This window comes from Anabas testudineus, chromosome 15 (assembly GCF_900324465.2).
Source record: "Anabas testudineus chromosome 15, fAnaTes1.2, whole genome shotgun sequence".
Classification (NCBI taxonomy): domain Eukaryota; kingdom Metazoa; phylum Chordata; class Actinopteri; order Anabantiformes; family Anabantidae; genus Anabas; species Anabas testudineus.
The window spans coordinates 137,978-274,100 of NC_046624.1; the positions used below are offsets into that span (position 1 = coordinate 137,978).

The following is a 136,123-nucleotide window of genomic DNA, read 5'->3' on the forward strand; positions in this document are numbered from 1 at the left end:
GGTGTCACAATTTGCTCCCCTGCAAATCCCTAAATATATTATTTAGGTCCTTTGATCTCTGATGATGTCACATTTGACAACCTTAACAATGTTAATGTTGAGCATGTGTTAACATGAAAGTGACAGGGTGTAGAGGATTGACATAACAGCTAGTGTTACAGCTCCGAGGCCAGAGTACTGTCAGCTGTTAGTGAGTGCTATTGTACTATCAGCTCTCAGCTAGTACTAATGTACTGTCTGCTCTCATCGAGTGGTAATTTACTGTCAGCACTGAGCTAGTACTATTGTTCTTTCAGCTCTCAGCTTGTACAAAAGTACCCTCAGCTTTCAGCAAGCACTATTGTACTGTCTGCTCTCAGTGAGTGAACTGTCACCACTAAGCTAGTACTATTGTACTGTCAGTTCTCAAAATCTACTGATGTACCTTCAGCTCTGAGCGAGTACTCATTTCTTTCATTAGTTCTCTTTAACTTTTGGTTTCTGGTGTGTAGCATCACAGACGCTGTCACAATCTACTCCCCTGAAAATCCCTAAATTTATTATTTAGGTCCTTTGATCTCTGATGATGTCACAGTTGACAACCTTAACAATGTTAATGTTGAGCGTGTGTTAACATTAAAGTGACGGGGTGTAGAGGATTGACATAACAGCTAGTGTTACAGCTTCGAGGCCAGAGTTCTGTCAGCTTTTAGTTAGTGTTTTGTACTATCAGCTCTCAGCTGGTACCAATGTACTGTCTGCTCTCACCAAGTGCTAATTTACTGTCAGCTCTGAGGTAGTACAAATGTACCTTCAGCTCTGAGTGAGTACTCATTTCTGTCATTAGTTTTCTTTGACTTTTAGTTTCTGCTGTGTAACATCACAGAAGGTTTCACAATCTGCTTCCCATTCAAATCTCTAAATTTATTATTTAGATCCTTTGATCTCTGATGATGTCACAGTTGACAACCTTAAAAATGTAAATGTTGAGCATGTGTTAACATTAAAGTGACGGGGTGTAGAGGATTGACATAACAGCTAGTGTTACAGGTCCGAGGCAAGAGTACTGTCAGCTGTTATTGAGTAGTATTGTACTATCAGCTCTCAGCTAGTACTATTGTACTGTCTACTCTCAGCTAGTACAAAATGTACCTTCAGCTCTGAGTGAGTACTCATTTCTGTCATTAGTTCTCTGATTTTTTCTTTCTGGTGTGTAGCATCCCAGACGCTGTCACAATCTGCTCCCCTGCAAATCCCAAAATAAGTTATTTAGGTCCTTTGATCTCTGATGATGTCACAGTTGACAACCTTAACAATGTAAATGTTGAGCATGTGTTAACATGAAAGTGACAGTGTGTAGAGGATTGAGATAACAGCTTGTGTTAAAGCTCCGATGCCAGAGTACTGTCAGCTGTTAGTGAGTGCGATTGTACAATCAGCTCTCAGCTAGTACTAATGTACTGTCTGCTCTCACCGAGTGGTAATTTACTGTCAGCACTGAGCTAGTACTATTGTTCTTTCAGCTCTCTGCTTGTACAAATGTACCCTCAGCTTTCAGCAAGCACTATTGTACTGTCTGCTCTCAGTGAGTGTACTGTCACCACTAAGCTAGTACTATTGTACTGTCAGTTCTCAAAATCTACTGATGTACCTTCAGCTCTGAGTGAGTACTCATTTCTTTCATTAGTTCTCTTTAACTTTTGGTTTCTGGTGTGTAGCATCACAGACGCTGTCACAATCTACTCCCCTGAAAATCCCTAAATATTTTATTTAGGTCCTTCAATGTTAACACACGCTCAACATTAACATTGTTAAGGTTCTCAACTGTGACATCATCAGACATCAAAGTGACGGGGTGTAGAGGATTTACATAACAGCTAGTGTTACTGCTCCGAGGCCAGAGTACCGTCAGCTGTTAGTGAGTGCTATTGTACTATCAACTATCAGCTAGCACGAATGTACTGTCTGCTCTCACCAAGTGCTAATTTACTGTCTGCTCTGAGGTAGTACAAATGTACCTTCAGCTCTGAGTGAGTACTCATTTCTGTCATTAGTTTTCTTTGACTTTTTGTTTCTGCTGTGTAACATCACAGAAGGTTTCACAATCTGCTTCCCATTCAAATCCCTAAATTTATTATTTAGGTCCTTTGATCTCTGATGATGTCACAGTTGACAACCTTAACAATGTTAATGTTGAGCGTGTGTTAACATTAAAGTGACAGGGTGTAGAGGATTGACATAACAGCTAGTGTTACAGCTCCGAGGCCAGAGTACCGTCAGCTGTTAGTGAGTGCTATTGTACTATCAGCTATCACCTAGTACTAATATACTGTCTGCTCTCAGCGAGTACTATTGTACTGTCGGCTCTCAGCAAGTACTAATGTACTGTCAGCTCTGAGCTAGTACTATTGTACTGTCTGCTCTCAGCTAGTACAAATGTACTTTCAGCTCTGAGTGAGTACTCATTTCTGTCATTAGTTCTCTGATTTTTTCTTTCTGATGTGTAGCATCCCAGACGGTGTCACAATCTGCTCCCCTGCAAATCCCTAAATAAATTATTTAGGTCCTTTGATCTCTGATGATGTCACAGTTGACAACCTTAACAATGTAAATGTTGAGCATGTGTTAACATGAAAGTGACAGTGTGTAGAGGATTGACATAACAGCTAGTGTTACAGCTCCGATGCCAGAGTACTGTCAGCTGTTAGTCAGCTGTTAGTGAGTGCGATTGTACTATCAGCTCTCAGCTAGTACTAATGTACTGTCTGCTCTCACCGAATGGTAATTTACTGTCAGCACTGAGCTAGTACTATTGTTCTTTCAGCTCTCATCTTGTACAAATGTACCCTCAGCTTTCAGCAAGTACTATTGTACTGTCTGCTCTCAGTGAGTGTACTGTCACCACTGAGCTAGTACTATTGTACTGTCAGTTCTCAAAATCTACTGATGTACCTTCAGCTCTGAGCGAGTACTCATTTTTGTCATTAGTTCGCTTTGACTCCTTGTTTCTGGTGTGTAGCTTCACAGACGGTGTCAAAATCTGCTCCCCTGCAAATCCCTAAATATATTATTTAGGTCCTTCAATGTTAAAACACGCTCAACATTAACATTGTTAAGGTTCTCAACTGTGACATCATCAGACATCAAAGTGACGGGGTGTAGAGGATTGACATAACAGCTAGTGTTACAGCTCCGAGGCCAGAGTACCGTCAGCTGTTAGTGAGTGCTATTGTACTATCAACTATCAGCTAGTACGAATGTACTGTCTGCTCTCACCAAGTGCTAATTTACTGTCTGCTCTGAGGTAGTACAAATGTACCTTCAGCTCTGAGTGAGTACTCATTTCTGTCATTAGTTCTCTTTGACTTTTTGTGTCTGGTGTGTAGCATCCCAGACGTCACAATTTGCTCCCCTGCAAATCCCTAAATATACTCTTTAGGTCCTTTGATGTCTGATGATGTCACAGTTGACAACCTTAACAATGTAAATGTTGAGCGTGTGTTAACATTAAAGTGACGGGGTGTAGAGGATTGACATAACAGCTAGTGTTACAGGTCCGAGGCAAGAGTACTGTCAGCTGTTATTGAGTAGTATTGTACTATCAGCTCTCAGCTAGTACTAATGTACTGTCTGCTCTCAGCGAGTGTATTGTCAGCACTGAGCTAGTACTCTTGTATTGTCAGTTCTCAAAATCTACCAATGTACCTTCAGCTCTGAGTGAGTAGTCATTTCTGTCATTAGTTCTCTGTGACTTTTTGTTTCTGGTGTGTTACATCACAGAAGGTTTCACATTCTGCTTCCCATTCAAATCCCTAAATATATTCTTTAGGTCCTTTGATCTCTGATGATGTCACAGTTGACAACCTTAACAATGTTAATGTTGAGCATGTGTTAACATGAAAGTGACGGAGTGTAGAGGATTCACATAACATGTAGTGTTATAGCTCTGAGGCTAGAGTACTGTCAGCTTTTAGTGAGTACTCCTGTATGTTCTACTCTCAGTTAGTACTAATGTACCTTCAGCTTTCAGCAAGTACTATCGTACTGTCTGCTCTCAGCTAGTGCTATTGTACTGTCAGTTCTCAAAATCTACTAATGTATGTTCAGCTCTGAGTCAGTACTCATTTCTGTCATTAGTTCTCTTTGACTTCTTGTTTCAGGTGTGTAGCTTCACAGACGGTGTCAAAATCTGCTCCCCTGCAAATCCCTAAATATATTATTTAGGTCCTTTGATCTCTGATGATGTCACAGTTGACAACCTTAACAATGTTAATGTCGAGAGTGTGTTAACATTAAAGTGACGGGGTGTAGAGGATTGACATAACAGCTAGTGTTACAGGTCCGAGGCAAGAGTACTGTCAGCTGTTATTGAGTAGTATTGTACTATCAGCTCTCAGCTAGTACTATTGTACTGTCTACTCTCAGCTAGTACAAAATGTACTTTCAGCTCTGAATGAGTACTCATTTCTGTCATTAGTTCTCTTTAACTTTTGGTTTCTGGTGTGTAGCAGCACAGACGCTGTCACAATCTGCTCCCCTGCAAATCCCTAAATATATTCTTTAAGTTCTTCAATGTTAACACACGCTCAACATTAATATTGTTAAGGTTCTCAACTGTGACATCATCAGACATCAAAGTGACGGGGTGTAGAGGATTGACATAACAGCTAGTGTTACAGCTCCGAGGCCAGAGTACTGTCAGCTGTTAGTGAGTACTATTGTACTATCAGCTCTCAGCTAGTACTAATGTACTGTCTGCTCTCAGCGAGTGTATTGTCAGCACTGAGCTAGTACTATTGTACTGTCAGTTCTCAAAATCTACTAATGTACCTTCAGCTCTGAGTGAGTACTCATTTCTGTCATTAGTTCTCTTTAACTTTTGGTTTCTGGTGTGTAGCATCACAGACGCTGTCACAATCTGCTCCCCTGCAAATCCCTAAATATATTCTTTATGTCCTTTGATCTCTGATGATGTCACAGTTGACAACCTTAACAATGTTAATGTTGAGCATGTGTTAACATGAAAGTGACGGGGTGTAGAGGATTGACATAACAAGTAGTGTTATAGCTCTGAGGCTAGAGTACTGTCAGCTGTTAGTAAGTGCTATTGTACTATCAGCTCTCAGCGAGAACTATTGTACTGTCTGCTTTCAGCTCGTACAAATGTACATTAAGCTCTGAGTGAGTACTCATTTCTGTCATTTATTCTCTTTGACTTTTTGTTTCTAGTGTGTAGCATCACAGACGTTGTCAAAATCTGCTCCACTGCAAATCCCTAAATATACTATTTATGTCCTTTGATCTCTGATGATGTCACAGTTGACAACCTTAACAATGTTAATGTTGAGCATGTGTTAACATCACAGTGACGGGGTGTATACGATTGACATAACAGCTAGTGTTACAGCTCTGAGGCCAAACTTTCCGTTTTTAGTATGTGAAAGCAATATTAAATGTTATTCTAGATTTTACAATAAGCCATTGGATAGAATCTAATCTAGACTTTTCTCGCATCATTTCTTTTTTGGATGAGTATTAGCACAAATTTCTAAATTTCCTCCAAAGTTAGGCAGCAGGCAGTCCAGTATAATAGTTAATGTCTTTAAGTTAATTTGGAGTCCAGTTAGTTATTGGAGGCTTTGGTAGACTTGTAGGAAATTCCAGTCCTCGACTATCGAGCATTCAGTTGAGACCTCAGAGAAACAGCTGCCAACGTCCGCTGAGGCTAGGACCGTCTTCATGGTAGTGTGGAATCAACCCCAGTCACCACACGCATCCCATAGGGACCACACGGGGCATCCAAGGAACGAGATCTCCGATCAGAAGTGGGGCACCAGGTCGAGTTAGACAGGTCCAGAGGGCAAAGGGTGGAATGACGTGTAGCTCAACAGAGAGACAGGAAGAGGGAAAGAAAGAGAGAGAGGGAGAGGGAAAGAGAGCAGAAGAGAAGAGATAACAGTTAGGTATGATCACAGTCAGATAATATATGAGGTGAATGTATGTTTAGTGTAGAGTGCAGCAGGGACTCCGGAAGGACTAACTATGACAGCCTAACTAAAAGGGTGAGCCAGAAGGAAACACAGACATAAGGGCTCCCTGGGATGTAGAGCTACCAATCACTTCACCATCAGCAAACCTGAGTGATCAATGAGAGTGGAACACCAAACTCCACTGGAGAGCATGTGGAGTAATCGCCATTTAGATCTACATACTGATAAGGATCAGTAAGATAACTCTTCCCTTAATTCCTACAGTATTTTTTAATCTGTGAAGGAGAATGCTATGATCAATAATGATAACCTCTGTTGTAGTCTCCCAGTCATCTGGAAGCTCGTCCTGACCACCCAGAACCTGCCTCAACTTCTGCCTGAATACCTCACAAGTTTCTTCATTCTTTAGCTTCCACTACTTGGTCTTCTTTTATGTCTTTCCTCTCTTCTTCTTCCTGACCTCCAGAGTCATCTTACACACCACCATGTGGTGCTGTCTGGCTACACTCCCTCCTACCACCACTTCGCAGTCACTAACCTCTCTCAAATGACCCCGTCTACATAGGATGTAGTCCACCTGCGTACTCCTACCTCCACTCTTGTATGTCACTCTGTGTTCCTCTCTCTTCTGGAAGTAAGTGTTGACTACAGCCATTTCCATCCTCTTAGCAAAGTCCACCACCATTTGTCCTTCCAGATTCCTTTCCTTTACAACGAACCTGCCCATCACCTCCTCATCACCTCTGTTGCCCTCACCAACATGCCCGTTGAAGTCTGCTCCAACAACTAGTCCCTCTCCTCTGGGGATACTCTCTATGACCTCATCAAACTCACTCCAGAATCTCTCCTTCTCTTCTAACTGACTACATTCACCATCACCCCTTTGATTTGTAGCTTTAGGCTCATCACCCTGTCTGAGACTGTTTTCACCTCTAGAGTTTGTTCACAAACTCCCCCTTCAGGATCACTCATTCTGTATCCTCCTCCAATACTACGTGCCTTGCTGCCCTTCCACTCTTTCTCCTGCACACATAGTGCATCTACCTTCCTTCTCTCCATCATGTCTGCCAGCTCTCTGCCTTTAAGAGTCCCTATTCTCAGATCTATGCTCCTGCCTTTCCTCTTCTCTCTCTGTCCATGAACCCTTCTGCCTCCTCTCCTTCTTCGACCAACAATTTCCACTGGCACCCTGTAGATTAACAGCATCAGTGGTGGTCATTGTTAACCCAGGCCTCGACCGATCCGGTATGAAATTCTTCTGGACGATTCACATGGTTGTTTTTGGAAAGTTTTACGTCGGATGCCCTTCCTGACGCAACCCTCTCTATTTATCCGGACTTAGGACCGACACAGAAGTCACTGGCTTGCAACCCCTGTGGTTAGATTTTTAACAATGTTTCTCAGGTGAAAAAAGGCAGTTTTAGATATTTCTTTGATGTATGAAGTAAAGGAGATATCCTGGTCAAAGATAACTCCGAGATTTCTTACAGTACCTGAGGCCAGTACTAAGTCATCAAGGGTGAGAATGTGATTAGACATAGTGTCTCTGATTTTTAGGCCCAAACAAAATAACCTCTGTCTTGTCTGGATTTAGGAGAAGGAAATTGGAGAACATCCAGGCCTTTATGTCTTTTAAGCAGCTTGAAGTTTGACTAATTGATTAGTTTCTTCTGGTTTCATAGATAAGTATAGCTGGGTATCATCTGCATAACAATGGAAATTTATAGAGTGTTTCCTAATAATATTGCCTGAAGGGGGACATATATAAAGTGAAAAGAATTGTCCAAGCACAGATCCCTGTGGAATTCCATAGCTAACTTTGCTGTGCATGGAAGATTCATCATTAACATGTACAAACCTAAATCTATCTGATAGATACGATTTAAACCACTCTAGTGCTGTTCCTTTGATCCCAATGACATGTTCCAGTCTGTGTAATAAAATGTTGTGATCTATAGTGTTGAATGCAGCACTAAGATCTTACAAGACAAATATAGAAAGTAGTTCATTGTCTGATGCTAATTGAAGATCATTAGTGACCTTTACCAGTGCTGTTTCTGTACTATGATGTACTCTAAATCCTGACTGGAAATCTTTACATATTGCTGCGCAGGTGGTCACATATTTGCATAGAAACTACCTTTTCCAGAATTTTAGCGATAAAGGGCAGATTGGATATTGGTCTATAATTCACTGAAACCCCTGGGGTTGTTCTTATTTGCCTCTATTAATGAGGAGTAATATGAGGTTCTAGCTTTACGGAGGGCTTTTTTAAAAAATATATTATTAAACTACCTTTCCAGGCTAGGCAATATTCATCTAAATTGGTGGAATGCCACCTCCTTTCCAGCTTATGTGATTCTGCTTTAAGCTACGGATTTGTGAATTGTACCATGGAGCTAACTTCCTCTGATTCACTAGCTTCTTTTTCAGAGGAGTAAAAGTATTAAGTATTGCTCCGAGTGAAGCACCAGTACTATTAACAAGATAGTCCACTTGTGCTGGAGTGACGTTAAAATAACTCCCTTACTCTGTGTTGGTACATGGCTCCGAAATAAAAGATGGAATCAGTTCCTTAAATTTGTCGACAGCATTTTCACATAAAAAGTTTGGTACTGTAAATTCAAATGTTATTAAAAAATGGTCAGATAAAAGAGGGTTTTGGGGAAAAACTATTAAATGATCAATTTCAACACCGTATGTCGGAATAAGATCAAGGGTGTGATTAAAACAGTGAGTGGGTTTATTTACATTTTGGGTAAAACAAATTTAGTCTAATAGTGACTTAAATGTAGTGTTGAGGCAGTTATCATCAATATCTACATGTTGGATATTATATTAAATAAGACACTATTAAAGTCACCAACTATAATGACTTTATCTGTACTAAGAACTTAATCAGATAGAAAGTCTGAGAATTCAGTTAAAAACTCACGAGGACGGTACACAATAACAAACAGGACTGACTTTCGATTTTTTCAGTTGGGATCAGAGAGGCTAAGAGTGAGGCTCTCAAATGAATTAAAACTGTGTTTAGGTCTGGGGTTGATTTATAAACTTGAGTGGTAGACTGCTGCTACTCTCTGTTCTCAGACTGCAGGTTTACTTGTGGTTCCTAGAGTAGAATGGGTGGCAGAGCCTTTAGCTATCAAGCCCCTCTCCTGTGGAACCAGCTCCCACTTCAGGTTCAGGAGGCAGACACCCTCTCTACATTTAAGACTAGACTTAAAACTTTCCTTTTTTATAAAGCTTATAGTTAGAGATGGATCAGGTGACTCTGAACCATCTCTTAGTTCTGCTGATATAGGTTAGTCTGCTGGGGGACCTTTACTGATAAACTGAGCTCCTCTCCTCTCTCCTTTCTCCTATATCAATGCAAATGTCACCAGTTCATGTCATTAACTTTGTGTCTTCTCTCTTTGTTGTGTTTCCTCCTCTCTGTCTCCCTCTCTCTGTACTTTTCTGAAGTCCAGAATCCAGTTGACCTGCCCAAAGTTCTTGCTGCTTGTTGTTGTGCCTTCTGTTCTTTTCTCTCTCCTCTTTCCACTTACCCTAACTGGTCGAGGCAGATGGCCGCCCACCCTGAGCCTGATTCTGCTGGAGGTTTCTTCCTCTAAAGGGAGTTCTTCCTCTCCACTGTTGCCTAAGCTTGCTCAAATTGTATTGTTGGGTTTTCTATATAATTTTTTTGTATAAATATTTTCTGTAAGGTCTTAAACCTTAAACACTGTAAGGTTGAGATGATTTATGTTGTGATACAAAGCAAATAAAATAGAATTGAATTGAAATTGAATTTGAATGAGATAACTTGTGTTGCCTTCTGGTAATTGTTTTAAATAAACTGAACTGAAACTGAATTAAGTGTTTCTACTGATTAATGGACACTGTGGTATGTGAGGTTGTAATTGTTTAATCCATGTTTAGGTATGTCTTTAGTATCGGGGGAGGAGATGTATACAGGATTGACATAATACTTCATGTTTGTTTGAATGTATTGAACTGTTAAGAAGTAAAGAAGTTAGATGTGAGTTTGGGTCACTTGTGAATGAACAGGGTTATTGTTCAGCTGTTGTCAGACAGGAGATATATGATATCATATCGTCAGGCTTTGGCTGTTTCTTTCCAATCAATTTGAATCACATATCATTTCGGCCCTGTGAGCTCATAGAAGATTCATAAGTGACATAGTGTGCTTGACTTTTATGCTTGGTGAGTGACTTCACACGTAATGCCACAGTCTGTATTTTAGTGTATTCATTCATCTGTTACCTGACCTTACAATGATTATTTGACATTATCATGAGATGAACATGTGTGACCTAGACAGTAGAACGGGAACTAACAGCTGTGAGTAGTCTGTGGTTTTATGTTAATGTCCTGTATCATCCTGGATATAATCTGCACGTAGCACACCAGGTTTACCTTTGAAGGGCCACATATTCAAAGTTGGAGTTAGCTCATCCTGCCATGTTATTGTAATCTAACTTTCTGTTGTTTTTTTTGTGGGTAAAATATTATTTATGGTGTCATTTGCTTCGAGGAGACAACTTTCTCCATGTTTTTGCACTTAATAAATGCTGGAAGTGAAATTATACGTCTGACTTTGTGTTTGTATTCTACCATAGCTCTGTTTTACCATTACTTCACCACTAGATGGTGGTCACATCTCACTGTGACTTCCAGCATACTTCTATTTTCAGTGGGCATCTGAATACTTTCTCAAGTCAATATACTTGAGAAGGTATGTGACATAATACAGAGCATTCAGCAGTTTTCATACAATTAGCTGCATGATGATTAGGTGTCTCATCACAAAACAAAAATACAATGTCAATCTGTCATATAGACTAAACTGTCCACATTGGGAGTGTCTATTCTACAAGATAGAAGAAAATAAATGTGAAGGGATAGGAGGCATGCATCATGTAAGGGACAAAGTTTTGAGGAAAAACTGTACAGCAGCACCTCATGTCTTCGCCAATTATTTCACCTTAAATGTTTACATAGGTCGTTAGTCTCTACTTGCCTATAGTTTGGCTACATCGAATTAGAAAAACTAGTTGGTTAGGTCTAGCAAAAAAGTGTTTTGTTGTGTCAGTGTAGGATATTTCATCATTAATTATTATTATTATTATTAATATTATCATTATAGCAATAATAAATGTGTTTAAGACTGAATGGATAAAAACACACCCGTTACATAATTTCTGTGGCTAGTAGAGGCTACATACTGTAACTATGACATGTTACTGTCACATAAAGCGCAATTTCTAGATGTTCCATGTCAGCTCTTAAAGTGTAGTGGAGTGTAGAAGGACGAGTAACCTCATATTTAAGTTTTTGAAAGCATGTGTGATTTTGTACATATAGAAAAACCTGCAACAGTACAACAGTCATGTTATCTTAAGCAAGGATAACTTTATTAATGCTCAGTTAGCAAAATTATCTCTAAAATTACATTAGAAACATCTAAACACAAAGTAAACTATTCTGTTGAAAAGTTTCTCGTGTAAGAAGAGGTAAACGTCAGATACATAGAGAAACATATTGTCTGCACACACTCTCCCTCCCCATCTCTTGTCCAACACTAGCAATAGCATGCAGTCATCTAGGATATCAGGTTCAAACTAAATCCAGTGCCAGCTAAAATCTCTTTAGACTCTTATCCCAGAGCACGTTTACCATAAATAATTTATTATATTGAAATATTTTCATGCGAGTAAACAAAGGACAAAAACTTCAGATGCCTCAAATACATCAAAGCAATTGGGAGTACAAGGGAGACCTAGGATCTATGAAAATATATTCAACAGATATACAGATTGAGACAAAAAATATATAAATACATTTACACCTATTTATGTACATATGTACATCAGCAATATATCACCCATGTGAATATCACAAATTATTTAGAAATCTCCTCTTTAAGATGCCTTGTGTCAAAATGCGAACACCTTTGTGGTAGTTTGGTTAGTTTCAAAGACATGGTACCCTGTGCTTAGGTTTTAGGTACATGCAGTGATAGCAGCACAAAATGTATTGAACCAAATAATCTGACACATCAGTTGTTTTGTTGATAAAGTGCATGATGCAGATATTTGCCGACATATATGGTAGACCAAAAAACAGAAATGCCCTGGTTTATAAAGATAGAGATAATACTTCGAAGCATAAAACGATGGCTGATATCTTATAGTCAGTGGTTTGTCATCAACAGCTCGAATATTGTACAGTGTGATACAGCGTAAATATCTGTATCTTAGTCACTTTACAGAATTAACAGTAAAAAGATTGTGGCTACTTGTTGATTGTGGCTTGAGCCAAGAATGCTACAATACATAGACCTAAAGATCCACTCCTTAATTCTAATAAAATCACCAAGTCTTGAATTTAATATAATTATTTTCACATAACAAGTCACAATTCTGACTCCATATTTTATACTTTGACTCAAAAAGTGACTGTCATTTAGAATCTTGTAATTTCTATTTAAAATCTCATAAATTGGACGAGTTTATGAAATGTTTTTTTGTTTGGTTTTTCCAAATGGAAACAGGTGTCCACTGGAATTTACATCAAATTATAAACTCATCACAACTATGTCACCACCATGTTATTTCCAGATTTGTTCTTGAACATTTCAAATAAATGAATAGCATGAAAATAAGATAATAATAATAATCTCAAATGTTTCTAGAATTTGTATCACATTTGATCATTCTTTTAGGAAGATGGGGTAACAAGTTGTTGGGAAATTACAGTGTCAAGAAAAAACTGAAACTGTATCTTAAAATGAGAAAAATCTCCAGCCTGATATGTTGTTGAACACAACTCGACGTCTGACTCATTATGTTCATGGTAAAGAACATAATTTGCAGACATAATCACTGGCCATGATATTTATAATTGTCTGTTAATAACAGTCCTGTTTTGACTGTTTGTATAGATGATAGCTGATAAAAAATTTCTTAAATAATGATTAGCTGTTAGTGTCACATATTGACAGACATAATTTATAATTTGAATACATCTTTTAAAACTCTATAATAAATTTGTCTTTAAAGTGGCATATTTACATATTTGTAAGCTCATAGTTATTGCATTACATAAGATTGAACACGTTTATACCCTGTTTTCCGGTCACAGCACAGCGTAATAAGCCTGTGTCTGTGAGAGAAATAAATATGTATGATATATAAACAAAAACAACATTAATTATGTGCACATTCGAACGACAATTTTTCTTTGAATTTCTATTTTATCAATAAATTAAATATGTACCTGAATACATCAAGAGTTTTGTTTAGTTTCCTTCTCGTTGAGAAAAAAAGAAAAATGAGTAGGGCACTTGACCTTTCAAAGGAACCTAGCTAGTGGAAGAGCTGACATTTAGATGGATATTGTGTAGGAATCAACAGGCTCTGACAGATGAGTGTCCACTTGTGCAGTGGTGGAAGTCTTTGAGGAACAGTATGACTTCGCTGGCATGCCTTTCACTCCTGCAGTGGAATCAAAATGTCCCGTAGGGTTTCACAAACCACATTGTACATGCTCTAAAAACTAGTAGAAATATTTATGTACCACAAACCTACCATAGCTGGACAAATCTACATTAGGCAAAATACAAAATACAAAGAACTCCTGGATAAAAATAAAGTTGAAACCCCAACATCAAAGTATCAAGGCTGGGGTAAAAGCTCTGATGCTTCATAATGCATCTTTACTCTACTCCTATGACACTACATCTTAACACCTCACCATCTCTTTGCCACAGAGGAGTGAAGCAGGATGTCACCACTCTCTGAGTCTATTTGGTTAGTGTCTTTTAGAGGAGAAAAAACAGTCCCTATGTGCCAGTCCTGACTATGGCATTGGTTCACAACAATCCCCCCGAAATTAGAGCATTTGGTGACGTGTTTGTTTCATTCAAACCTGCTTCATTTTATAAGGTCGCTTATAATCAGCATGCATTAGGAGGAGTAACAGTCTCTCTGTGTAGTTTCAGCTCGTCAGTGCAGGTTTGAATTCTGTTTTTAACATCGATACACTTAACACAACTCGACGTCTGACTCATTATTAAAATCTAACCTTCAGAGGAGTTTGTGCTCTTTTTTCCACGAGTTGTCATCTGAACAGAGCTTAGGTGTCCTATAAAACCTGCCGAGGTGTGTATGTAACCCCCCAGAGGAGAAATGTGCGTATGACATGAATAAATAATAAATAAAATCTTAAAGCTGATTAACTCCAAAACAAAACAGAAGCTACAGCCGTGATGCTCTTGAATTGGATCTATAAAACGCTGATAATGCCCTGGTTCTGTATTGGGGAGGTTGTGTTTCGGGTATTTTTCCCCATAGATTTGTAGCTGTACCTGGAAAATGTTATGAACAACCAACATAACTGGAAAACACACTCATGAGACGTCATTATAAACACACAGTGGCAGTATAAATAGTCCTAAGATGTTGGTGCTCACTTGCATAACTGAGCTCTCTGTCTGAAGACGTTGTGGACCTTTGTTTGTTTAAACAACTCAACAAATTTTCATTATCTGTACCATAACACTACACTACACCTTCCCACACATGTACGTCATTGCTTTTATCATTATTACTCTCAACTAGTAGATCTCAAAGACCCACCTTTCCTCTCAGGAAAGGTTAGCAGCTACAGAATATTACAACCTTCACATCTAAATCTACTGTTAATACAGGAATTCTTTCTTCACACAACAGAAGCAAACAGTACTTTTTTTGTGTTGATGTTGTCCTCTGTGCTTCTCTGTGTGAAGGCGTGTAATGAGTCCATCGCTGCTCTTGAAATCAATTCAATACTCTGGTCATGAGCAAATATCAGAGCAGCTCAATATTGCACTCAGCAGAAAGACAAGATCAGAAAAGAACAGAGTGGGATCTTTTCTTGCAGGAAATATCAGACCTGTGCAATTCATTCTTGCTGTTGATTATCTACTAACAACACCATCACTATAATACAACTAGGTTTAATATCTGTGTGTGTGTGTGTGTGTGTGTGTGTGTGTGTGTGTGTGTGTGTGTGTGTGTGTGTGTGTGTGTTTGTATGTGCGTGTGTGCTTGAGTGTTTGTGCATCAGTCGTCCCGGCAGGTTGGCAGGTTGACGAAGGTGAAGATGTTGTACTCGATGAGGCAGGAGAAACACAGGAAGACTGAATAGAGGAGGAGACACATGAGACCCAGACGTCTGTCCAACGTCCACTTATTTATGTGAACTCCTAGGACCTGGACAGAGAGAACACACAGAGAACTCAGAAAGCTGTCAGAGGCAGAAAGTGTCCTTCTCACTGAGCTGGTGATAAGATACACTGTTGTATACTCACTGTCAGAAACACTGATGCCAGCAGGAGTCCCACAGAGAAGATCAGGCCTTTGCTATTCAGCTTGATCTGTAAGAACGTAATGTGTGAGACATTGCTTCACTTTTCATTATGATGAAAAAGAAACTGAACAAGGACCAAAAAGTGTTTTGAAAGAATCCTTTCATCACACCTGGGACTGTGTGGGCTGCCATCTAGCAGTATCAGTGTAGTACCACTAATGTGCTAATACTGTATTTCAGAATCTTCTCAGGTTGTAATTAAAAAAAGGAGGAATTTGCACAGTTTGAGGTGTAACAATTTTTAAGTTAATGAGCTAAACCCTAATGGCATACATACATATATATATAAATATATATATATATATATATATATATATATATATATAATATATATATATATATATATATATATATATATATATATATATATATATATATATATATACTTGTGTAGTAGTATTCCAATCGTTCCCTGTTCTCATCTCTTGTCCATGAATGTCTTATTCTTGTTCTATTTGCAAGAAACACCTGATGTCAAAACTAGAGATTGATGAGGTACAACACAAATCCTACGGCAAGGGGGAGCCAGGACATATATAGACATCAAAAGGTAAACATGAAACAAAAGACCAACATTTCAGCTTTTATTTCATATTTAATGGGGGATGGGGTGATGTTCAGTGCCTAGGATATTTTTTTATGACATGCTTTTTAATGGCCTGTTCTCTGAGTTGCTGGGAGTGTTCTTTTGTCTTCATGGTGTAATGGTAACCAAGAATACTGATTAACCAGTGACTGGACCTTCCAGACACAAGTGTCTTTATACTGCAATCACTTGAGACACATTCACTGCACTCAGGTGATCCTCATTTCACTAACTGTGGGACTACTAGCACCAAATATCTGGATCTCTGTTGGATTAGTTCTTAGTTCTAGTTAGTTTTTAAAGGGGGTGAATATTAATGCAAACACTGATTTCAGACCTTTTGAGGCTCTTTTTTCCAGCCTTGTCTTCTTATTCTTCTTGCTAATGAGTGATTTGCATCAGATTGTGATACCTTCACGTCTGCCCTCTGGAGTTTGTTGCTGATGTCACCAACAGTTGTTTTAGGGTCTTTCTTTACAGCTCTTACAATGTTTCTAATATCAAGTGCTGTTGTCTTCTGTAGTCTACCCGTTACAGCAGTGGTTTCTTTATTCTTCATGGGATGGATGCATGCCTGTACTGAGGCATGATGTATTTACCATGACATCACTGCCACAGTGACATCCACACATTATGGACAACACTAGTAGCAAGGCTTATAAAGAAAAGAAGAAATATGCAGTTGTACAGTTTACTCGCATCAAATCATTTTTGTTATGTTGTATCTTTTATCCTGGTGCATTGTGCTTCTGTGCTTGTTCCAGACCTCCAACCTCACCTACAGTTCTATGGCACTAAAACCACCAGTGATCACTGATGAATTTGTCAGCGACACCAATGTTTCTCCACTACTTGGGGAATTTTGTTGAACGTGTACAAAAATGACCTCTCCTCCTGCTCAGCCTTGTTTGTGAACAATTTATCAATCCAGAGCAAAGGAGACACATATGTAGAAAACAGCAGAATGATTTTAAAAGCTTAATCTTAATATGTCATAGTCAAACACTGTCTTATCTATCACCATTATCAACATATCTGAAACATTGTTCTTTCATTTGGCTGCAGCCTTCCTTCATTAGTAATGTAAACAAGCCACCAAACCGAATTGAAAACTGATTCTATTTAATCAAACTGGATTGAATGAAGTGATGAGTTGATCTCCAGTTAGTTGTTGAGACTGAGGCTCTGATCTGAAACCAAATCTACTCATAACATTTAGGATAAAAGTGAACAGAATGACACATAAAAACAGCTCATTAGCCATGGCACATAAAAAGTCCTCCAGGTTCCAGGTGATGTTAACAGAAGATCATTCAGAGCCACAGTCACTCTGTCACTCATTACAAGTTGTGGCTGATGTAGAAAAGGTATGATCCACTTTAGGGCTGTGTAATGTCATATTAGATGACCATGGAGGTGAAAATGCATTTTAATATACATTTGTGAAACTGCAAAGACTGTGTAAATGTTTCCACCCATGCCTCCAACACCCTCGTAATTTGCACCCTGCTCATCTATCTTTTAGCCTCTGTTCACACTCACTTGTCTGCCACTTGCTTAATTTTTATTTTGCACAGATAAGTGCTCCACTCTTTCTGTTGTCACAACAATGCATTGCACTACTTACATCAGAGCCATAGTTAATAGCCAGGGTCTTCAGGGCCCACGGGAGACCAAGTCCCACCAAGATGTCAAACACATTACTGCCGATAGAGTTGGATACTGCCATGTCTCCCATTCCTGAACACAGACATAGAATGAGTGTTAAAAGAAGCAAGAAACAACGGGAATCGGAAAAAATGTAGAGAGACAGACACCATAAAAGGTGACCACTGGAAGGTGAGACAGGAAGGTGGGGGTGACGAGGCAACAGGATCAGATGGAGGTATGTCGACACAACCTGTCTAAGTGACTTACCAAAAGAAACAATGAAGCGACAGCAGCTACAAAGCCCAAAATGGATGTCTAAACTGCAGTGGTGAGTGTGTCTCCCAGTGAGCCCAACGCACAGGCAGACAGACCTTTAAATATTTGATGATAGGAGCAAGACAGATGAAAGGAGGGAGAAGGGACCTCGTCGGGCTGTGTTCCCTCAGTACCCCACCTCAGTTTATAGCCTCACCATGCGGCCGGAAGGGAAAAGGTGGAAAAAGATGACAGGTCCAGGCTCCACTGCTCTGTCTCTGTCATCACATCCCCTCTCAGCCTCTTTGATAGTGGCCTTACTTTTACTGTCTTTGGCTTCTGTCCACTGAGGGAGTAGGTGTATATGTTTGTGCTAAGCGACAGCTTGGCAACTTGTCATTTTGTGTGTGTGTGTGTGTGTGTGTGTGTGTGTGTGTGTGTGTGTGTGTGTGTGTGTGTGTCTGACATTACCTTGTCGTGCCACTATCAGACTGGCCATGCAGTCAGGTACGCTGGTGCCAGCTGCCAGGAAAGTGATGCCCATGATGACATCTGGGATGCCGAGTGTAAATCCTATCACTGTTACCTGACAGGTGAAGACAGAAACACACTATTATATGTATATACTATTATACTATGTGTGACACACACAATTGGAAAATCTTAAAATACAGCAGGACTTGGTAAAAAAATTCTGGACTCTGGACCCCTGGTATTGGACCAGTGGATCTCCACCAGACAGGGCGCTGTATCCACTGCGCTGAGCCCGTGTCTCAGAAGAAGTGGCTCACATGTGTTTTCCTGTTCTGGCCCACAGGGCACGCTGATGAGCAAGAGAAAAAAAAACACTATAATAATAGAATAAAATAACTAACTAATGACACGTGAGCTGGTAAAATCGGACTGGGAGTCCATTTTATGGGTCAGTTAACCCATTGTTTCTATAAATGCACTGATCACTTTAAGAAATAAAGTTGCCTGTTCTTAAATGTCCTTTAATTGTAAAGGTGTAACACCTCTAAATATGCTTATTTTTGGTTGTGTGTATAGGTAGCAGTGGAAAACAAGAACCACATATCATTGAAAATCCTTTGAGAGACTGCTGTCATGTACTAGTGATGATAATAATGATGATCTTGATACCACCATTCATCTCTTTTGACTGGTCTGAATTGTACTTATTTGACTGATGTTTCCATTGATTTGATTGTTGATTTCATAACTTAACCTTCTTTCCTGCTCCATTCTGATTATCTTTCTAATTCTGTTGAAGTGGATTTCTCATTTTCCCTCATTTTGTATTTTATACTTTGACATGTTAAAGGCCGCTTTTCAATTAATAACAAGTAATCAATATTACATGCAGAATATTCTCATCAGCACTGTATCTAAATCTTTGTCAGTTTGCTTTCTCCCAGTTACTATCTTCCCATCTCTTACCATCCACACCATGATGTAGGAGAAAGCAGCAATCCACAGGGTGGAGGAGACAAAGGACAGCATGAACCAGTTCTCCCAGCGAGGCGTGGAGCAGTTGGGGACTGTGAAGTACAGCAGCAGGCACAGAGGCCAAGCGAGCAGCCACTTGAGCTTGTTAAATGCACCCGCTGCAAACACACAGGGCAGAATAGAGTGTTACACAGTGTCAGTACTGAGATTGAGGACGAGGGACGAGGGAGGAAGGTTAAAGACACTCTCATTCTATATATGTCCTATAAGTTACTAAGTTAATAAGTTCCTGTCTAACCAGCATCTTTTTAAACCAGATTCCCTACTAGTATAGGGGTGTAATAAAGCCTGTCCCCCAAAGGCAAGTGAAGGGTTCTCTTAAAGAAACATCATGCTGGAGTTGTTAGGGTCTGTGTGTGTAGCAGCTTTAGTCTTGGTTTTAGAACCATTACAACTCTATTCAAATGTTTTACCTGGATATGATTTAAATGTGGATTTCTATTCATCTTGATATACAGTTGTTTTGTTTATTTGATCATTTGAATATTATGCACTTGTATTTTATATGTATATATACTGGATGTACTGTATATTAATATGTGACTTAGAGGAATGGTTACATACAGACCTGTCATCAGTGGGGAATATTCAAATTGATAAAATGACATTACTAAACTGTTCCCAGATCTCTACTTGTTTTGACAACACGTGATTGAATCTAAACTTATTTGATCTGATAACAATGACTTTCATCATTTCTAAATTCAGACTGTCTCTTTAAAAGACTGCCGGTGTTTTGAAATACATTTTGTGTGCTGATGTGCTGATGATCCACTGATGTATGGAGACAGATAGGAAGGAGAACTCCCATTGCCTTCTTTTGATTTGCTGTTATATTGTAAAATTAATTTAATGACAACTTCCAGGTACCTGGGCACTGGAAGGGTACAAGGGGTCCCTCTCCATCCTCTTCTTCCTCCTCTTCATCATTCTCATTGTTCTCATTGTCCTCATTCTCTGTCTCGTTGCCAGCCTCTTGGTCATCGTTGCGAACATTGACACCCCTCTCTGCCCCTGACAGGCCGTTTTCTATGCCCCGCCTACTTCCTCCTTTCACTGGAACATCGGAGTCACCATTGGTTAGTGTCCTTGTGTGGATCAAACGCTGCCTCTGTTTCATAAACACAGATACACACGTGTTAGAAACACATCCCTGTACATAAACACAAAGGTCCCTGATGACAACCATTTCAACATTACATCTTTCATCAGTGTCCTTTTTCTTTTCAACACATCACATAAAATATATTGAAAAGCGCAGCTGTGTTTATAACAGCACATTTCAAGTGGACTTTAGGGAAGTGATTGGCTGAAAGTATGTTTGCTGCAATAGCTTCATTTGATAATACATCATTTACATTTGTAAAACAACAAATGAAAAGTAATTATGCTTTTGGATTAAGGAAATCAAATCTTGACTAGTCTTTGAGTTAAGTAACAGGAAATACCCAAAATGTGCAGTGTGTGAGCTGATTTGTAGGCCGGGGCCTCCGTGCAGCACCAGATTACCTTGTTAATGAGGCTGTCTGAAATGCTTTTCCTCTTGAGAAAAACACTCTACAGTCAAATTCAAAATAGCAACATCATTTTTCAATCAAACGTGTAGCTGCAGTGGTGTGTGAGTGTGTCCTTACCTCAGTGATGAGCATTCTGGATGCCATGGTAAGGCGGGTTCTGGGAGAGAAATGGCTGGTGATCATGATCCTCATGCCGGCTTCAGAGAAGGACAGCTGATGGGGGTATGCTGATAAGAGCTCATCCACCATCAGCACTGAGGGCTTCCTGTGGTGGTTTGCTGTAAGACATGCAAACACACACACACACACACACACACAACCACTACAGAACCTGTCCGTGGACATATTGTAATATCTGTACTAGAACCTACAGTCAATAGCACTGTTAGTGGGGAGGTTCAGCTGTCATACCGAATAATGTAATAAGAACACAGCTATGTCCATGGCAACTCAGCATTATTTATTTGCTAAGAGAGGTAAGATGTGTTTGAGTTCACTGTTACTCAGACAGCTAAGATATATTTCAACTCTTGATGTATCATTGTCATATAAAGTACAACAAATCCCAGATGGACAAAAGTGTACCTTTCTTCAGGAGAACAACTGTAGCATCACAGCCGTCATCTAGGTCAGTGTTACTAGCCGCACCATTCCTTAAACTGGATGAGCACTTCTTCCGCCTCTCCAGAAAACGTACAACATGAGAATTCAACCTGGAATAGGTGTTGTACAACCCAGTTCACAACCAACAGTTCTAAACAGTACATGTCCAAATGTGCCATCACATTTGGACACTTCCATGTAATACAGCAATTTTGCATCACTGAGTCATGGGACCTTTCATGGGTGGGACAAAAACTGATCATTTGCCTCACCAGCTGTAAGATTCATAACTTATTTATAATATAACTTTGTTATATCACAGTTTTGTTAAATATAATATATATAATGGCCATTGAGAATACCCATTTGCTGTACTTACTCTGGAAGCTGTGACTCACTCAAATTAGTAGTATTGCACAGGCTGACAGGTTAACAAATTAAAACACACCCTAATTAAAGTCTAGTTAACTGTGTGTTGTCCAAAAAATTAGGCTTATTCATACTTACTTCATGATCAAAATGTAGACGAAGTACATTAGAATCAACGTGAGTGCTTCCCACCTGCAAATCAATTTAACAAGAGGAAACGCTCATTGGTAGCTGTTAGTTGTCATATCATTTTTAAGGAAGGTTGTAGAAATTTCACTTACCAAACCACTTTTTCGTCATATATGAACTGTGAAAAGCATATTAGTAGCATTAAATAATTAATTAAATTAAATACATATAATCAGAGTTTTCTATGTTTTCTTTTTTTTTATTCTTCTATGATATGATAACATTTATTAATATTAAGACTGTTCCTTACCACTATAAGAGCAGAGATAGATAGGGTGTAGTACACTGAGTCTCTGAGCAGAGGCCAACAGGAGAGACGAATTGCCTGGGAGGCAGACAGGACAAACACACACACACACACACACACACACACACACAAAATAGGAGTAAGGCAATGCTTAGACGTGCAGACACTAAAGTAGATGTTTTTTCCTGTTGACTAACACATCCTACAAGGTACTTCTGCTGCACACTACTAACAAGATAGACCAATCTCTCTAAGTGTGTGTGTGTTTGGGGCTTATGTAACTTGTTGTCTAAACAGGATAGAAAAACATGTATGTTTCTCTTTTGCTCATGGGATTACAGCAGGGAATGGAACCGTTATCATTTTCTCACTAACACTCTTGTACTGCAGAATATACACCATTAGAAAATGCCACCAAGTGGATTTAAGTTGTGGATGACCTGTGTATGCACTCATGATGAGATAATGTCAAGTGGTTATATGTGTATTCATGTTAGGTGTAAGCACAAAAATCAAGACACTATCATTTAAAAAAAGAAATGGTCAGTATATGTCCATCTACATATTTGTCCATATTTATGTGTTCTCATTATTGCATTCTTCATCTATAAAACATTCTAAATAATCGTATATAGTATTTAATGTTAAAGATAACATTGAAATGGTTTGCATGTGTGTTATGCACTGTACTTTACCTGTACGGCAAATATTCCACACACACCAATAATGCAGAGGATGTTGAAGACAGCTGAGCCCACGATGGTGCCAACCCCAACATCACCTTTAGTGATGAACACTCCTGTAGAGTGGGGACACAATCACTGATGACCACATGTAACCGGCTATCTGTTTACACTGTACAAAGCTGCTGTCCTCAACAATCCCAATCAGCCCAACCTCCACTTCTCAGCTGCTAAAAATGTAACTGGGCTATAAAGTGATAGATTTGTAGATAAATAGTGCCAATGACAGAAACGAAATATAACGAGAAATAAGTCTTTAAAACTTAAATCTTATGTTCTTAGATTAGTTCTTAGACAGATTAGTTCTTAGACAGTGTCTTTACTCACTGTTGACTGGCTTTAGTACTTGGTGTGCTAAGTATAAGTCTAGTTAAAGTTGCAGATCCACTGTGTTTACTCTATTAGCCCCACTAATGATAAGAGAGTGATGATAAGTTAACATTAACAATAATATTAAACCAAAGCAACAATTATCCCGAGTTTAAGCTTATCTGCTTTAAAGCTGTCATACGTATTTATAGCGACTTCTAAATATGCATAGTAAAGGTCTTGTATTTACCCAAAATTGTTACAAAATATGGGATTTTTTTTTCACTTTTTTGCTACTTTTTGTCTTTTTCTTGTAACACACAGATTAAACTATTTATGTTTTTTTACATGTATTTTTTAATAAAATCTTCTTGAAAATTAATGCATGTCACTTTTAAATCTACACTGCCCCAGTAAAGTCTTCTCCAGCACACCCTAAAGATTCTCAATAAAGGTAAACACTGGACTCTGTGGTGGCCAATTTGTGTGTGAAAATGATGTGTCCTGCTCCTTGAACGACACTTTCAACAATTTAAGGCTGGTGAATCCTGTCATTGTCATCTTAGAATATGTATGTACCATCAAAGAAGAAAAAATCCATTGATGGAATAACCTGGTCATTTGGTATATTCCACTACTAGACAGCAAGTATGTTTGTGGAGTCTTCTGTTAGTTATTTAGCAAATTCTGAATGTGTGGTGAAACTACTTTTTACATCTTTCATGAACAAACTTGACATCCACACTATTGATCTTCTAATATTGTAGTGACTTGTGGTGTCTGATTTAGCTTAGGATTAAACTGCTGCAACCCCAGATCATAGCACTGCCCCCACAGGCTTTTACAGTAGGCACTAGGCATGATGGATGCATCATGTTATTTGCTTCTCTTCTTACCATGATGTTCCAATCACTCTGGAACAGGATAAATCTGGATTCATGTCCTCCACATGTCATTCTTTCATTGCTCCAGAGTCCAATCTTTACGCTCCCTAGAAATTGCCAAAAAGCCTTTTTTTCCGATTAGCCTGAAAGTGGTTTTCTTAAGGCTACACAGCTGTCTAGTCCCAATCCCTTGGGGAAATGCTCTTACTTTCACTAATAAACATAGCTGTGAGTTCTACTGTTTTTTCTATGATTTGATTTCATCAAATGTTTAAGTGATTGCCGATCGTGATCATTCAAGATTTTTTTCCGACCACATTTCCTCCTGGAATGGTTCCCCACCATCCTTCCAGTTTTATAAATGCGTTAGACATTTCTTAACCCAATTTTAGTAGTGTCAGCAATCTACTTAGATGTTTTATTAGTTTGATTCAATAATTTGCCCCTTTTTGAAACATATTAACATCTTTTTCATGACCACAGGATGTGTTTTCCATCACAGTTGTTTAAGTAATGAGAAACTACTCACTGCATCAGTTAGGGTTAAATAACTAGTTGCCTGCTGAGAAATAATCATCCATGTAGGAGGCTCTTACCTATTTGCTAATTAAATCCAGGTGGTGACTTTTGTGTGAATGGGCAGTGCATTTTTAACTCAGAACTGTAAAATGGAATTTACCATGTAATTGTAAAAACATGGTAAAAATCTAAGAAAAATAAGATAAGTAAGTCCTCCAACTTAGTCCTCCCTATCCTCTCTTACAAACCATTTGTTGAAAGCGCCCCCATATGCAATAAAAATTTGTTGAAATTTTGGCACCAGATATGGTGCCAGCAACAGCTGTCGTCTTTTACTGTGACACTACAATGGCAGCTGACAGTCGGTTGGTCAGATTTAGTTAGGTTTAAGAAAAATATTGAGGTTTGACATTGTGATTTGCAGTGAGAGTAGAGAGCAGGTAGAGGAACAGCTAGAGAGGTGGAGGTTTGCTCTGGAAATAAGAGGCATGAAGGTCAGTCGTAGTAAGACAGAATACATGTGTCTGAACAAGAGGGATCAAGGTAGAAGCGTTAGGTTACAGGGGGCTGAGGTGAAGAAGGTGCAGGAGTTTAAGTACTTGGGTTCAACAGTTCAGTGTGATGGGGAGTGTGGAAAAGAGGTGAAGAGGCGAGTGCAGGCAGGTTGGAGCGGGTGGAGGAAAGTGTCAGGAGTGTTGTGTGACAGAAGAGTGTCAGCAAGACTCAAAGGAAAGGTGTACAAGACAGTGGTGAGACCAGCTCTGCTCTATGGGTTAGAGACGGTAGCAGTGAGAAAGAGACAAGAGGCTGAGATGGAGGTAGCAGAGATGAAGATGTTGAGGTTCTCCTTAGGAGTGACCAGGTTAGACAGAATAAGGAACGAGTACATCAGAGGGACGGCTCACGTTGCATATGTTAGCAACAAAGTCAGAGAGGCCAGACTGAGGTGGTTTGGACATGTTCGGAGGAGGGATAGTGAGTATATTGGTAGAAGGATGTTGGAGAGGGAGCTGCCAGGCAGGAGGTCAAGAGGACGGCCAAAGAGGAGATATATGGATGTTATAACAGAGGACATGAGGTTGGCTAGTGTTAGGGTAGAAGATGTTCATGATAGAGTGAGGTGGAAAAGGATGATTCGCTGTGGCGACCCCTGATGGGAAAAGCCGAAAGAGAAGAAGAAGAAAAATATTGAGGTTTGGCCTAAAATAATGACTTTTTAAATGTTACGATGCAATGCATGTGATGCAATGTCATATACACTGTGTCATCTTGGTTACAACAACAACAACACTGGAGTCAAACTCTGCCTCTGTGGCTTTGTGTGTTTATTTAATGAGAAAACAGAGACAGTGAATGTGCAAATACACAACATTTATTTTGTGTTTCTCACTACCAAAGACAAAATTAACCCCCTTTGTCTGTGTATATTTCTCACCAATAACAGAGGTGAACAGTTCAGGAGCTGAACTGCCGGCTGCCATGAAGGTTGCCCCAGCAACATCCTCGCTCAGATGAAGGCGCTGACGGAGAGCATAGAAAGAAAGAAAGACAGGAAAAAGAATATACACGCATAATCTTTTAAGACCTAGAGATACTCATAAACGTCATCCATCACCTTGTGATGTCAGCTCAGCAGAAGCACAGAAATAAGTTACAGTCTTTTCTTACCTCACATATCTTCTCTAAAGAAGGGACAAAGTAGTCGTCACATACCAAAGCCAGTGCACAGAACATGTAGACTGCCTGCAGGGGCCAGAACACACTAGTGAGAAACAACACCCACAACAGACCATGACAGCTGCTGAGAAAATAATTCCTACTTGGTCTCCATTTTGTTTTTCAGTTAAATCTTTGATTACTCAACTTCTGGATAACTTCACTGAAATGACTTCTTCACCAGCAGAGCGATCTGCGAGCTGACGTTAGCTTAAACCAACCCTGAGCCCCAAAACTCAACACACATCATTCACACACAAACGGTAACAGTGCAAGATGGGATACATGTACAGTATTTGCTTATTGGAATGAGATGTGTGAAAGCTCAAATCTGGTGCCATGAGGTGAACCACTCAGCTCAGCATAAAGACTCAAAGAAGTGAAGTGAAGTGAAGCCTATCCACCATACTCCTAACTGAGGAACAAGTTGTAGATAACAGTACGATTTATTTAGCTCCTCTACTTGCTACCAGCAGTGAATATATGTAATGAACACTACAGATAAAAAGAGAAAAGCATAAGTTCAGTAAAAAAACTGAGCGTGTTTGATTGAAGGAGGTGGAGTGTGTGAGTATATAAAGTATATAGAGCCAGATTTGAGACTGCTGCTCTTCCTCTGAGGCCACTACTAGACAGAAAGTATGTTTGTGGCGTCCTCTGTTAGTTATTTAGGAAATTCTGAATGTGTGGTGAAACTACTTTTTACATCTTTCATGAACAAACTTGACATCTACACAATTGATCTTCTAATAGTGTAGTGACTTGTGGTGTCTGATTTAGCTTAGGATTAAACTTCCATAAACCTTGATGGAGTACCATGCACTGCCTCCTTAGAGACCTTCACTGTAGCAATGACGCTACATTTCACACTATCTCAATGCTTCTTCGTCAGTAATGTTCTTCTGGAAACTTGAGATGCAGCCACTTTTAGAACAGCTCACTATTTGAACAGTATATCATATCCACCATAGTATCATCTGAGTGTCAGCTTCAGTGGAGAAAACTCTGTCTGAGTTTTGTACAGAAATGTTTACCTGAAGCGTGAAGAAGCAGTGGAGAAGACATCTCTGTGACAGCATTAGGCCTTATGAGAGCCTGTTTGTACAGTAGGTCACAACCAAACAATCACACCTAACACAGGCTCTGTCAAACACTTCAGCATTGCACCACTCTGGCAGCCAGCTCACTGAGAGGTTACTAATGTGGTGGATGTATGGATGTGTGTGTGTTAGTTTAGGTTAATGTTGGAAGTCAGATTTCTTCCAGTGTTGATGTTAAATAGAGATAGGCTGCCGTATATGAGAGTGTAGATGTACAAGAATGTGTTATTCACCTTTTAGTGAGAGATGTCATTTGCTGTTTGTGCAGTTTGATGTTACTCTAAAATAAGACCTGCCTCCATGTTTGGATGAATGTGTTGTTGTTGTTGTTCCATTAGTACAGCATCATAGTTATGTCATACTTTCCACCACCACTGCTGCTCCGAATCTTTAAAATCTCACTCACTAATGTATCCCAGTCGCATCAACAATGTTACTGCTACCCTCCTAACTTGGTGCACAGGTGTTTCAAATTAAAAGCTTTCCAGCACATCCCACTGCCTGGAAGTTGTTTCATCTTGGCTGCTGGGCTCAAAAACAGCATGAATAAAAATTTTGTAGAAAATTTATATCAGAGCACCAGAGTGATGAGAATGACATGACTGTACTAACCAAAATATCGATTTGTAAATTCTGCTGCTAAAGAGCTTAGACTTTACACTGTCTGCAGGTTGCATATTATGGTTGTAGCCCTGTGTGGGGTTAATGTCAGTGTTTACTGAATTCATGCAGCCAGTGTAAGGATCCTGTGACTAATTTGGTGTTATGTATTGGCTCTCAAGAGTCGTCTCCTTTACTGCGATGGCAAAGTGGTGCTGAACGCATTGATATTTATGATAAATTGTGCTAATACATCATTGATTTCATTTTTGTAGCAGTGGTGGAATTTCAGGGAGGAAATTTGATAACAGTCTCTTAAAGCTTGTCTAGTTTTATCTGTGCTCTATCTGGGTACACAATATTTGGCATTGATGATATTAGATATAATATCAACCTGCACTTGTTTGCCGTTGTTAGAGCTGCAGTTGGAAATATCAACAGTAATTATCATTAGCTGTTTACCATTTTTAAATAATGAAATAAGACAGGTTCTTATTAAAAAGCTGTGGTCTCAGCTTCTCTGTTTTCCTTACAGCATGTCTTGCAATGCTGTAGAACTGATTTGAACCTACAAAAATGATTAAGAAAGCTGGAAATGCAGCAACAACATGAAACAAGTATGTAGAGAGGGGCAGGTGACACTCACACAGAGGACGTGCAGGCCCACAGCTCCTTCAGTGCGCTCCTGGTTGGTGAAGTAATCCCTGGGGAACTCATGGATTGCTGCAGAGAACAAAACACACAAATGCTGAAATACTGAATGGAGAAAAATAATTCCCAGATGAGGAAAGAGACTCATAAACCAAACAAAGCAAGACAAACTGAAATAACTAGACATAGCCAATAGGACAAGTGGATTTAATAGTCAACACAAAGTAGCTAATTTCTGAAATTCAAAGATAAACACGTGGAAAAAGAACACTAGTCTTGATCCATATCAATAACTGCTTTATTCTGTGAATTTTAATTAAACTGATAATGATCGTCACATAAATGCCAGTTATGAATAAACATCCCACAGGGAACACGAGAAATACAATACAAAAAAATAAGACCATACCACAGTAGACACAGCTGTAGGCTTGTTTCAATTTTTGATTTGAAAATTCAAATGGAACAATTATGGCGCTTACAGCTATATGTCAAGTAATGGGCCAAACATTTCAAGACCTTAAAACGACCTGTCATTTCCAGGTTAAGTCAGTGCTGTGTGACGATACATTATGCAACCATTTCTCAGGTCTAAAATACCAATAATGTTCCTGACAACCATCAGCCATCATCAATCCATAGATTGATCTTCGTATCTGCACAAACTATTTAGTCCACTTTCATGTTCCAATGTCGAACAGGTATGACATTTTATAAGTAAATATTTGAATTCTGACATTATAAAGCTATGTCTGCACCCACAGGAGAACGAGTCTCAGTCATTGTAATGTTTTGGCCATCATGTTTTTGAAATTTTAAGCCTGCAGATCTGTCCCAACTTTCCCATGAATAATATGAATTAACTGGTTTAACTGGTATGATAAGCAGGTGAATCACTTGAACATGCTACATGCTGTTGCATACAGATATTATGTCTGTGATGCCGCACAAGCACATAGTTGGCAGTCTGGCAGCTGTCCAATCACAATTTCTTTATTATTATTATTAGTTCATGAAAAAAAAACAAACAAACAAACAAAAAAAAAAACTGAACGAAAGGAGATCCAGTGTTCCACACATAGTCAGAGTGAAAATACCCTATGTAAGATATCACTATGATGCCATTCCTTCTTCGACTGGACAGAGGTAACACCATAAATCTATCACTGTGCAACAGCAGCATCCAATGAGAACATGCTAAAATACTGTATGCCACATATTCATTGACAGACATCAAGTGTTTCCTGTTGCATATGAATCTGCTGGGCCAAAAATAGCGTGAGCACAGTGTGACTGTGCTTGGCTTGTTTTGTGTTTGTACTATCTGTTTGCTGTGTGTGAGCCTGCGAAGGCAACCCAATGTGCAGTGACATTCTCTCTCTCAAAAGCTGAGAGCTCGTGAGTCAGGCAGATTCAGCTTGGCCTGCCCTGTGTGGCCTGAACACAACTGCTTGAAGGATTGGACAGCTGCACAGACACACAAAGAAATGAAGAATCACATGACATGAAGTGGAGCTGTCACTAAAGACATGTCATGAAGAAAAAGCAAAATTCATGGTATCGTTGGCAATGAAGAGACCGTAAGACCTTTTGTTAGATAACACTAACTATCTTGACAGTTAAGCTTGATTTATGCTTCTGTGTTGAATCTATTCAGAACTTATGGCATGGGCTAAGGAAGTGGCATTAATAGTGGTTCTGCAATTACACCAATAAACTGCTGGTTGGTAGTAGGATTTCTAGGACTTTTGAGTTTTTTTCACTAAAACTCTAAAACTGAGCTGATTGGAGCTAATAGATGTCGAATAGTGATTACTTTTACAGAAATTACTGCAACGCAATGTCAGGTGTATTTCTCTCAAACACCATCTCACTGACCCAACAAATGAAGCATGCAGCTCAGTCTACTTAAATTTATTGAATTCGCTGTGGCCACCACACAGCAACGGGATCCATATGTGTCACTAACTTCTCCATCTACAGTAGACTTATTAACGCCTTTCTGCACAGCAGACGTGCTCAGGATCCAGCACTATCAGAGCTGTTGCTGAATCCTAATTTTGAGCAAGAGTGCAAATCTTGTGTCCTCTAAAGTCCTCTCAATATTTTTCTAGCATGTCAAGTCGATTATTACAGGGTTATTTTAGTTTTGCTTCATAAATGCATTTTTTGGCTGTTTGTTTCGTAAGGATTCAGAGTTGCTTTGTGGAAGTGAACATTTACATTTAAGTCATTTGATACTTTTATTCAAAACAACTTATAAGGTACAAGGCAAAGTCAGGGTAAGCATAAGGAGGTCTTGCCTAAGGACTGCTAGGTAGGTCACAGCTGGGATTCGAACCCCAGTCTCCTGCATGGAGGGTAGCGATTTTACACTATACTATATAGCAGTATATAAGAGTTGTTTCACTTAAATTACTACCTAATACAATTAAATACATACTAAACACTAATAGATAAAAAACATAAATAAAACTAAACAAACTAGAATTGCTATTAAGCATACTGACTGGCAGATTTGCATAACAGTTATCAGTAAAAGCAATATGGAAGAATGTTTGTCTTGTGGCTGGAGAGGTGCATATTGCTCACATACACTATATTGCCAAAAGTATTCGCTCACCTGCCCTGACACGCATATGAACTTAAGTGACATCCCATTCCTAATCCATAGGGTTCAATATGATGTTGGTCCACACTTTGCAACCACAACAGCTTCAACTATTCTGGGAAAGCTGTCCACAAGGTTTAGCCGTGTGTTTATGGGAATTTTTGACCATTCTTCCAGAAGCGCATTTGTGAGGTCACACAAAAAAGGCCTGGCTCTCAGTCTTTGCTCTAATTCATCCCAAAGGTGTGAAGTGGTCAGGACTCTTTGCAGGCCAGTCAAGTTCATCCACACCAGACTGTCATCCATATTTTTATCGACCTTGCTTTGTTGGAAGAGGAAGGGGTCAGCTCCAAACTGTTCCCACAAAGTTGGGAGCATGGAATTTTCCAAAATGTCTTCCTATCACTGGAACTAAGTAGGCCAAGAACAGTTCCTGACAAACAAGCCCACACAATAATCCCCCCGCCACCAAACTTTACACTTGGCACAATGCAGTCAAGTACCGTTCTCCTGGCAACCACCAAACCCAGACTCGTCTATTAGATTGCCAGATGGAAAAGCGCGATTTGTCACTCTAGAGAACGCGTCTCCACTGCTCTAGAGTCCAGTGGCGGTGTGCTTTACACCACTGCAGAAAGTTGGCGACCTCTTTGCACTATGCGCCTTAGCATCCGCTCACCCCCCTCCGTTTATGTGGCCTACCACTTTGTGGCGTACACCTTTGACCATGGAAGTGATTGGAACACCTGATTCATATTATTTGGATGGGTGAGTAATAACAATATAATGTACATCAATCCTAAGGTAAAGCGAAGGCTTTTCATGCTCGCTTCTTGTTTTAGTGTGTTTCCAATTCCCTTTTTCACATTTTACTGTTACAGGAAATGTAAATGTGTTGTTTTGCAGTATTTTACGCTTTTTCTTTTCTTCAAAATTCAGATTTCCCCTGGCCCATGTATCAGGTGTTGATTACATATATTATTCAGTCTGGAAAAACAAACAAACTGATTAAAACTGTGTGAGAGAAAATGACAAATATTTCATTAGAAACTGGTAATTAAATAAAGCAATATGAAGCAAAATCTTTTTTTATCTATTTTGTTATGTACTAATGTATAATGCCACAAGTGGAAGCTAAACTTAGCAGCCGTGTACCTCGTGGGAGCCACCACAATCACTGGAAATGTTTCTGAACCACTTTAAAGAAACAGCTTAAGATATCAGATGCAGTGAAACTGTCATCAGTTCCTTCTTCTGAGAATGTGTTCCTTGAATGCAATGACGGGACACAAGATCTCTGCTACTGAGCTTGTTTTAACTGTGAACATTTATACACATGTTCCTGAGCTGCCATCACATGATCTTGACCCTTGCAAGATGGAAAAAAGGAGGAAAATCACATAAGAGGAAAGAGAGAGAAAGAAAAAAAATCTATTTGGAGAAGGACCCATTCTATAATGTGTGTGTATGTGTACATGGGAGTAGTTCAGAGTTAGAAATAATGATTTTGATGCAAATGATAAATGTGTTCTTTAAACTTTGCCTTCATAAAAAAACCCCTTTGCAGCAATTACAGCCTGGCATTTACATTTCACATTTACATTTTAGTCATTTTACATTTAGTCAAGTGCAAAGGAAGATGCGGAAGAGTTCTGTTTTCAGCAGTTTTTTAAAGATTGCTAGTGAGGTGCAGAGATAGGCAGCTCATTCCACCATCATGGGATCACTGAGCTGAACAGTTTTCCTTGGTGTCGACTGTGTGGTGCTGGTACCACCAGACGACGTTCCCTGGTTGAGCGCAGTGGACGGGACGGGATGTAGACCTGAATGATTGAATTGAGATAAGATGGAGCTGTGGAGTTAACCACTCTGTAGGCAAGAGTCAGAGCTTTGAACTTGATCCTTGCAGCCACAGGAAGCCAGTGCAAAGATCTGAAGAGCGGTGTGACATGAGACCTTTTTGGTTGATTAAAAATGAGGCGTGCTGCTGCATTTTGGATCATCTGGATGGGTTTGGTCGTGGATGCCGGTAAACCCATCAGTAGTGCATTGCAGTAATCCAGGCGAGATAAGTTCAACGCCTGTACAATGAGTTGGGTCGTGTACTCCGTCAGATAGGGTCTGATCTTTCTGATATTGTGGAGGGCATATCTACACGACCTAGAGACTGTGGCGATGTGTTCCGTGAAGGTCAGCTGGTCATCAATGATGACCCCCAGGTTTCTGGCTGACTTAGTAGGGACAATCACCGCAGATCTGCAGTCAGTCTGGCAGGGAAGACTAGAAGTTCAGTTTTGGGTATGTTCACATTTGGAACAAGAAGAAAATTGATATACTGTATGATGTGCAGTAGCTGCTGCATTAAAGTTGTTTTGAAAATGCTTAATCTGAGTTAGCTAATTTTGTAAGATTATGACCAGTGTATAATATAGGATAAAAGGTTCAGAAATCAAAGGAGGATGGACAGACTGTTATTAATCTCTACTACAGCACTGTAGCCCTTAGTGGTCTCAGCTGTCCATTTATCAGACATGAACAGTCTTGCATGCCTGGTCCATTCTCTCTTTCCTTTCCTTAACTAAGCCCACAGGCAGTGGAAAGCCCCAATGGTGCAGGGACGTGTGAAAGCCTAAAAGCATCTAACATTATATGTGCAGAGAAGAGTGAGGTAAATCACACTATCTAAGCAAATCCCTTGTAATTCTTCTAATGTGGAGTAGAATTGTGGTTGTGTTCCTATCACAGAGTAATCTTCTCTTTTAACATTAATGACAAATCCTAAAACATTCATACCTCCCTTGTTCTTGAAGCCACAGTTTTAAGACTATTCACAGCAAACTCACCAGTAGCAAAAATCCTTGTAAAACGATGCCTGTAAGGTAAATGTACAAAGGGCATCCGAAATAAGTATTTAACTTGTGAAATGTTCTGCACCATCACTCTCAGTTGTCTGACAATGAGAATTGCCAGCTTGATGTGGTGGAAGGTTTTATTGGCCAGGTGATTCTGTGACCAACAGAGTAAGGCCTGTGAGGCAACTGCATTAAACAGCAAATGTTGGCTAGGCACAGTTGGCCATAGCCAAAGAAATGATGTGGAGTTGCTAATATGTGAGCCGATCACCTGCAGTGATGGGCTCACATATTACAGATGGGTACAGATGGGTTCTGTAAAATGCAACCCTCCACCCCCTCCTGCTAAACTTTGAGGGTATTAATAGTTGGTCACCATGAAATAATCACTGCAGCTGCTAGACATCATCACAAGGTAGAAGTACTTGTTAAGCATATTAAGCATATAATGACCTACAATTTTGCTTTTCACAGAAGGACAGTCTTGAATAAGTGGTTAAGATTAATAATATTCATATTGTACAAAGACTTTTATGGCATTAGATCAATGCCAAAACTAGAGCACGCACATTTTAACATGTTGCACACAAAAATATCCCACTGGAGAGAGTTTAAATGTGACACTTGTGAGCACAGAATATAGAGTAGTGTGTACATTTCTCTTAATATTGTGCTCAAACTGTCTTTTTCCCTCTCAAATATCCTTTTCCCTCTCGAGTTGATCATTTTTCTTGAGCTTCTGTGTTTTACACTAAGTTGTTCTCTGCGGTCCAGTAACAGTTAAATGCTCGTGGTAAAACAGAGAGGTGGTTATGGCAGTGTGCGAGCTGAGGGTGTGGGGGCTGGCCAGTTCTATTGGGTGATGGCTTTGGGCTTTGGTCTGCCAGGACAGAAGCTTCTCTCTGAGGATCAACATGATAGCACACGATGTGTGACAATAGCAAATAACATGGGGACTATGGCAGAAGACGTGTTTACTGGCCTAATAATAGTAAGTGTTCAGTTTCCATGATACAAAACACATGTGTCTCACTAGCTGTGGTGCTCAACTAGCTAATGCTATCATTTTGCTGTGTGTCTTACAACCCTCTTGCCACTTGTTTGAGTGAACTGCACAGTTTGTCTCACTTAACAACTTAACGATTTGTTATGTCGATGAAATGATGGTATTAAAAACAGTGCTAACTTAATTAGCTCACATTAGTGGGGTAACGGATCGCAGTTGATCAACCTCCACAATTCGACTCACATGTGAACTACAGAGTAGTTGCCGAGTTCAGCCACCGTAATGTGACTTATAGTTTTACTGCCACTGTTGCTGTTTAAATACACCTAATGACTCTGTACATCTTCACACAGAGCTGCAGCGAAAAGATTAAAAAACATTTGCTATACATTCAAAAACTGAGACTGTGTGTGACAGCAGCCTCTACACACTCCAGTCAGCCCCTTCCTCTGCCAGGTAGAGGCTACCTGCTCAGCAGTGAATCACATCAGCAGTGGAGAGGAGGATCAATGAACAAATATTCACGATTTCCATCGACTCTATTCTTTTTAAACATCACACAAATCTTAATGTCAGGATTATTATGTATTTTACTAAAATGCTGATTTATTAGACTGGATTATTTTAGCTTTGTGTACCTAATAAATAGTAAACAAAGTGAACCTGTACATCATGGTAGTTTTATTAGATAGATTAGAAAAGGTAGTTTCAAAGGGACCACCTGCACAGGAATAACTTGTATAAAGATTTTTAGTTAGCATTTAGAGTAAAGGCACTGGTAAAGTTCACTAACGATGTTCTATTAGCATCAGTCAAGGGAACAGCACTAGGCTGGTTGAAATCACATTTAACAGATAGATTCCAGTTTGTACATGTTAATGATGAATCTATCATACACACAAAAGTTACCTACGGAATTCCACAGCGTTCTGTGCTTGGACCGATTGTTTTTACTCTATACATGCCACCCTTAGGCAACATTATTAGGAAACACTCTTTAAATTTTCATTGTTATGCAGATGATACCCATCTATACTCATCTATAAAACCAGAAGAAACTAGTCAATTAGTCAAACTTCAAGCTGCTTAAAAGACATAAAGGCCTGCGTGTCCTCTAATTTCCTTCTCCTAAATCAAGACAAGACAGTGGTTATTTTGTTTGGGCCTAAAAACCTCAGAGACACTATGTCTAATCACATTCTCACCCTTGATGACTTAGTATTGGCCTCAAGTAATACTGTAAGAAATCTCTGAGTTATCTTTGACCAGGATATCTCCTTCACTTCATACATCAAAGAAATATCTAAAACTGCCTTTTTCCACCTGAGAAACATTGTTAAAATTGAGATCATCCTATCTGAAAGTGATGCTGGAAAACTAGTCCATGCATTTGTTACTTCGAGACTGGTATATTGTAATTCATTATTAATAGTTGGTCCCAATAACTCTCTTTAAAAACGCTTCCTGTGCTGTCCTCACAACACGTGACTTGGTGTAGCTAGACAGCCAGCTAACAAAAAGTAGGAGACTCCAAACAAGGCTTGCTTTTCTCGTCTTTACTGGAGTTGTGTATGGAGCGGTACATTGCTCTTAAATACACGTTATCCTATCTTTACTTTATATTTGTAACTGAAATAAAACAGAAAGGAAATAAATTAACAATAATACACATCATTACTCATTTCGCATGTTACACTCGCACACGCTAGCTTGACGTAAATTTAGCTAATTACAATAACACGCACACGCAACCTACCACATGCAACAGGTATAAGCAACATACTTCTAATGACAATAAACATATGCATACTTACAAAGACAAAGGTTTTCCAAGGCACAAACGTAAAAAGCACATTCAGCATGGACATGAACTACTTTGCCTTACCGTCGAAACTAGCTTAGTGCACCGACGGCGAAATTACGTCAAAGATATGTTATTTAACAGAGAGTGGGAAGAGCGCTCACTCTGCAACTAATTATATTAACAAAGCTCCACTAAAATACACCACTCTCACTCTGACTAATTTCTAGAACAATACCAAAATACTTTTTAGCTGCCTTATTAATTACTTATGAACTGAAAGGCATGACACTCCCCACTTGATATAATCACATTATATCACTACAAATAACTCTTTCAAAGAATTTTACTTAACATCAAAGTATACTTAGGGAGTCTGTGAAAAAAGAACAACAATTTCTGAGATTGGTCTTAAGAACAGTTTGGCAGTCCCTTCTTTTACAATCCGCACTTCCACCTTGCAGACTTTGTTGTCATTTCTAGGGAGGGCTTTCACAACCACTCCCATAGGCCATTCATTCCTGTTGACCTGGGCGTCCTTTAACAGGACTACATCTCCTTCTTGAACATTTTGTCTGTTTTCAGTCCACTTTGTGCGATTCTGTAAGGTAGACAAATATTCTCCTCGCCACCTTTTCCAAAAGGTGTCTGCGAGGTTCTGAACATATTTCCACTGCTTTCCAAACAACTGTCCTGAGGAAAAGTTCCCAGAAGGGGCGGAAACTGTGTCCATCTTCTGAGTGAGTAACATAGCTGGGGTGAGTACTGCAGGACATTCTGGGTCAGTGGATACTGGAACAAGAGGTCTCGCATTAATAATTGCCATTACCTCTGCCATAAAGGTGCTTAAGACTTCATGAGTGAGATGTGTCGATACATGTTGTACCAGCATTGCATCCAGAATGCGCCTGGCCACTCCAATCAGACGCTCCCAGGATCCTCCCATGTAAGAAGCGTGAGGAGGGTTAAACATCCAAGTGCAGCCTCTCTCCTGTAGGTATTTTCCTACAACGCTGTTATCTGTGTGTAACCCTAATTCCTTACAAGCTCCCACGAAATTGGTTCCTCTGTCTGAACGCAGAAGCTTTGCTGGTCCGCGAATAGAAAAGAACCTTCGTAGAGCATTGATGAAACTGTCTGTTGACATGGTTTCAATCAGTTCAATGTGTACAGCCCTAGTAGACATGCATGTAAAAAGTACAGCCCATCGTTTGCTCTGAGCACAACCTCCTCTTGTGCGACGAGTGACAACTGTCCATGGTCCAAAAACATCTAGACCAACAGTAGCGAAAGGAGGTTCAGGAGTGACTCTGTCTGCAGGAAGGTCTGCCATTTTCTGAGCCTCCACCTTGCCTCTGAGTTTGCGGCAAGTAACACACTTATGAATGACTGAAGACACAAGACGCTTACCTCCAAGTATCCAGTATCCAGCACTGCGGACTGCCCCTTCAGTAATGTGACGTCCTTGATGAGCCACTTGCTCATGGACGTGTCTTACAAGCAATGTGGCGACGTGATTGGTAGATGGGATGATTAGAGGATGTTTTTCATTTTCTGTGAGGTCGGCAGAAGAGAGACGACCACCAACACGTAGGAGACCATTCTTATCCATAATCGGATTGAGTTTTGCAAGAGTATCGTGTTTTGTTTTTGTCTGTTTCCCTCCTTCAATGTTTTTGAATGTCTCTTTCATTGTATCCTGCTGCACAGCTTGAATGATAACAAGCTTGGCCTGTTCAAGTTCCTCGATGCTTGGCGTTTCAGTGAACCTTTTCCATCCTCTCTGATCACTTCTCTTTTGTTTAAAGGATGCAGCAACATGAATGAGTCTGGCTATGGCTCGACAAAGTGTAGTCCAACTTGAATACCTCTCAAAGCGCTGAGAGCCCAGCTGAAACTCTGATGTTGCATTTACCAGAACAGTAACGTCTGGATGTACCTCCTTATCTGAGTCAGGTTCAATCAGTCTGAACAGACTGCCTTCCTGTGATTCTGTGATTTTGTCTGAATACAGAAAGGTGGGGCCTGAAAACCAGTCACTGTCTTGAAGCTTGGCTGCTGGAATAAATCTTGTGGCTCTGTCAGCTGGATTTTGCTCTGTTGGGACATGATGCCATTGGTTGGGATGTGTGGAAGCTCTGATGCGTGTGACCCGGTTGGCAACATACATGTAAAATCTTCTCGAGGTGTTATGTATGTACCCTAACACAATCCTACTGTCAGTGAAGAATTTAACGTTGTCCACTTCCATATCCAACTCATCCCTGATCAGCTTGAACATTTCAACCGCAAGCACAGCGGCGCAGAGTTCAAGGCGTGGTACAGTGTGTGCAGGACGAGGTGCAAGTTTTGACTTTCCCATTACAAATCCAACATGATGTCGTTCATCACTGTCTAGAGTACACAGGTAAGCCACCGCTCCTATAGCTACAGTGGAGGCGTCTGCAAAAATGCACAGCTCTTTTTATTTCATTAGTCTTAAGGATCCTGGACTGTAACACCTTGGTACTTGGAGGCCTTCTAACGCTTTTAAAGAGTCTTTCCATGAGACCCACATCTCTTCCTTTTCTGAGGGTAAGGGTGCATCCCAGTCCTTCTCTTCAGATGACAACTCTCTGACTAGTGCTTTGCCCTGCATTATTATCGGAGCCACAAAGCCCAAAGGGTCATATAGGCTGTTGACTGTCGAAAGTACCCCTCTGCGTGTGAATGGTTTGGTTTCATCGGACACAAAAAAGGTGAAGCTGTCAGTTTGTAAGTTCCAGCAGAGTCCTAGGCTCCTCTGAACTGGAAGAGGATCTACTCCGAGGTCTAAATCCTTAAGATCCTTTGCTCGATCCTCACTAGGGAAAGCTTCCATCACCTGACTGCAGTTTGACGCCACCTTGTGAAGTCGCAGGTTGTATTCTGCTAACATGTTTCTTGTTCTCATCAACAGGTCAATAGCTTCTTCTGGTGTGGCAACTGATGTGAGCCCATCATCAACATAAAACTGTCTCTCAACGAAGTGTCTTGCATCTGAGCCATGTTCCTGCTCACCATCTCGAGCTGCTCGTCTCATGCAGTAAACAGCTACAGCGGGCGAAGGGCTGTTTCCAAAAACATGAACCTTCATTCTGTATTCAATCACGTTCTTTATGATGTTATTGTCTTCAAACCAGAGATAGCGGAGATAGTCTCTGTGGTCTTCTCGTACAACAAAACAGTAGAACATTTGCTGTATGTCAGCTGTCAGAGCTATGGGCTCCTTACGAAAGCGCAGGAGTACTCCTAACAGCGTGTTGTTCAGATTAGGTCCACTAAGAAGCACTTGGTTAAGTGATGTTCCATCACACTCTGCACTGGAATCAAATACAACTCGTATCTGGTCTGGCTTCTGCGGGTGATATACGCCAAAGGTAGGTAGATACCAGTGTTCTTTCCCTTGAGGGAGAGGTGGTGCAGGCTCAGCTTGATCATTATCCAGCATTTTCTGCATGAACTGGATATAGTGATTTTTCATTTCTGGTTTTCTTTCCAGAGACTTTTGCAGTGAGCGGAGGCATTTTAAAGCTTGCTCTCTGTTATTAGGAAGCCTTCTTCTTGGAGAACGAAAGGGTAAAGGAGCAACCCAGCTGTTCTCTTTGTTTTGGTAAACCTCATTGTCCATGAGTGTTAAGAACGTTTTGTCATCTTCTGATAGTGCAGGCTTATCATCACACTTGGATCTATCAAAAACACAACTCCCCAGGTTATCTGTGTCATGAGCAATGTGCGTATTTGCTGCCAGTGGGGTGTGCTGTTGTTGTGTGACCCCATAGTTTTCTTTCACATGAATATAGTTTGGACACGTCTCAAAGTAAGATGCCCGGCCAGTATCAATAGTGTGTGTCCTGTATACATTGACCTCTGACGAACTATGAGCCTTCCCTAAACACACCTCTCCTACAATAACCCAGCCTAAGTCCAGTCGTTGGGCGTAGGGAGCATTATTGGGTCCGTTAATTTGCTCACGTACCTTATGCACCCTCAAGATGTCGCTTCTCTTCCCAGGAGTAAGAGGATTGGAGCATGATGATCCACAGGTTGGATCTTGTCTGCTACTTTGAGGAGATGTGGATGATGGTGTGCGATCTCAGGAGATGGTATCTCTGTCCTATCGTCTGGGACAGAGTCACATTCAATCAAAGGAGGTAGTTGGATATTCACTTTTCCATCCATGGACTCTATAAAGAAGTTGCTGGCTCTTCTTCCTAATACCTGTGTTTTTCCGGCACAAGTCTTTAACATGTATGGAGTGGGTCTGGTCTCGATTTCAAAGAGGTTGAAGAACTCTGACTTAGCCAGTGACCTATTGCTCTGTTCGTCGATCACAGCGTACATTTTGATTGCTTTCTCTCTTTTCCCTGCAGGATAGACATTCACTATGCAGATCTTAGAACAAGAGCGTGAACTGCCGCTTGGGCCACATACCTCTGTGCACTTTGAGATAACTGAAGATGAATGATCGGTCTGCTCCTCTCCATCATGGTTTTCTGATTTTTTGCTTTCTGGGACAGGAGCCGGACCTGGATGCAAAGCTGATACATGCCTGCCACTTCCACACTCAATACACTTGACCGCTGCTTTACAGTCCTTTGCAATATGCTGCACAGACCCACAGCACCTATAACAAATACGATACTCTTTGAGATAATCATGGCGTTCTTCGATAGGTTTATCTCTAAAAAGCGTACATTTTTTGAGTGGGTGTGGTTTCTTGTGGATCGGGCACTGGCGACTAGGATCCTCAATTCTCTTAAGCTCAGGGCTGCTCTGAACCGGATCTGCGTCCATTTTGTGTGCCGACACCATAGTTTTGTGATTATATGATGTGAGCTTCCTGGTATGAGGAGAGACATGGCTGGAACTGGATATGGCAAAGCTTGGGTCGTTTCTCATTTTTGCTTGCTGCTGAACAAATTGTGTGAAAACAAAGAAAGGAGAGAATGGCACACAATGAGTCTCTTTGTAATGAGTTCCTACGGTTGTCCATCTTTCCTGCAAGTTAAACGGGAGTTTTTCAACAATTTGTCTAACTCCTCGAGCTGTGTCTAGAAAAGTGAGTCCTGGAAGGGCTCCATCTTGTCTTGCACATTCTAACTCCAACAGAATGTCACTTAGCTCCCTTAGTTTAACATTGTCTTTGTTAGTAAGCCTGGGAAATTCCTCTAACTAAAGTGCATCCTCAATAACCTCAGGTGAGCCATAGCACTCTTCGAGGCGTTGCCAAATCTTCTTGACACCTTCCGTAGGATTGAGGTTATGTACTGCACGGATCCTTTTAGCTGATGACTTGGGACCCAACCATTTTGTCAACAGGTCTACTTCCTCTCTGGCAGATAGATATAAGTCTTTAGTTGCACTTATAAATGAGGCCTTCCATGACCAATAATTTTCAGGTTTGTCATCAAATTGCAAGAGACCTGTGCTCACCAGTTCTTTGCGGATGAGATATCTTGCAAAGTCTTGCGTTCCCTTGGAATCAGGTATTTCATTGCTTGCACAATTGAGTGTGTGCTTGGGAGAATAAATACCAGTGTGACCAACATTTAATTTGTTGTCTTCTCTTTCAGAAGGTTCAACTACCGTGTGTTGAAAGGAAGTGTCTGGGAAGAGTAACTCTCGTTGTTGCTGAACATAATCACTGGTGCGCTGGGCTGACCTTAAAGACTCAGCTTCAATATGGGTTTCTCTCTTGAGCTCCCCGCTTTGAGCTACTGCTTCTTCGAGGGCTGACGCCTCTGCTTCAGCTGCAGCCACTGCCTTTTGACACTGGAGAACATGAAGGCTAGCATCTAGATCTGCTCTCTTTTTCATCATGTCAGCTTCTCTTTCTGCGTATGCAAGTTGAGCTCGAGCTGCTTGTGCTTTAGCGTAGGCTTTTGCGGCTGCAGAACTTGTAGATGACTGTTGAGAGTGTGTCGTTGATCTAGAAGACTGTGATCTGGTGTCAAATGGTTGTGAAGGCTGCTGCATTGTTAATCGTTGATCTGGGACCTCTAGTTGTGATTTGTCACCAGCTTCATTTAGCTGTTGCATAGCGTAGTCTCTATGATAACTTCTTCCTGAACGTAGACTCATGCTTGCTTAGTGTTGCTCTGTATTGCTTGAGCCCGCCGTGTAATTGTCTTTTTACTGTGCTGTCCTCACAACACGTGACTTGGTGTAGCTAGACAGCCAGCTAACAAACAGTAGGAGACTCCAAACAATCTTTACTGGAGTTGTGTATGGAGCGGTACATTGCTCTTAAATACACGTTATCCTATCTTTACTTTATATTTGTAACTGAAATAAAACAGAAAGGATATAAATTAACAATAATACACATCATTACTCATTTCGCATGTTACACTCGCACATGCTAGCTTGACGTAAATTAAGCTAATTACAATAACACGCACACGCAACCTACCACATGCAACAGGTATAAGCAACATACTTCTAATGACAATAAACATATGCATACTTACAAAGACAAAGGTTTTTTCAAGGCACAAACGTAAAAAGCACATTCAGCATGGACATGAACTACTTTGCTTTACCGTCGAAACTAGCTTAGTGCACCGACGGCGAAATTACGTCAAAGATATGTTATTTAACAGAGAGTGGGAAGAGCGCTCACTCTGCAACTAATTATATTAACAAAGCTCCACTAAAATACACCACTCTCACTCTGACTAATTTCTAGAACAATACCAAAATACTTTTTAGCTGCCTTATTAATTACTTATGAACTGAAAGGCATGACACTCCCCACTTGATATAATCACATTATATCACTACAAATAACTCTTTCAAAGAATTTTACTTAACATCAAAGTATACTTAGGGAGTCTGTGAAAAAAGAACAACAATTTCTGAGATTGGTCTTAAGAACAGTTTGGCAGTCCCTTCTTTTACAATCCGCACTTCCACCTTGCAGACTTTGTTGTCATTGCTAGGGAGGGCTTTCACAACCACTCCCATAGGCCATTCATTCCTGTTGACCTGGGCGTCCTTTAACAGGACTACATCTCCTTCTTGAACATTTTGTCTGTTTTCAGTCCACTTTGTGCGATTCTGTAAGGTAGACAAATATTCTCCTCGCCACCTTTTCCAAAAGGTGTCTGCGAGGTTCTGAACATATTTCCACTGCTTTCCAAACAACTGTCCTGAGGAAAAGTTCCCAGAAGGGGCGGAAACTGTGTCCATCTTCTGAGTGAGTAACATAGCTGGGGTGAGTACTGCAGGACATTCTGGGTCAGTGGATACTGGAACAAGAGGTCTCGCATTAATAATTGCCATTACCTCTGCCATAAAGGTGCTTAAGACTTCATGAGTGAGATGTGTCGATACATGTTGTACCAGCATTGCATCCAGAATGCGCCTGGCCACTCCAATCAGACGCTCCCAGGATCCTCCCATGTAAGAAGCGTGAGGAGGGTTAAACATCCAAGTGCAGCCTCTCTCCTGTAGGTATTTTCCTACAACGCTGTTATCTGTGTGTAACCCTAATTCCTTACAAGCTCCCACGAAATTGGTTCCTCTGTCTGAACGCAGAAGCTTTGCTGGTCCGCGAATAGAAAAGAACCTTCGTAGAGCATTGATGAAACTGTCTGTTGACATGGTTTCAATCAGTTCAATGTGTACAGCCCTAGTAGACATGCATGTAAAAAGTACAGCCCATCGTTTGCTCTGAGCACAACCTCCTCTTGTGCGACGAGTGACAACTGTCCATGGTCCAAAAACATCTAGACCAACAGTAGCGAAAGGAGGTTCAGGAGTGACTCTGTCTGCAGGAAGGTCTGCCATTTTCTGAGCCTCCACCTTGCCTCTGAGTTTGCGGCAAGTAACACACTTATGAATGACTGAAGACACAAGACGCTTACCTCCAAGTATCCAGTATCCAGCACTGCGGACTGCCCCTTCAGTAATGTGACGTCCTTGATGAGCCACTTGCTCATGGACGTGTCTTACAAGCAATGTGGCGACGTGATTGGTAGATGGGATGATTAGAGGATGTTTTTCATTTTCTGTGAGGTCGGCAGAAGAGAGACGACCACCAACACGTAGGAGACCATTCTTATCCATAATCGGATTGAGTTTTGCAAGAGTATCGTGTTTTGTTTTTGTCTGTTTCCCTCCTTCAATGTTTTTGAATGTCTCTTTCATTGTATCCTGCTGCACAGCTTGAATGATAACAAGCTTGGCCTGTTCAAGTTCCTCGATGCTTGGCGTTTCAGTGAACCTTTTCCATCCTCTCTGATCACTTCTCTTTTGTTTAAAGGATGCAGCAACATGAATGAGTCTGGCTATGGCTCGACAAAGTGTAGTCCAACTTGAATACCTCTCAAAGCGCTGAGAGCCCAGCTGAAACTCTGATGTTGCATTTACCAGAACAGTAACGTCTGGATGTACCTCCTTATCTGAGTCAGGTTCAATCAGTCTGAACAGACTGCCTTCCTGTGATTCTGTGATTTTGTCTGAATACAGAAAGGTGGGGCCTGAAAACCAGTCACTGTCTTGAAGCTTGGCTGCTGGAATAAATCTTGTGGCTCTGTCAGCTGGATTTTGCTCTGTTGGGACATGATGCCATTGGTTGGGATGTGTGGAAGCTCTGATGCGTGTGACCCGGTTGGCAACATACATGTAAAATCTTCTCGAGGTGTTATGTATGTACCCTAACACAATCCTACTGTCAGTGAAGAATTTAACGTTGTCCACTTCCATATCCAACTCATCCCTGATCAGCTTGAACATTTCAACCGCAAGCACAGCGGCGCAGAGTTCAAGGCGTGGTGCAGTGTGTGCAGGACGAGGTGCAAGTTTTGACTTTCCCATTACAAATCCAACATGATGTCGTTCATCACTGTCTAGAGTACACAGGTAAGCCACCGCTCCTATAGCTACAGTGGAGGCGTCTGCAAAAATGCACAGCTCTTTTTATTTCATTAGTCTTAAGGATCCTGGACTGTAACACCTTGGTACTTGGAGGCCTTCTAACGCTTTTAAAGAGTCTTTCCATGAGACCCACATCTCTTCCTTTTCTGAGGGTAAGGGTGCATCCCAGTCCTTCTCTTCAGATGACAACTCTCTGACTAGTGCTTTGCCCTGCATTATTATCGGAGCCACAAAGCCCAAAGGGTCATATAGGCTGTTGACTGTCGAAAGTACCCCTCTGCGTGTGAATGGTTTGGTTTCATCGGACACAAAAAAGGTGAAGCTGTCAGTTTGTAAGTTCCAGCAGAGTCCTAGGCTCCTCTGAACTGGAAGAGGATCTACTCCGAGGTCTAAATCCTTAAGATCCTTTGCTCGATCCTCACTAGGGAAAGCTTCCATCACCTGACTGCAGTTTGACGCCACCTTGTGAAGTCGCAGGTTGTATTCTGCTAACATGTTTCTTGTTCTCATCAACAGGTCAATAGCTTCTTCTGGTGTGGCAACTGATGTGAGCCCATCATCAACATAAAACTGTCTCTCAACGAAGTGTCTTGCATCTGAGCCATGTTCCTGCTCACCATCTCGAGCTGCTCGTCTCATGCAGTAAACAGCTACAGCGGGCGAAGGGCTGTTTCCAAAAACATGAACCTTCATTCTGTATTCAATCACGTTCTTTATGATGTTATTGTCTTCAAACCAGAGATAGCGGAGATAGTCTCTGTGGTCTTCTCGTACAACAAAACAGTAGAACATTTGCTGTATGTCAGCTGTCAGAGCTATGGGCTCCTTACGAAAGCGCAGGAGTACTCCTAACAGCGTGTTGTTCAGATTAGGTCCACTAAGAAGCACTTGGTTAAGTGATGTTCCATCACACTCTGCACTGGAATCAAATACAACTCGTATCTGGTCTGGCTTCTGCGGGTGATATACGCCAAAGGTAGGTAGATACCAGTGTTCTTTCCCTTGAGGGAGAGGTGGTGCAGGCTCAGCTTGATCATTATCCAGCATTTTCTGCATGAACTGGATATAGTGATTTTTCATTTCTGGTTTTCTTTCCAGAGACTTTTGCAGTGAGCGGAGGCATTTTAAAGCTTGCTCTCTGTTATTAGGAAGCCTTCTTCTTGGAGAACGAAAGGGTAAAGGAGCAACCCAGCTGTTCTCTTTGTTTTGGTAAACCTCATTGTCCATGAGTGTTAAGAACGTTTTGTCATCTTCTGATAGTGCAGGCTTATCATCACACTTGGATCTATCAAAAACACAACTCCCCAGGTTATCTGTGTCATGAGCAATGTGCGTATTTGCTGCCAGTGGGGTGTGCTGTTGTTGTGTGACCCCATAGTTTTCTTTCACATGAATATAGTTTGGACACGTCTCAAAGTAAGATGCCCGGCCAGTATCAATAGTGTGTGTCCTGTATACATTGACCTCTGACGAACTATGAGCCTTCCCTAAACACACCTCTCCTACAATAACCCAGCCTAAGTCCAGTCGTTGGGCGTAGGGAGCATTATTGGGTCCGTTAATTTGCTCACGTACCTTATGCACCCTCAAGATGTCGCTTCTCTTCCCAGGAGTAAGAGGATTGGAGCATGATGATCCACAGGTTGGATCTTGTCTGCTACTTTGAGGAGATGTGGATGATGGTGTGCGATCTCAGGAGATGGTATCTCTGTCCTATCGTCTGGGACAGAGTCACATTCAATCAAAGGAGGTAGTTGGATATTCACTTTTCCATCCATGGACTCTATAAAGAAGTTGCTGGCTCTTCTTCCTAATACCTGTGTTTTTCCGGCACAAGTCTTTAACATGTATGGAGTGGGTCTGGTCTCGATTTCAAAGAGGTTGAAGAACTCTGACTTAGCCAGTGACCTATTGCTCTGTTCGTCGATCACAGCGTACATTTTGATTGCTTTCTCTCTTTTCCCTGCAGGATAGACATTCACTATGCAGATCTTAGAACAAGAGCGTGAACTGCCGCTTGGGCCACATACCTCTGTGCACTTTGAGATAACTGAAGATGAATGATCGGTCTGCTCCTCTCCATCATGGTTTTCTGATTTTTTGCTTTCTGGGACAGGAGCCGGACCTGGATGCAAAGCTGATACATGCCTGCCACTTCCACACTCAATACACTTGACCGCTGCTTTACAGTCCTTTGCAATATGCTGCACAGACCCACAGCACCTATAACAAATACGATACTCTTTGAGATAATCATGGCGTTCTTCGATAGGTTTATCTCTAAAAAGCGTACATTTTTTGAGTGGGTGTGGTTTCTTGTGGATCGGGCACTGGCGACTAGGATCCTCAATTCTCTTAAGCTCAGGGCTGCTCTGAACCGGATCTGCGTCCATTTTGTGTGCCGACACCATAGTTTTGTGATTATATGATGTGAGCTTCCTGGTATGAGGAGAGACATGGCTGGAACTGGATATGGCAAAGCTTGGGTCGTTTCTCATTTTTGCTTGCTGCTGAACAAATTGTGTGAAAACAAAGAAAGGAGAGAATGGCACACAATGAGTCTCTTTGTAATGAGTTCCTACGGTTGTCCATCTTTCCTGCAAGTTAAACGGGAGTTTTTCAACAATTTGTCTAACTCCTCGAGCTGTGTCTAGAAAAGTGAGTCCTGGAAGGGCTCCATCTTGTCTTGCACATTCTAACTCCAACAGAATGTCACTTAGCTCCCTTAGTTTAACATTGTCTTTGTTAGTAAGCCTGGGAAATTCCTCTAACTAAAGTGCATCCTCAATAACCTCAGGTGAGCCATAGCACTCTTCGAGGCGTTGCCAAATCTTCTTGACACCTTCCGTAGGATTGAGGTTATGTACTGCACGGATCCTTTTAGCTGATGACTTGGGACCCAACCATTTTGTCAACAGGTCTACTTCCTCTCTGGCAGATAGATATAAGTCTTTAGTTGCACTTATAAATGAGGCCTTCCATGACCAATAATTTTCAGGTTTGTCATCAAATTGCAAGAGACCTGTGCTCACCAGTTCTTTGCGGATGAGATATCTTGCAAAGTCTTGCGTTCCCTTGGAATCAGGTATTTCATTGCTTGCACAATTGAGTGTGTGCTTGGGAGAATAAATACCAGTGTGACCAACATTTAATTTGTTGTCTTCTCTTTCAGAAGGTTCAACTACCGTGTGTTGAAAGGAAGTGTCTGGGAAGAGTAACTCTCGTTGTTGCTGAACATAATCACTGGTGCGCTGGGCTGACCTTAAAGACTCAGCTTCAATATGGGTTTCTCTCTTGAGCTCCCCGCTTTGAGCTACTGCTTCTTCGAGGGCTGACGCCTCTGCTTCAGCTGCAGCCACTGCCTTTTGACACTGGAGAACATGAAGGCTAGCATCTAGATCTGCTCTCTTTTTCATCATGTCAGCTTCTCTTTCTGCGTATGCAAGTTGAGCTCGAGCTGCTTGTGCTTTAGCGTAGGCTTTTGCGGCTGCAGAACTTGTAGATGACTGTTGAGAGTGTGTCGTTGATCTAGAAGACTGTGATCTGGTGTCAAATGGTTGTGAAGGCTGCTGCATTGTTAATCGTTGATCTGGGACCTCTAGTTGTGATTTGTCACCAGCTTCATTTAGCTGTTGCATAGCGTAGTCTCTATGATAACTTCTTCCTGAACGTAGACTCATGCTTGCTTAGTGTTGCTCTGTATTGCTTGAGCCCGCCGTGTAATTGTCTTTTTACTGTGCTGTCCTCACAACACGTGACTTGGTGTAGCTAGACAGCCAGCTAACAAACAGTAGGAGACTCCAAACAATCTTTACTGGAGTTGTGTATGGAGCGGTACATTGCTCTTAAATACACGTTATCCTATCTTTACTTTATATTTGTAACTGAAATAAAACAGAAAGGATATAAATTAACAATAATACACATCATTACTCATTTCGCATGTTACACTCGCACATGCTAGCTTGACGTAAATTAAGCTAATTACAATAACACGCACACGCAACCTACCACATGCAACAGGTATAAGCAACATACTTCTAATGACAATAAACATATGCATACTTACAAAGACAAAGGTTTTTTCAAGGCACAAACGTAAAAAGCACATTCAGCATGGACATGAACTACTTTGCTTTACCGTCGAAACTAGCTTAGTGCACCGACGGCGAAATTACGTCAAAGATATGTTATTTAACAGAGAGTGGGAAGAGCGCTCACTCTGCAACTAATTATATTAACAAAGCTCCACTAAAATACACCACTCTCACTCTGACTAATTTCTAGAACAATACCAAAATACTTTTTAGCTGCCTTATTAATTGCTGTAGACATAAAACTATTTGCACAGCACTACAACTGAAAGGCATGACACTTCCAGTTCATCCAAAATGCTGCAGCCAGAGTTCTGACTGGAATTAGCAAGAGATCATATTTCTCCTATCTCTCCATTGGCTCCCTGTAAAATCCAGAATTTAATTTAAAAATTCTTCTTCTCACTTATATATCACTTAATAATCAGGCTCCATCTTATCTTAAAGACCTCATAGTTCCATATATTACCAGCAGAACTGAGCTCCTCTCCTCTCTCCTATATCAATGCAAATGTCACCATTGCATGTCATTAACTTTGTGTCTTCTCTCTCCTGTAGTTGTGTTTTCTCCTCTCTGTCTCCCTCTCTCTGTACTTTTCTGAAGTCCAGAATCCTTTTGACCTCCCCAATGTTCTTGCTGCTTGTTGTTGTTTTTGTTGCCTGCTGTTCTTTTCTCTCTCCTCTTTCCACTCACCCCAACTGGTCGAGACAGATGGCCGCCCACCCTGAACCTGGTTCTGCTGGAGGTTTCTTCCTCTAAAGGGAGTTTTTCCTCTCCACTGTTGCCTAATGCTTCCTCCAATGGGATTGTTGGGTTTTCTATATCATTTTTACAATTATAGTCTGTAAGGTCTTCACACAAGTGTCTTTATATGACTTCTGTTGTGATTTGACACTATACAAATAAAACTGATTTTAACTGTATCTTTGTAGTCTACAAATAATATTTTTAAATTTTAATTGACCTGTAATCTGGTGGTAATGCTCTCTGATCAGCATTGGCCATGTCAGTTGACTAATAATGATGACAGCAAGGTTGAAACCGTTAGAGTATGTAGGCACTGCGCCCAGAGAAAGCCATGAGAATGGTAATACATTGAGAGAGTGCAAGAGACAGTGTGTAAATTAGACAGGAGCTCAACTACATCAAAAAAAGAATGAAATGAAAACAAAACTGAGGTGAACTATTGACAATAAACAGGAAAGCGGTGCAGTGTGTTTATAGTGCTGTGCAAATAGTTTTATGTCTACAGTTACTGCTTCATATTTATTGATTGGCCCTAAAAGTAGAACAATGAGTCTTCTCTTGGGCTTATCCTGCTTATCCATAACACTACTGGATAAGAAATAAACAGAGAAAATAAACAAGGAATACAAAACAGAGTGTTCCAGGAGGACTCTGTCTCATGCTATTGTTACAGAGAATATAACTGCAGATCCTCGTCTCTTGTCTGCCTGGTGTTCTTAAGCCTATTAGTGACCATCTTACAGCTGCTACAATGATACAAAGCCAGCAAGGCCTTTGGTCTTCCTGGACAATTTAATGTAAAATCATCCTGTGACCTAATGACTGTGAACACCAGGCTAAAACCAGTCACAGCACAGTATCGGAAGAGGGGCGAAGGACATCAACCAGAAAGAGTTAATACCCAGTGAAAGTTCAAGAAGGACACCTACATCCACCACGAAACCATCTCATCTCATCTCACAGCAAAGTCGTTGTATGCCATCTGGCAAAGACATCGTTTTCATCTGGTCCCATGATTTTATGATTCATCATAATTCACCTCTAGAAACATACACTGTAAGAATGAACCACAAGCTCTACTTTTAACAATATCAGGGCTTTCCAGATAGACATTATGTTTGTATTTAAAACAATAATCTAACAAATAGTGAAACTTAAGATGTTTAGACACATTCTGTGCTCACCAGTGTCACTCTCCAGTAGGATATTTTTTCTTGCAAAAACCTGCAGTGTCATTTTTTCTGCCATAGGTTTTGCGTGCTCTAGTTTCGGCATTGACATAACGCTATATACACTGTAAACACAACATTATGTTATGTCTATATGTTGTAATAAATTTCTGTTGGTTTCATAATTGAAATGGCTGTAAATTTGTATCCAACTACCAGTTCAGGTCAGCTAGAATAAGTTTACTATAGTATTCTACTTTCATGAGTTTGAAAAAATGTAGTATGAAAAGAGCTTGCTTTATCTTGTCTACGCCATTTAACAGGTACTAGTTATTTGGGTAGTTCCAGTGAATGTTTGACAGTTCCTATTCTATTTTAGTCTCTCCTAATCTTTATATTTACACATTCCCAAAGTGATGTTGAGGAAAAACTTTCAGTCTGTAATGAATGCTCCTGAAAATTTCACATTCTCATTGTTAGGACCAGCTAAAATGTCCTCACTTTGTAAAAAAAGTCCTCACTTCAAATTTTAAAAATGAATGCTGGTCCTCATAATGATAGCCATACAAACAAACACACACACACACGTCGGTCAGTTGTCAAATCCCTGAGCTGTGTGAGATCAGTATGGATTGACCCAAGCGGCCACGGATGGCTCTTTACTCCAGGGGCAGAGAAACAACATACAGCCCCCATCCCCAGACCAGGCTACCCCTACACTTATGTAACACAACAAGCATTACATAAGGGTTCTGCAACTCCAGTAGGAACAGAGACACACAGAAAAAGGAGAGAGAATCCTCCAAATCCTTTGCATCATTAAAGGAATCAAAGCGTGCTCAGGATTTGCTGTAATGAAGAGATACACACACATACATGCTGAATGCTTGCTGTCTGTATAAGGAGAGCAATGTTAGAAATAACAGCTACGACAGTCCTGCTGTCAAGTGAAAATCATGTCAAAAATGCAAATTTTGACCTTGTATTGTTAATTTATAAGTCTCATTTTTTCAATAATAAGCCAAAGGTTAACAATTCTTCTCAAGGGAACACAATATTTGTGAGAGTCTGTGAGAAATATGTCAGTAAAGATTCTAAGTCAGCCGAGTGAAGTTATCTGGATATTGAGTCATGGCACCTGGACTTGGTTCTTGTTAGGTCTAAACGTTTCACTACTCATTCCAGCAGTTATCTAAAGATAGTTGGTTATAGAGCATACATTTATCCTCCAGGTTGATTTGACTTTACACCTGGCCTAAAAAGGCTTATTAGGTGAAACAATGGAAGGGGAGGGTGTAACAGTGTAAAGATGTAACAGTCCCACCTCTGCTAACCCCTCCTTCCTCCTGAAGTGGGTCGGGTGGATGTGTGAATTAGGCCGGATTTTTATGGGGATGGATGAAAGAGCAGCATGAAACCAACCAAAACCTTATAGAGACAGTGTCTCCTAACAGACCACCTAAATTATTTATATCAAAAACCAACACAAAAGTAATGATCCGTAAGAACTTAATAAAAATAAAGACAACTTCACTCAGAACAAAATGAAAAGAAAACAACCAAATGTGGACTGTTCAATATCAGATATCACTCCTCTAAATAGTAAATTATTTGATAAGTGGCCATCAAATAGATTTATTTTGTCTTACTGAAACTTGGCTGCAGCACAAAGAATTTCTAAATTAGTCAGAATACATTTACATTCAATTCAATTCAATTCAATTCAATTCAATTCAATTCAATTCAATTCAATTCAATTCAATTCAATTCAGTTTTATTTGTATAGCGCCAATTCACAACAGAAGTTATCTCAAGGCACTTACAGTGCAAGGTTTAAGACCTTACAGAGAATAATTATACAAAACATTATATAGAAAACCCAATAATCCCATTTGAGCAAGCTTTAGGCAACAGTGGAGAGGATGTATGAAGTGAAGAAGATATCTTGGTCAAAGATAACGCTGAGATTTCTTACAGTAATACTTGAGGCCAATACTAAGTCATCAAGGGTGAGAATGTGATTAGACATAGAGATTTTTAGGCCCAAACAATATAACCTAGCTAAATATTTAGCAGATGCTTTTATCCAAAGCGACTTACAAGGGTAGGCAGCGTAAGGAGGTCTTGCCTAAGGACCCCTACTGGAGGTAGGGCACAGCTGGGATTCAAACCCCAATCTCCTACATGGAAGGTGATGATCTAAACACTACACTAACCAGGTAGAATACAGAAATTCACAGTTGTGTGACATTGAGATTTTAGCCATATCTTTCACAATGACTGTAACAAAAGTCCAAATTTGATTCAAATCTGAGAAGTGGAGAGATGATTCTGGCTCAGTGTTACAGAAACCTGCTATGGTAACTGTGATAATTTTAACATCTGATCGACAAGTGGGCAGTTATGTGTTACTTATCACAAGACTTGTCCTTCAAGTTCTGTGATAAGACTTGAAGGACAAGTGTTTTGATAGTCTTATAAATCAACCCCACACCTAAACATAGTTTCAATTCATTTGAGAGCCTGAGTGGAAACTGAAAAAGTCAGAAACCAGTCCTGTTTGTTATTGTGTACCATCCTCCTGTCCCTTACCTTTTAACTGAATTCTCAGACTTTCTATCTGATTTATTTTTTAGTGCAGATAAAGTCATTGTAGTGGGTGATTTTACATTCATGTAGATGTTAATAATAACTGGGTATATCCCTTGGTACACTGAGCTCATCTCCTGTCTCCTCTCCTCCTCTTCTGTCTGCAAGTTGAATCTAAGATGAAGCTGGGTGATAGAACAGGCTAATGAGTGTGAACAGTGAAATCTACTATAGAATGACTTTATAAACACATTATCCACCTTTTGGAGTGACCCAGTCAGAGACTCATGAGGTAGTCACATCTGGTGCAATATATCTGTATAGACATCTAGTAAGGCCATGAGGACAAAACTCAAGATATACAGAAACACAGAAGTTTTCACTTCTTTTTAAACTAAATCTTAGTTTATGTAATTTCTACATGTACATATCCATTAGTGAGCCATAGGCAGGACACCACAAATTAGTGGTGCCAATCTCGTCATTTTGAGAATGTTTAGTCTGAAACATGTTGTTGGTAATTGTGCAGTAAAATAAAACATATATATTAGTATCAAAAATGTGACTGAACTTTACAATCTGTGCAACATATGGCATCGTCTCTCCTCAGACCCCTAAATTGCACGAAGACTTCCCCTCCTAAGATGAAGTCACTAGGCTATGTACATGTGATAATGAAAGTTTAGACCCGGCCCTGTAGCCTAATGCCTGTTAGTGGTTAACAGCTTATTGCACGCACACATAGACATAGACACATACATTTTATGCCAGAAGTGCTTACAAGTAAGTGGGTGGTATTACCTAACACGTCGGACATTCGTCACCCTAAAAGAGAGCGTGGAAATTAGAGAAAACAAGGGGGAAGCACGAAGAGAGGTTGATACTGTTTACAACATTATCCTGTACAGCGGCCACCATCACCAGTGTTGAAGAAATACAAATAAAAAACATGCCTATGTAATAACTCATAATATCTGCAGCGATAATGTGCAGAGCAAATTTATAACAAATAAATAACATTGACAGAAAACAATAAAAAGAAGAAAACAAAAGCAAACAGGAAGTCTGGAGGAGAAAGGCAGATCTAAGTAAAAGATCGACTTGTCCAAGTTGAGTTGCTCTCTGCTCTGTTCTTCTATGAGCAGTTCCTAATGACTGTCTGCAGCTCCAAGCTACAATTAGCAGCAAAGGTGGCATAGGAAGGGGGGCAAAGGGTTCACACCTGCCCATCCTTTAGCTACAGTAGCTGAACAACCTAAAAAAAAACTTACACTGCCCTGCTTCTGAAAACTGATTTCTGGTCTTTGTTGTGGATCTTGTAAGAAAGTTCTCATTTAGGTTTTCTCAAGATTACAAGAAGTATACCCCGTACTTGAGAGGTCTTGGCAAGACTTGGCAAGTTCCAACTCAGAGTACTGATGCTCGTGGACGGGAAGGTACAGAATATTGCTAAAATCACAATCTCAGTTCTGCTTTGCTTACAGTGTGAACGCTACCTACTGTACCTCAAATATCTTCAATTCAGTGATGATCTCAGCTATTAATGTGTAAAATCTAGAATGATCCTCTGATACGTTTCAATTTTCTTTTTTTAAACGTTAAAGAAGACAACAACATGAACAGAGCATCACAATCATAATCACCGTCCTGCCAATAGTGACATGTTCATCACTGTGATAGGCCTACGACTGAGCTCTGGTCAGCAATGCGCCTGCATCAGAAAAGCTCCAGCAGACTCGTCTCCAAGGAAACCCCCACCACTCTCTTGGAAATACGTCATATTCATGGAAGTGCATCTACTTCCTAACCACAGAGCCGTGCGAATTGATAGGGAAAGAGAGAAAAAAAGGGGAAGGTTTGACTCATCCTGAATGGGAAGATGTGAACGACGCTATCTGAACAAGCAAGTGTGTGTAAGAGTAAGAGAGAATAAAAACCACAAAAGAACTGATGGAGGGAGTCCGTGTATCTGCACATAGAGGCTTGTATCTAGCTATAGGAGATGAATGACAGCAAGAGCTGAAGACACATATTGAAAACTTGTGGGCTGTGCATGTGTGCTAGTTCCCTGCTAAAGGTTACATGGTAATACTGGCATTTAATCAGTGAAGCAGCAAACGTGGATAGCAAGAAATCAGATTATAACCTGTGCTGACCTGGGACTGAAATTATTCAACACAGAAAAATCTATATAATTTTTCTTCCATTAGAGTCTAATGAATTTTGTTGAAAGGCTACATTTGATTTAAAATGTATGCCACGTTATCGTTAGGGTTACACATATCATTTAAAAAAGCATTTCAGCAACTGTATACTGTGCTCACATCTTGCATGCAATTCTCTGTAAAAAAAGATAAAAAGGTCTTAGCTGAGTTCAGGAAATAGAAACTCAAGAAAGACAAAATGTATAGGGTGTGCTGCAATGTTCCCTTCACATGCTTAAAAGCTTACTTAAAAGCAGGCATTTTTCAGATCCACTTTGCGCTGCATCTTCTAATCTGCTGATGCAGTTGTTATTAAGTGTTTGATCATCTTTAAAGTGCTGCTGCCACTTCCCACTTCCACTTCCCAAGTACTGGGGCATCATGAGGTCTTTTTGGCATCTTTATTTTTGCCTTTAAATTATTTAATGAACAAAATGTCATGAGAAATAGTTCACATCACAACCTATGTGAAGCAAATCGGTAAAGCATTCAGCTTCGCGTGACATTAGGTCAACCAAATTTCGTCAACCTTAACTAAATTTTTTTTTGATTCATTAAGAATATCATGGTTGGTGATATGGTGACATCTCCAAAGTTATTAATGTAAGTGAAGTGATGGCAATGTAACTCTATGAGTGTGTGAGTGTAATGGAGGCATGCCATTTAGAGCCATTCTTAGGCAAATCAGCACAATTTTTTGTTGGTAAGAATAGACCTTCCTCTGCTGCCATGGCAACCAGCAAATTTTGTCAACTGCCAATGCATCTTGTGTGTATAAGTGTATGTTTGTATAGTAATGTCTGTTTTACAAAAATGAATAACTGCCTGGAAAAGAACACACACCATGCCCAATGAATATTTCAGTACTGCAGCTTTCCCTGCTTTGTCCTCATACATACCAGCGTTATACCTGGATGCACCTTCCTGCTGTGTTACTTTCTCTCTTTGCGAGTGACGCTCAACATGCCAGCTGTTGGCATACTGTGGCCCTTGACTTGCTTTTGAGACTCACTATGCTGCACTGCATTCCTCAGCACTGGACACAAGAAAATGGATGAATGAATACAATAGAAAGGTTGTGTGATGGAGATTTGTATCTGAACTCATTTCGTAGTGCAGGCAGATCTTAAAGTAATGAATATGTTTGCAGAGTTTCAGTGAGAGAACCTTATTGATTAGACTGTGCTGATCTCAAAAACAGGAAATAAAAAATCAAGAAAGATAAAACGTATAGAGTGTGTGCTGCAATGTTCCCTTTAAATTACTCACTTAAAACCTGCTTGGTATCTTTAAAGTGCTGATGCCATTTTAGTATGAGAAGTAATAGTAAGTGCTGCAGTTGTTGATAATGATCCAATTATATTTATGTTATAACAGCATTTCAAGCCCAGCTTTAAATGTTTTTATAATTTCCTGGCAGTCAAAGGGTTCCTTATCATCTTTTAATTGAAATCAGTTGATTACAGTGGAATCAAAAAACCATCATCTTTCGTTAAATCCTTACCCACCATCACCAACCTTAATAACAGCACTGTCACATCCTAAGAAGGTTAGGCATTTATTTTTTAACAGAAGTTTTACTAGTGTTTTAGTGGCATGTAGTATAGTATAGTGGCATATTACTGCTTTAGAGGTACTATTTCAGGAAACTAGTGTGGTTGTCTTTGTCTCTAGCCCCATCTTAACTTTTAGATCTCCAGTCTTGACAGATCCCATTCATTGTTCCTTTGTCCTTTCCCCTTTCCTTTCTCTTGCTCAATGTGAGCTGTCCATCCTAAGTCCAAGTTGCTTGGACTTGAACTTCTTTCAGCTTCAGTACAATGTGCAGGCTCATCTAGAACTAACCCAGTCCTCTGACACAAACGAACACAAGATGTTATGATTGTTATCTAATTACTATGATTGTGTAGCCTATGTCACAGCGGTCAGAACCTAATGAGTATTAAAGGTATAGTCTAAAACTTTTTTGTCAAATTCATTAATATAGTTGTCCCTCCAGACATTGTGGCCAGAAAACCAGATATGTGGTTGTCCAAGACAGCCATTAAAAGTCAAAGGCGATTTTGCTTACTGTTGCCTTATCTTTTCTGCCTTATGAAGATGATGAAATCTTTATAATAAGATCTTGATAATAATAATTGATACCCTTAAGGAAATTCTTATGGGCAGGAAGTGCCCTCGAAGTGAAGACTGGACACTTCGACATGTGGCCAGGAATTGGGGTAGGACTGGGAGTCGATGACTGCCCAACCAACTGAGCCAATGTGGAGTTTACAGTATAGCACAGTTTGCTCCTTCTCCATAGCTATCAGCCTTTCCTCATAAAGGTTGTGGGGATGCTGGAGCATGGAATAGCAATTCACACCAGAGGGGGGAGTAAATGCCTGGCTGACCCATGGATACGAACCTGGGTCCTTCTTGTTGTGAGGCCACAGTACAACTAACCACCAAACCGCTGCCACAATACATCATCTGACAATTTGATGAATGTCTTTCACCAGACACTGTACATGTACAGTAGCTCCCCTTTTCCCTTCTCTCCCCCTCTCAAACTTAGTTTATTTTTAGGGTGTCTCAAGTTTCTCATGCATAATGCATAATCCATTCCAAAATTTCCATTTGAGATCACCAACTAGGATCCATGACTCAGAAATCATAAGGTTTCTATACACTGTGTTTATATTGGATACTCTTGATGGCATAAACATTATATCCTTGCATTAATCCTCACCACAACTTTTTCCACACAACAGCAGAATAGTTGATACTGTAATGTAGTGAGGACAAAACATGCAGTAGTAGTAGTAGCAGCCAGAGTACAATACATGCACATACAGTACATATGCAGACAATGCTGGGTATAGTTTATGATGTCATGTTTTATCATGAAGAGTGGGTTTTAAACTGAATTTTGAGAAGATACATTCATGTAATGTAGTGGTGTTTTGGTGTGTGTATTTGTATGTATATGTGATGGGATTAACATCAGGCTGTCTGATGGGAGAACAGTCTGTGTGAGGTTTGTATCTGTGTGTGTGTGTGTGTGTGTGTGTGTGTGTGTGTGTGTGAGTGTGTGTGTGAACAATACGTATATGGACAATGTACTGTACAGTATGTTGTAGTTTGGTGATTGTGCATGTGTGGGGGCAGGGCTGTGGCTTTACAGAGGCCAAAATGCAATAGTGGTATAAAGAGGATAAAGTTGTCCATGTCAGAAGGGCACATGATAAAGTCATGTGTAATCTTCCTATTGGTCCGATTGCTCTTGATTTCATGGTATTAACTAGTGCATTTGCGGTCAACAGCATTTTACTGAATCTTATTCCAGTATTGAAAGTTCCACTTTAGCGTTAAGCAGCACAATGCATCCACCTACAAAATATACAGGATTACACTGCATTCACCAAAGTAAAAAGTTCTCCTAATTATAGCTTTAATGTCTCATAATTATACAAACATAATTGTGTGGCCTTAATTATGGGGCCCCTTAGTTGTAATTACAAACTGTTTCTTTTAATTTTCTTTTCACATTTTTTTTTTATTTGGTAGTTGCTTAGCCACAGTCATATTCACCTGCCTAACAGGTGACCACCTGTGCAGCAATAACTTGTATGAAGATTTCCAGTCAGGATTTAGAGTACATCAAAGTACAGAAACAGCACTGGTGAAGGTCACTAATGATCTTCTATTAGCATCAGACAATGGACTACTCTCTATACTCGTCTTGTTAGATCTTAGTGCTGTATTCGATACTATAGATCACAACATTTTATTACACAGACTGGAACACGTAATTGGGATCAAAGGAACAGCACTAGAGTGGTTTAAATCGTATCTATCAGATACATGTTAATGATGAGTCTTCCATGCACACCAATGCTATGGAGTTCCACAGGGATCTGTGCTTGGACCGATTATTTTCACTTTCTATATTTCCCCCTTCAGGCAATATTATTAGGAAAGACTCTATAAATTTCCATTGTTATGCAGATGATACCCAGCTGTACTTATCTATGAAACCAGAAGAAACTAATCAATTAGCCAAACTTCAAGCATCCTTAAAAGACATAAAGGCCTGGATGTCCTCCAATTTCCTTCTCCTAAATCCAGACAAGACAGAGGTTATTTTGTTTGGGCCTGAAAATCTCAGAGACACTATGTCTAATCTCATTCTCACCCTTGATGACTTAGTACTGGCCTCAAGTAATACTGCAAGAAATGTCTGATCTTATCTTTGACCAGGATATCTCCTTCACTTCATACATCAAAGAAATATCTAGAACTGCCTTTTTTCACCTGTGAAACATTGTTAGAATTAGGAGCATCTTGTCCTAAAGTGATGCTGAAAAACTAGTCCATGGATTTGTTACTTCCAGACTGGACTATTATAATTCATTATTAATACTCCCAATAACTCCATATTATACCTTCAGAGTTCATTATTTTTCAAGCAGAACTCTCCGTTCTCACACTGCAGGTTTACTTGTGGTTCCTAGAGTATCCAGATGTAGAATGGGAAGCAGAGCCTTTAGCTATCAAGCCCCTCATTCAGGTCATTCATTCCCACAGCTGTTAGACTGTACAATGCCACAGTTTAAATATACATGTACAAAACCGGTCCATAGCCCATCTGACTGTATTGCTTTTACTTTATTTTATTTTTTTTATTACATATAACATATTATATATGTTAAGTTGTAATAGTGTATATAGTTGTAAATTCTCGTAAAATGTTTATTACTTTTGTATTTTTGCACACCCTCTCATTCTTTTTGCACATTACTGTTGTTCTTTTTGCACTGACCTGCTGTAGCAATTGAATTTCCCCATTGTAGGATCAATAAAGAATATCTTATCTTATCTTATCTCTCCTGTGGAACCAGCTCCCAATTCAAGTTCGGGAGCCAGACACCCTCTCCACATTTAAGACTAGACTTAAAAATGTCCTTTTTAATAAAGCTTATGGTTAGAGATGGATCAGGTGACTCTGAACCATCCCTTAGTTCTGCTGTTATAGGTTAGTCTGCTGGGGGACCTCTACTGATACACTGACCTCCTCTCCTCTCTCCTTTCTCCTCTAACCATTCTCCTGTAGTTGTGTTTCCTCATCTCTGTCTCCATCTGTACTTTTCTGCAGGTATCCTCGGCCTGGAGCTGTATATCTCCAGAATCCAGTTGACCTGCCCAAGGGCAGGGCTTTCCACTCACCCCAACCGGTCGAGGCAGATGGCTGCCCACTATGCTTCTTTGCCCTTCTGCTGTGAATTGGCGCTATACAAATAAAACTGAATTGAATTGAATTGAATTGAAGTGAATTGAATTGAATTGAATTGAATTGAATTGAATTGAATTGAATATCACCAGAGATATCCAGCATGATTTTATTCCATATTGAGATTTGGTGTGTTGCTTAAATTTTTTAAACAGTGTATTTCTCCCACATTAGCTTCTATCTTGTGGCTTACCATGATATCTAGAATTTAATTTAACATCCTTCTCCTTACCTGCAAAGCTCTTTAAGATCAAGCTACATTATATCTTAGAGTTCACAGCACAATATTACCCTAACACTTATGAGAGTGTAGGTCTACCTTTGGTTCTTATATTCAATTTTTTAAATTCAATTCAATTAAATTTTATAGTTCCCAAATGTAGAATGGGAGGCAGAACCTTTACTATCAAGCTCCTCTACTGTAGAACCAGCTCTCAGTTCAGACACAGTCGCTACATTTAAGACTAGACTTAAAACGTTCCTTTTTTTCTGCTATAGACTTAGTCTGGTGGGGAACCTCCTTTGATTAACTGGGCTCCTCTTCCCCTCCACTTTTATAATTAGATATGTTAAACATATAATTATCTAAGGTCTTAACCTTACTATGTAAAGTCCCTTAACATGATTCTTGTTGTGATTTGATGCTGCTAACCAGTGATAACATGGACATAACATTTACTTCTCTTAGAGTATGTTAATATCCTGGCAACAGTGTCTAGTCTGGGTGAGATAAAAGCATGGATGACCTTTTTTTAGATCTGCAGATGAAAGGCGTGACCTGCTCTTGGTTAAGCATCACTGTTACTGTCACTGCATCACAAATCAGGCCTGCACACCTTTTGCCTTGTTTTTAACACTTTGAGATAAGACACCCAGACAAGATGAGAGTTAATGCTGCTAGTGCTGAGCTGACTGGGTGTAGTTAGATTACTTGAGATTTGGTGTCATTTAGCTGTATGACATTACTGGGCATCCAGGTCTTGATCTCTTTAATATTCATCAGCCGAAATAGACCCCAGGAGAACCTAGAAAAATGAGGCATCTTGCAGTTCCGCTCTGCCTTGTTTAATTCTTCATTTAACCATGGAAGATTAGAATTATTTTTTTTATATGTGACAGGAGTATAAGTATACAAACATTTTTTGCAGAAGCTATGTTCCTCTACATTGAAATCTTAATGTTCTAAATGGGTAAAAAATTCCTTGTGATGTCCTCCTGTAAAATACAATTCCATGTGTTCATATTACATTACTTGTTACAATCAACATTGTGTATAGTTATGCAAAATCCAGGACTTCATAGCAGACAGATATTTGAGTTAAATTTTAAGTATTGTGAGTTTTACAATGGCCCTAGGTCAGGGGTCAGTAACCTTTAACACTCAAAGAGTCATTTGGACCTGGTTTCCATGGAAAAGAAAACACTGGGAGCCGCAAATACTTTTTGACATTTAAAATGAAGATAATAATATTTTTTAATCTTTACACTTTGTATAAACAACTGTACTGTGTGGTTAAAGGTCTTTTTCAAATAAATCAAAAAGCAGGACCTAAATTATCCACGCAGCAAACAAAATGCCATGAGCCGTCATCCTTATGTCGCCTGTGCGGTTTAGGAGCGTGTAACGGAGCCTTGACCTGAAATTAAAAAGTAAATTGTAAAAAAGCACTATGTCACTAAACAATGAAAATTATTTGCAAAACATCTGCATAAATATTTCTTTTACCTGCTCCTGAACCTCTATGCACAGCGTCCGCAAATCGGAGCTGTACACAGTCACTTTCATCTTTACACAGGACTGTAAGCTGTCGTCTGTGTTTGTTTTTAACGTAGTTCATGATGGAGAATAGCTGCTCACATAACTATGTGGATCTGAAGATCGACAGGATATTTCTTTATGTTTATGTATGTGTCGGGGATGAATTCCATGTTTTAAACATGAGTTTGTCTGGTCTTGGAAGGTTCTTAGTATCACTCTATTTGTGATTCTGTATTCAATTAAATACTTATCATTCATTTTCTCAAGCCACGCAGAGCCGCAATATAAGGATGAAAGAGTCTCCTGCGGCTCCGGAGCAGCAGGTTGCCGACCCCTGCCCTAGGTCCTGTAACATTAAAGAAGTACTTAATTTTAACCAGACCATGATCTTTTTACAAGTCCAAACCCTGCAGTTTTTTTTTTTTTGTTTTTTTATTCAATCCCGATCATCATGCTTTAACAATTGCAACCAGGTAACTGTTTTTTTTTTCCATGATAAGAAAATAATGGCAGAGCAGCAGCCATTATTATGTTATTTCAAAAAGTACCTGTTTCTACAGGGGCGCTTTTTCATTATATGTTACTATTTCACTATAAGCCTGCCACCCCAATTAGGGTGCCATTGCAGCAAATGCCTGCTCCACCAGGGTCGCTATTTAAAGAGATTCTCCTATGGGTTTTAGAAGAGCGCAGAAACACATAACTAAGCTAAGTATTGGGATCTATAGATTAATACATAAATACAACAATTTTGATTTTAAAATAAAAAGTCTCTCAAAGGTAAAAAATAAAGGAGTGAGTAATTATTTCCTGGTATTTTATTTATTGCTAGGTACTATACAGACTAATGTGCACTGCATTTTTCGGACACACCTCACACCTCTTTGTGCTGTACAAACTCAGCACAACAAAACACACAACTCCCAGACACTGATGAAATCTGACACGTTGTGTGTGCCTGACCGTTACACTGCTGAGTAATATGACATTTAAGTCTTAGCCTCTATGTGTCTGAAGTTGTGTGTGTGTGAGTACATTCATGTCCCCATGCAGAGAAGAAGTGCAACAGCAGACTGTGTGTATTACGCCATTACGCAGAGTTTAGCTTGAGACACAGCAGTGGGTGCTAAACAGAAGCCACCAACATCTGTAACAGTCTGCCCAACTAAGATGAATGTACTTGTATGTCTCTGTTACAATTGTTCAGAACGATATCCCATTATTGTATGAGTAAGCCTCGAAGGAGTACAGGTGTGAGCAAGGCATCAAGGCTTTCATATGCCGGCCAAACCTATTTTCTAGAAAAAACGCAACAAAATCAGTCTCTTCACGATCATACACCATCCACGGTCTGCTGGATATACTGGTGGTGAATATCCTGTACCCATGTGGCAGTGTTGTTTTTCCCACAGCTCCAAGCTCCACCAGAACAATGTAAGTAAATACTAAAATAGTAACTTGAAAGGTCTTTGTTAGGATTGGGCATCTTTGGTGTGAGGCTGATATCTTGAAACACTGTCAGTGCTCTGATACATTAAAGACACATATGCAGCAGCTACGGTGCAATATTATTTACACCATAATCAAGATGCAGTGCTATTCAACAAAATCTGATTCAACACTGTATAATCCACTGCGATGTCACTAGGTGAGGCAAAGGAATGATGCTATGTAATATTACGAGTTTCAAAATTTATTGAAAGGATGCTGAAGATAAACAAGAACAATTAAGTACAATATGAAAAACTATGTGCACTGCAATATTTTGCCCACCAGATGAATTGGAATTGAAGGTAATGGTCACACTGTGCTGCCGCTTCAGGTGAGTTATGAGGTCACTTGTACTTGTATGTCTGTGTGCTTTACAGCAGCATGGCACATTACAAATTACATCTGACTTGTCAGGCTTTCTGTCTCTCTTGTAAAACCCATAGTGTTGCAAAATAACTTTTAAAAACAAATATCAAAATATCACATCATTAAGATTTCTAAATAAATGCATAAAAAATCTAATAATTAGAATTTCAGATTAATCAGAACATTATTCACACTCTTTTCAATTCCATATGGCTTGAAAAAAAATGGAGTTAGTTCGTGGTTAGCTCCAGCTATGTTTGCGCCAGGTGTAATGAAATTTGTTATAGATAAAGCATTAATGATCTTGGCTGTTGACCAAACTAAATCTAAACATAAGTTATATACTCACATGAATTGCAAACTTCCTTCACTACATGAAATTGGTATTCCTCCCCCTCTCCCACCTTCACCCACACTGCGTTTAGGGCAGGATCCTCAGGGCTTTATGTAGGCCCACAGAGGAACAAATGACCAGCCTACCTTTGACTACCTGTTTGTTGTCCTGCACTGCCAATTACCACAGGCCACACAAAACACAGGGATAGGCTTTGATGTCTAAATGCCATAATTTACAGTAGTATTATAGAACCAATCAATTCTAACATTGCTACAGAGCTAATGAACGTTAATTGCTGGTAAAGGTTCTTAGTGTGGCTCTGTAGTGGACTAGCTGTTGGTTCCTTCAATGCTGAGCTCTGTACACTCTTCACTGCAATGGACTTGTGACTGTATTGCTGTTCTTTTGGGTAGACTTCTGCATCCTCTAGCTGGGAGGATGGACCAGAACCAGAATCAGCAGTGTACCTTCATCAGAAGGTCAAAGTATACTGTACACATTTTGGACAGTAAAGATAAATGGCCTGACAGCAGCAAGAACAAAGCCATTTATTTTCAAGTAAAAAAATCCCTTTCTTGGTAGAGGTTGAACAGCACATGCTTGAAACCTATCTCTGATTTACTTTTTCCATACATAATCGAAACCAAGTATTTTATTCCTGTAAATTGTTATTTTGCATAATTACTTATCTGTGTAACCTTGCATGGCTTTAATTATTACAGGACACATGTTAACAAGAGACAGAAAAGTGCCATGTGCAGTATGTTTAGCCCCAGAGTCCTGAAGGCCTGTGCTGATCAGCTCTGTGGGATCTTTCAGCACCTCTTCAACCTCAGCCTGAGACAAGAGTGTGTGCCGAAGCTTTGGAAGACATCATGTCTCGTGCCACTGCTGAAATGTTCATCTCCAACTGTTGATTACAGACCAGTCGCCCTCACCTCACACTTCATGAAAGTTCTGGAGGGACAGGTACTGACACATTTGAGGCCTCAGATTGAAACCCCTTTAGACCTTTGCCTATCGCCCCCAGGCTGGAGTCATATACCTGCTCCAGAAAGCTCTCTTACACCTGGACAGAATAGGCAGCACTGTGAGGATCATGTTTTTTTGATTCTCCAGTGCCTTTAATACAATCCTGCCTGTCCTTGCGAGAAAAGCTCCTAAATGTGCAGGTTGACCTTTTTTGGTTTTAATAGCTTGGGGGATTTAATTTAGAGGTAATGTATTATGTGTTACCGCATGGAGCGGCCCCTTTAAGAAGGGAGCGGATGTAGGTAAGACATGTGACTGAGGTAAGCATCTTGACACTGCTTTACAGCTTCGTGGATTACTGACTTCCTGACTACTTTCACCTCTAATCTCTTTGGAAGTTTTTCTGGGCTCTTTGGTTACCATTCGTATTATCTGTATCTTCAATTTATCATTGACTGCCCTCATGCAGCCATGTCCAGGGAAGTTGGCTACAGTCCTGCGGACCTTAAACTTCTGAGTAATATGTGCAGCTGCTTGGAGATGGTCTTACAGCCTTTACCTTTAACATGTATACCTATAATTTCTTTCCTAATTTCCTGAGACAAGTGTTATCTATTTTATTTATCTTCTCGAGGGGTGCCATCATTTTTGTCAAGGCCAGTTTCATTAGTTATTTTAAAAAAAAACTTCTGTTGAACCACAACTCAAAAGCAATGTCTGATTCTCATGGGTTAACTTATAGTAAATATTTATTTATTATACCTTTTGTCTAATTCAAGTTATTTCAGTGACCTTTGTGGGTTTTTCTTTCTTTAAGGGAAGGGTGCCAATAATTTCGTGCATATCTGTCCTAATATTGTTCATAGCATATTCCCTCATAGCAAACCCAGGCCTCTGAATGTTTTTAGACATCCAGTTTTAACCATTTTTAGATACCTCCATTCTACTTGTCTCCAAATAGACTCTCACTGTGCCTTTAAGGTTCAGTTTGCCTCAGTGTGCAGTAATGGAAAAGGGGAAAATAGTCCCATTAAGCAGATAATGAGCTGCATGTTAGGTAAACCTGCAGTACACATGCTGTTTATCACTGAGTCAAGGCAGCGGTTTCTCATGTCCTTACAAGGATTTTTTAAAGATGTTATGCAGTTGAGGTAAAACTGCAGCAGAAACTCACTGTAAAATACATGTCTAAAGACTACTGGGGCCAATCCAGGTTGCTATAATATTAGTTCATAGACCCCACAGTATGTAAGTGTTGAAAAGAACAAACATACAATAGCTACTCATTAGCAGTAATGTGGTTCTGTGTGCACTGCTGTCGAGTCAGTACAGACTAAATGATGTGATACAGGGACAAACAGACAAATTAACTAATTTGTGTTTTAATGGAGTTTTAGACTTGACAGACCTGTAAGTAAGTTATCTATGGTGTTTATAGGCCAGGACAAGGGCAGGATTAACATGTTACATTTAAACAGCTCAGCTCAAGCTAAACCCAGACTGTAAACAGTGAATTAGTGAGCATGTGAGTGGATACAGCTCTGGAGTGATCAACCTGCTTTGACTCTAATATATACTATGACTTTGTGTTTTACTCATTGTCTTGTTGACTGTAATTTATTTGTTGACCCTTTAACATTCTTCTACCTCTTAAGGACAGCTTTACTGCACCATAAACCACTTTGCTGTCCTGTATAAAACATATCAAGCTGCCATGAAGTGGTGTCAGGGGTGACGAGAGCTCACACAACCACCTATGTAAAATTCAATTCAATTCAATTCAATTTTATTTGTAGAGCGCTTTTTACAATTGACATTGTCACAAAGCAGCTTTACACAACCAAAGAACAGTACATGAACAGTGTATGTGTATGAGTCATAATAATGTGATTGTCCCTGATGAGCAAGCTGAGGGCGACAGTGGCAAGGAAAAACTCCCTGAGAATTCAATTCAATTCAATTCAATTTTATTTGTAGAGCGCTTTTTACAATTGACATTGTCACAAAGCAGCTTTACACAACCAAAGAACAGTACATGAACAGTGTATGTGTATGAGTCATAATAATGTGATTGTCCCTGATGAGCAAGCCGAGGGCGACAGTGGCAAGGAAAAACTCCCTGAGAAGGCAACAGGAAGAAACCTTGAGAGGAACCAGACTCAACAGGGAACCCATCCTCATATGGGTGATTACATGCTGTGTAGGCAGCAGTCCAGTATAACAGTTAAAGTATTTTAAGTTAATATGGAGTCCAGTTAGTTATTGCAGGCAGACTAGTTCCATTCCTTGACTATCGAGCGTTGAGTCGAGACCTCCAAGAAACAGCTTCCGACGTCCGCCGAGGCCGGGACCGACATCATAGTAGCTTGTGACCAATCCAGTCTCCAAACGCATCCCAAAGGGCAAACGGTGGATCCAGGCGACGAGATCTCCAGCCAGAAGTTGGGCATCAGGACGAGTCAGACAGGTCCAGAGGGCAAAGGGTGGAATGACGTGTAGCTCGACAGAGAGACAGGAAGAGGGAAAAGAGAGAGGGAGAGGGAAAGAGAGAGAAGAGGAGAGATTGCAGTTAGTTGTATTCACAGTCAGATAAAGTTTGAGGTGAATGTATATTTAGTGTAGTGCAGCAGGGACTCCGGCAGGACTAATTATGACAGCCTAACTAAAAGGGTGGGTTCAGAAGAAAACACAGACATGAGGGCGCACTGGGATGTAGAGCAACCAAACACTTCACCATCAACAAACCCGAGTGATCAGTGAGAGTTGGGAAGACAGCATCTAAACATACCAGTTCACCATAATGCTCTACGTCCATGAGTCCTTCCCAGATCTATTTACTCAAATGCTTGACTAAATAGGTAGGTTTTCAGCCTAGACTTAAACACTGAGACTGTGTCTGAGTCCCGAACGCTATTTGGAAGGCTATTCCATAACTTTGGGGCTTTGTAAGAAAAAGCTCTGCCCCCAGCTGTAGTTTTTAGGATACGAGGTACTGACAGGCAGCCAGCATCCTTTGAGCGAAGTAGGCGTGGTGGATCATAAGACACTAGCAGTTCACTTAGATAATGCGGCGCAAGACCATTTAATGCTTTAAATGTCAAAAGTAGTATTTTAAAATCAATGCGAAATTTCACGGGGAGCCAATGAAGTGTAGATAAGATAGGCGAGATGTGATCGTATCTTCTGGTTCGAGTGAGGACTCTCGCTGCTGCATTCTGAACTAACTGAAGCTTGTTTATGCACCTGGTTGAACAGCCAGACAGTAAGGCATTACAGTAGTCCAACCTAGAGGTGATGAAAGCATGGACTAATTTTTCTGCATCATTTAGTGACAAAATATTCCTTATCTTGGCAATATTTCTGAGGTGAAAGAAAGCTGTCCTGGTGATATTATCTACATGAGCTTCAAATGAAAGACTGGAATCTAGAATCACACCAAGGTCTTTGACTGTTGCACTAGATGTAAGGGAAAGGCCATCTAGAGTTACGGTGTGGTCTAACATCTTGCTTCTAGCTGCAGATGAACCTATAACTAGTACTTCTGTCTTATCAGGATTTAGCAGAAGGAAGTTAATTAGCATCCAGTCTCGTATATCCTTTACACATTGCTCAACTTTATTAAGCAGTTTGATCTCATCTGGTTTTGATGAAACATATAACTGTGTGTCGTCAGCATAACAATGAAAGTTAATACCATGTTTACGGATAATGTTGCCCAGAGGAAGCATGTAGAGGGAAAAAAGCAGGGGGCCTAAAACTGAACCCTGTGGAACACCAAACTCCACTGGAGAGCATGTGGAGTAATCGCCATTTAGATCTACATACTGATAACGATCAGTCAAATAGGACCTAAGCCAGGAGAGGGCCGTTCCCCTAATTCCAACAACATTTTCTAGTCTGTGAAGGAGAATACTATGGTCAATGGTGTCGAAAGCTGCACTGAGATCGAGTAGCACAAGCATAGAGACACTACCCTGATCAGCGGCCAATAGGAGGTCATTTACTACTTTAACAAGTGCCGTCTCTGTGCTGTGATGAGGCCTAAATCCTGACTGATAGAGTTCATGTCTGTTATTTCTATGAAGATACGAGGATAGCTGCCCAGCTACTATCTTTTCGAGAATCTTAGAGATAAAGGGGAGGTTTGATATCGGCCTGTAATTTGACAGCTGACAAGGGTCGAGATCAGGTTTCTTGATTAGCGGTTTAATAACTGCTAATTTAAAACACTTTGGGACATACCCACAGCTGAGTGAGGAATTTATGATTGTCAGCAGGGGTTCTATTATTTCTGGCACTATCTGTTTTAGAAAGTGTGTCGGTATAGGGTCTAATGTACAGGTTGAAGATTTTGCAGAAGAGATGAGTGAAATTAGTTCATTCTCTTCAAGAGGAGTAAAGTAATCCAGGTACTGATCTGCTGAGGTTAGCTCGTCACCTGCGTCAACTAAATTGTCTGGTTTTAAAGCTTGAATTTTCTGCCTTATATTTACAATTTTGTTATTGAAAAAGTTCATGAAGTCCTCACTACTGCACAACGTTGTTGTGGAGATATCTGCAGTAGTTTTCTTTCTAGTTAATTTGGCTACTGTATTAAATAAAAATCTAGGGTTGTTTTTGTTGTTTTCTATGAGAGTGGAGAGATACGTTGATCTAGCTGCACTAAGAGCTTCTTTATAGTTCAGGATGCTCTCCTTCCACGCTATCTGGAATACTGACAATTTAGTTTGGCGCCATTTACGTTCTAACTTTCGAGTAGTCTGTTTTAAGACGCGCGTGTCATCGTTATACCAAGGAGCACGTTTCTTATCTCTGATGACTTTTCTTTTAACTGGAGCTACATTATCTAAGGTATAACGGAATGACGACTCGAGATATTCAGTCGCCTGGTCTAGTTCTGTGGTGTCAGACGCTGATCCAATCAAAGTTGATAACTCTGGAAGATTACTAATAAAGCTCTGTGCGGTAGTTGATGTAAATGTACGTTTAATGCGATAGCGCGGCGCTGAGTATACATTGTTAATATGACACACTGTAGTTGAAACAAGATAGTGGTCTGAGATAACTTCAGACAGTGGGAGCGTAAGTAAATTTCTTATACTTAAACCGAATGATATTATTAAATCTAAGGTGTGACTCGCTTTATGAGTGGGTCCTACTACACACTGATCTACTCCTAGCGAGTCCAATATGGACATAAATGCTGTTCTCAGAGGGTCTTCTGGATTCTCAAAGTGAATATTAAAATCTCCAGCAATTAACGCTTTGTCTACAGAAACAACTAGGTTAGAAAGGAAATCTGCAAATTCACAAAGAAATTCAGAGTAGGGCCCTGGGGGTCTGTAAATGATAATTAGCGGGATCGGCTGAGCAGACTTTATATTTGTATCTATACTTGTTATGTTACTATAAAGACATTCAAAAGCTTTAAATTTGTGTACATGTTTTTGTACGATAGTCAGTTTATCATTATAAATAACTGCGACACCTCCTCCTCTACCAGTCAGACGAGGCTGGTGAATGTAGCTGTATCCAGGAGGAGTTGCTTCATTTAAAGCTACATACTCGTCCTGTTTAATCCAGGTTTCTGTTAAACAGAGTATATCAAACTCCTGATCTGTGATAGTTTCATTAACAGTAAGAGCTTTAGACGTAAGAGATCTAAAATTTTACAATCCTAACTTCAGATCAGAGGTGCTGGCTGCACAATCAGTGTGCTCTGAATTTGAGGTCTGTATGTTAATTAAATTATTAAAACATACTTTCTGGGTTTTTCTAGCTTTTTGTTTAGCTCGAGGAACAGACACAGTCTCAATATGTTGAACCCTGAGTGACGACTCTGTGAAGCTAGCAGACGGTTGGTTTAGCCTGTTTGCCTGCTCCCTGGCCTGGACTCTGGGTAGTCAGCGACTAGCTAGGCCTGATCTTACACTATGAGCTATACTGCAAGAAATGAGTGCAGCACCTTCCCGAGTGGGATGGACACCGTCCCGCCCTAACAGGCCAGGTTTGCCCTGAAAGGTACTCCAATTATCTATGAAGCCCACGTTGTTTTCGGAGCACCACCTGGACATCCAGCGGTTCAGCGACCATAACCTGCTGTAGGTTATGTCACCTCGTCTCATTGGGAGGGGGCCAGAGAAGATTACCACTTCGGACATCGCCTTCGCTAATTTAAACACCTCTTTAAAGTTATTCTTGGTAACCTCAGACTGACGAAGGCGTATATCGTTAGCTCCAGCATGTACCACTATCTTAGAAAAGCTATGCTGTCCTAAGGCCCTAAGATTGCCTTCAATGTCCGGTACCCTGGCCCCCGGGATACACCTGACCACAGCCGCTGGAGCCCCTAAAGGTCTGGCTAATTTCACGTGTCTCATGATCGAGTCTCATATAACCAGAGTCCTTCCAGGTTTCTCAGCGGGTGAATCACTGAGGGGGGCAAACCTGTTGGACACGTGAAGCGCGGGGGTGGTGTGCTCCGGTGGGCTAACTTTAGCCTTAGCCTTAGCTTTGGCTGCGCGAGTATGCCGCCGAGTCGTCACCCACTCGCCCCGCTGTGAGGGCTCTAATGCCGGAGTCGGGGACTGGCTATCTCCCCCCGCGGCACCCAGACTGTCCGCTACAGAAATAACACTACTCTCACTCTCTCTAACCCTCTCTAAAGTCTGGATGCGCTCCTCTAACGCTGTTATCTTCTCCGTCAGAGTGCTAACTAGCACACACCTGTCACAGGTAAAATTGTCGCTAACGACGGAGGAAGACGGTCTAAACATCCTGCACTCCACACACTGAACAAGCTGAATATTAGTCATCTTAAACGTACCTGAGTTGTAGAAATGTAGAAGAAATGTTGTGTAGAGTTTAAAAATCCCGCTGTTGCTCTCAGACGAAAAAAACACGCGCGTCCTCCAAGAAGCGGAAACGGAAGTCTGAATCTCCCAAGATAAATGACCCCAGCTGGCAAGGTTAACAGAGTTTTAGACCTGTAAGTAAGTTATCTATGGTGTTTATAAGCCAGGACGAGGGCAGGATTAAAATTGGGAGTGAAAGAGGGTTGAAGGGGTGGGAAATTTTGGTGACATTTTACATTTTTGAGTACAGTTTACATTGTGTTCAGTATATTAATGATTACTGTAATATTCAGCTTTGTTGTGTTTACACACAAACAATACTTTGGATATCCAAATATTTGGATCCAGCCCTAAAAAAGGGGATCTATTTTTTGGTGACATAGCTCAACCGTACATGTATTATTTTGCTTACCCAGACACGTCTTACACCAACTCTAACTTTATCCAGTCTTCCTACTACACCGCTGTGATCAGAGTAATGTTTGTATTTCTCCTCCAGCGTATTATCATACGCTACACATTGATACAGGAAACTGAATCAGAGACCATGTGTTTAAAATAAACACAAGAGAGATTTTGAATTGTAAAAGTATCAAATCTTAAAAAGGGGGCCACCTTCTCACTAATACGACAGTTTAAAAAGGCCTGGTTTTTCGCTTTTGATATACAGTCTGTACCCAGGATCCCATGGAAAGCAATATTAATGTGTAGTGTATTATACCTTAAATAGCATTCACTTAAATTCAAAAAAGAAATTCACTGACGAAAATTAGACTGTCTTTAGTTAACAGTTAATAGTTTACAAACATTAACATTAATATTAAGACTGAAATGACTAATATGTAGCTAAAATAAGTTTGAATTTTTTTAAAACTAAAAGTAAAAAAATGATTTGAGGGGAGGCAGGCACTCCATGAGTTCAACGACCTGTTTTCAATAACTTGCGCTAATTAAATGAGACAGCAGAGAGGAGAGAAACACAGGGCAAAAGAGCGTTACCTTTTAAGTTATTATGTTTTAAATTATAGTGTATAGCAAATCGTGTTGTTATGTTCAATTAACACTCGATAACAGAAATATAACCTACTAAGATAAGTGCAACTGATAAGGCATGTCAGGAGTGTGGTAAACCACGACGACTACAAACATTCAAATCTATCTGTGAGATAGAGTAAGATGAGAGCAGATATGAGTCACAGAGATAAATGACAGAGTTTGTTGCTACCATGATGCTCACACACACTTTCTCTCTATAGTGGCAGAGGTTGTTATTTGTGGTGCATGAGCAGGGAGGAGAAAGTTGCCAGTTGTAAACTGAATTATCTCTAATCCAACACACTCCACTGTTACAATATGTAATTGTAGCTGAATGTGTGGTGTGTGTGTGTGTGTGTGTGTGTGTTGGTGTTTGACCTTAAAAGGACTTTTTCTGTTTTTTTGATGGAAAAAAATTTAAAATAGAGCAGCGTTGCCAAACAGCAACTGCACCTATGAGTGTGTAGTGTGTGTGTGTGCTAGTATATTCATTTCTTCCTGTGTCTGTTTCCTGTCAGAGACTGTGTACATTTGGTCTTGTGTGTGCATGCATTTGTGTCAGATTATTATGACTCATACACATACACTGTTCATGTACTGTTCTTTGGTTGTGTAAAGCTGCTTTGTGACAATGTCAATTGTAAAAAGCGCTCTACAAATAAAATTGAATTGAATTGAATTGAATTGTGTCTGCTGAGAAGAGAGAAGGAAGTTAAGTGCCACTGATCTGACCCATCAAGAAGAGAGTTTTCTCAGCTGAGGCTGCTTCTGTGAGCCTAGAATAGAGATAGTCAATTATGATTTAAGTAGGTTCAGATAGTGAAAATGTCCTTATGTACAAGTATGCAGCATCATCATTTAAGTTGCATGATAATTTATTTATACACTGAAATTAACTTATATGTACAGTCAGGGAAAAAATATTTGAACCCTATCTGATTTTGTAAGTTTGTCCACTAACAAAGAAATGATCAGTCTATAATTTCAATGGTTTATTTAAACAGTGAGAGACACAACAATAACAAAAAAATCCAGAAAGATGCATTTTAAAAAAAGTTATAAATTAATTTGCATTTTCATTAATGAAATAAGTATTTGATCCCCTATTAGTCAGCAAGATCTCTGGATCCCAGGTGTATCTTATACAGGTACCGGACATATGCAAAACTTGGGTTCGTAACTCTTCTGCTCTAAATATTGTTAATCTCCTTGTATTTTCTCCACTTTCTCATGTGTCCATATTTACACAATCTACTTTTAAACTGTGTTTCTAACTAGTTATTTTACACTTTTCCGTGGGTATTTCACAACTAACAAACATTTCTCTTGTCTGAGCACAACATGGCGACCACTGTTCCTCCTTCGGACCTCGATCTCCAAGCAGCATCAACACCCGCCGACTGTAACAACTGCCCGCCCCGGAACGCCATCAGTGCTCGGATGGCGCAACGCTCACGGACTTCTACAAATTCTGCACGCCGGAGGATCCTGAAGGAGGCCGTGCTCAGACGCTCCGGACGACTCCCAAGCTCTGAGTCGGCGGAGCCAGCTGCTCCTCATCCGGAGAAGAAATACCGATCCTTCTTTATCTCAGGCCAATAATCTACTCATTGAGCCACCGGGCCCACCAAAAGCAAATGGTAACTTTTTGTCAGAATTTTCCCAGTATGTTGCTGACATTGTTGTGAGGTATAATAAGGGTAATTATTGCTGGAGACTTTAACCTTCATATTGATAATAATACTAATACTCTAGCAAATGATTTTATCAGTCTTACTGAATCTTTCAACCTGGTTCAACATGTCAAAGGTCCGGCCCATAACCAGGGCCACACCCTTGACTTGATATTCACTTTAGGATTGACCCTAAATTCCACTGAGTTAAAGGACTCCGTCTTTGATCATAAATGTGTCTTATTTGATACTTGTCTTTATCCAATCACTGTACCTCAAACTATCACAGTTAAACGCCATCTATTTAACAGCCAGTCAGCAGCAAAGTTCACTAGCACCTTTTCTATGTTGAAGCAGGGTATGTCCTGCACATCACATGTTGATTATATCGTCCGCCTTTTCAAAAATATTTGTGCCTGTGCGCTAGAGGCTGCTGCTCCCTTAAAAACTGCAAATGTGCCCCATAAAGACACCAACAAACTGCTTTGGATAGATGTCAGCATTCGTAGCTGTAAAGCTGAGTGTAGGAAAGCTGAGCGGAGATGGAAGAAAACTGGACTTCAAGTGCATTATGAAGCTAAGAAAGAAGCATTTCTTCTCTACAATACAACGGCAAAGAATGCCAGAGCTAAATACTTCTCAGACCTGATCACTGCTCACTTCCATAATCCTAAGTTTCTATTTCAGACTGTTGACAAGTTAGTAAACCCAACCCCTCCCAGCATCCCGACTGAAAGTGATGCAGAGTGTGAGAAGTTCTTAACCTATTTTAACGATAAAATAGAATCAATCAGAGCTTCTGTTATCCCTAACTCCTCAGCAATCATAATTTCACACCCCTCTAGAGAATGCATTGTAAGCTGGTTTCCTCCCATGTCCTTATCTGAGCTACTACAAACTATCTCTAAAATGAAACCATCTTCCAGCCCTGTTGATGTCATCCCAACTAAGTTCTTAATCTCAATCATTGATTCGCTTGCTCCCTCTCTCCTGAATATTTTCAATACCTCTCTGTCCACTGGAAATGTACCAGATTATTTCAAAATTGCATGTAAATGTTCTGCATTTATATAGCGCTTTTCTACCTAGCTGGTACTCGAAGCGCTGTACAGTGCGTCTCATTCACCCATTCAAAACACGCCGATGGCAGAGGTGCTATGCAGCTGACCTGACTCACCAGGGGCAACTTGGGGTTCAGTGTATTATTGTCTCCTGCACCCCAACCGGTCAAGGCAGATGGCCATTTAACTTGAGCCTGGTTCTGCTGGAGCTTTCTTCTTCTAGGTGGAGTTTTTCCTCTCCACTGTTTGCCTAGTGCTTGCTCAAGTTGATCTTGTTGGGCTACATGTGTTTTTGTCTGTTTTGTTTGTGAAGCACTTTGTAACTTATGTTTAGAAAAGTGCTCTATAAATGAATTTTATTATTATTATTATTATAGAAAATCTGTGGTGGAAGCTGAAGGTTTGAGTTGCCAAACATCAGCCATGAAACATAATGACTTGGAGGGCATCTGCAAAGAGGAGTGGGCCAAAATCCCCCCTAAATGTGTACAAACCTTGTGGCCAACTACAACAAACAGCTGACCTCTGTGATTGCCAACAAAGGTTTTGCCCCCAACTACTAAAGTACGTTTTGCAAAAGAATGAAATACTTATTTCATTCATGAAAATTCAAATTAATTTATAACTTTTTAAAATGCCTTTTTCTGGATTTTTTTTGTTATTGTTGTGTCTCTCACTGTTCAAATAAACCTATCATTGAAATAATAGACTGATCATTTCTTTGTTAGTGGGCAAACTTTCAAAATCAAATGGGGTTCAAATAATTTTTTCCCTGACTGTATATGTTGAGGTAGCATTAGTATTGTATCAACATCTGCACTGTGTGAAGTCAATGACTCAAATCAAACAAAGAAAGCTATAAGCCAATGCCATTTCAACAATGTTTATTTTCTGTGAAACCCTGGACTCTGTAGGGCTATATACAATAATAAAGAATAAAAAATATAGTTGCGCTAGTGGCGTTTCACATTCCCACTATCACCACTGCCAATGTCTTCTTAACATTTTACTCTCCCCGTCAGTACCGCTGTTTTCACTTGGAATGCAGTTTTACAGCACAGATCACAGTCTGCCTATTGGTAACCGTCATCTGCACAGGTCATCAAAACAGGCTTTGTTCAGAAATCTGAGCTGCTTAATATGTCATTTGAGTGCTGACTGCCTAATTGTGGACACAAGACAACAGGAGTTTTAGAGCAACAAACGAAATTAAGTATGGCAGACATGAACACATCATACTGCAACATTTGATAACAGAATGAGCTCATAAATTAACGAGAATTAAAATTAGATGTACAGTAATGAGAGCTTAATTGTGGATCACTTGTTATACTGGACTGCTGCCTACACAGCATGTAATCACCCATATGAGGATGGGTTCCCTGTTGAGTCTGGTTCCTCTCAAGGTTTCTTCCTGTTGCCTTCTCAGGGAGTTTTTCCTTGCCACTGTCGCCCTCGGCTTGCTCATCAGGGACAATCACATTATTATGACTCATACACATACACTGTTCATGTACTGTTCTTTGGTTGTGTAAAGCTGCTTTGTGACAATGTCAATTGTAAAAAGCGCTCTACAAATAAAATTGAATTGAATTGAATTGAATTAAGTGCTGTTAGTAAAGGCTCAGATATTCTTATAGTATCGATGTTGACAATAGTCAATATACCACAAAATTATACACTCAAAAAAAAAAAAAACCTCAAAAAACAAGTATTATAATACATACAGAAACCACATTAAAATTAAGCATTAAGGTATTCCTTACAGCATACCTCACAATCCTTACATCCCACCCAGAACAGCTCTGTCCAGTTCAATTGGTTTGCTCACTTTAGGGATTTGCACAGGCCCCAGCTGGGCTAAGTCAACAGCAGAAGGAGCAATATTATTTTGGGGAATTTGTTGTCACATTTATAGGCTCCATTGTTGTGTGTTTGCAATGGGGCTGTCAAAGCCATCACCTATAAAACTAGGATATAGAATGTTTCCCCCAAAACCGCTGGTGTGAAAGTTCAACAACTGCAACCCAACCATTTTCCCAATACAAAACAAATCAAGTCCAGGCCAACAAATATCTGTTCCCTACAGTACATTTACTATCTTACTGACAAAATTGTGAGTGTGTCTTTGGGAAAAAGGTTGACTAACTTGACTTGTTTATCTAGTAATTTACCTTGAAATGACATGTCGTTCTACAAGAGTTCATTTTCTTTATTGTAAGACTGACTTGAATTGAATCCTGAAGGTAGTTAAACAAATAAAAGAAATACTATGAACCACTCTGCCTGAGACTGAAAATTGTTTTGAAACAAATAAGGCTTAAATTCTCCACATGGGATCAAATATCTGTCTACACAAACAAAGATGCACATGTGTGTATCTCCAGTACGCTCCCATGCTACTGCAATGCATGACACAAATTTTCTGCAACAAGCACTCTGGCAGGATGAGAGAGGGCTAAACAGATGATAACGGAGCGACAGAGAGAGAGAGAGAGAGAGAGAGGTGTAAGAAGCATGTTGTGAAGGTCTTTTTTAGAGCAGTAATAAACCTTGTTAAGGTAATTAGTGTTTGAGCAGACAGTTTAATTCAACAGAAACAAAGAAGCTACAATCTATGTGCTGTATAAATAAAACTTGTCCATATGCATTCAGTCAGTATCTCCGCATCCCCAAACTGCAGGAAGGAGGAGTGCGCGTGCTAGTCTGCGTTCATCCATGTATTAGATGGGGGCGGTGTGTTTACGATGAGATCAAGAGAATGCTTGGCAGGACGTCAGCCTTGTAAAGCCCCAGGATTCCACATGGCTCTCTGTGCCACAAGAAAAACAAACAACGATGCACACACACATGCACACTGACAGAGAGCTAACTAGCATAAGGCCTGTGAGATTTCGGTACACACAGAGGAAGAAACTGGTAGACACACAGGAATACACACACACAGAGTGATGCTAGGAGCGTTAACTCTAAAGGAGAGCAGGGAGGGTTAATGCCTGGGAGAAGTTTGTGTCTTTCATCAGCTTTCATCTTAATGTCAACGTTTCCATCACATTTTCTCTCTCTGCATTTGCCTGCCACTTGTCAGCAGAGGGGATGCTGTTCATTTTTCATCCTCAGTTCAGCTCCTCTACATCCAGCTCTCCTCAGACTCCATACTGTGCGTGTGTGTGTTTTTGTGTAATGGTGAAGGGAAGGGGACATGGGGGTCATATATATTTCTTCTTCTATATGTGGCATGTGACAGCCTGGGACAGGTTCAGAAATTTAGGGATAAATCGCAGGACTGGTGGTTCGATTCCCGGCTGCCACGTCACATGCCAAAGTGTCCTTGGGCAAGATACTGAACCCCAAGTTGCCCCCGGTGAGTCAGGTCAGCTGCACAGCAACTCTGCTATCGGTGCATGTGTGAATGGGATGCAAAGCGCTTTGAGTACCAGCTAGGTAGAAAAGTGCTATGTAAGTGCAGACCATTTAGTAAGAGTGAAGTTACTCCAAAAAGAACAGAATCACTGTCTCAGTTTTCTCTCAAACTTTTGTTTTTCCTTTAGCACTAAGTTAGTTTCAACCCGCGAAGCTGCAGTGACAGTGACTTTGAAATTACAGAGTGTGTCTGTGTCTGTGTCTGTCCTGTCTTCGCCCTGCAGCTTCCTCTAGTTTTGCTTTCCAAACGCCTCATCTTCTGATTGTTACACTGGGAACTTTATAGAATGTAGTGGATTGAAATTCATCACAACACAAGTTCTGCTCAACATCAAATATTCTGTTAATTGTATTGCTGTGTTCAGTCTGGAAACTAATCATTTTCCTGTGCACTGATTGTTTCTGTATGTTGTTTCCTGTACAGGACACCACAGGACCCAGCACTGCTACACTACCTTGAGGAAGGAGATCCTAACCGAGCGGCTGTGACGGACTCAACAGACATGTTGTGAGTTACTCCACTTTCTCCTAAATAATCAGCTAAAAGAAAGCTCTCTAATTCTGATTCAGCAGTCCCACAATATTTCCTCCCTCTGTGAAGTTTCTTATGTTGTTATTTAAAGACAGACTGAACATACCTTTGGTATGATGAAGTTCAGCAGCAGTACTTCAGCGTACTATTCATTCAGTTAATGGTGTTTTACAGCATTAGCACAAACAACTGTCATTACTAATACGCACTTTCTTCTCCTTTTTAGTTTGTCATGTTGGACAAGATGCTGAAAAACAAATGGGTGATGAGCCTCCATCAACATTTGGCTCCCAACAAATGTGAAGGTATCTCAAGTGTTGTTACTTCCGTCATAAGAAAATTGTCTTAGGTTTGCTGTTAATAACAATTTAGATTTGTTTTATCTTTACTGTACTTGAAGACTCCCTGGTCCGCCCTGTACTACAAGGGAAATATTCACTGACAAAACCATCAGCTGCAGACCCTTCCTTTACAGACCAGAAAGGAAGAATGCTGAGCCAAACCAAAAAGAAATGAGCTGCAATTCTGTAAGTTTTACATTTCTTTATTTTTTATCAGTCGATGTTTAATGTAGCTTCAGAACAGTTAGAAATTAGTCTAAGAAAATATGTACACAAATAGTACACAAAGAATTAAAAAATACGAACCAGTTATTTGTGTGTCTCATATTACAGAGGGTATGTGGATTGGGGATCATCTTTGAGAAGGTTTTTGTGGGCCTGTCACCAGACGACCTGTGTGCACAGCGTGAGCGACCAGACCAGCACGAGGTCATCACCACCCAGTGCACTGAAGTGGGCTTGCTTGCTGTGAATCCACGAACCACACTGGCTGGAATAACAGCTTATTTCCTACATCCAGGGAGGCACCAGCACCACAGGAGTCTGAAACTGAGAAAATAACATAAATATTTTTAATACATTTTTATTTTAGGTAAAAATCTATTAAAGATATGTCACCAGCTCTTTTAGACTCTTGTGTTATTAGGTTGGGACACAAAATGGTAACTCTGTAAAGTGAAACTACTGGTGAAGTTAATAAAAACTTCACAATATCTGTAAAATGTCTGATGTGATTTCACATTTAGCTAATTTGTGTCATGTTATGTTATTTTTTAATGTTTTAATTATCATAAAAACATTAAAAATAATTGTGATATGATAAAGCAAACCACACTTACTGCTGTGGTCCTCTTAGCTTTAAATGCCCATAGTCAGGAAACAGTCCATGTTAGAGGATTGGTCCTGCTGCCTCTTGTGACCTGTGTGAATTAAATTGTCATGGTATCATACATGAATACAGTCAGGTAAATTACGATGCTAGCAAAATAACAAAAGCACTACAACAAAAGTGCAGTGTATAAGCAAGCATAAGAACCTCTAAACCAAATCTTGTGTAACTGTGGTTTTATCATTACTGTGGCTGCAAAACAATGCAAAACAACCTGGCCTCTATTACAGAAAGCTGAAAGTTCAAAATTATCGTTGACAAACATTACCAGTTAGAAATACCTAGGCTAGAGCTAAGCTAACATTAAGTTTTACTACTTACATTTGCATTACAAACCAAAATACAGAGAAAACAGCAGAGAAAGGGACAGAATTAGCCCATAGTGTTAGCCGCATCATAGATGCGGGATCATAGTTCATCAAGTTACATTTACTTGTTCACTATCTGTTCATAAAAGTTCTGTTGTATAGAAATGTTTGGTCATCTATGCAAACATTAATTACAGCTGTGAGGTCTAAGTTGGTAATATGTAACCAAAGCTGGTTATATAACCAAGTAAGACTGGAGCTAACTTCATGTTTCACTACTTTGTTACTATAGTGTTACCAACCAAAGTAGTTAACACTAACCGTATTCAGCTTTAGCCACATGTTACACTTAACACAGTTATTTACACAAGCTTGTTTACTGACCTTTTAGAACATCCTGATGGAAAGGTTTGTACGTCTGAATGGACTTTGCTGAAAACCCGCCTCATAGGCCAGTGAGCCTCTAGGCCAGACTCCAGCCGACCTCAATATAACAGCATAATAAACTCCCTGTTTCCAGGGCATCAAGAAGGACGCTGTGACATGACCTCCGCTACCTCACCACCGTGCTTCTGGATAGAAGGTGGGAGGACATGGTGGGGTTCAGGAGGTGTCTGTCGTGGTTGCAGTAGCGGGTGGACTCGGTGCCGGGGTTGGACCTCTTGCACGCCTGCGCCCACACATTGCCTTTGCGCTCGAAGTAGCTGTGTGTACGAGTGCTTTATTTTTGTGTGTGAATGTGTGGGAATGGGTGTGTGGATATGTATTATGTATTAGAAGCTGAGCCAGCACCATCAGGCCTTTTTATTTATTTTATTTTTTTTTAATTTTTTTTTAGCAACAGGAGGCAGCTGCTGGCTGGTCGTGTGTGGTGCCCTGGGTGTCACTGCAATGCCCCTCGGGGCCGATGGACCTGGCCCAGTATGAGTAGGGTGGAGGAGCAGGGCAAGCAACAGAGTCAGTCAGGGACCTGGTTCTGTTCACCCCATTACTCCACTCCCCAGCTACACTAGGGCTATGAGGGGCTTCTTCTCTGCACGGGGTTGGGATAACGGATTGCTTAACGGTCGTCCCCAAAACTGTCCCACCCGGACCTGAATGCCCCTTAGTTTTAACTGCATTAGACACACATTCACCCAGGGCTTTGAGGGTGCCTCTCCCAGGGGCTGGTGGATGGATTTAACTTCACTGTGGTTCCATCCGTCGGTCCCCCTGCAGGGATTAGCCTACCCTCAATGCTCCTTATACTTCATCACATACACACACATACAATTAGGGTCCGGGGGTGAGGCTGCATAGCTCACGAATCGGCACTGGTGGAGACTGGGGGCGTTGCCTATTAGACACCAGCTGTCAGCCAACGGCGGTGCTCCTGGACATCTCCCCCATTTTAATGCACTTTAGCGTCCTACACAGACTTATACATATTACATCATATACACAGACAAGCTGGGGGGGCAAATATGGGGTATGCTTGTCGCTGTCAAACAGGATGGTGGCTATGTCCCATCCTTGCCACCTTGACAGGATCACTGGCGGCAGTTGGGGGCATGCTTGCGCTTCCGCATCCGCATCCACACACACGCAACACAAGCATGGAACACCATGGTGGGGACTGCAGTACTGCTGCTGCATGTGATAGTGAGATGTGGTATATTTGCTTGTGCTTGAACTGGTTGATATATGTTGTATCTTTGCACTGTGCTCTGCTCACTATTACTATTACTTCTGTTGCAATTATTGTTCTTGCTACAGTTAATATCATTACTATCATTATTAATGTTATTATTGGTTGTTTTTCTTATTATGACGATGTGTATTGAATTATTATTATTTACTCATTGTTTTTTTCTCCTTTTTTCTATTAATGTATTATACTATTATTTCTTCCTTTTTGTGTGTTTGTATTGTTCCTGGTTGTAATATTTTTAGGTATGTCTCCTTATCTTTGTCCTCCTCTGTCTAGTAGCTGCCCACATTCAAACCCTTGACCCTGACCATTGCCTACAGAGTGGTCAATTGAACAGCCCCTGCTTACCTGAACTCCCTCATCCAGATCTACAATTTCTCCCACCCACTGCGCTCCACCAATGAACAAAGTCTTGTGGTCCCCCCACCTTGCCTCAAAAGATCCCAGGCTAAGTTCTTCAGCATAGTAGTTTCACAATGGCAGAGCGACGTACCCACCACTGCATGCTCAGCAGCTTCATTTCCACTTCTCTTCTGCACTTAAATCTAATAAACAATTCCTATCTTGCATTGCATCTTGTAAAACTGAGGCAATTCGTCCTATTTGCTCTTTGCAAATGCACTACCCTGGGGGACACCATCATTGATGATCCTTTGGACCAAGTGATTTAACCATGCCACAAAGTGATCAGCAATGGTAACAGGTCAGTACAATTAGCTATGTTGCATGCAGCAAGTAAAAAATAAAAAAAGCCCATATGTCACTAATATTACAGATGTAACGGTTCTGAAACAGAACTGCCACTAACCCACTGCCACCGGCATCACATGTCCCACATATTAACAACAACTTATTTGCAAAGTTGATGTAGTATCCCTTCTACAAAATCTGATACTATAGGACATCTGTATTGTGAGGCATTCAGGGACAGTACAGAGTGTAGACTTCAATAGTGTTTAGTGTTCCAAACTGTTGGTCATTTAGTAAAACCCTGGGCCAAACTAAATAATGCATGACTTAAACGATGGTTCATAATTTGATTTGAATTGAACTGTGAATTTGCAGAAAGGCTAGCCAATAAATAAAACTATACAAAAAGAGTACCTGTATCTGGTTGTCATGCTCCTGTCACTTGGATCCATATAGCTCCCATTTAGCCCCTCAGCCAGTCTTACCTGGTTCAGTGCAGTTTTTCTCAGGGTCAGAATAAAGCTTGGATTCGTTGTCGTAGACCTCTTGTAGAAGGTGACGACTCTCCCACCTCGCCCCCTCCACGGCCACTGAGCTGGAAACATGATATCCTGAAGCAAAACAGAAGATGGACTGAGTAGAATAGTTGAATGATGATTCTTAATCAAAATGACCGGGCAAAACATTACTGGTAACTCTGTCCCAGGGCAGCTGACTTGGTGACTGGCTGCATATCGCTGCATTCGGGAAAGTAGATTTTATGTAACAATAATAACAAAGAAATTCTTTCTATGTTTTGTAGTTTTTACAAATGAACTAGGAGTACTGGCTTTTTATTCTGAATATAAATGCATAAATAGTTTGAAAAGTCCACACACATACAGAAACAGACTAATGGCCATGTTGTAGAAGCTCTCGATTCCACAGTTAATTAACGTTCCTGAATACGCCAAAGCTTCCCTCTCCCCATAGAACAAAGGCAGATGAGACATGCATCTTGTGTCACCACGTTCCTGCGGGAACATTAGTACGGCAGCACACTGAGTGCCGCGAGGCCGATCATTCCAGCTCAGTCATCTGGGTCACGGTATCCTCAAGCGCCCCACCTCCAGCCCATCTCTTCTCCCACCATGCAACAGGCCCTGACTTAGGTGCAGAGCATGCCAGGGCTTCTATAAATAGCACAGAGCTCTGCTATATTTATCAAAACGCAGAAACATGAAACGTTTTGCAAACATCTACATTACTTATGGGAGAACAGAAAGGTAGTGACTGTGGAGTGGTGAGTGCTGCAGGAAAACAGAGATGCTGAATATAAAACTGAATTACCCCTGTGGATGTTTAATCTCTATTACACTCAGTGATTAGTGAGCAGAACCACTTAATGGCAATACTTTAACGATTCTGAATTTCCCTGTTTGCTTTATTAAAAAAAAGGGATCTTAATCAGTTGAATTTATTATTATTAAATAGGATTGTGTTGCAGAAAATGAAACGTACTTAAATAGTATTATTTTACTATACTAGAGCCATTGATTTATACTAAAATCTCAGTGTATATATAAAAATAACTAAATGTATATCAGATATAAATAAAACACTTCTTAGTTCCTACTAATACGTAAGTGGAGTCGGGTAAAGATGTTGATTCAAATAGGGTAAAATGCTGTCATTTGACCGTCAATTATTGTTTTTTGTTTGTTTTTTCTGTAATTCTAACATATTTTTTGTTGTTGTTTTTGTTGATGGAACCATCTGTAAAACATTAACTGTTCAAAACAATAGTTTGAAAATATTAAATTACAACCTTATTTACAGTGATGTGATGGCACTCGTTCTTTCTTCTTAAACAAATGCTTTTCTCTTCCAGCGTATCTCTTATGAGCTGGGCCAACATTCTCCTAGCCAATGTCCACAAATGTTAAAAAGATGTAAAAGGCATATAATAATGATATATATTACCCCTCTGTCATCTTGCTTTTTACTTGGATTTTACATTATAGTCAGAACCAGGTATGCAGGCTTTACAAATACTGCAGAAAAGACTATTTTCATTTACAACTTAATTACTGTGGAAACAGAGGGCAGTATGATAACATGTTGCCTGTCTTACTATACCAACATCATAAACAATATATTCTGTAAGACCTGGACAAACAAACCTGAAAGCACATGAATGACCAAGTACACTCTGACACACATAAACACAACCTTTATTATCAGCTGCAAAAGAAATGTGCATTTTCAACTACAACACAATCACTGCAGAGCTTAGCTGGGCAGCAGCTCTTGCACATATTGTGTTTAGTAATACAGATAGACCCAAGGAGTTAAATCCAACTCTAAAAGTGACAAAGCTTCTATACAGCAGTGACACTATTTGCCCTTAGCTCTTCCCCTGAGTGAATCCTTCTATGTGTGTCTGACACAGAAGATACTGACTGACTCCACAAGCATTCTCCCTATATCTCTGTCAATAATAACTTGAGTGTGTGCTCCATTTCACTGCACTCACTCAAGTTCACACAGGCATCAAATCAACATAGTCAAACCTCAGTGAACGTTTTAGGTGGCTAGTGGTCCAGCGAAGCGGAATGCATTGCCACTGCTGAGGTTACCATGGTGATGTGACGTAACAGATAAGACGCTGGGGGTGTTGGGGGAGGTGCATGACATAACATGGAGTAACTCACAAACACAGGATGACAAACCAAACTGAAAGGACATGCTATCATATGTGCTGTGCATCTCCATCAGTCACACAGAGAAACACACTCAGGCTCATTTTAGCAGCTCTTACTGTAGGAGCTAAATATGGGAGAAATTAATGTGAGCCATGTGCATCAGAAGCATGTCAGCAGCTAAAAAAATGCATCCTTTTCAATGTGAACATTAATTTGAAAGTCACATTTTGATTTTCATATTCATGTCTGCCTGTAAATAGCTCCAAAGCATCCTAATGCACAGTTTGCAGGACTGAGCATTTTTTAGCTCCACTGGAAAAGTATTGTGATGAAGACCAGTCTACTAAATTATCATAGTGTCTTTATTTATTAAGTTGCTGTGTGTTTGTGTACCGCAGTGGTTCATTATGGTAATGTATCTTGCCTTACTGGAATATGGAAGCACCAACACTTCGATAAGAGAACAATTAGTACAATATTAGAAAACAAGAGCAATAGTAGAAAATTGGAACGAAAGAAAAACTTTTGAACAGTATTAAATATAACTGTAGATTTTTGTGTCCTTGATAAACAATTGTTTGTCCATGCCATGTATCTTAAGATCCAATCTGATTTTCCTTTCAATTTGGGCTGCATGTGGGCTTTCAATAAACACCAACATTTCGGTTTCTAAACAGGAAATACTCCAGGATAATGTTGTGATTTGAATTTATTGAACATACTCCTCAGAGGATAAACCCTGGCCATTATGTACTGTCAATTTGCTTTCCTATCCTTAGCCTGTCCTCACTGGATATTACAATTTGTATTGCACATTGTAAATAAACTGCAGTACCTTCTTGTAATAACAATCATTAACTGTATATCCTTTCAGACTACTGTACACATTAGCTGTTTTCACATACACTCCCCTCCAAAACAATTGGAACAGTGAGGCCAGTTCCTTTATTTTTGCTGTGGACTGAAAACATGCGTTTGACATCAAAAGATGAATATGAGACAAAAGATCGACATTTTAGCTTTTATTTCCAGGTGTTTACATCTGGATCCAATACACAACTTGGCAGCTTTTGAACATACTCCTTTTTATATGTGAGCATCTGTTTATATAAAATGTTTAATAGTGAACCTTTGTTAACAAGAGACATTAAGCTAAAGGCCCACTACTAGGTTTGGCACAATATATATATATATAATATATAATATCATCGACTTATCATGTGAATCATTTGAACATATATGAATACGATGTAATGACTGTGTCTGTTCCTCGAGCTAAACAAAAAGCTAGAAAAACCCAGAAAGTATGTTTTAATAATTTAATTAACATACAGACCTCAAATTCAGAGCACACTGATTGTTCAGCCAGCACCTCTGATCTGAAGTTAGGACTGTTAAATATTAGATCTCTTACATCTAAAGCTCTTACTGTTAATGAAACTATCACAGATCAGGAGTTTGATATACTCTGTTTAACAGAAACCTGGATTAAACAGGACGAGTATGTAGCTTTAAATGAAGCAACTCCTCCTGGATACAGCTACATTCACCAGCCTCGTCTGACTGGTAGAGGAGGAGGTGTCGCAGTTATTTATAATGATAAACTGACTATCGTACAAAAGCATGTACACAAATTTAAAGCTTTTGAATGTCTTTATAGTAACATAACAAGTATAGATACAAATATAAAGTCTGCTCAGCCGATCCCGCTAATTATCATTTACAGACCCCCAGGGCCCTACTCTGAATTTCTTTGTGAATTTGCAGATTTCCTTTCTAACCTAGTTGTTTCTGTAGACAAAGCGTTAATTGCTGGAGATTTTAATATTCACTTTGAGAATCCAGAAGACCCTCTGAGAACAGCATTTATGTCCATATTGGACTCGCTAGGAGTAGATCAGTGTGTAGTAGGACCCACTCATAAAGCGGGTCACACCTTAGATTTAATAATATCATTCGGTTTAAGTATAAGAAATTTACTTACGCTCCCACTGTCTGAAGTTATCTCAGACCACTATCTTGTTTCAACTACAGTGTGTCATATTAACAATGTATACTCAGCGCCGCGCTATCGCATTAAACGTACATTTACATCAACTACCGCACAGAGCTTTATTAGTAATCTTCCAGAGTTATCAACTTTGATTGGATCACCGTCTGACACCACAGAACTAGACCAGGCGACTGAATATCTCGAGTCGTCATTACGTTATACCTTAGATAATGTAGCTCCAGTTAAAAGAAAAGTCATCAGAGATAAGAAACTTGCTCCTTGGTATACACGCGCGTCTTAAAACAGACTACTCGAAAGTTAGAACGTAAATGGCGCCAAACTAAATTGTTAGTATTCCAGATAGCGTGGAAGGAGAGCATCCTGAACTATAAAAAAGCTCTTAGTGCAGCTAGATCAACGTATCTCTCCACTCTCATAAAAAACAACAAAAACAACCCTAGATTTTTATTTAATACAGTAGCCAAATTAACTAGAAAGAAAACTACTGCAGATATCTCCACAACAACGTTGTGCAGTAGTGAGGACTTCATGAACTTTTTCAGTAACAAAATTGTAAATATAAGGCAGAAAATTCAAGCTTTAAAACCAGACAATTTAGTTGACGCAGGTGACGAGCTAACCTCAGCAGATCAGTACCTAGATTACTTTACTCCTCTTGAAGAGAATGAACTAATTTCACTCATCTCTTCCGCAAAATCTTCAACCTGTACATTAGACCCTATACCGACACACTTTCTAAAACAGATAGTGCCACAAATAATAGAACCCCTGCTGACAATCATAAATTCCTCACTTAGCTGTGGGTATGTCCCAAAGTGTTTTAAATTAGCAGTTATTAAACCGCTAATCAAGAAACCTGATCTCGACCCTTGTCAGCTGTCAAATTACAGGCCGATATCAAACCTCCCATTTATCTCAAAGATTCTCGAAAAGATAGTAGCTGGGCAGCTATCCTCGTATCTTCATAGAAATAACATACATGAACTCTATCAGTCAGGATTTAGGCCTCATCACAGCACAGAGACGGCCCTTGTTAAAGTAGTAAATGACCTCCTATTGGCCTCTGATCAGGGTAGTGTCTCTATGCTTGTGCTACTCGATCTCAGTGCAGCTTTCGACACCATTGACCATAGTATTCTCCTTCACAGACTAGAAAATGTTGTTGGAATTAGGGGAACGGCCCTCTCCTGGCTTAGGTCCTATTTGACTGATCGTTACCAGTATGTAGATCTAAATGGCGATTACTCCACATGCTCTCCAGTGGAGTTTGGTGTTCCACAGGGTTCAGTTTTAGGCCCCCTGCTTTTTTCCCTCTACATGCTTCCTCTGGGCAACATTATCCGTAACCATGGTATTAACTTTCATTGTTATGCTGACGACACACAGTTATATGTTTCATCAAAACCAGATGAGATCAAACTGCTTAATAAAGTTGAGCAATGTGTAAAGGATATACGAGACTGGATGCTAATTAACTTCCTTCTGCTAAATCCTGATAAGACAGAAGTACTAGTTATAGGATCATCTGCAGCTAGAAGCAAGATGTTAGACCACACCGTAACTCTAGATGGCCTTTCCGTTACATCTAGTGCAACAGTCAAAGACCTTGGTGTGATTCTAGATTCCAGTCTTTCATTTGAAGCTCATGTAGATAATGTCACCAGGACAGCTTTCTTTCACCTCAGAAATATTGCCAAGATAAGGAATATTTTGTCACTAAATGATGCAGAAAAATTAGTCCATGCTTTCATCACCTCTAGGTTGGACTACTGTAATGCCTTACTGTCTGGCTGTTCAACCAGGTGCATAAACAAGCTTCAGTTAGTTCAGAATGCAGCAGCGAGAGTCTTCACTCGAACCAGAAGATACGATCACATCTCGCCTATCTTATCTACACTTCATTGGCTCCCCGTGAAATTTCGCATTGATTTTAAAATACTACTTTTGACATTTAAAGCATTAAATGGTCTTGCGCCGCATTATCTAAGTGAACTGCTAGTGTCTTATGATCCACCACGCCTACTTCGCTCAAAGGATCCTGGCTGCCTGTCAGTACCTCGTATCCTAAAAACTACAGCTGGGGGCAGAGCTTTTTCTTACAAAGCCCCAAAGTTATGGAATAGCCTTCCAAATAGCGTTCGGGACTCAGACACAGTCTCAGTGTTTAAGTCTAGGATGAAAACCTACCGATTTAGTCAAGCATTTGAGTAAATAGATCTGGGAAGGACTCATGGACGTAGAGCATTATGGTGAACTGGTATGTTTAGACGCTGTCTTCCCAACTCTCACTGATCACTCGGGTTTGTTGATGGTGAAGTGTTTGGTTGCTCTACATCCCAGTGCGCCCTCATGTCTGTGTTTTCTTCTGAACCCACCCTTTTAGTTAGGCTGTCATAATTAGTCCTGCCGGAGTCCCTGCTGCACTACACTAAATATACATTCACCTCAAACTTTATCTGACTGTGAATACAACTAACTGCAATCTCTCCTCTTCTCTCTCTTTCCCTCTCCCTCTCTCTTTTCCCTCTTCCTGTCTCTCTGTCGAGCTACACGTCATTCCACCCTTTGCCCTCTGGACCTGTCTGACTCGTCCTGATGCCCAACTTCTGGCTGGAGATCTCGTCGCCTGGATCCACCGTTTGCCCTTTGGGATGCGTTTGGAGACTGGATTGGTCACAAGCTACTATGATGTCGGTCCCGGCCTCGGCGGACGTCGGAAGCTGTTTCTTGGAGGTCTCGACTCAACGCTCGATAGTCAAGGAATGGAACAAGTCTGCCTGCAATAACTAACTGGACTCCATATTAACTTAAAAGACTTTAACTGTTATACTGGACTGCCTGCTGCCTACACAGCATGTAATCACCCATATGAGGATGGGTTCCCTGTTGAGTCTGGTTCCTCTCAAGGTTTCTTCCTGTTGCCTTCTCAGGGAGTTTTTCCTTGCCACTGTCGCCCTCGGCTTGCTCATCAGGGACAATCACATTATTATGACTCATACACATACACTGTTCATGTACTGTTCTATGGTTGTGTAAAGCTGCTTTGTGACAATGTCAATTGAATTAATGGGCAGTAGCTGAGCACACTTGAGAGTTGTACTAGCAAACAAGTGTTACTGTACCTTTAGTGGTAGCCTCTGTTTGAAGGATGCAAGTGAGTTATATAACCACAAAATAATACTTTGTGTGCACACTTTACATTAACAGGTATCATAAGGAGCAGCATTATCAGCAGGTGGTGAGGAGACGTTCACTATACGGGTGTAGGTTATTTGTGTTTCAGAAAGTCCCCATCATTAGCATATGGTTTTAAAATCTGTGTATTATAACTAGTTCTGCAATAAAATACTGTCCAACAAAAGTAAATATTAATATACAGATTTTTTAAAACAGATATTTTAGACAATATGGAACCAGTTGTACTGCACCTGTATTTTGATATCACTCCACTAAAATCACCCGTTTCTTTCAAGCTTCCTTTCTCTCAAACAAATAATTTGTCTAAGTGTCCTATTTGTCTATCTTAAAACGTCATGTAATGCCCATTGCGCCTCACTGTCATGCTTAATTAGCGTGTGTAGCGTATGAGGGGAGTGGATGTATATGTGCAAAGGACCACCACTGCTCTGTGCTGTGTGTACACCTATATACAACTGCCAGCAACAACCTTGTCCTTGGAGAGAAAAGAATCAGGCCATAAGCACATGGCTTGTATGATATGGTGCTATCACATGCTACACGTGATGCCAACACCCTTGGCTCATCGTTAAAGGACATGCAATAACAAGGTAACAGTTTGGAATGTAGTTTTACACTATCAATACCATCTACATACAGTACATACACAGATATACATGTTTTTTATTCAGCTGAGCTGACAATTATAGGACTATACAGGTCATTACACAATGTGTGATGAGAGCATTTACAAACAAGTTATGCGTGTTTTTATTACTGTCTAATAGACACTTGCGGCTTTTCTTTTGGTTATGTGATATTAAATCTGAATACACTGTATTTGGGTTTTCAAATGTTGTTCGGCTGAAACAAGTCACTTGTAGATGATCAATAAATATTTTTAAAAACACGTAGCTCCTGATACTGTTGCTGTAGCTAGTGAGTCAGAGGAAGTTAGCTCCATGGTACAAATCCATAGCTTAAAGCAGAAATAACGTAAGCTGGAAAGGAGGTGGCGTTCCACCAATTTAGATGAATACTGCCTAGCCTGGAAAGATAGTTTAATAATATATAAAAAAAAAGCCCTCTGTAAAGCTAGAACCTCATATTACTCCTCATTAATAGAGGCAAATAAGACCAACCCCAGGTTTATTTTCAGCACTGTAGCCAGGCTGACAAAGAGTCATAGTCATAGTTGAGCCTAGTATTCTGTCAACTCTCAGCAGCAATGAATTTATGAATTTCTTTACAAATAAAATCATAACTATTAGAGAAAAAATTGATCAGATCCTCCCTGCATACAGCATGGACTGTACAACAACTCTAGATTCACCTGTAAGACCACGATCATAAATTACTGCAGAAAACCATGAAATTCCAAAAGGTTCACAAAGTTTTTCTTGCCACTGTATTTATAATAAGAAGCTTCTTAAGATTTTGCAATTTTCTGTGTCTGTCATCTGAGATCAAATTGTGAACTCAATTCAACAATTTACAGATAATTAGACAAAGAAGGAAAAGAACAAGACAAAACAGCTAAGATAAAAATATGAAAACAGACAACTCTGTACTGTCCCTGAACGCCTCTCACCAGACCTGCTGCTGAGCATTTAGTAACACTACATGGTGTTTCTGTCTCGAGGTAAAACCCACTCACAAAGACAAATAATGTTTCCACTTAAGATAAGACTAGAAAAAATATAAAATCTGGCACAGCAGGCTCCCCAGCGAGGTGGGAAAACACCACATAAGGTGATTTCTCTGATGTCCTGCAAGAAAGTGGGTTAAACAGTTTTGCATTATGTACAAAGTGGCGACGTTAACACTTTTCACTACAAAACACACGCGAAATAGCTGAAACGCAGGAACAACAGACAAGACTAATCACATGAATGAATATATGTACTGTATATATAGAAAAACCTGACCTGTGTTAGGCAGACACGGTGAAGCTCCCAAAATCACTAGAGTATACAGCATGTTGCATCAGAAGAAGCCACAGCATGTAGAGTGGCTGCTGTCACTAGGAGCACCACTTCACACTGTATTCACTTTTCCACATAGTCGGGCAGTCAATGTGCTGTTGCAAATCCTGCCTGTCATACTGCCAACTGAGATTCTGAAACACTGCTATGAACACACACATGCTCCAGCTAATTCTTGCTGTGTGATTTCCCATCAATAACTCAATATTAGTGTAAGTGCTTAGAAAGATATGGTCTCCTCTGTTTTACTGCAGAAACAGAAAGAATTTCTAAATGGATTTATTTAATCATGTATGGCTCTGTGATTATAACAGATCAATGTTCATAAAGCCTTTCTTGCTTAACAAACGTGACAGCTGTTAATGGTCTGATTAGCTGACATTGTAAGTAGCGGTGCCTGCTGTGACTGTGTAACAGTGCTGTCATCCCTCTCTCATCTCTCTTTCTGCTTGAAGATGTGGCCCACGCAGGGGGGCTCAGAGGAGCCTTTCTTCCCAGTGATCACGGTCACGCATGGGGACCGAGTATGTATCATCCCCTCTGCTCCTGCCGGGTTTTATTTGAACTTGGCCAATGTGGTAAGACAGCTGTCTTGTCAAATTCTTGAAAAGCACACACACACACACACACACACACACACACAGCACATAATGTCAGTCATCTTGAAACTAAAATGCTGACATCAGAGCATGTTTACACCCTGTAATTCGCACTAGGTATTAGCCAATATTAAAACTTCATACTGTAGCACAATTATCTATTTGAAGTTTAGTTTCAAGTTCAAATACACTTTAGGTAAAGTCACTCTCTCACCTACCTCTTGTTTTTCTCTGTGTTAAAGTGGTAATTATGAGGGAGAGTTATTAGAAGGGAGTACTAATCTTATCATCATGTGCTATAAAAAAACTAGCAGCATATTACACAAAAGGCCTAATGTGAGAGAGAGCCAAGATAAGAAAACCCAGCGGTGCCTTTTGTTTAAGTGTTATTTACACGATTACAAGTAAACGAAAGGAAACAAGGTCCCTGAATGATTTCAATAATAAAACATAATACATATTTTATGTATGTATTGTATGTGTTTTATATTAACATCTTCTCAAAACAGAGATATTTACAGTTGGAGTTTGGTTTGTAAAGAGACAGGGTTGACTTACATTGTGTTGATTTTGGGTCCAAATACACACACAAAATAAAATGAAATGAAATAAATAAATAAATAACACCAAATGCCAAATCTTCTATAAGGTTGTAATTGACAGGGTGACTTGTGAAAAAAGCACATCCTCCTAATAATGCCAGGGAGAAAGTCTTGAAGCAAGTACAACACATGACAGATGTCAAACCATCTTGACTCTGGTTTCTATTTTAATTGGACTTTTCCCACCTTCAGCTTTTCTCTGTGTCTGTTTAGATGAGTAAATACCAGTAAGCAGGTCACACACAGTAACCAACATGATGTCACTCATGTCACAGTGAGTTTTACATAATTGTTATTTTCCCTGTCTTAATCGAACACACGCATTGCAGGACCTAGGTCCAGAACTGGCTGTTCCAAGATCTGTCTCGCACTGCAACACACACCAAATAATATATGAGCTTCAGAGCAGTCGAAAAAAAGTGTCTGTGAAGAAAGATTACACACACACACACACACACACACACACACACACACACACACACACAGACACACACACCCTTCAGTGCAAATAGTCTCTGCAGTGCAGAAATGACTTCAGACAAGGTGGTTACATAATCAGGGTATATTTGCCTAAATAATCCAAAAATGGAGTGTGATGGGGTTGGGGTGAACTTCTGTAGAGAGATAGGTGGTGCAGGAAGCTTTTATTATGTGATTCTTGGAGGATAGGTGCAAAGGTACAAGTCTATAATCAAAATAACCAGGACAGAAGGCATCAACGACAGAACTGCTCCCAAGGAGCAGTTTAAGAAACATCACCAACGTTAATCTAAACTGTGGAAGCTAATTATTACACTTTGCAATTAACCAGAGAAAAGCTATTTCCACTTCTTCCTAAAACTCTCATCTATATTTAATTAATTAGTGAACATGCGACATCGTACAATAATATAACTTGGCAATCTGAAGAATCTGATTCTCTTGACGTTTGGAAAGTATCAGGGCATTTGGGACTACTGAAATCATTACAACGCACGGCCAGTAAACCTATTGTGTCATTAAATAGTCAACACCCTCTATCAGCCAAAGGATTCTGAAGAGAGGAAACTAGCAAGAGAAACATTATAATAAAGACACCAAATCTGCAAAGATGGGAGGACTGTGTTAACAAATCCCATACTGCAAACCTTTAGCACAATCGTGTCAAACAATAAGATATATAAGGTATCAGATCAGAAAACACTTTTTATTGTACATCCTGTCATTCTTAAAGGGCAGTTCACAGTTTGAAACAAATGTCTCATTTGGAGAAAACCAACAACTACATGATTTATTGTGTCTTCTTCCACTGCACCCAAACATAATCTATGTCCTTAGAGCTAAATCTGAATCTCTGCCACTTGCAAACAAACCTTTAATCACACTTGAACAGAATGGCTCAGACAGAGTTTCCTGAATGAAGAACAGGCTGCAGTGTTTCACTCATTATCTTCCCAGTAAGGAGATGAGTATCCTCAGGATATTTGTCTTTTCAGTAGGAAAGACTTTTCTACCCTTATCACTACCACAATAAGCTTCTCTTCAGTTCCTGCACAGTCACCACAGTTACCACACACACATACAGACAGATGGTTAAATTTAATTCAAGTCATTTTAGAGCGTGATTAATCTGATTCGGGTAATTAAAAGAGTAAAGTGTTCCTCTGGTCCTGTTAAGTGCAGGTGAATAGTTCTGTGAGGCTGCCAAAAAGCTCAATCACACATCACCGTGTGCCATCATCGACCAATGAGAGCCATTGAGAGTGAGCCATAAATTGTCCACCACGTTAGTCCAGGCTAAAATCTGCTCGAATCTGCTGAATTCTTCTTCACACAATCTTCTGTGTTGGATATGAGGTGGGCAAAGGCCCACCAACATACATACAGTAGTGTGTCATGGGGTGTTGCTCCTGTTGGAACACTTTCGCAACAAATTTGATGACATATAGATTTTAAATAAACTAAATACTGTATGTTTGTCTACAGACACACATTGCATACATCAACAAATACCTACTCTGTTACCCACTCTAGAGGTGTTTTACTCTAGCGTAGCTAACTGTAAGTTTCAGTTTTCATAACTAGCAAGTTCAACAAACCGTGGCAATTTCCCCTTTTCGAGTGCCCCACATCCAACCCTGTCTCCTAGAAATTATGATCTGTATATTATACAACTATATTGCAAAAGTGTTTTTCTTACCCAAACTCAAATGTGCCTCTGGACTTGAACTCGGGTCTTTGGTATGTCAGTCCTGCACATGATCCATTCACCCCAACCACCTTCTTACAACTGGCTTTCCCTTATGATTATGTTCAAAATCAAAATGTAGTTACTGTTGCAGGAGACAGGGTTGTGACATTGGCCACTTACTTAAATTTGGAACTTAGGAGGCTGAGGCTGAATGTTCTCCACAGCACTTTCACTGCCTTTGACCATGTTTTCAGTGATATAAAACAAACCCATTTTGCAAGCTGAGCCTAAGGCTGTAGCCTACTTTGACCAATCCTGGACAATAAAGGACCCGTCAATTGAGGAGTTTTTAAAGCATAGTCGACAATGGTTTTATTGATTATACATAAGTAAATCCTGAAATCTTACCATGATTTACTGTGAAACCAGTAAATGCTTCCTCCCTACAACTGAGTAAACTCGATCTGCTCATATCATATGCTCCAAAAGAGCAATTCAATAGAATTAATTGGTTATGGCATGTAATGATGTAATGGATGAATAACATGGCTCTCAGTGCACTGTCACTTCAGAGGAATCTAAATTATAGACATTATAGTCAGTCCTGTCATTTGTTCAATAGGACTGCAAGTGCCCCATTCAGGAAAGTGTAGTCTGTGAAACCCTATTAACACAGTTATATCTTTTGGTTTACTGTACATTGTACTACCAACTGTTGTAGTTTGCTGTAGTTCTCTCCAAATGAACCTGTTCAAGATAAAAATGTAGTAACCATTGCAGGAGACAGGATTACAAATGTTTGAACCTGTCTCACAATACAGCTTAATTTTAATCTTAATTAATTAATCTTAATTTTAATCTATAGCCAGCACTCATTTTACTGCGTTATATTGTAATTTGGAGCTGTGAAAACGAATACTTCCGCCTGGATTTTGGGGAAACAGCAGGTCTGTTTCATTTCTAATGTAAAGAGAAAGGCCTCCTCTATTTAGAAAGGCAGAATGTAGAGGATTGATGAGAGATGTACCAGGTCTTTGCTAGTTCATCAATCAAATGCCTAATGAGGACTTTTACAGTGCTTCTCTATATATAGTTGCAGGGCCTACAGGTAAACTTAGGACAGCAGGGAAACATGAATTAAAAAATCTATGGGGTAATTTGCCAATGTAAAGAAATTTCTGGGTTGAGCAGAAAAATCATAGACATAGAGTTAAATGTGTACTATATACGCCAAGTTTCCTTCCTATAAAGTGCAGGAAAAGGAAAACCATGGTTGAGGTATCTTTCAGTCTGTCTTATCCTCATTATTGGGTCCTGTCTAACTATGGGTCATTCCAACACTGCACTTACCACCTCTTTGTAGAGATTCAGAAAGTGCACACTCCACTGGTGTTCCACCTCCACCAAATCAACTGGGAGACAAGTCAGTGGCTGCTCTGTGAATTAAGTGTGATTCCCCAAACTACTGGAAATCTGTATGTGGATGAAGGCACCAAGCCTTAAACTAAGCCTTGTGTCAATGGGGATTGCCAACACACTACATAACAATAAGCGTAATACATAATGAGAAGGATCAGGTCATTAGAGAACAGGGATAGGAAAGGAGGGAGGCAATGAGAGGAGAAATGCAATGAAGGGAATGAGAAGAGCATGAAGATGCAAAGGACAAAGACAGAAGTCCACAGAACCTTATACAGCTGTGAAGACTTCTGCAGGGATGGACCCCTCTCTTCAACTCTTCCTCCTTTCATGTGTCTCTCCAAATCATGTGAGGATCCCAGAATACACATATAGCGGGTGCTAAAATTGGCTTTGTGGCTAGGTGATATATTAGCTAGGGCGTATTTGGGGAGTGAGGGAACAACACAGAGGTAGAAAGAGAAATAGCTCCTAATGTTTAAGCACACTTAATACTAATAAAGTACATAATTCAGTAACCCCTACTCAGACTTGCTCATCCATCACAAGTAAGCTCCCAATGTGTTATGTGTGTAACGATATGATTTAAAAAAAGAAGATGTGGAAACAGCCCCCGTGGGTTAGAGATAAAACTATTCTTAGCAATTATAGGGACAAGCAGGAGACAAGGACACATATACACAAACTTACACTAAATCTTGTGAGGATTTGTGTTGCTTCTCTGATTTTAATGTACTACCAATATAAGTATCAAACAAACTCATCAACAGCTTTGAATCACCACAACAGTGTTTTTCCACAATTACCTGGATTGACAATATCTTCTGTGCCATTTACAAGGTCTATAACATTACACCCCTTATATACAGTGGCAACAAAAAGTATGTGAACCTTTTGGAATTGTCATGGTTTTCTGCATTCATTTGTCATAAAATGTGATCTTTCCACTCACCCCAACCGGTCAAGGCAGATGGCCGCCCACTATGAGCCTGGTTCTGCTGGAGGTTTCTTCCTCTAAAGGGAGTTTTTCCTCTCCACTGTTGCCTAAAGCTTGCTCAAATGGGATTGTTGGGTTTTCTCTATAATTTTTTGTATAAATATTTTCTGTAAGGTCTTAAACCTTACACTGTAAAGTGCCTTGAGATAACTTCTGTTGTAAATTGGCGCTATACAAATAAAAATTGAATTGAATTGAATTGAATGATCTGAACTTTATTTAAGTTAAGAATATTGACAAATATAATGTCCCTAAAATAATACCACAAAAGAGATTCTGATCTTTCATGTCTTTCTTGAGAACAAACATTAAAATCTCATAGTGCTGGTGGAAAAACCCTTAGAATAATTACCTCCATAAAGTTACTTTAATGAAAAAAAAACACTCAAACATTCCAAGTTTGCTTTGTACAAGAAGAGTGCTTATGTGAGTCATGCCTCACCAAAGTATTGTTGATTTACTTAAAGCTGGAAAGCGTTATAATGAGATTTCAAAGGCTTCAGAAGTTGAAGCAGTTCTGACAGGAAGAATGGCAGAACTGAAACGAAAGCAGAAAAAAATCCTCCTGAATGTTGTGAAAGTCTGAGCCACAGCTACAGGAAGCACCTGGTTGAAGTTATTGCTGCCAAGGAAGGGGAGGGGGGTGTCAACCAGTTATTAAAAGGGTTCACATACTTTTTGCACTCGCACTGTGAGGTTTGTATGGCTGTTCTGTCAGGATTCAGGCCTCAGGCCTCAGGCCTCTGCCCCTGTCTGTTTGTTATGTTTTGTTTTGTTCATTGCTCCCTCTCCTGCCACACCCATTTATGGACTTCATCCACTCTCCACTCCACTCACCTCCTGATTGACTCATTCATTTCACCTGTGTTCCCCTCTGCTTTATAAGCTCCCCTCAATGCTTTGTTAGCTGCTGGTTTGTTATGTTATGTTGTATTGCATGGTGCTCCTCAATCACTCTGGTCCGGCTGTCCGTCAAGTTGGTCCCCTTTTGTTTGTTGGACTGTTCTCCCCATGTGTAAGTTTGCCTTTTTGTCTGCTACTGCAGTGCCTTCTTTCGTTGTCACTTTGTATTGTTTGGTTTGTGTATTCATGTTTTGCCTGCACTCGGCAGTGGTTTTCATTTGTACTTTGTATTTCTTAATCTGTAGAGTTGTAGTTTGCACTGTTAAGTTAGTCGGTTCTTCGTGTGTTTAGTTGAACTTTCTATCTTGCCTGCGTTACTGCATTGTTTTCTGTTGATACTTTGTCCGTCTGTTCCTGGTTTTTGTTAGTTCTTATCCACCGTGTTTTCGGGTCTCTTTTAGTTGATACTTTGTTGGTGTTAGTTCCCTGTGCCCCCTTATTTTAATATTTCTTTTTTTACTTGCCTGTTTAGTCCGTGTCAGTCTGTTCCCTCACATGTCCTCAAACACATGAAAGATCTGAATTTGTTTATTATTTTGGCATATTATATTTGGTAATACTCTTGACTCTGATAAAAATCTGATCACATACAGTGGTGTGAAAGAGTTTGCCCCCTTACTGATTTCTTATTTTTTTTTGCGTGTTTGTCACACTTGATCCGTTTGATGATCAGAAACATTAAACTATTAGTCAAAGATAACACAAGTAAACATGTCATGCAGTTTTTAAATGAAGATTTTTATTAAGGGTAAAAATAAATTAAAAGCTACATTGCCCTGTGTGGAAAAAGTATTTGCCCCCTGGTTAAATTGTAAAAATAAAATATAACTTAACTCTGGTTTATCACACCTGAGCTCAATTTCTCTAGCTGCACCCAGGCGTGATTGCTGCCATACCCGTTTGCAATCAAGAAATCACTTAAATAGGACCTGCCTGACAAAGTAGAAGTAGTAGTAGCCTGACTGAAGTAGACCAAAAGATCCTCAAAAGCTGGACATCATGCTAAGATCCAAAGACATTCAAAAACAAATGAGAAAGAGAATAATTGAGATTTATCAGTCTGGAAAAGGTCATGTCTAAAGCTTTGGGACTGCAATGAACCACAGTCAGCCATTATCTACAAATGGCAAAAACATGGAACAGTGGAGAACCTTCCCAGGAGTGGCCGGCCGACCAAAATTACCCCAAGAGCACAGCGACAACTCATCCAAGAGGTCACAAAAGACCCCACAACAACATCCAAAGAACTGCAAGCCTCACTTGCCTCAATTAAGGTGAGTGTTCATGACTCCACCATAAGACATAGACTGGGCAAAAATGGTTAGCATGGCAGAGTTCCAAGACGAAAACCACTGCTGAGCAAAAAGAACATAAAGGCTCGTCTCAGTTTTGGCAGAAAACATCTTGATGATCCTCAAGACTTTTGGGACAATTCTCTGTGGAATCATGAGACAAAACTTCTGAAAGGTGTGTGTCCCATTATGTGTGGTGTAAAAGTAACATCGCATTTCAGAGAAAGAACATCATACCAACAGTAAAATATGGCGGTGATAGTGTGATGGTCTGCGTCAGGACCTGGAAGACTTGCTGTGATAAATGGAACCATGTGTTCTGCTGTGTACCAAAATATCCTGAAGGAGAATGTCCGAATCCAGTTGAGATGCTGTGGTGTGACCTTAAAAAGGTAGTTCATGCTCAAACACTCCAATGTGGCTGAATTACAACAATTCTGCGAAAAGTGAGTGGTCCAAACTTGAAATGCATGGTTCAGCAGAATACATGGTTCCATTTATCACAGCAAGTCTTCCAGGTCCTGACGCATACTTTATGTACATTGTGATGATTCAAAAGGTCATAAATGAGAAATCAAAGGGCAACCTCACAACTAACAAATCACTAATCATATGTTAACTTAAAAGCAGCACAAATTTATATTTTTATTTTCACAGAGGATGATGTGACTAGGTAATGTGAAAGTTAATATGAGCAAAACCTAACTCACAGTTTTCACAATGCTATTTCTAGTCAAGGCATGCAGTTGCATGTGCTCAGCAGACAGGAAAAAGTTAGCAACTACCTGATTGACCTAGGAGTTTGTGTGGATCAAAACAGAGGTACAGAGTTCAATTACTTGAATTGTGTCAGGTTAATAGCATAATTATAGAAATTATTGCATTAGTTAACTTTTACCTAGCTGATAGTGTTTGGTTATTATTACTGCATTGACTAATGTTAATTGGTCTACCCTTATTGTTAAGTGTTCTTAAGCTCCCAGCTCCCAAGACAGTGCATATATGTTACAGCGACTAATCAGTAGTAAATACTAGTAAACAGTTCTGTTTTTCTTAACACTGACATTTGTTCTTACTTATTCATATGCCATATATACTGCTCAAAAACCTAAAGGAACACATCTGAATGGGGGGGGGGGAAATCATGCTGGATATTTATACTGATATGAACTGGATCGACTGTTAGGAACGGATGGATGCCACATTGCTGGAGATGAAAATTATCAACTTGAAAGGGCTCAATTTAGGCATGCTCCTAATGAAGCGACGCCTGGAGTCCTGGGGTATCTCCTCACAGATTTGGACCAAGGCATCACTGAGCTTCGAGACAGTCTGAAGTGCAAGCTGGCAGAGTCGGATGGACCAAAACTTTATGCTAGTGACACTGACCCAAGCCAAATGAAGTCACAAAACTAAGTTTAAAAAAAAAAAACTGTCATAATAAATGAGGAGGAGGAAAAATTATCAATGGCCTCCACCTGTACAACCATTCCTGTTTTGGGGGTCATCTTGTTGTTGTGCCTCTAGTTCACCTGTTGTTAATTTCATTAACACCAAAGCAACTAAACTGATTAACAATCCCCTCTGCTACTTAACTGACCAGATCAACATCACAGAAGTTTAACTTGATGCTATATTCTGATTAAAAAGTGTTTTTTGGCTTAACTGTAAACTTTAAATACTGAGTATAGCATACAAAAACCTATATATCAAGAAATGGTTTTATGTTTTGTTTTTGTTAGCTTTTTTGGGAAAATACATACATGCATACATTCATTCCATCTAGTATGTATATATTGTATACTGTCTTTATTAGCAGTTTTCACAGTGTGAAACACACTTGTAGTGGTTTCAGTGAGACTAACCATCTGTGCTACGAGTAATGTGTCTGTATATGAGCGTGTATCCAGAGGACTCCTGTAGTGTTAATACCCTTTATTCTATGTTAAGAACGTTGGCCTGTCACCCACATGTTCATACAATGTGAGAATGGGTGTTCTGACTGCGGGTCATTGGTCTGCTTAACGTAAAATGGAAGAGCAGAACAGGTAAAAAAGGGACAACTATGACATTTTATAGCATCTCTGCACTCTGCATGCCCTGTTTGACAAGGTTTGTTCTGAAGGACCCACATGTGGACACAATGATACAGTACAGTGGTAAATGGTAACTGTTTATGTGTCCATTGTATATTTCAAGAGCTATACATCCATTATCATAACCGCCTATCCTTTCACAAGTTGCGGGAGGGCTGGAGCCTACCCCAGATGTCATTGGGTAAACAGCAAGGTACACCCTAGATTGGTCATCCAAAGGGCAATATGTTAAGATATCGAGATACAGTGGCAAGAAAAAGTATGTGTTTTGCATGAATTGGTCATAAAATGTGCTCTGATCTTCATCAAGTCACAACAATAGAAAAACACAGTGCTTAAAATAATATCACACAAACATTATATGTTTTTATTGAACATAACATGTAAACATTCACAGTGCAGAGTGGAAAAAGTATGTGAACCTTTGGATTTAATAACTTGTTGACCTTCTTTTGGCAGCAATAACCTCAACCAAACATTTCCTGTAGTTGCAGATCAGACCTGCACAATGATCTGGAGTCATTTTGGACCAGTCCTCTTCACAAAACTGTTTCAGTGTAGCAATATTCTTGGGATGTCTGGTGTGATTGGCTCTCTTAAGGTCATGCCACAGCATTTCAATTGGGTTGAGGTCAGGACTGACTGGGCCACTCCAGAAGGCTGATTTTGTTCTGTTGAAGCTGTTCTTTTGTTGAATTATTTGTATGCTTTGGATCATTGTCCTGTTGCATCACCCATCCTCTGCAGAGCTTCAGTTGGCGGACAGATGGTCTTACGTTTTCCTGCAAAATGTCTTGATAAACTCTCGAATTCATTTTTCTATCAATGACAACAATTCGTCCAGGCCCTGAGGCAGCAAAGCAGCCCCAAACCATGATGTTTCCTTGGCCATGTTTTACAGTGGGGATGAGGTTTTGATGTTGGTGTGCTGTCTTTTTTTCCTCCACACATAGTGTTGTGTGTGTTTTTTTTGTTTTTGTTTTTTTCCAAACAACTCAATTTTGGTTTCATCTGTCCACAGAATATTTTGCCAGTAGTGCTGTGGAAGGTGCTCTTTTGCAAACTTCAAACGTGCTGCGATTTTTTTTTTTTTATTTTATTTTTTTTTTTTGGACAGCAATGGCTTCCTCCATGGTGTCCTCCCATGTACTCCATTCTTGTTTGATGTTTTCCTTATTGTAGATGTGTCAACAGAAATGTTAGCATGTGCCAGAGATTTCTGTAAGTCTTTAGCTGACACTCTAGGATTCTTCTTTACCTCTTTCAGCATTCTGCGCTGTGCTCTTGCAGTCAACTTTATAGGACGACCACGCCTGGGGAGAGTAGCAACAATGCTGAACTTTCTCCATTTGTAGACAGTCTGTCTTACCGTGGACACATGGACATCAAGGCTTTTGGAGATACTTTTGTAACCCTTTCCAGCTTCATGCAAGTCAACAATTCTTGATTGTAGGTCTTCTGAGAGCTCTTTCTGCGAGGCATGGTTCACATCAGGCAGTGCTTCTTGAAACCAGTAAACCCAAAAAAAATAGCAGTGTGCCATTCAAGCAGTGAGGTCATCAATTTTGTGAAAAAAACAGGGGTGAATCAGGTGGCCCCTATTTAAGGATGAAGCCAGCATTTCTTGAACATGCATTTGTAAGCCTAGAAAATGGGTTGTTCAAGACACTGTTCAGAAGAACAGCGTACTTTGATTAAAAAGTTGATTGGAGAGGGGAAAACCTATAAAGAGGTGCAAAAAATTTCTTTTTAAAAGAAAAATGATCTCCAATGCCTTAAAATGGAGCGCAAAATCAGAGAGCTGTGGAAGAAAACGGAAGACAACCATCAAAATGGATCAAAGAATAGCCAGAATGGCAAAGGCTCAGCCAATGATCAGCTCCAGGATGATCATTCAGTCTGGAGTTACCTGTAAGTACTGTGACAGTTAGAAGAAGTCTGTGTGAAGCTAATCTATTCTCTAGAATCCCCCACAAAGTCCCTCTGTTAAAAAACAGGCATGTGCAGAAGAGGTTTCAATTTGCCAAAGAAAACATCAACTGGCCTAAAGAGAAATGGAGGAACATTTTGTGGACTGATGAGAGTAAAATTGTTTTTTTTGGGTCCAATGGCAACAGAGAGTTTGTGAGACAACCCCCAAACTCTGAATTCAAGCCACAGTACACAGTAAAGACAGTGAAGCATGGTCGTAGCATAATGATATGGGCATGTTTCTCCTACTATGGTGTTGGGCCTATTTATCATATACCAGGGATCATGGATCAGTTTGCATATGTCAAAATACTTGAAGAGGTCATGTTGCCTTATGCTGAAGAGGACATGCACTTGAAATGGTTGTTTCAACAAGACAATGACCCCAAACACACTAGTAAATGAGCAAAGTCTTGGTTCCAAACCAACAAAATTACTGTTATGGAATGGCCAGCCCAATCACCGGAACTTAATCCAATCGAGAACTTGTGGGGGGATACCAAAAAGGCTGTTTCTGAAGCAAAACCAAGAAATGTAAATGAATTGTGGAATGTTGTTGAATTATGGAGTGGAATAACAGTTGACAGGTGCCACAAGTTTGTTGACTCCATGCCACACAGATGTGAAGCAGTTAGAAAAAACTGTGGTCATACAACTAAATATTAGTTTAGTGATTCACAGGACTGTTAAATCCTAGAAACAAAAGCGTTTGTACAAAATAGTTTGGAGTTTGTACAGTCAACGGCAGACACTGCTACTTTTTTGAACACAGCTCTTTCCACTAATTGCCCAGTTTCACAGCCTTAAGGGTGTGCATATCATGAATGCTGGGTCTTGTTTGTTTTCTGAGAATCTACTGCACCTACTAGTAACTTGTTTGCCATGTAGCAATAAAAAATACACTAAAAACCTGGATTATTCTGGTTAGTAACATTGTACTGCTATTATTTTGAACATAACTGTATGCAGCATTAAACATGAAAAGCAAAATTTATTTAATCTCATAAGAAATTGCTTTAAACATCAACAGTATCCAAAACCCCACACAGAAAATATGTCAGGCTTAATGTGGGAGAAACAAATGCAGGATAATATCACCAATATGATGAAATCTTACAGCCATGACAAACTTAACATCTTGGGTTTGGAACATTATACTCAATGTAAGCATCATTTAGATTGCACAGTGTGAAAACCTGTGTAATGTGCAGTGCAATGGGAATTTGACATTTTCAACTTAAAGGGGTAATTAAAGTATATTTATATGACTCTGGGAAATATGTAGTGCACTTTTTCATTTTCTAGTTTAGTCTGATCCTCTCCCAGAACAGTCTATTCAGAATCCTTCGCAATGTCGATGTAGATGGAGGTTGATGTCACACAGTCCCACCTCAGGCTTGATCTAAACACTGCCCACGGAAACTCGCAGTCCAACATTTCTTTCCTCTTCTCACTCTGCAACGAGATAATGGTAGCAGCAAGGCGCACCGCAGTTCAAACTGTGGCTGCTAGATTCACTTTAAGACTGAAGCTCAAAGATGAACTTATTATGACTGCTACCTAACCCTGGGTCTAATTCAAAGTTTGAAGCTGTAAGCGTTACCATTTGAAAGTGTTTTGTCTTGTTAGCTTGCCGGGTGAGCCTGCTGAATGTAGTCAGTAATGTTAAACAGCTAACGTGGCTGACATCAGCCTCTCTCAGACTCAAAGCAGGAGAAATTGTCTGGGTAATTACACAGTGGGATAGTCAGGATGCCCTAGAGACATCATGTGGAACATTTAAATCTACATTTATAGGATTAGTAAGTTGGACAGTGTTAAAGTACCATGTTTATGTAATATCCTTATAACGTGGCGCAGATCAGCTGTTTCTGCTGTTGCCACAGAATCTCTGTGATCCACACAGACACAGACATAAACAGGCCCTGATGGTGCTCCGGGGACAGCACAGCAACCCTATGTTACTAATAGGAGTGAAGTGACTCCAAAAAGGACAGAATCACTGTCTCAGTTTTCTCTCAAATTTTTATTTTTACTTCACACAGTGAAGCTGCAGTGACAATGAATGATCGTTCTGATAGAGATACAGGATGCTGATGTCCTGTTATTACTTACAGAACACTGAAAGTTCTGCTCAAATCAAATATTCTGTCAACTGTATTCCTGTGTTCAGATTTGTGTTCAATCTGAACACAGGAATTTCTTGCACCGATTCGTTCTGCATGTTGGAGTAAACATCTATTTCCTTTACAGGGTGCTTTAGATAAAGCTGACTACTGTTATGTCTACAAGGAACACTACAACAAGAACCATCATTTTACTGCTGCATCTTTATGAAGCAGGATCAATAACTCATTGCTCTGGTGTTGGTTGGACAAACAAAGATGCCCAAGCTCTCATTGTATTTAAGCTCTTTCAAAAGCACACAGGTTTTTAAAGACTGTCTGCAGGTGATAGTGTAGAGAGCGAGCAAGGGAGAATAGAGGAGAGAAGGGAAGCGTAGCTGCTGCACGGCTGGGGCTCTACAAAGGGCACAAGGGTTCCAACTACAGGATGATGTGCTGAAATGATGAGCTGAGTGCTACTGAAATAGAGGGAGAGAGGGACAAGATGAGAGCAGTAGTGACAGCTAGATGGAGGGGGCGATGATTGAGAGAGAGAGTCTGACAGAGAGGGGAGAAATGGATGGAGGGAAAAAGGAAAAGAGGGGTTGTTTGCGTCTGTCTCTGACTGAGGGACTGTTGCTTTCTCTTTACACACGCTGACCCAGATGCAGCTGAATTAGACACAGCCCTGTGTGCATTAGTGTATGTGGACGACAGTGGAGCTGTGAGAGCTACAGAGCTTGAAGTAGAGAGAAAACACAGTGTTTCAGGAGGTGTCTCTGTTGGTGAGGGTCAAAAAAGCTCAGAGAATCTCTAAATGTAGCACTTTGATGTTGTTAGTGCAACTTTGGAGACTTAATCAAGGCTTGGTATTGAACCCAGCATACATGCTGAGATTTATAACCTTTTCTCATTTTCTTGTCAGTGAGTTCTGAATTCCAATTATAATTTTGCTTGTGTTCAGAGTAGATTTACATTTTTTCTCAATTTCTCAAGACACTTTTAATGAAACGGGGATCTACTTGATCTTTATTATCACATTCCCAGCAGAGCAAAAATCCATCTTGCAAATACGTTAAGACTTTCCCATTCGTCCACACATTTTTTCTATCCTTTACCCCAACAGTTAACACATGTCTTCCAAAGACTCCATATTTTGCTGGATTAACAGTGTCAAAAAAAGTTTATTCACAACCGATATGTATTTTTTCATTGCCTCTGCACTTCAAATGGTTAGGTGACAGGTGGACTGTGTACATAAATTTGTGGTCTCCAACCAACTATCTTCAGAATGAAGAAGCTACTTGGATGAGTAATGAAACATTTCAACCAACAAGAAGGAAGTCCAGTTGCCATGACTCAATTTCCAGATAACTTCACCTGGACGACTGAGAATCTTTATTATGGCTCTTTGTTCTAACATTTTTGGAGAACAGTAGAAATGTTTTTAGTAGATTCTGCCAATGTCATTTCTTTACCTTTCTGAGAGAAATGTCATAATTGAGAATTTATTGAAAGGTTTCTAACTCACTTTCTGTGAGTAGTATAGTTTGAGGAGTATGTGTATATGTAAAAATCTCACTCTGCATTTCAGATATTGCAGCATGTCTTTGCTTCTAGCTCAAAAACTCTTCGGGATGATGTCATCTGGAGGAGCTTTTCAGTTTAGATTATGTCACCGGGTTGCTCATACAATACACATTGTGTTGTCAACCTCCTGCGCCAGAAGGACTCCAGGCAACATCCCCTGAATTGAAAAACATCTCCTGATGATATCATCAGAAGGGGTTTTTCTTAATACAATGAAAGCAGAGGGAAGCTTAAAACCAATCATATGCAAGCACACTGCATATGAGAACAATAAAACATAAGCTTAAAAAAAGTGCACAAGGCACTTTAAGTTGCATTTATTGATACACTATTTAATTTACTTTGATTTTGAAGTCTCAGTTTAAGGTTATGTATCTTGCATGGACATCTTAGATGTTCAGTGAAGGCCTCATCTCAGCAGACAGTTAATAGCAAACCTGAAGACTAGACAAGTATTTAGTAGTTGTCTGCATTTTACTTGTGTAAATGTTCTTCCACAGGTACTGCAGTTTTATATTAAACTAACACATTCCGTATTTTCTCTATTTTACTGCCTGTGTTTAGTTTTCATGGTGCATTCAGAGACAAGCTTTCAAATGATCAAAATCTATTCCTGCAGCTTTAAGGAGTCTGTCTAGCTTCATGACATTAGGACACTACAGCGTCTCCTCTTGAAATAGAGGAAAATACAACTCTACACTTCTCAAAATAATAACCACACATGTAATTTACATATGTAAAATACTGCTGATCTCACTATGAACAGTCTCACCCTATACATCACTTCCTGTTTGATGTTAACAGAACACAGTGTAAGCTGCAACAGTTCACTTTGCTGTTGTTCCACACTTTACATTTGTCTAAATGAAAAATGTTCGCTGCCGTTCTACAAAACAATATATTCTTCCACAGCTGTGGAACCAGGTAATTAATGAAGCTGTCATTCACAAATTAAAGTCACTGCAATGAAGAAGCTGTAATCTATTTGTGAGAAATGTCTAAATTTGCCTGTCGTTATGAGAATAGAAGATGAAAAAAAATATAAAACTAGGAGAGTGAAGAAGCTCTTAAGAGTAATGATGTCAATGATGAGCTCTGTGATTCTAATGGCTGCCTGGTTAATCAAATTCGGCTTCAGTTTAGCTTAGCATGTTTTTTGTGTCTGTCCGTATTTAAATTTGTATGGAAAACATTCAACTAAACTATGGCTGCCACAGTCTAGGTAATTAATGGGAAACACTGTAGACCCGTTGTGTGAAAATATCGGCTTCAGAAGGCCACAAAAGGACAAAAGCATGGACCCACTGGCCATATTTTTTGCAGGGAATGCCTTCTTATTTGCAGATGGGCCGATGTCAGTCAACAAGGCGAATATAAGCCAATACCAATAAATGGTTGATTAATCAGTGAATCCCCATTATCGGTGTGTTTAAATTCTACTAAATCGTCCTGATTACTGTGCAAATCTACCTGCTGCTCTGTTCTTAGGGAAAAACATCTATTTCCTGTCTGCCTCTGTTGCTCTTTCATCCATTTTTTGCCATTAAATGATTTTTTTCTTGTTTGTTTCAGAAGCCTGAGGACAGATAGTGATGTACAGATCAAGTCAAGTAATCAATCAAATTATGGGGTTTTTTTTATACCTTGCTCTGAAAAAAGTCTAAAATTAGACTTTTTTGCTTTTAAATTGTAAAGTTAAAGCTATTTTATGTTTTCAGCTAGTGTACATTAAAGGTTTCTTTACATAAAACACCTGTCACATGCATAAATGCTAAATGTAAATGCTAAAAATTAGTCTGAATTTTAAAAAAAGAGAGAGAAATAGGACTTACTACCGACTACTTTACACTTAACCTGTCTCATACAAATTTTACATCCACACTCAACACGGACAATCACCGCCTTCATCACCTTTTATCTCCTTCCGCCTACCTTCCCATCTCCATCTCCCCCTCCTCCTCCATTGCCACTGCTGTCCTCACTTACTCCAACTTTTTTTTGAGACTGCTTCCATGTTCCTCCTCCTCTTTTCCCTCCACTCTTGTCTCTTTTCCTTTTTGTCTAATTTAGCTCCAAGTCCTGAGGCTTTGTCAGTGCAAAGTGCTCCGTCTGTCTACCTCCACTCTCCCCTCCCGTCCTCTGTTAGCATGCAAAGACAGGGGGACCTACAGGAGAGCTTTCACTAATGAGATCATCTGGAGACTGATGCTGTGTATCAGATATGTCATACAGCCAATCATGGCTTCAGTAAAGCAATCGTGTGGCTGGTACATGTGTCTTATGTCACAAGTTTGGATGATGCAGGGACTGATACATCAAGAGCAAAATGTGTTTGCTCATCTGGGTAATCTGCCCTCCCACTGTAGCTTTTGCCTTGTATTTTCAGGAGGTGATATGTGGACAGATGGATGGATGAGGTTAAAAGGATGGTGCTGAAAATAAGGACAAATGGGGGACATGAGGAACCGGGGAGAGGAGGTGTTGTGCAAATCCACGTGTTGGTCTGGAGAGCCACCAGACATAGGGTACACGTACATTAACATGTTTGTGTGTGTGTGTGTCTGTGTTTGTGTGTGTCCTTGAAAATTTTAGCACAGCCCAAAGCCTACTATTAAAGACATAACAGGACGTCCTGGTCTCCCAGGTAAGAGTGTTTCTCACAAAAGAGACAATGTCAAATATTCGCGATCGACACACACGGACAGAATTGTAGGTGCCCCTCTGTTAAAGACAGAAAAACCCACAAAAGTCACTGAAAAAACTTGAAACTGACAAAAGTAATAATTAATAAAAATGTACTAAATATTAACTCATGAAAATCAGATATAGCTTTTGAGTTGGGGTTCAATAGAACTGTTTCAAAAAATAAACTAATGAAACCCCTAGAAAAGATTTTGATTTAATCATTTAGCAAATGCTTTTATCCAAAGCAACTTACAAGGGTAGACAGGGTAAGCGCGAAGAGGTCTTGCCTAAGGACCACTTTTGGAGGTAGGCCACAGCTGGGATTAAACCCCAGTCTTCCACATGGAAGACAGTGATCTTACCACTACAGTAACCAGCTGCTACAAGGTGTAAAATGATTTGACCATAGGGACATGTTGAACTAACGTGTGTCCTGTAACTATCTCATAATTATATTGTGCCTTCTGACTCTGTATGTCCCTCTTTTCTTTTCTTCTTCTCTTCTCTTATGTCTGCACCTAACATGAGAACAAATTCCTAGTGCTATAAAATGCCCTTTAATGCACCAGGCAATAAAATGTTTCTGATTCTGATTGTGAATTAGCTTCACAGGTTTCTTGTAATCCGTCAGTCTGACTATTTAAAGGGTGAAAAATGGTCTCTGTGCTGTTCATGGTGAATACCACATTCAACATGGACCACAGAAAACGAAGGAGAGAGTTGTCTCAGGAGAAAAATTAGAAAGACGAACATGTCGAACATGGCTGTAAGACCATCTCCAAACAGCTTGATGTTCCTGCGACTACAGTTGTGGTTGGCTCCACGCTACCATGACGACGGTCCTGGCCTCGGCTGACGTCAGCAGCTGTTCCTCTGAGGTCTCGACACAACGCTCGATAGTCCAGGACTGGAATTCTAGCAGAGCCTCCAATAACTAACTGGACTCCACATTAACTTAAAGACATTAACTGGTATACTGAACTGCCTGCTGCCTAACACATAACACATACCCATATGAGGATGGGTTCCCTGTTTAGTCTGGTTCCTCTCAAGGTTTCTTCCTGTTGCCTTCTCAGGGAGTTTTTGCTTGCCACTGTCGCCCTCGGCTTGCTCATCAGGGACAATCTGATTATTATAATTCATACACATTCACTGGTCATGTAAACGTCCATAGTTACTTTGGTTGTGTAAAGCTGCTTTGTGACAATGTCAATTGTAAAAAGCGTTATACAATAAATTGAATTGAATGACAAATCGAGGAAACAGAAAATACAAATGGTAACTAAAGAACCCAGAACAACTTCCATAGAGATTCAGGTCAAATTCAAGGTCAAGGTATACCGGTGTCAGAACACACCATCAGTTTAATCTGTTTAAGCCAAAGTGGACTTAATAGAAGATGACAGAGGAGGACTCCACTGATAAAAGCAAATTGTAAAAAAGAAAAAACTGAAAATGCATATTGACAAACCACAAAGCTTCTGGGGGAATGTCTTTTGGACAGATGAGACAAAACTGTAATTTTTTGGCAAGTGACATCAGCTCTATGTTCACAAACAAAAATGAAGCATACAAAGAAAAGTACACTGTACCTACTGTGAAACACGTAGGAGGCTTGGTTATGTTCTGGAGCTGCTTTGATGCATCCGGCACAGGTTTTCTAAAATCTGTGCAGGGAACAATACTATCTCAAGACTATCAAGGCATTCTGGAGTGAAATGTGCTTCCTAGCTTCAGAAAGCTTGGTCTCAGTCACAGGTCATAGTCCTCCAACAGGATAATAATCCAAAAAACAACAAAAAATACCCAAGAATGAATAAGAACAAATCACTGGACTATTCTGAGCCTGATCTAAATCACATTGGACATCTGTGGAAAGAGCTGAAACATGTCATCTGGAGAAGGCACCCTTCAAACCTGAGACAAGTGGAGCAGTTTGCTCACGAGGAGTGGGTCAAAATACCCGGTGCAGTACCTGGTTGATTGCAGTAATTGCTTCAAAAGGTTGTGCAACAAAATATTAAGTTAAGGGTAGCATCATTTTTGTCCAGGCCTGTTTCATTAGTTTGTTTTTTAAAATTAATATGTTGAGCCACAATTCAAAAGCTATGTCTGATTTTCATTAGTTAATTTTTAGTTAATTTTACTTTTGTCAGTTTCAAGTTATTTCAGTGACCTTTGTGATTTTTTCTTTCATTAACAGAGGGGTAGCAACAATTTTGTCCACGTGTTTAGTTTTTCCAAATTAAGAACTTGCACATTCATTTTAAATCATTGTAAGCTACATCTCTTGGGTTTTGTACTGTAGGTCAGTCATAACAAGATCTGAAGTGAAATCTGAAGAAGTCAAGTATGGCTTGTTGTGAGAGGAATTTTTACCTTCAGACAATTAATGAGTTAAATCACATTTTTAATAATTATTCAATTACTGAGTCAATTTTCTAACATTTTGTGATTATCTTCCCTGTCTCTGTATGAAAACTGGACAAAAATCTCAATATTTGGGGTTTTTGGACTAATATCCAGACAACATAAGGAATGTAAAACTGTCTCTGCTCATTAAGTCATGGTTACATTTTACACTCCCCTGAAGGACAGCTCAAAAATCAAAGCAAGAAATCAACATCCACTTACTAGCACAAGCAGCACATGGCCTGACAAACTAAATCAAATGAACACCAGTGACTCCATCAAAATAAAACTAGTATGTACATGATGAGTTAGGATTTTGTTTTTTTTGTCAAACTACTGCATCCAATGTTTAGAATTAAATTTTAGCCTTGACCAATTCCTGATAATCTGCTGTACCATCAAAACATTGGAAAATGTCACTTATTGTAACCTTTATATGTTTCTCACACATTCGATTATGTATTAAGAAAAGACTGGAACAATTTGGACATCTCATTATGAAAATTTCATTATGAAAATCCAAGAGTCCAATTAGACAACTTCACACTTGTTTATCTAACCAACAGGCCTAAATCCAAAGATATTCCATTTACAAATCCTCACATTTGAGAAATTTTAGCAATTTAGCTTCATAACTTAAATTTTTTTATTGAATAATAATAAAGAAATTTGAACAAAATTCTTCTCTGAAAAACTACTTTTTACAATTGGAACACTTAAAAAAATAAAACTTTAAATAAAACCTTGGCTCTAATTCATTTTATTTAATTTTTATATAGGTTTCAAAAAACTAATTTGAAATTACTACATTATGTCACTGTTGTTAAATAGTTTAAGTCAAGCTTACTTAATGGATTTGCTTATAACTGATGTATTACTGACATAATTACATTTTGTGAGACTTGTTAACAAAATAATATTAATTAAAGTCAAGTCAAATTCATGCAACCTACTGTTTCCTTTAATTCAACCAAACTTCTTATCATATTTGACACTAAAATTTTTCAAATATGTATTTTTATTTGCAAGACCAAATTCAGAACAAAATTCTTCATTTTATGTTATTATTAAACTGTGTTATCCAGACAGTGGATGAAAGTCTTTACAAACATATCACAAAAGGCGATATGCAGAAATGCTTACTTATGGAACATTACATGTAACAGGGTCCATATTCTAAAATAATTCAGATTAAAATGTCTTGCTCTGTTACCAGACTTTGGAAATGACGTTCAGGAGAAGGAGTGAACTCATAATGCTTCTCTTATCGTTTCACATCTTTTCTGCATTGCCCCCAAAAACGTCATCCCACAAAAAATAAATCTGTGCAGGACTGTACAATAAAATCCACACAGTTCAGTTTTTATCCTTAAAATGGATACTATAATATTGCTGATACTACAGTGAATACGCCAGTGATTGTGACAATCCCAGCTGGCAGTGATAAGCGTGTAAATTTGTATCACATCATCAGTTTTCACTGAAAAAAGAGAGAGACGGGTAACACTTCATATCCAGCTTCTCTGGTGTCCTCTGCTCTAACAGCTAACAGGAAACGGTAAAAAAAAAACAAAAAAAAAAACTGTTAAGTAATTCAAGCTACGCCAAGCAGCACAGTCACTGCTTCCATTTCCAGGGGATTATTAGTTACAGATGCTGAGCTAAGAGAAGGCGTGTTGTTGTTTTCTTCTTTACAGTGATCCACTGACACTGGATCCTAATTCAGATCTGCTAATCCTACTGGGATCCACACAGTGTTTTGACAATCTGATCAGTGGGGAGTTTACATAATATGTAGAGTAGTCTGCAGCAGCCTGCTGACACTCAGGTACATGTTGTTCACAGTAGATGTACAGTAGGAAAACCAGTCCAGGTGTTGTCTGGGTCCCCTTGTCACTAGCATCCTCTTACTGTACTTAGTGTTTTAACTGGTACCTACTGTATCATCCACTGCCGAGCTCTTAGCATATGCTCTTCTATTATCTGTCATCAACATGCAGCCTTATTGATTATTCTGATTTTGAATACATTTGGAAAGGAAACCCGATGGAAATGTGCTGCAGCTGCTGCAAGCTTCTCTCTCTAAAGAACGTCTTGTTCCTGCTGCCACAAACTCCACATTCACGTTGTCAGCTTCTCCCACCAAACGTGTCAGTGACAGTGAAACTCATCAGAATCATTTCTGCTGCTCCTCACCTGCTTTCTGTGCCACGGACCGGAGCCCGACGACGAGCCCCAGCAGCGCCCCCGCGAAGCACACCTGGACGGCGAACAACTCCTTCCTCTTCCTCCGCCGGGCTTTGCTCCTCCGCCGGTTGAGCATCAGTCCTACTCCGACGGCTGTGTCCGCCATCCCGTCGACCACCACGCGGGTCATAGCGCTCTTCTCCAGGCGAGCGTTCCGGCGGAAGCCCCGGTGGTGGCGCAATGGTACGAGGAAGTGAGGCGAGGAGGACGAGGCTGAAAGAGGTGCTGGATGGACGCTGAACTTCCTCGACGGGAGAAGATATGTGGTTTGTCGATGGGCTGGTCAAGCTAGCCACAGTACACAGGGCTGACACATCCGTTTTGTCGTTTCAAAATAAAACTCAATGGTCGCGAGAGATGAGTAGCTATAGCTAATACTAGGATTTTAACATTTACCCTCTTCTCGTTTTGAAATAGACACTCAATTGCCTAACTCGCCTCACATAATGTCTTGATAAATTGTGAAGTTAGGTAGTGTGAGAGAAGAGGATGCTGAGGATAGGGTTATAAATGGAGGCAGGTTCAAACAGCCGAAAGGAAAAGAAATATCAATCAATTAATTAACCAGAATAAAGGTTGGTATAAAAAAGTCCCTCGTGGGGTATATATTTTTAATACAAATGCCCAACGTTGGGGCTCCTTTTTCTTTTACTTTGAAGTTCCCGTTTCCTGGTCTTTGTTTAATCTAGTAAACTTGACGCTGAGCTTCTATGAAGATGTTGGCGATAAGCGCCTCCACCGTTTGTGGCTGCAGTCACGGGAAGGGCTGGCTAAAACACCGGGGACAAGAGGGTTGCTTCTCTTGCTGGACATTGAGGAAGAAGCGCTGGAGCTCCGTGGCATGTGTGCTAAGCCCAGGCTTGAATGCTGCAGCTGCAGAGTAGGGGGTGAGGGGGACAGAAACACGAAGGAGGGCCTCTCGATTGCTACTTTAATGTCAGTGAAGTGAAATGAAGTGAACTTGAAGTGCAGCAAACTGTGTTGGAGCGGGCAGCCATGAGCACGACTATTAAAAAGAATCAGACATGTCAGCCCTGTAGCATGCACACACACACACGCACACACCAAGATACTCTAGCTGAAAACTGGACAGTTATATGAAAGGAAAAAGTCCATCGTCAGGTATTTGAGATTGTCCCTTGACATTTAGCTGTCACAGTACTGTGGAGGACATCGTGTCCTCTTGTCTCTATGTCCTAAGTGTTTGCAGAAATCACTCACCTCCTCCCACTGAGGTGTGTCATGATGCAATGGCAGAAAAGAAACTGAATACCCATATTTCCATATGAGAGATAGAGTGAATTAACTCCCAGATTATAGCCTCTTGGCCCACGCTTGCACACACACACACACACACACACACACACACGCACACACTGTACACACACTTACTTCGTGCCGGATTGGATGTAATCCTCATGCTGAGCAACAGCATCTGACAGCCACCATTCCAGACAATGACAGTGACATATCGAGTGAGCAGGATTAGGAGGCAGACAGGGATTTTTACCCTCCACCCTTTGGCTAAAATCTCCAGAGTTACAGGCTGTTTTTGATATCAACTTTAAAAACTACATGTTGGGGGCAGCAGTTCACAGCTTGTCTCCTACTGGCTGCAGTCTAAGTGTCTCTGGACAAAACACTGTAAAATATAAACATGACATGACTCGGACTACCATGAATGCCAAAAATATATACAAATTATACAAATACCTACAGTTTACCACTTGTAGGTATCTGTTGTGTTTTGCTGAGTGCTCTGGAAGATATTCACGCAACAGCCTTGAATTTGGGGGGTCGACTGTATGTAGGATATTGGCAAAAGAAAGTGCTATGAATGTGCACTCCCATCCATCCATCTAGGCTTTACAAATGATATCAGTAAAGTAGTGTAAAGATTTACTCATTATTTAGGTCCTTAAATCCGAAGTCTTTAGTCTTTAGTCTTCAGATGAGCAACAACCTCCTTTTTGCTACACTTGCTGTCATTGCCTCTCTCTTTCCTGTCCTCCCTGTATACACACTGCGTTTGTTGTGTGATGTTACCTCTGCCTTTGATGTGTTATTAGTTCAGGCATTGTCCTGTAAATCATTCCAGGATTCCATGTTTGTTCCTTTCTGTGTGAACCATTGAACCTGCTCCTCACCTCTTTTGATCATTAGGGATTTGGTTGGAACACTATAAAGGATTTTTTTTCTCATGGATGATTTATTAGATATGTTTGAAATTCATTAATGTGAGACACACTGTTCCACCGTAACTGACTGCAACATTGTTGCTTCACTTAGAAAGAATTAGAACACCCAGTTCAAGAGCATTATTTAAACAATATCGATAAAAGCTAACAAATGTGTAGACATCCTTTGCTGGTGACACAGTTGCCAAGCATGGCTACCATCCAACCTAGTTTGCACTCAGTGGGACCATCATTTGTATTGGGAACAATTGTTAAATGGTGGCACTGTATCTATGCTGCAAATAGATATGGCAGTGCAGCTGCAGCTGAGGCTAATAGGAGCCTCATTAGTTTTACAGGTAAACTAATGATGATCATAAACCAAAGCTGTAGACATGAATATCTGAACCCATAATTAATGAAACATTTCATATATGTTCACATGTCAGCCTAATGAGTATATTAAGTATAAGAAGTAAAGTTAGCAAATTTCCAAACCTATTCATTCTGTGGTAACTTTTAATCTAAAAAAAAAAATGTCATTAAATCCATCATCCTCCGGTCGTCCTGGTCCAAAGACAACAAAGTAGGCCAAAATCATGATACTGCCACCACCATGTTTCACAGATGGGATAAGGTTCTTACACATGAACAAATCTCTTTTGTTTGAACCATGATTCGAGATCAGACTGAGTGAAGACCCAGACTTATTTTATTCAAAGCTCACCTAATATGCTGTTCAGGCTAAAGAATATTTGACCTGGATGTCCCAAGAATGCCTCCAAATGTGTTTTTTTAGGCTCTCTGGCAGAGTTTTCGGAGTGTGTCGCTTAGTATGCAAATGAGATGTGATCATCACACCTCTTCGCATAAGCGCAGATACTGATGTAATGGAGGTCATGTCACAGCGTCCTACTTGTAGCCATGGTAACAGAGAGTTCATTATGCTGTTATGCCGAGGTCGGCTGGAGTCTGAACTAGAGGCTCACTAGTTTCATGAAGCAAGTTTTCAGCAGAGGTCCATTCAGACGTACAAACCTTTCTATCGGGATGTTCTAAAAGGTCAGTAAACAAGTTTATGTAACTAACTAACTAAGTAGTGGAGTTTAATGTTAGCTCCGGTCCAGTCAGTTTTATAACCAACTTAGACCTGATGTCTGTAAGCAAACATTTCTACAGTACAGTATAGTACAATCAATAATTATTAATTAATTAAACAAAAATTATAGTACAGATAACTTCTGTGTGCACTGAACCAATAATATTGAAGAGCTGGGGACTAAAAGAACTGGTGACACATCTTTGATAGATCTTTACCTAAAAGCACCTAAAGCACAATAGAGGCAGCAGAAGCTCACACAGAGGAGTCTTTAAAGATACACAAGTCTTTAAAGATACACAAGGCGACGTTTATCTGTACGAAATGATACGCAGGAAGTAACTAAAGCATAACTAGAAAAAGGCACAAAAGGTTATCTCTAGCAATTCAATTCAATTCAATTTTATTTGTATAGCGCTTTTTACAGTTGACATTGTCACAAATCAGCTTTACACCACCAAAGTAACTATGGAAGTTTACATGAACAGTGAATGTGTATGAATCATAATAATCAAATTGTCCCTGATGAGCAAGCCGAGGGCGAAGGTGGCAAGAAAAACTCCCTGAGAAGGCAACAGGCAGAAACCTTGAGAGGAACCTGGAAAGGAGTCAACCCTGTGACTGAAGATGGCAAGGAGTTGTGAGCGTACTCTACCCAGACCACCTTTGTCGACTAGCACAGAAGACGGAGGCCGGTCTCCAGCTTCTGATTAAAACGCTCTGTCTGCCCATTGGATTGGGGGTGGAATCCAGAAGGCAGGCTAACAATGATCCCCAATAGCTGACAAAACTCAACCCAAAAACAAGCCGTAAACTGGGAACCTCTGTCGGAGACAATGTCCCGGGGGAGACCGTGGATGCGGAAAATGTGATGGATAAGCCGGTCTGTAGTCTCCTTGGCCGATGGAAGTTTCACTAGGGGAACAAAGTGAACCATTTTGGAAAAGCAGTCCACAATGGTGAGGATGGCACTGAAGATGTGGGACCAGGGGCAACCTGTTTTGGCTTGAGCACAAACAGTGCAGGTAGAAACGTACATACAAACGTCTGCCAACAGGGTAGGCCACTGTCTGACCAAAAAGAGGGTGCATGCCATTCCTGGGTGACAGGCTCAACAGGGGGAGTGGCACCAATCCAGCACCCTAGAGTGGAGATGATCAGGAACAAACTGTTTATTAGGTGAACAGGTTGAGGAAAACCGAGTGTGTGCTTCGAGTTCCCCCCCCTTCAATGTCCAACAGGGTGGTACCGAGTCGGGTGGTCAGAGGAAGGATGAAATCAGATGAGACTTTAGAATTTGAGAATTTAATGGCTCGAACTGCCGGGACAGAGCGTCTGCCTTAGCATTCCGGTGACCTGGGTGATAGGACAGAGAAAAGTTAAAGCAGTTAGAAAATAGAGCCCACCTGGCTTGTTGGGCGTTCAGATGTTTCAGTGTCCGGAGGTATTCAAGATTCTTGTGATCCGTCCACACCAAAAAAGGTTGTTCAGCTTCCTCCAGCCAGTTGCACTATTTCTCCAGGGCCAATTTTACTGCCAACAATTCCTTGTCTCCAATGTTACAGCTGTGTTATGCAGCAGACATGCGTCTAGAAAAAAAAGCACATGGGTGCATCTTGTCATCATTGCTGGATCACTGGGATAGAACAGCCCCACTTCTACCAGAAATTGCCGGATAGGGTCAGGTAACGTTAGAAGGGGGGCTGTGGTGAATCGCTCCCTAAGCTGGTCAAAGGCATCCTGTGCTTCTGGAGACCAAGAAAACCCCGCATGGTGGAGATAAGTGCATGCAAAGGACTGGCGACGGTGCTATAGTTCTTGATGAATCTCCTGTAGAAGTTCATGAAACCCAAAAAACGCTGCAAAGCCTTCCAAGACTCGAGGGTTGGCCAATCCCTTACTCCCAATACCTTCGTCGGGTTCATCTGCACCTGACCGGGGGAAACGATGAATCCCAAGAACGGAATGGACTTGGCATGGAACTGACACCTCTCAGCTTTCACAAAGAGGCGGTTCTGCAACAGGCATTGCAATACTCTCCACACGTTTTTCACATGTTCAGTTTCAGATCGGGAGAAAATGTGAATGTCATCAAGATAAACAAAGATAAATGTATTCAGCATATCCCAACACATCATTAACCAAATTCTGAATCACAGCAGGCTCATTGGTCAGTCTGAAGGACATTACCAAATATCTGTAGTGTCCAGAGGGTGTGTTGAATGCGGTCTTCCATTCATTCCCTGTCTCATCCGGACCACGTGATAAGCGTTGCACAGGTCCAACTTGGTGAAGATGGTAGCTTCCTGTAAATGCTCAAAGGCAGAGGGAATGAGTGGAAGAGGATAGCAGTTCTTAACAGTGATATTGTTCAAACCCCAAAGTCAATACAGGGAAGGAGGCCTCCAAACTACTTCCCCACAAAGAAGAACCCGGCCCCTGCCGGCAAGGAAGAGGATCAAATCAGCAAGTGCTCCGTCCAGAACACCCCTCGTGGGGGAGAGAGGTCCCGGGTAAAAGCTCTATTGCTTAGTCATAGGTTGCCTTCACCTTATTGAAAACTTCTTTGAGGTCCTTGTAGTCAGGTGGGATGGCCGAAAGGTGAGAGGTAAGAGAAAAAGTCGGGCCCCAACCAAGAGTCCTGGTTGGGGTAAGGATTCTTGGTTACAATCAGTGCACAGGAAAATAATTCGTATCCAGACTGAACACAGGAATACAGTTAACAGAATATTTGATGTTGAGCAGAACTTGTGTTGTGATGAATTTCAATCCACTACATTCTATAAAGTTCCCAGTGTAACAATCAGAAGATGAGGCGTTAGTGCTGTTTGGAAAGCAACACTAGAGGAAGCTGCAGGGCGATGACAGGACAGACACAGACACACTCTGTAATTCATTTCAAAGTCACTGTCACTGCAGCTTCGCGGGTTGAAACTAACTTAGTGCTAAAGGAAAAACAAAAGTTTGAGAGAAAACTGAGACAGTGATTCTGTTCTTTTTGGAGTAACGTCACTCTTATTAGTAACACAGGGTTGCTGTGCTGTCCCCAGAGTACCATCAGGGCGTGTCTGTGTGTCTGTGTGCAAAAACAGGTGATCTGCGCCACGTTATAACAATGTTACATAAACATGATTCTTTCACACCATCCAACCTACTAATGCCATAAGTGTAAATTTAAATGTTCCACACAACATATCTTCACCATCCTGACTGTCCCACTGTGTAATTAGCCCGAAAATTTCTCCAGTTTCAGAGTCTGAGAGGATTTAGCATTACTGAGGAGGAAAGGAGTAGGTGCACCTCGAACACACTCTGTGTGTTAACATGCACCCTAGAGTCATATAAATGTACTGAAATGTTCAGAAGTGAACTTTGCATAATAGGTGACATTTAAATAGTTCACACAGACTCACACTTGATTATCAAACCAATGGTTGAAACATCTGGATGTAATTTACCCTTCAGATTTACAAACAATCCTACAGGTTCACATTTTTTTGATTCAGTTGTTGTTTTTTTCATATTTATAAAGAAAACGAGAAATTATATTGTACCACCAGTGTACATCTTCTAGACAGCACAGCGATGTGATTATTTGTTTCTTAATGCATCATGTCATTTGAGTTAGACAGTTTCTTTTAGCTTTAATACTAAAGCCGACCTACAGGCAGTCTGGTAATGATCAGATGGGAATGTCATTCAGTTTGTTTGCTCTATTATTAAATACTTTGTGTCCAGCAGGGTTTCAGGCTTCTAATCTTATACATGGATGGCAAGTTTTAGCTTTGTGCTGGATTTATAGGCACACTTCACCTCAGGTGCACTTTATAATTTAAACATGTGTAACTGTGAGTGTAAAGCCGTGCATGCAGCTTGTCCAAACAGGAAAGGTTGCATTAAAGAAATCCTTGCTGCCCTCTGGATGAATAATCCTGTCCTTTTTAAGCAGATTATTCAGTGTTTCACTCAGGTTTCTTGTTTATATTCCCACAGATTTGCAAACACACACACACACACGCAGTCGAGGAAAACCTGTGTGTTCAGAGACAGCTTACAGGTGAACACATACATAAAGGCACACTTGAAAGGCACTGAATGATGTACTTGGGATATTTTGAGCACAGGTACACACACACACACACACACACACACACTGATACTGCATGCATAGCTAGACATGGGCACAGAGACACACTCATACCTGTTTGCTGCCTAAAGCTTTTGCCTGTTCCATTTCAGCACTGAGTGTTTCTGTTTGGGAGAACATCCTCTTCTACAGAAAGCTAGTGCAGCTGCTCTGTCCTGAAGCCACAGATGAACAGAGTGAAACAGAAGTGAGGTTAAGGAGCTGTAGGCTTCCACTGTGGCCAGTTTAACAATCAAATGTAGTATTATACACAATCAGCCACATTACAGTTTTTTTCAGCTTCTAACAAACATTGATCAAACTAAGTTACGCACTGAAGAACATCTATCATATATAACTTAGTCCATATGTTGCTCTTTATAATTAGTAAATCATTTATGCATTTTTGTCTGTAGGTGGTCAAGATGTTGATGCATGAGCATGGTTTGTACTAAGATACTGAAGGTGCATAATTCATACTGTTGTGAATAGAGTGTTGATTATACTTCAGTGCAGCAGAAATTTCTCATAGCAGAAAATGCAGCACAGAAAGTCACAGATGAGCAGGGTATAGATGTGGATGAGGACGTCTTTCCTGAACATGCAACAGTCAAAGAGGTGTGTTTTGTCATTTTTAAAGGTGTAGGTAGATAAATATATGTTCTTGTTAACAGTATTTGTGCAGTTTTTGTTCAATCATTTAGTCTAATATCCTGTGCTTGCAGATAACAAAACAACAATTACAAAATGTTCAACAATAAGTTGGATTTATTATGTGCATTTCGGACATCAGGCATATTATACATATACATAATGAAATGCAGAATAACCAGATTACAACCAATTGTAATCTGCCTAATTGTGCTGACAGACAAAAATATTTTGTCATGTGTCAAATCACCTATTCACTAGGTCGAATTTCTGATTAAACATTAATCAAATATATAGATATTTAGGTTATTTTTAATTAGTCCATGTTAGTACCACATAAAGACTGGAGAAATATTATTTTAAGGAATTATAGCATCCACAGGCATAAATTAAACTCTAGATAACTCTAGATCTAGATAACTAAATGTGTAATGTTAAAGTGATCGATTGTTATGTATGTCTTATTTTTGTTTTTGATTATTGTTTGGTGATTTACATTAAAAGCATTTAGACAGTGGAGCACAATCTGACTTCCAAACCAGCTTAATTGACTGCCTTCCAAGAGTATGAAGAAACTGGGAGTTTGAAAGATTCAACTGAAAGATACTATATGTATAATGGTGAACATTATTGTAGCTCACATGCGTGAAAAGGAAGGTTAAGGGTGATCTTTATTCCATTCATTTTTTCAAAGTGGCACAAACCTTGTCACGAATCTAATCAATTTTGCATTTGCAGGAAAGATGTGAGAAAAGCAACAAAGGGGTTTCATGCCCTTGGAATCATTTCACTCTTCCTATCTTTGAAGAACCCCTACTCAAAAAAGGGGTATGTGAGTTTGCATTGCATAGTGTGAAATAATGAGACATGTTAGATTTTGGGTCTTTGATTTTCTGTGTGTAATAGGTGTATAAATATATATATTTAAAAAATTCTCCACTCGCCCCTTCCTTGGAGCGGTCTTATTCCTACAAGCTCGCTTGTCCGGTTGTCTGGGTCCTTAAGGATCAGGACTTTCCGGCCTTCTGTTAACTATTCAGGGTGGGTTCCATCCACTCATCGAGTGAGGTTAGCTTCTTTAGCCAGTAAGCATGGACCTGGTGCTGTCCAGTTCTTCATACCCGAGACCTGCTCTTGGATGTCTGCCATTGTGAGGGTTACTGGATCTTGTTCAGGAAGGTTGCTGGAGAACATCCTGTTTATTCTCCTGGTCTCAACTTCTTTGGTGTATCTCTTCAGCTGGGTAGTCAGGGCTGTGAGCCTTTGCTTGACAGTCTCCTAGGCCTCAGGTATGGTCATCTTACTGTACTTCTTAAGTACCTGGTTCTTCTTCATGATGCCTGGTTTGTTGGGTTTCGAAGTATCCATAGTTCACACATCCTCTTCATGTAGCCCCCACTAGGGTTACTTGTGTAGTAGCATTCCAATAATTCCCTGTTCTCATCTCTTGTCCATGAATGTCTTATCCTTGTTCCAGTAGCCCACTTCTCATCAGGTTGCCCTGGTTCTTTTGTTGACCTGGGTGACGTCCGAGCCGGTTTGACTCTTGTGTTTCTAACTCTCATTATACGAGGTAGACAGGTAGCATTAAGGGCCTTGTCTAAGGCTCCTGTCAGGCATCATAGCAGCTAAGATGAACAGGCACATGGATCAATACACAAGCAGTGCCCAGAAAGGAATTGGTAGTAACACCAGGGAGCAAAGCACCAGCTACTGGTGGACAAAGCAGTCACCAGAGACTGTAAGATCAGACATACCAACCTGTGCACTGCCTGGATTGGCTACAAGAAAGCTTCTGACTCAATGCCTCACACATGGATCATGGAATGCTTGGAACTGTACAAGATCAACAGGACTCTAAGAACCTTTATCCAGAACTCAATGGAAAAGTGAAAAACAACCCTAGAGGCCAACTTCAAGCCGATTGCCCAAGTCAACGTCAAGTGCGGCATATACCAAGGAGATGCTCTGTCCCCACTGCTGTTCTGCATAGGCCCCGTACCCCCTCAGCCAGATCACCAAGACTGGCTACGGATACTGACTACGAAATGCCACAACCATCAGCCACCTCCTCTACATGGATGACATCAAGCTGTATGCCAAGAGTGAACGAGACATCGACTCACTGATACATACCACCAGGATATACAGCCAAGACATCAAAATGTCATTCGGACTAGATAAGTATGGTCGGATGGTAGCAAGGAGAGGAAAGGTAGTCAGAACTCAGGGGATAGAACTACTAGAAGGCAAGATAGCAAATGTTGAGGATAGCTACAAATACCTTGGAATCCCACAGACAAATGGTAACCACAAAGAGGCCGCAAGGAAAACAGCAATCACTAAGTACCTCCAAAGGGTAAGGCCAGTCCTGAGAAGTCAGCTGAATGGGAAGAACAAAGTCCAGGCGATCAACACCTATGCCCTCCCGGTCATCAGGTATCCAGCTGGCATAATAAACTGGCCAAAGGAGGAGATGGAAGCCACTGACATCAAGACAAGGAAGCTCCTTACAATGCACGGAGGGTTTCACCCCAAATCCAGCACCCTGAGACTGTATGCTAAGCGGAAGGAAGGAGGCCGAGGATTAGTGAGTGTCAAAGCCACTATCCAGGATGAAACAACTAAGCTCCATGAATACATCAGGAAGATGGCCCCAACTGATGGCGTGCTTAGCAAATACCTCAGGCAGCAGGCTCCAGAGGACCAAGGGAAGGAAGAGGAGGAACCCTCATGGAAGGACAAACCCCTTCACAGTATGTACCACTGGCAAATAGAAGAAGTGGCTGATGTTGACAATTCCTACCAGTGGCTGGACAAAGGTGGACTGAAAGACAGCACAGAGGCACTAATTCTAGCAGCACAGGAGCAGGTTCTGAGTACAAGATTGATAGAGGCTGGAATCTACCATACCAGGCAGGACCCCAGGTGCAGGCTGTGCAAAGATGCCCCTGAAACAGTCCAGCACATAACAGCAGGATGCAAGATGCTAGCAGGCAGGGCATACATGGAACGCCATAACCAAGTGGCCGGCATAGTGTACAGGAACATTTGTACCGAGTACAGGCTGGAAGTCCCAAAGTCAACACACCTCCAAAGGTGGTTGAGAATGACAGAGCTAAGATCCTGTGGGACTTCCAAAAACAGACTGACAAACTGGTAATGGCCAACCAACCCGACATAGTAGTGGTGGACAAACAGGAGAACAAGGCTGTAGTGATAGATGTAGCAATCCCAAGTGATAGCAACATCAGGAAGAAGGAGCACGAGAAGAACGAGAAATACCAAGGGCTGAAAGAAGAGATAGAAAAGATGTGGAAGGTGAAAGCGCAAGTGGTACCTGTGGTGATAGGAACACTGGGGGATGTAACTCCTAAACTGGGAGAGTAATTCCAGCAGATCCCAGGAACAACATCTGAGATCTCTGTCCAGAAGAGTTCAGTCCTAGGAACAGTTAAGATACTGTGCAGGACCCTCAAGCTCCCAGGCCTCTGGTGGAGGACCCGAGCTTGAAGGAATAAGAGTGGGGAATTTATATACGTTATATATATATATACACATCACATATATGTCACACCACTGACCAGTCTGACAGTATTCCAGAAGAAGAGACTATCATCAGCAGATACTCCATGACCCACAGGAATCAACAGACATTTTTCAGATGTGTCCTTGTTTTTTGACCGATATTAATGCAAGTACTTGTCTTTGTCTAGATTTGCAGTGATGTTTGGAGCACAGACTGCTTCCAGGTTTTTGGAAAAATTAAAACACTAGTTTTAAAGACAAGGTAGGTTTTATAGACATTGTAAACATTGTGTTCTCATACTCTTACAATACAGCTTATTATTGAACATCACAGACTCTTTAAAGAACGATACCAATTAAACAAAACACCATTTCATTCTCCACTATCCTAGGTGCATTTGAAAGATTGGCCCACTCATCATATCTGGACCATGAGTTTTGAACACAAATTTTTCAGCTTAAAGTGCTTTACACCACATCTCATTCACCAATAGCAGAGCTGTTATGCAGCTGATCTGACTCACCAGGGGCAACTTGGGGTTATCTTGCCAAATGACACTTTGGCATGTGACATGGCAGCCGGGAGTCAAACCACCGACCCTATGATTGACAGACAACTGCTTAACCTATTGAGCTACAGCCAGCCATGTGGAGTTGAATATCATATTGGCATCTTTGTTTGCACAGACTGATAAAAATTAATGAATGCCTGTGTTCAGCAAGATAACCTTGATTATTTTGCATGATGGTAAAAAGCTGCTTTTTTTTTTTGGTGGAGTGTGAAACTTAAGAAAATAAGAAAAATGTATTTCAAATGTTTTGGGTAGACCAAACACTAACAGCAGCTGCTTAGTGTAGTGGTAAGATGCCACTACACTACACCATGTGGGAGACTGGGGTTTGAATCCCAGCTGTGGCCTACGTCCAGTAGGAGTAATTTGCTACGGCCTACGTCCAGTAGGAGTAATTTGCTTTGCATAAAAGCATCTACTAAATATGATTGTGATTCACAATTTTATGTTGTATTATTTAATTTGTCAACGTTGCTGGGTTACTGTCTTTATGGAATTCCTTTTCTTTTAAATAGTAATCAATGGACAGCCCATCAGTATGCGCTGGTCTTTGGTTATTGCTGCCAGCACGCTGCAGACCAGGAAACCGGAAACTGTAGGTTGACCAAAGCGACCGTGGAAGATGTCCTTTATATCAGGCAAAAGGGGGTCAAAAGTAGGCAGGGGGCATGCATAAGCTGGCGCATCAAACCTTGATGCTGGTGCAGACGACGTAGATGGAAGAGGAAAACCAGGGGAAGCCCTGCGTGCTACCAGCTGACTACTTCTTACTCCTCCATACTGACGTCAGAAGCCAGATTTCCCACTTCCACGTTTTAGCACTAGTTAGTGGCAAGACGACATACAAAACAAGACATCATCAGCCAGTTTAACTGTATACCTGTCTGTTAGTGCATAATTTACAGTGTGTTCCAGGGGTGAAGACTGAGTTAGTCAGACACTCATGCAGGGCCGATCGTATGGACTTGACACAAGCAGGACTGTTTGCACCCTGACATGGTAGAGATCAAACAACCACTGAGCTCATGCCTCGGAGGATACTATATATTTCCCGAGGGAGGCTTGACCCGAAGATCCAATGTGTCCTAAAGACATGTCCAAGCGCCCTGACCACGGGAGGTCATTGTCCTGTACATATGCAATATGTAGTGGAGTGGAGAGATAGTCTCAACTGACAGAGAACCCACAGTTTTTAGTCCCTGTGCATGGGCTATATGCACTTGTGCAGGTGTGTGTTTGTAGGTTCAGAGAAGGCTGTTATAGAAACTGCATAAGAGAATGATGTTCCACGTTTTCTTTAATGTATTGCACATGATGCACACTTGCATGATGATGCACTATGTGTCTGTCACTGTGATTTGTAACCTGGTCCTCATGTCAGATCTGTGCTGTCAGTCACTGCTTTTTCTGTCTCCGGTTCTGTTCTGCGGCTAGGCTTTCCCAGTGGGGATTGTCCACAGCACTAATGTCTCTACTCATCCAGCAGTGACAGTGCACTTTGTCTACATTCAGAAGAGACCAGTTTGCAAAGACACCCTACGTGTCACGATCCCTGCTTTGTCTTGAACCTGTTTATTTTTCTCTCCCTGCTCTCTCAGTCTATCTCCTTCTCATTGTCACTTTATTAGTTTCACCTGTGTTCACCCCCTGTTCACTTATATCAAACAACAGTTCAGTTTCAACTGTGCACCATTCTCCCTTTATAGGCTCCTCTCAGTCATCACCACCTTGCCAGTTTGTTCATTTTTGCCAGTTGGTTAGTCTTGCACCCAGTTTGTTTGTTTCATCATTAGAGCCCATTTGTCTTACAGTACATTTGCTCCTCTAGCTAGTCTTCCAGTTCATTGTTCTCCAATTCATTTGTTTCTCTCTTTGAACTATGGACTATTGGACTACTTTTTGTCTTGTGAGTTTTGTGTCTGTACCAAAGCAGTAATTTTCTTTTGTATCTTTGTCCCAGTTGTTTCCTGTTGTTGCTTTTGTACCCATTAGCATTCCTGTTCTTTTGCTAATTTGTGTTTTGTGCCTGCACTTAAGCAGTGATTTCTGTGGCTATCAGTATTTTATTGCCTCCTTGTCCTCCAAAAGCCCCCTGTCTTTGTAACACCAAGGAGAAAGAGAGGAGGAATCGAAAGGAGAAAAGTGAGGGAGCAAAAGTAGAGGTGAAGCATGGATAAATGAATGGAGGACAACAGGGTGAAAACAAAGACTGTTTATTTTGAAGTTCAGTTTAATTTTATAAAAATGTTATTACAGTTTTTACACGTTTCATATTGTTGCTGTTGTAGTGCAGCGAAAAACTAACAAAACAATCATTGCAACGAGTGACATATTCAATCAAATATGAAACATCTGAATGACTCAAGGCTTGTCATGTTTCTTGTCCCGTCCAAATTTGCTGTTGTAATGCCACAGTGTCGCTAGATACATGAGTTATTCTTTGGCTTCATTTGAGTATGGGACTGCCACCTGAGATGTTCCATCTGTAAGGGACACCTGGAGCAAAGACAGAGGTGAAGCATTTGGCGATAGGATGCAGGGGCGTAAAAGGAACCAGAGCAAGGGGTTGAGGGTGTTTGAATAAATGAGCTTATTTACCGCAAGCCAATCTGTCTAGATGGCCCTCATCTCCTCTCAGGCAGGATGCATAATAGATTGCAACACACAGAGCCAAAAAACACCACAGGAGGAAAAACCATGAGCAACAGTGTTTACATGGTCCTCCACTAGCTGATGACCAGTATCCAGGGACTGTAACATGTCCGTGTCTACATACATGTTATTCTGTGTTTAAATGTTTCACTACAGTCAGTGTGTTGCTTTCTTTAGCCTCATTCCTTTACACAATCTCACCAGAGACACACACACACCAAGGCTGACAAATTTGTGCACTGATCTGCAAATATGTCATTGTCAGCATACAAGGGCTCTCATACTAACATTGGGCTTTAAATGATCTTTTGAAACCCTGACTGTCTCACTCAGCTGGTTTCCCAATCACTTACCTCTGTCTCCTTCTAGATCTGGAACCTCATCGACCCTCCTTCCTGCTACCCCTCATCTTGACTTGAGCTTCTTAAAATAAACCTTTTCAACCAATCATAGATTTGAGTTCCCCTTATAACCCAGCTGGGTTATAAAACCTCACAGATGGTTCACATATTTTCAGTAGGGTTGAGGTCAAGACTTTGTTATGATATGTTTGTGGTAACTGTCCTGTACTTTGTGCAATGTACTAGTTCCACTGGCAATAAGACAGTTTCAGAGCATGATGCTACCACAACCATGCTTAACAGGTTCAGTCTTCTCAGGGCTAAATACTTCACCTTTACTCCTCCAAACAACTTAATCTTTATCTTATCTGTCCAAAAATCTTTCCTCCGGAAACATCTTTAATAGAAAAAGACTTTGGTGCACAGGCTGTAATTCATGTTTGATTTACTTACAATGGGTTGAAATTATGCATAAATATATGAACAGCACAGGTGATATTTACCTCCAGAAAGATTTTCCTTTGCCAACGTGTTCAACTGCAAACTTCAAAGTCAAACTGAAAGGTGTACATTTTAGAGCAGAAGCTTCTTTCTTGAATGACAATGTTTCTGTCCAAGGCTAAGTATAACTTACTAACTAACTTCCAGCACTCACTAGTTCATGGCAGACCTGTGCCTTGGTTGTGTCTGACCATCCAAACCATCCCTGTTCCTTTCAGCTGAGTGAGACAGTTTGGGTCGTCTTCCAGATCTTGGCAAAGTGCCAAAGTACCTACCAATACATATTTACATTAAAATTTGAACTAATCTTCAAATCCACAATACAATGACATTCCTGATTGTGTAACTCGAACCTCTTCATCTTCTTTCTCAGATCTTCTTTGAGATCAAGTGAGTGCTTGGTTTACTCAAATCTGAAACTGAGCTACTCTCAGGAAGGAGCGTATGCTGTCCAGTCCTGTCTCAGCAATGACAGTTTGTCAGAAATAATTTAAATTCTAATATTGTCAAGACAATCATGTCCACAAGTGTATATAAACGAATTGGAGCTGTATGAAATAACTGAAGTTCTGTCTATCTATATTTTAAAGTTCAAATATGAAATGAACATATTTCCTTTTTTCGAGTGCGAGGGAGAGTGTAGAAGGGAAAACTTAAGTTCTTACTTTCTAAAAGAACACACCACATTGATACTAACACATTGTTCTTTAGCTGAGGTATCATGGCCTTGGGCCTTTAGATTATGTTTTACCATTTTACAGGGCACAATGTTTACTGAATGTTTCATGTTGTGCTTTGTCTTTAGGGAATCTTCTGTCTAGGTAAGAAGTAGTCAGCTGGTGTTCTGTATATAATGAAGTGGCAGCACCAGATTGCAACCCTATTGAGCTGTTGTTGGAGCAGCTTGACAGTCCCCTTACACTATGCAAACTGTTCAGCCAGTCCCACTGCGTCAAACTGATCATGAACACAGACAAGGGTGACGGGATTCTCTGGCTGCAGCCATGAGGGAAATTGGATTATGAAACTGCTCAAAATGCAGGCAGCCAACCAATATTTTGGTTGTCCAGCAGCCAGCCTGATGATTGTTGGCTTAATTTTCTAGTCATGTAAGTGACCTCAACAGAACATCCAATGTCAACCTGGAACAAGTCCAGCTCCAGTCTAACACACTTCCAGAATTACAATTTGGCTTAATTTACACAATGTCTGCCGGGGTTAAGTATGTTTATCTATGCTGATCTACAGGGTTTTTTAATAAAAGACTGTAAACAGACACAGTAGATAGAATCCAAATTAAGTCTCAATCAGTGACTCATGGTGAGAAGACAAAACAAGAGTCTTTTAAAAAAATGGCATTGTGTTACTTCGAGTTAGGAATTTTTATTTACAGTACAGTAAAAATAAATGAAAGGTAAAATGTTTCATATTTGTGTTGTTCATTGGAAAATCACTATACGGCCACTGTTTTACACACACACACACACACACACACACACACACACACACACACACACACACACACACACACACACACACACACACAGAGACAAAGAGCTAGATAAGTCAACATTGCATTCTTAGAGCGCTCTGCTCGACAGACCAAACTCTATTAGCAGGCGTCTCCCCTCAGGGCTGACACTAACTTCTTTTATCAGACTCTGCTGTCCTCCAGAGGGCACACACACACACACACACACACACACACACACACACACACTCCTATGGGCGTGACACATAGACATAAATGCTTAAAGCAGGCCTGTGTATGTACATCAAAAAGCGAGGCAAAAGAGACTTATTAAGACGGTGCAGAGACAAAAAGATAAAAATATGGAGAGAAGACTTTTCAGCCATTCCCAGTCCACATTATTTCTCATACATGTTTCATACAATAGAATCAGTGAAAGTGTTTGTGACAGTTCATGCTCTTTGACTGAGATGCCAGTCCCTCTAAAATGAGCATGTCACTTCCTATTTGGGCCATTTGTGTGTGTTCATGTGTGTGAGAGACAGCGATACGAGGA

General features: G+C 40.3%; 2 protein-coding genes across 2 annotated transcripts; both read right to left on the reverse strand.

The window, feature by feature from the left end:
• Nucleotides 1-11,383: 11,383 nt before the first annotated feature.
• LOC113158610 (sodium/potassium/calcium exchanger 3-like) lies at nt 11,384-118,713 on the reverse strand. The gene is made up of 17 exons (XM_026354643.1): nt 118,399-118,713; nt 85,987-86,112; nt 28,829-28,905; nt 26,435-26,509; nt 26,202-26,286; nt 23,007-23,110; nt 22,315-22,389; nt 22,157-22,182; nt 22,014-22,067; nt 21,489-21,616; nt 21,021-21,181; nt 20,257-20,497; nt 19,318-19,484; nt 18,349-18,463; nt 17,600-17,712; nt 15,328-15,393; nt 11,384-15,229 (listed from the first exon to the last, which is right to left on the reverse strand). Exons 1-17 carry the CDS (start codon nt 118,577-118,579, stop codon nt 15,080-15,082), a joined length of 1,944 nt encoding a protein of 647 aa, XP_026210428.1. The 5' UTR covers nt 118,580-118,713; the 3' UTR covers nt 11,384-15,079.
• Nucleotides 37,613-39,513, reverse strand: LOC113158611. The gene is made up of 2 exons (XM_026354644.2): nt 38,776-39,513; nt 37,613-37,696 (listed from the first exon to the last, which is right to left on the reverse strand). Exons 1-2 carry the CDS (start codon nt 39,463-39,465, stop codon nt 37,685-37,687), a joined length of 702 nt encoding a protein of 233 aa, XP_026210429.1. The 5' UTR covers nt 39,466-39,513; the 3' UTR covers nt 37,613-37,684.
• Nucleotides 118,714-136,123: the final 17,410 nt, after the last annotated feature.

What these genes read in the sequence shown, in the direction of transcription:
- LOC113158611 (XM_026354644.2), bottom strand. Translation starts at nt 39,465, where the DNA reads ATGGGAAAGTCAAAACTTGCACCTCGTCCTGCACACACTGTACCACGC.
- LOC113158610 (XM_026354643.1), bottom strand. Translation starts at nt 118,579, where the DNA reads ATGACCCGCGTGGTGGTCGACGGGATGGCGGACACAGCCGTCGGAGTA. An exon ending in GAAAAACTGCACTGAACCAG is followed by an intron (nt 28,906 to 85,986) that starts GTAAGACTGGCT and finishes TGTTCTCTGCAG; the next exon opens with CAATCCATGAGTTCCCCAGG. An exon ending in AGTTGTTCTCCTGAAGAAAG is followed by an intron (nt 21,182 to 21,488) that starts GTACACTTTTGT and finishes CATGTCTTACAG; the next exon opens with CAAACCACCACAGGAAGCCC.